Genomic DNA, 144,179 nt, shown 5'->3' on the forward strand with positions numbered 1-144,179 from the left:
CCCTCTCCATTTCTCCCCCCTCTCTCTGTTTGTCCATTTTTTTTTCTTCTCCTACACACTCTCTGCCTCCCACATCTTCTCTTTCCCCTCTGTTCCTGTCGTATAGAGGAATGTGTCTCGTCTGTCGAGAAAGAGGCCGTAGTGTTAAGCGGGAACAAAAAACACTCATGTGCTGCATATCATTTCTGAGCCTGTTCCGAGTCCTTACTTTACCAGCCCACAGATTTCCACCAATCGATTACAGCGTGGCGGGTTAATCACAGCCCGTAATCCCTTCTACTCCCACTCAGATGTTTGATTCAGGAATAGGAACATTTACAAGGAAAAAAAGAGGCCAAGCTGCATTTTATCTTAAGCAACTGTCAGTTAGACGCTGCTGCTATCGAAATGTGAGCGCCCAGTGCCGTCCTCCCTAACCTATCAGTGTGGGAAGTAAAAGCGTGCCACCTATGAAGTCAGCAGTCCCCAACCCCCACCCTGAACACATGTTCAACATCCTCTGGGCACAGCACTGAGACACAGCTGAGAATTAAAGACAGAGAGAGAGAGAGAGAGAGAGAGAGAGAGAGAGAGAGAGCAGTGAAGTGGAAATATGTGTGAGCATCAGAGAGTGACAGAAATAGAGCGATAAAGCAGTGAATTAGGCAGAGGCGAGAGAGGAGGAGGAGAAACAGAGGCTTTCACTGAGGTGCTGATGCTTGGTGCAGACAAGGTTATTTTTCTCGTAGAGGAAAGCTCTCTTGTCGTGTGTGTTGTGTGTGTGTGTGTGTTTGTGTGTGTGTGTGTGTGGATTTGAGAACCTCATGGATTTGCTCCCAACTGAGTCTCAGTGGAATTCATTGCATCTGCATCTGGATCCAAAACGACTGCAGACGGAGGATGCGACCGTGGCTGGATGCTAGGATCCCTGTGGGCCTGTGACGACTGCACTCTCCTCTGTGGCTGTACCTTCTTATCCCCATGAGGATGGCTCCTGCGCCGCCGACCCAGATCGTGGAGTCGTGGCTCTTCACTGCGCACTGCTCCTCCGGTGGTCTGTGAATGTGATGCGCACGAGGAATGCTCCACACCCCGGCAGAGAACGCTCAGCCTGCCGCCTCCGCTGACAAACTGTCTCCGTGGATACACACAGCCGGGTAAGCAGGGTAAGGATGCACTGCTCTGAATTGCCTTGACGCTCAAATGTCAAGGCTGATGGATTTTGTGTGTGCACGTGCCTGTGTGTTGTATGAATACATTACAAACCCCTTCGTCTTCCAGAGGGTTTAAAACCGTTTCATATAGGGCTGAACGATTTTGGAAAATAACCTTAATTGCGATTTCTTTTTCACCGATTGCAATTTAATATGAGATTTTTTTTTTTAAGCTCTTTGTCTTCTGTATTATTCAACAAAGACGAGCAATACATCATTTTATAGTATGAACAACACAAGATTAGATGGAATAAACAAACCGTTCTTTCCTGGAGGCCAGGCCTGAATGTGATGATGAAATTAGGTGATGCATGGATTTATATGAATGACATCTTTTATTGAACTACTTCAGTCCCAGTGGTATATTGAGCACTGACTGATGTAAACATTCATATGAAAGTCAGAAACAAATCACACAAACTAAAGTGCAGATTGCAGAAATATAAAAACAAATATGTGGCTTTACCACACTTAGTAGTATTTACATTATTATTTAATGTGGATTGAACTTTTTAAACACTGTCTTTGAACTTTACTAGACAGTTAAAAAAGTAAAAATACAGTGTATATATATATATATATATATCTATATATATATATATATATATATATATATAAATACACACTGTATTTTTACTTTCATATATACCAGCATATATATATATATATATATATATATATGTAACAAAACTAAATGCAGAAGATAAAAGGAGAGAAATATCTGCCTGTACCTCTTTAAAAATATTTAGGTAGCTCAAAGTTATATATAGAGGTTTACTCCCCCACGCCGGGGGGGCGGGTTTGCCTCCCCCCCCCCCCCCTTTTTTTTTTTTTTTTCTTTTTTTTTTTTTTTTTTTTTTCTCCTTCAGCTGTCCTGTGAAAATAAAGGCCTAAAAATGCCCAAAAATAATAATCTTAAAAATAAATTGTGATTATCTCTAGTCAGTAACAGCAACACTCAACGCAGACTAAAGTGCAGTGAGTATGGCAGTACCAGCCATGGTGATCCTGATCACACATGAAGCAATTTCTCACCATTAGCAACTCCAGCTCCGGTCAGTGTCCTTCATACTCACATCAAATCTATCACCAAATCCGCCTTATTTCATCTTCAGAACATCTTCAGACTCCAGCCATTACTCTCTGACTCTGTGGCAGAAACCCTCATATGGTTTCATTAAAAGGTGCTATATAAAGAAGTTATTATTATTATTATTATTACTGTATTGTTCTCAGTAGCTCACAGGTTTTTTTGCTAGGAAAACCAGCATATCCACTTTTGCTGGTTTAGATGATGAGCGAGTGCAAGTCCCTGTATTCCCTCCAGTGCTAACAGACGCTGTGTGTTGTAGCCGTGTACCCAGGCTTGGTGACCGTACTAAGGGGCATCGTGTCTTTGGCGATAAACTGCGTTACTGCTTGAGTCATTTCCTCGTTCCGTTTTAAAGTACATTCATATGGAGTTAACGTTGCGCTTTCAAACATTTCGGTGAGTGATGCCTGTAGGGTGGTATTTTGCTTACTTGACAAACTGGTGTTCGGCATTTTAGCCATGCAACTTTCGTAGATGGCTTTTGTTTTTGTTTTTTTTAAAGTGCTGATACAGGTTCGTAGTGTTACCCCGGGAGGTAGCAACATTAGCAAGACAGGTTTTGCACAATACCTGAAGCTGCGCATCGTCTTCTTTTTTTAAACCAAAATAGTCCCACACAAGTGACATAGTGTTCCTATTTGGGACTAAAGTTTCTGTCGAGCCTGAGGCCATTGTACAACAGGTCAAGGCACGGCGTAGCGTTAGCGTGCCAAGTTGATGCTTTCTCTGCGGAGTGCAGACTGCTTTGCTCTCACGCGTTGCATGACCAAATCGCAGCCTTTGCGATTAGGAAATCGCATTTTAACATATCGCGATATTATTGCAAATTTTATTAATCGTTCAGCCCTGGTTTCATAGTGTGGCTATGATGATGAACTGAAATGCCATATAGTATGCATGCACTATGCAGAATAGCTCCATTTATAATATATGACCTGGGAGATAACATGGTGAGCAACAAGTAACTGCTCTTCCCCCAAAGTACAGAGGAGTAGGCTAGGATGGCACAGGACCTGAATAAAAAATTCATTAAAGTCCTTTTGGTTTCTGAAAGCATTTGGCTTCATTCTGCTCGGAGGGAAAAATGGACATTAAAAATGTGTCCCTTCACACTGGGAGAGAGAAAGCAATTTCATTCAGCTGGATCCCATCTGAACTAGTCTATATTCCACTACCAGGATTGCTCCGCTGTCCAATCTGAGTTTTCTGCACGACTGAGACAACTTTTGAACGTACATGTTCCACCAAAACCAGTGCCTTCCCGAGGCTATTTTGCAGTGGCACTGCGGCTTTTCCCAATGCCTAGCACCCTCAAGATGATTGTGATTGGTTTAAAGAAATGCCAATAAACCAGAGCACGTTTTCCTCCCATCCCGAAATGCTGTGTGGCGCGCCAGACCCTCCTCCGCAGCGCTGTGGAGAAAGGTCTTGCAAAGCGAGACTAAATTTGAACCAGTCTAATAATGACAAATTCAAATTCCTCCTCAGTCTGGTCAGTGCAGTTCAGTTAATCCATTTTAAATGAATCCAGCATCCTTAAAGAAGTCAATCAGACACAACACAGATGAGCATGTCTACTACCACAAGAAAACAGTAGCTGCTGTCATTTGACCAGAGATCAGACACTTTGACCAAAGATTGGACACGTTGACCAGAGATTATACACGTTGACCAGAGATCAGATACTTTGGCCAAAGATTGGACACGTTGACCAGAGATCAGATACTTTGGCCAAAGATTGGACACGTTGACCAGAGATTATACACGTTGACCAGAGATCAGACACTTTGACCAAAGATTGGACACGTTGACCAGAGATTATACACGTTGACCAGAGATCAGACACTTTGACCAAAGATTGGACACGTTGACCAGAGATTATACACGTTGACCAGAGATCACTTTGACCAAAGATTGGACACGTTGACCAGAGATCATACACGTTGACCAGAGATCAGATACTTTGACCAAAGTTCGGACACTTTGACCAGAGATCAGACAGAGGTCAGTAGGTTAGCAAAGAGCACAACTGTCTCATCTCATTAAGAAATTACACACGTCTTATGATGGTGAATGTAGGATGCTGACTTCAGTCCTTTTACTTGCAATTCCATATTTCACGTTTTCCCTTGGATGTTGATTTAGTAGCTTGAGAATTCCAGTGGAGTTATGTAACTAATAAAGGTTGAATATATCACAGTGGATTGTAAATCTGCTGAAGGTAGGTTGTTTTATGTGTAATGTATTGAGCATAAGTAGCGGGTTCACACTTAGGGCTGTGTTATGCTAGAAAAGAAATCAGAAGTGTTTATAGTCGTTCCAAACTGCGACATTCTAAAGGGTGAAAAGCTGTGTGTCATTGAGAGGGGAGAGACGTTGCACCGTATAAATATAGGGATAACGGCACGCATTTAAAGATAGACATTTATCTTATTTTCATTCATTGTTCATGTGAGATGTGACGGAAGTAGTTGTGTTAAGACTGAAAAAAAGAAAGCTAGAGCAACCCTGTCTCCTAAAGATTTATGTTCCCCTACAACTAAACTGCATTCTTAATTGCATTCAAATTATGTTTTGCAGGAAAGATATTATACATCAATATATTTTTACATATCTTGTACCAGCGACAGGCGCAAGTTGTGAAAGGGTCGCAGTTTTAAACATGGTTGTGAATTGAAACAAAACTACTTAGGTTGATAAGGTTGAAATAGGGACGTTATGTATGTAACGTAAGCTAAAATAAGTTGACTTTTGGTTTCACATGGGACACAAACAGCGGTCACCTGGGTAGTCTGGATCGGCGACGGTTTATTTACCGATAGAGCAATGTTCCACGCTGAAAATGGCAAGTTTTAAAGGGAATTTGGATTGTGCAACAAGGCAGGCCTGCTTGGTTCAATCGGGGAATGATTGGAAAGATTTGCAAAGAATGTCTTTAAGGGCATTTACTCTCTTAACTGTGACTTTTTGGGACTAATTGGGTGGGAATTTGCTATGGACAAAATACATAAGCGATACATAAGAGCAAATGAGGTTTAACCCTGTATCCAGCTAAGTTATATAGCTCATGTTACTGTATTGTGTTAATATTGTATGAGGCGTTTTCTGCAATAGTTCCACCAAAACAAGTTCCTTCCCGAAGCAATTTTGCAGAGCCACCATCACTATGTCCGGAGCTTAGCACTTCCCAGGACAATTGTGATTGGTTTAAAGAAATGCAAACAACCCCTGACCGTTTTTTTCTCCTATCCAGGAGTATATGCTCCTGTTGCCAGACCTTCCTCTGCAGCTCTGTGGTAATGCGAGACTATCTCCTGGGTGAAAGTCTTGTGTTTGTTCGACCCATCCACCCACCCTTACTCCCTAAATATTCCTTCCCCAGTCACGTCATGTCAAACATAGCTCCACTTAGAGAATGCTTACTTACAGCATCTTAAAAAGTGGTCTACAAATAATCTAACGCAGTGTTTTTCAACCTTTTTTGAGCCACGGCACATTTTTTGCATTAAAAAAATCCCGCGGTACACCACCAACCAAAAATGTTACAAAATGGCACGTTGTAGCCCAATAAAATCAGAATCTGCATTTTTCCTTTTTAAAAATGTATCCATCGCTGTTGCAGGCTTACATCGATGATCTCGGCCCTACTGCTTACATCCTGTCACTGCCACCTTTTGCGCGCATGGGGTGCGGGATGCGCGGGATGCGCGCAAAAGGTAATTCTATGGTCTAAAATCAACAAGGTCATTATTGCGCTATAGTGCCACCTACTGACAACGAATAGTATTTAATTTCTCTGCCAGTCATCACATTGCAGGCACAGAAGCGCAACAATTGCAAATTATTTGCAGTAACTCAATAAAAATATTTTGTTGGACCAATTAAGTAAAATCTGATAATTTCCCACGGCACACAGGATGATCTCTCACGGCACACTAGTGTGCCGCGGCACAGTGGTTGAAAATCACTGATCTATCGAATCGTCCTGTAGTCACAAAAAGATCTGTAGTTAACAATTTGTGTAAGTGTAGTTCTAATGAGAGTAGTAGAAACAGCAGTGGTTCCAGTGGTCACCACTGTAACAGACTTGTAATCCCTGGTTCTGTAGCTCAACAGAGAACTCCAGCAGAAAGAGTTAAAAGCAGAAGTGGCTCAACAGAGAGCTGTGAATTACAGTGAAAAACTAGGCCCAGTCCCTCTTGGCAAATAATTACCAAAGAAGAATCTGACCTGTCACATTATTGTAATTGCTCCACTGACAAGACAATCAACTTGAAAAAGAAAGGTTCTCATAATCCTGCCTCTGTTATCACTGCGAAAGCTATATTATCTCCATCCAGCCTCACTTATCTCGTCAACATACGAAGATATTGAGGAGTCAATTGCCTCATTCAAGGGGACATCTGACAAGTATCGTAGCAATGGGGCTGACCTGACCTTGATGTAGAAAAAGGCCTTTAAACAGGAGTTAATGTACAGTAGCTCAGGGCAAGGGGATAACCATTGTCTGTTGCTGCATCTATTCCATGTTTGGTGCATTGAAGCAGATAGTCTAATGCATTCGATTGGGAGGCTGGATGATGGCATTGTGCAACCGTATAGAAAGGGGTCAGTTGTAGCCTTAAGGTTAATAAAAAGGCTTGGACAGGGAGGGATGTTGCTGCAGTCTCAATACTGGGTTAAAGAGTGGGTAATGAGCTCTTTCAGAATCCATTGTAGAGAAGTCCTTAGACCTGTATAAATCAATAATTTTGAAATGAACATAGACTCAAATTACTCTATGTGATATCAAAGGGGGACCTTGTAGTTCTGCTTTAATTGCTTCGGTGTTAAGGTATGCAAATATACAGTATGGTCTGAGCTCTAATCAACCTCTTTTTCATAGCCATTCCAACAAAAAAGCTCAGATAAATCCACTGCCAACACCAAATGGCAGACTACCTTTGCAACTAGCTGGTAAAGGAAGTTGAGCATCTTTAAAGATGAAGACCAAGATATTTTTCCTAAAAGTTATAATCTCTATAAACAGACATCTGTATATGAATGCAGAATCTATAGGCAATGGGACACGTTTTAGTATTGGAATCATTCTGGTTTTCATTTGTAGTCCCAGTAGTATTGACCAATCACATTAGAGTCTTGGCTCGGTTTTTTTACGCTGGCTACACCGGAACCTCAAAAATATTGTCCGTTGCCCCCAGAGGCTGAATCAGCCAGAGGGTTCTGAGATTGGTGGAGACCAAACCAGAGCTAGAAGAATTGCTTTTGTACTTAGATTTGTCAGGTGACCAAAAACATTATTCCACTCTTAATATTTGCTCTATGTCTGCTTGATATGGAAATGGTCAATTGTTTGCTAGCACTTTTAGCAGGTATGTGTTAGCTAGCTTGTGTTTACTTGATGTTTTTCTGCTCCCAAGTGGCCTATACGGCTGATAACTAAAACAGCACATTTGGTATTGTTCAAGCTGCTCACTGTCACAATGTCATGGCTAACTGAGACACATTAATAAAACAGAGCCATCGTTAATGGTATTAGTAACACCTGTGCTTTTCATGCTACAGTATGACAAGTTAAAATGTTTGTTGTAAAAGCTGTTGTTTTTCAGGCCACTTGAGGAAAGAAAGCAAAAACTTGCTACATCCAGCAAACACGAACACACATTTAATTTATTTGGAGTTGGATCTCTGTATGTCCAATTTTCCCTCTCCTTTTAGGTCGGTTTTGAGTTTAGCTCTCCACCTAATTAGAAAATATCTCTTTAGCTGATATGCCACACCATCTTCACCAGCTACTCAGTTGGTGCTGGGCAAGTAGTGGGTGCCATGTCATTTCTCCCACGCTCCATTGTTCTGACCTCTCAATAACCTGAAAAATTCCCCTTGGTCCTACAGCCCACTAGTCCGACATCCACCAGCGATATTAAGAATCCCACTATGGCCACGCCAAGACCCACCCTTCAATAGCATTTATTGGCCAGGCGTCCATGCTTACGCAAGGTTACATAACCCCATTTGTACAGGTCCTACCCCCTGACCAATTGGCTATCCTAACCTCAACCACTCAATGTCAAATGCTTAACCCCAACCAATCGAGCTGCTTCATAGGGCGGGTGTTGGCGTGGCCATAGTGGGATTCGTAATTTCGCCACCAGCGGGACGTCGGACTAGTGAGCTATAGGACCAAAGGGTATTTTTCGGGTTATTGAGAGGTCGGAACAATGGGCAGTCCCCCAAGTAGTGTGCAATGGGTAATACTGAAAGAGCTTTGTTGGCTGTAAATGGCTGCCTGTTTGATACTAACTCAGACTGAACCACTCAGTATATCAGTGGGCTTTAAAACCAAAACAATGTGCTAAACAAGGCTAAAAGGTCAGTAGAGCTGCAAAGTTGGATGATTAATATGTGCGTTTTTTCAATGTGATGGACCACATTCACATAATGGTGTCCTTAGATTAACTGTTAGTTTAAATACATCTGATTAGTGCAACTTTAAATGTTCTTTGCATATTTGATTTATTCAGTTTATAAAAATTCAATATTCAAAATTATTGGTCAGAAAATACTGTTTTAGTAGGCTTCCCAAAACGACGAGAGAACAATTGATGAAATATTAAATGTTGCTATTCTGTGGCATCAAAAAAGACCAGCACAAAACATATTCTACTGATAAAGCTACTATAAAACTATCAATATTAGTACTGACCGCCTCTATCATATGGGTTTAAGTCTAATTCGAGTGGTGGGGCTGAGAAAGAGCTGAATCATTCCCTGAATAAATAAAACAAATCTGTAATAAACAGCTCTTCATCAAAGATTGAACTTGATTGTTCATAAAGATTTGTTGCTGATCCAGATTAGAGACTGTGAACGACAGAATGGTAACAGCATTACAGTGAGTTGGAACCTTTCCGACATCAAGGACGCATAAAAAAATAGCCTTGTGCTAAAAATATCTCATCTCAAGGACTATTTATGGAGTCCTAATGAAAGGAGAGTGCTAATGAAAGGAGAGAGGGATGCATATATTTTACATGTTTACCAGATAAATTAAAACCCTTTCAAATACTGGACTGAATTAGATGGGTATGTTCGTGGCACAATTAGTTTGTTTATTATGTAGTTATTTTGTTTTGGAAATTTTAGTATGTCTCCATCAGCTACAAGCTACAGGGGTGTAGGGTATTTTGTAAGGAACACTGTGACTTGGACCACTGGTTGCTCATGATATTAGTAATTTCTGCTATAGTAAAGTTTTCTTTTTGTTATTTTATCTGTGCATACTCTGGGTTAGCAAATCTGTCTTTTATGAATTCTGAGTATTCTTGGCTTTTAAATAGTGACAGATATGTTATTACAATTATGCGTGTTGTTTTTATGCTGCACATACTCTGGTATTGAACCTGTCCTTTCAGTCATGCTAACGGCGTGGCTCTAGGGATTGCAATGTTCTGTCTGTTAAGTCCACCACTTTGGTCCAGACAAACCTATCTACTATTGGATGGATTGCTAAGAAGGGTTATACAGACATTCATGGTCCCCAGAGGATGACGCCCAATGACTTTTGTGATCTCTTGACCTTTCCTCTTGCCACAATGAGATTGGCATTTGTAAGATAAAAAATAAAATAAAAGTATAGATATTCAAGGTCCCTAGAGGATGACTAATGATTATCTCAACGTTATGGATTGGCATCAAATGTTGGTCTTGGTTCCCTGTTAATGAATCCCTCTGACTTTGGTGATCCCTGACTTTAGTGCTCTGGGACTAGCCGACTCGTTTATGGTTTACCTTATACTAACATTACCATTTTGCCGGTGATTATAATAAGCTGAGCTCCTCAGCCAAAGTGCCAACTTATTAAGCGTTAACTTCAGCCGCTGATGGTTGCATTTTCTTTATGCTAAGATAATATTAGCAGGACTATTACTGTCATAACCACGACGTGTTTAAACAATTTGATTTTGGATTTGTTTTTGGAACGTGAGAAAACGATGTAGACATTTAGCTAAAATGGACCTACGTTACTTATGTGAAGCCTAATTATGTCGCTTGAGAAGGCAACAAATGCCAAGCTCAAGAATTTAAATGACCATGTGATAGATTATAGTGATTGGGAAGATAATTTATAAGTGTCATATCAAAACTATATTCTTTTAATTGACCAAACAGCAGTTGCAATAGCTGTAAAGAGCAAAAACCACCTTTTTAATTGAGATGTTCTGTTCTTTTTTTTTAGTTCCCTGAACTGATGTCCCCCTAGCAGAAATAACATTTGCTCTAGGGGGAGTTTTTCCATATATCCTAATGCTAAAATTGACTGTAAATCCACATTTTGAAGCTAATATTTAGACCATTTTCTTCCCAGGGGCATGCCCCCTGACCATGGGTTTGCATCCCTAATTTATGCTTTTAAATGCCATACACATGTACAGATTTTTGTTTTTAACTAAGTGCTACAATTTACAATTTTCTGTCATTGACAATGACATTTTTATATTTCAAGTAAGAGAATTACAAATTTACAGGCCAATTGTTTTCAAGTTTGCACAGATAAGGAGCTAGATTTCATAAACACTGCACACTTCCAACTACCACTTTAGTACCACTGCATTAGACCAAAAACAGTCCATGACCATAAAAAAGGGGAAATCTAATAATTGCAAAGTAAATCTAAAAAGTAATACATTCAAATTGTAGAAGCCTTCTGTATATGAGAGGTAGCAGTGCGTAGAGCTAAACGGTACAGAAAGACAGATATTCATGAAATAATATAGGTTTCATATCTACACAACATACTGATGGTTCTCTGGCTGCACTAATGGAAACCTATTTAAGTTAAGGATAAAAACTATAACAGAAGTAATGTAATGCACAGATGGATGTTTTAAAAGTGTAAATTTACACACAGTTCCCTGTTAAAGCTACATTTCCTGCACTACTCATTCCCCAGTGTGCGTTGTATTGTACAGTCAGAAGACTGGCTCGCCAGTATATAAGCAGGATGTGATTTGGGGGAGAAGTATGTATTCATTAAATACCCAGGGGGGCAAAAATCTCAGCGAGGCCCTGTCCTAATTCATTCCAACATCAATGCCAGAGGCTGAACTGCTGCCGTGATTACACCAATTTATCCTCTCACCCACCCAAAAGGAAGACGTGTAATTACACTATTTACTCTGGAGTGCTTTCCTCTCTGAAAGGTCCCCAAGTACACACACTCTAGCATTGTTCTGCATTGGAGTCATTGTGATTGAAAAGTGCATTAAATGTCAACCTGTTGTCTCTGTTACACCGACGTAGAGAAACATGAACAGTTCTCATAGTACATTAGGATATGTGAGGGCTCTATGTGGACTGAATAATGTCATGTAAGGGAAGGGCAGTGGTCAGGATTACAGTTCTTTGTAACAATGATTCATATCATATTTGTTTAGGCTGTAGACAACAATGCAAATATAAAGCTGTAAGCTAAAATTGTTTTGCAGGTGACTTGAAGGATCAGTGTGTAGGATTTAAAGGGATCTATTGGAAGAAACGGAATATAATAGTCATATGTTTTCAATAGTGTATGAAACAAAGAGTCGTTGTGTTCCATTATCTAAGAATGAACCCTTAACGTTTGTTCGTTACCTGAAGGCCACCGTGGGTTCCACCTAACGCTAGCGGAGGGGTATTCAGTTGGTTGCAAACCTCCCCAGCTAGATGCTGCTAAATCCGACACAAAGCAGTTTAGAGTATTTGAATTTCTTAAGTGGATAATATTGCTGGACTGGATTGCAAGGTGCCCCTCTCTTTATCACTTATTTAGAATGTCTAAATATAGAAGAAGCTGTCTTCAAAGGTTTTACACGGCGCCTCGGAGAGCTCAATGCACGGCTACTAACAGGAAGAAAACACAAGCCAATTTAGACAAAGTCTGCACCGCTTTGACGACACATACGTCACATTTAACGCTGCATATGAATAAAACGGCAAAAGAGCAACATTTTATAGAGGTCAGCTTATCTGTTCGCTGCTGTCTTTCTATGAATGTGATGAGAAGATGGATATCTAGCTCATGTCTTGTGTTAGCCTAGCTTAGCATAAAGACTGGAGGCAGGGGGAGAGGATATACACCAACACCTCTAAAGCTCAAGTACCGGTGTTTCTGTGCAGTGTCCATGGTTATGGTGCATGTTGCCAGATACAGTTTTTGGTATAGGTCTCTGTACACGTACGATGGTACAACAGCGCCAAACCCATAGGTCTCTGAAGAGCCAAACTGAAGCTCAAAGTGGGCAGCTCCGATAAATCCGCCTTAAAGGCCTTTTTATGGTCCTGCGGAGGCTCCACGCAGAGCTTTCACCGTAGCCTACGTAAGTGGCCTGATGTTTATACTTGTGCGCTGGTGTGTGCGCCAAGCCAGCATGTGTGTGTGTGTGTGTGTGTGTGTGGGGAGTGTGTGATAGAGCGAGGGAGAAGTGAGAGAGTGACGACGATTAGCTTCGGAGCGAGTAGCGACTCTAGAGTCATAGTGAGTCTCCCCTGTGTTTTCTGACCACGGTGGGGAATCTGGAGCAGGAAAAGTTAACCCTCTCCTTGATTTCATGTTGTTTATGGAGAAGGAGAACCAGGAGATGAGTCGGGGGGGAAATGCAACGCTACCAAGCAACGGCCGAGCGTGCACATCAGGCTACGGCATAGGGTCTGGCGTAGACGCAGAGGGGTCTGCGGGGGTACGCCGTCGATTCGACGCACAACCATAAAACGGCCTTAAGTCACGGCTTACTAGGGCTCTTGAATAGAACAGAGCCATTGCTAATGTTATTAGTAACCCCTGTGCTTTTCCTGCTATGAAAAGTCAAAAAGGTCTGCTGCGAAGAAGGTTTAGAAGAGTGTTTAGTTATGATATTTGCTTGTAGTTTCTGTATTTGCAAGATTTTATTCTTCATTTTATTTATCTATTTGCTTGAGCTTTTGTCGGCAGAAAGCAGTTTTGTCATCTAAATCGAGATGTTAAAAGTAGGCTGTACTTAATTTTGAGGTTCTTTCCATTTTAGGCTACTTTGGACTTGTACTCAACTACACATTAAGGGAAATATTGTACTTTTTACTCCACTACATTTATTTGATAGCAACATGAATTGTTACACACAATATATATATATATATATATATATATATATATATATATATATATATATATATATATATATATACTGTATATGCACATTATTTCATACTGTAGTATTTATAACTGTGATTTTCTTATCAAAATATTCCATGGATCACTGCCTAAATCCTTTACTTTTATATCTCTACTGTGAGGGGAAAGTTTTTATTTCCCTCCCCAGTTGAGATGCGTGAATGAATGAAACGGTGTACTGTTTGTGCATAGTGAAAACAAAACTGACCTCTGTTGGTAAAGTATTAATACCAACAGTATAATTATAAATTAGTACATTGGTGAGATCTTGTCCAGAGAACTGCTTGTCACTGTGTCTATTAAAAGAGGATGAAGTCTAAGAATAGAGAGCCTTCAGTGTCATGGGCCCATAATGCCATGCGTTCACAGTAGCCTGTTGTAGCATTGTGTGTGCAGTGTGAATGTGTACTTGACGCTCTCATACATCCCCAGGGACACATAGAAGAGGTTGATCTATAGAAACAACATCACCATGACCCTGAGGAAGGCTGTTTGTGCCGCAACGCGTGGGTTGTTAGCTCTATTTTAACACGTACTAGTAATTTCATCATGAAACAGCCATCTAAATAAAGGCTTTTTGTGCCTTGAAACGCTCTTCATTTTTAACATCATGGGTATATTTCCAAGGTTTTATTTCTTATTTTTCATTTGAAGAATGAGACCGCTATTCTTTCAGGATTCACAGTACAAAATCAGCAATTGATGTTCTAACCTAGAAAAATACATATTTAAAAAAAATTGTTTGTCAGTTAACATACCCATTGCTGTTACATGGATATTTTTCAGCTAAGGTTTGTCTGACAAATTAGAAACACTTTGGATCCCTTTTTGTTTACGTATTTGTCCTTCCAAAATAGATTTGTGTGATTTGTGAAGACAGTGTCACATGATTCATTTATGACTCAGCTGACTAAACCAACATCTCTGACTTGAGGTGTAGTCTGTCTGGCAGGCAGGTGCATTTTCTCCTGTAGGAAAACAGACACATAGGAACATCAGGAGGCAGTGGATACATTCAGATCATGCAAAGCTACTGAAGAAAATGAATGAAGAACTCCATCTACTGGCTAACTATTGAGAAACATGCTCAAAAAGTTGTAATTTTTCTTATATGAAAAAAAAAGAAGAACATTTAAAGAGAGCGTTTAAAAGTGTTATGAGTCCAGACAGAAATACTGTACATGTGGTCACATGGGGCCATCAGATGCAAATCTTGTATCTCTAAAGAATCTCCACATTTAGAAGTGTAACTAACCACACTATATGGGAAACATACTTTAGCATTGTCAAGGTTGGCGCAGGTTTGGACCTGAAAGCAGGCAGCACAGCAAAGGGCAGGACACAGGAACCGAAGAGCAAATGATACACAAAACAGGTGTACAAGGGAAAGCCATGCAGGGCTACAGATGAACATCAAGGGAACACACAGGGCAAGCACAGAAAACTCAAAATAACACAATGAATGAAGTGAGGAATATGAACAGAAAACCCAGAAATATACAGTACAGGCCAAAAGTTTGGGCACATCTTCTCATTCAATGTGTTTCTTTATTTTCATGACTTTTTACATTGTAGATTCTCACTGAAGGCATCAAAACTATGAATGAACACATATGGAATTATGTACTTAACAAAAAAGTGTGAAATAACTGAAAACATGTCTTATATTTTAGATTCTTCAAAGTAGCCACCCTTTGCTTTTTTTGATAACTCTGCAAACCCTTGGTGTTCTCTCAATGAGCTTCATGAGGTAGTCACCTGAAATGGTTTTACCTTCACAGGTGAGCTTTGTCAGGGTTAATTAGGGGAATTTTTTCCCTTATTAATAAAAAAGCAAAGGGTGGCTACTTTGAAGAATCTAAAATATAAGACATGTTTTCAGTTATTTCACACTTTTTTGTTAAGTACATAATTCCATATGTGTTCATTCATAGTTTTGATGCCTTCAGTGAGAATCTACAATGTAAATAGTCATGAAAATAAAAAGGAAACGCATTGAATGAGAAGGTGTGTCCAAACTTTTGGCCTGTACTGTATATGACACTGGAATAAAGGCAACTACAGACATACTGTCACACTGACACAAAAAGGCTGAAGACCAATGGCCATACAGCAGGACCATGACAACAGTAAATTTTGGCCAATTTCTATTTGAGCAGAACGAGCCTACTTTGAGCAGAACGAGATGACTCTTTTTTTTTTTGACAAAATAAGGTAAAAAGTGGCCTTTTTTCACAGCTGACATTTTTTTTAAAATGTCATGGCAGGGATAACACAGGTATAATGCCATCTGTATCATATTTTATACACGACTTTCTGCGACCTCTATGTCATCCACATGATCAATACTTTCCTCAAAAACCTTTTGTATGCGATCGGTTACATGTTGTCTGTCCCCTGGTGGACTTTCCATGCACTGCAGGCAGTAGAGCCTTGAAAAAGTTACGGTAAGAATAACATTTATATTGTCACTAGTACTTCAATATGAATATTTATTGGATTGAAGCAACTTCTAATTATATTTTGTATCTTATTCTATAGTAAATCGTGTTGAAAAGCCTATGTATTAAATGTGATACTGAGCTGCTGGACCGCCAGCGAGCTCGGCCGTTTTTATCCATTTTCATATTTGTTTTTTTAAGCTAGCGCCAAGGTAATGCTATGCCGTAAAACTATGATGTAAAGAATCAAATAACCACGCCATGCCAGTTTGCCGGGAATGGAGCTAAATAATGCTAAATATTGGTGGGGGAAAAACTGGCATGGACATTTTCAAAGGGATCCCACAAGTCTCGCCTTTACTAGTCTATATCCACAACGTTTCATCAAAGATGGGACAACCGACTCTTTTACGTGAGTCGGTTCAACCGACTCCTGAGACAGAAACAGGACATACAGGTCTCAAACAGAGTTAACTTTCTCCTGATGTGTCCGTCTGACAAATTTTAGTGTCAGAATGTTCTGGAGATACATGGCAAGTAAGAAATGGGTCCAATATATACTTTGGTGACTACGGGGGCGAAATAATCGCTCATAATCCGTGTTCACGTTCACTTCTCCTGTTGGAATCAATACACTCAGACCTGTCGCTAGTCTCCTAAAGAGGCGTGGCCGTGGCGGAGCCCACGTGACACTGATACAGGAAACTACTCTGAGGTTAGGGCGTCTTGGTTCTAAACCGTCTCTGGTTTCATTTACGGGGGTTGTTCAGGTGCCGTCGGAGGTTCCCCCGGACGTTCCACATTTCAGCCGGATGTCCGTCCCCTTCCTCTTTCTTTGTGTTGGCGTTCTAACCTCCGGTGGATTTGTGAGGACTATGGTTAACTGCCCCTCAGATCTCTGCAGGGTAAATCCAGACAGCTAGCTAGACTATCTGTCCAATCTGAGTTGTCTGTTGCACGACTAAAACTACTTTTGAATGTACACACGTTCCACCAAAACAAGTTCCTTCCAGAGGCTATTTTGCAGAGGCACTGGGTCTCTGTCCGGCACTTAGCACCGCCCAAGACGATTGTGATTGGTTTAAAGAAATTTCAATAAACCAGAGCTTGTTTTTCTCCTATCCCGTAAACGCTGTGTGGACTAGCCAGACCCTCCTCCACAGCGGCCAGACCTTTCTCCACAGCGCTGTGGAGGAAGGTCTGGCAATGCGAGATTAGCCCTTTACAGACATGCACTTCCTGCTAATCACATGCCGTTTGGGGCAACAACAAAAAACATGCAGGTTTTCTCATGCAGTACAAATGTGTTATTTTCCCCTATTCTAAAAATTGTGTATTTGAATATTTCAGCATACTGGCGTCCCTAAATAGTCTTGGAGTTGCATAAATTGGATATGACGTGAAAGCTGAGACTCTTGTGGATGAAAATGAGTCCAGTTGTATTCATGCATGATGATGTGAATCCATTTTCTGAAACTTGACCTCACTGGATAACATGACCTGTTGTGACCACAGGTTCATGAAACTACAACTACAAACTAGACCCCTTGGGCATTTCCAGGATGTGCTTTGATCTTATTTGTTTTTTGGGGATTTTCAGATAGCAAAAAAGTACATTGTTATATCAGATGCATTAGAATCAGTATGGATGGCAATTCAAGTTCAAGTTTCAAGTTAATGCAATTCGTCATTTATGTATTTGTTTCTTAAGAAAAGGACATGTTTTGTTATCAATTAATTGCCATAAATGTCTGACGTATCAAATATGATACCAAAAAAAATCTAAATATGTTTTTTAATTTTTTCCGAGAAGGTTGAATTTTCTGGCCAGTATTTGATAGCTCAGGCTATACAGAGCTAATGACTCTATTGACTGCATTCCATGAAGTGCCCCAGTAAGCCATGACATTGATCCCAAATGCACAATAACCCTGCAAGTGCAACCATCATTAAGTATTAATTATTATTTTTTTATCTGTGATTTTACTGCTATGCCAAGTCAGAATTGTCTGCTGTGAAAAAGGCCTATTCATGTGCTGGAAAACTGTGGTCCAAATGTAACCAAAATTGATTTCAACCTGCTATCACTCCCAAATTGGTTGACAGGTGTTTTCATACAGGGACCTACCCTAATCATTTGTTCAGCACTGGTTGGTATTTGGTTACTTTGGTCCTGCTCTTTGGAACAAACTGATGTCTGTCCACATTCAGAGGCAAACTGAAATGTTTCTTTTTTAGTGTTATGATTAGTATTAGTAGTATATTAGTAGTATGCGTTTTTTTTTTGTTTTTTTTTTTGCTTTTTTTTTAACCCAAAAAAAACCCACCCCCCCCTTTTTTTTTTTTTTTTTTTTTTTTTTTAAATTAAATTTTGTTTTTTTTTTTTTTTTTTTTTTTTTTTTTTTTTTTTTTTTATTTTTTTGTGCCAGCAACCCCCCCTCTTTTGCAGGAACGCCCTGATCACATTCACACAGTTCCACATTCATACCTGGAAGCTGCCCGGTACAACTACAGTCTGCTGGCCACTGAGCAGCTCCACTGGAGCGGTTGGGGTTAAACTCAAGGGCACCTTAGTGGTGGTAATGAGGGAGGGACAAATGCTGCTCTTTCGCTCCTGGTCACAAGCTCGCTTCTCTAACCTTTAGGCCACCACTGCCCCAAAGAGATGATTGATAACTCTCATTCCTGTACATCAAAAATGAAGCTAGAGCTTGCAGGTATTCAGCTTAGCTTAGCATAAAACAGTGGAAGCAGGTGGAAACAGCTGGCCTGACTCTTCACAAAATCCTCCCAACAGCACCTCTAAATTTCACAAGTCAGCATGTTAAATTGTGTCTTTAATCCTTAATAATTTGAAACAATCCGCATGTGAACCATAGGGTGTGGTTTTTAGTTACCCAACAAGATCAAATCAAACAGTGCAGGAGTGGTTGCACTTCATATAACAAGACCTTTACAACTGTAACTGAAAATAAATGTACTCCTAAATATATTCAGTCATTTTAATCCAAATCGTTGAGTGTCCTCATAATAATTCCCTTGTTGTTGAACTGATCTGACCTCAATTTCAAGCAGTTTCTGCCACCTGCTGGTGTAAACCTACTTCCGCAAAGCCCATCAATCAGTCACTTCATTGGCTACAGGTACAATGTAGAAAAATAACTTTTTTATTAAACTTATAGTATTTAAAGCATTTTTTAAAACATATTTAAATGCAACGGTATGGGTAGAAAGCAAAAAAACAGTAACAATAAAATGTGTAGAAGATGCTTGGGCTTAATGTCTTTGTCATTGTGCATCTATGCCTTTCTCCAGCTGACCACTTTAAAGAGCCAAGAGAGACGTTTGTTCTTCTTCTTCTCCTCCTCCTTAGTTTCCTCAGGCTGTGCTGCTGTAGTCTCAGTCTCTGCATAGAATAGCTTGTCCCTGGCTTGAGCTTGCTCCTCCTGCAGACGCAGCTCCAGCTGGGTCAGCACTCTTTTTGGCTCCATTCCCACTCTTTTGATGGGGATGTTGAAGCTATATTGAGTCCAGTCTGCAACCTTTGGTGTATACTGCAAAGCTCACGGTAGGTTGAGGTGGTTGATGATCTCTGTAGCTACGAGGCTGCAGGCCACCAAGGCCATCCCGACATCGTCCATCAGGCCCTCTCTGCTCAGCCAGGTGTTGGGCAGAGCGTGATCGTGAGTGGCTGGCAGGCACAGTTCCCGGCTCAGTTTCGTTCTGTTCTTTGAGTCCTCGAGGCGTTTGAGGTTCTGGAGAAAGACTCTGCTTTTCCTGTATTTCTTTGCCTCCTTTCGCAGCAACAAGTGGATGTGCTCCACCATCTCGTTCTCAAAGACCTGGGTGTTCGGGCGCTCTGCTCTGTAGAGGTTCCACCAGGACACTTCTGATGTTGGTCACCAACGCTCTGTCTGTGATCAGATCTGCTGTCTCAGCGTGCCAGTCGCCAGTCATAAGCTGGAGAGGACAAAGCTGATGTGGTTTGAGGCTTTGAATTCCAGCTTTACGATGTTTTCCCTCAGTGCTAGAGACAAGCCCCTGGTCTTTACTGCGATCGGTAAATGACCATCCAGCCAGACGGTGTTCCAGCGTCAGAGCTGCCGCTTCTACCTCCTCGTAGAAATCAGCCAGAAAGTACTTTTTGTCCATCTTGGTGTCAGGGTGGGTAGCGGGCTCCCCTGCAGACTCGGCCTCGTGTGTTTGTACGAGGACAGACTTGATGATGTGATGAGGGATGAAGCTCAGCAGCAGCAGTGCAGGGTCTTTTCTCAGCAGCTTCTTCCTCACCTGGATAGATGTGCCCAATGTTTTCATGAGGCTGCTCTGGAGCAGCAGAGCAGCGTTCCACGTGTTGCAGTAAAATGTTACTTAAGTACAAAAGCATTAGCGTCCCAATATACTTAGAGTAACAAAAGTAAAAGTAGGCCTTCTCATTGCGCAGAATTCAAAATAAAGTCTATTATATTATTGGAATTATAATTATTGATGCATTAATGTGCTGATCACTTTAATGTTGCAGCTGGTAAAGGTGGAGCTCATTTTAATTAGGCTTCTAACTAAATGTATAATAATACATCATTTATTAGTTGATTTATATTTTGTATAAATCTAAATCTGCAAAGTAATTCAAGTTATAAAATAAATGTAGGGGAAGTAAAAAGTACGATACTTGCCTCCAAAATGTAGTGTAGAAGTATGGCATAAAATGGAAATACTCAAGTAAAGGTACCTGAAATTGTACCTGAGCACAGTACTGTACTTGAGTAAATGTATTTAGTTACTTGTTTCCACCACTGCCTGTTATGATTGGTATTGCGTTGTAATGCATTGTTATGACGCAAAAGAGAAAAAGAGCCCCTGGTGTCGCCCTGCGGGAGAGGACAGGTTGAACATGTAGAGCTGTGCAGTGACTCTGGCAGTAATCTGCAAGCATCACTAGATGGCAGTGCTGATTCAAAGTTCACATGCTTACCCGGTCCCTCAAATTTCAATTTTGGTACTTTCTATGTTTTTTTTTTTTGTATGATTGAATGTTTTCTTTGAGTTTGCATGTAGAGAATGAAATTACTCTACTTCTTTTTATCAGCTTAAGTGGAGACCTGTTATTATTCACTGTGTTGACATGCTGCTTCTGGGGTTAAAGGACAGGCAAACAAGAGGGAATCAGATTCTCTAAGTAATAATGTATACTTAATTAATCCTGCAAGGGGAAATTCCAATGTTTTCACTCTGTTGTTATTACACACAGGTCTGAATTACACACACATGCTCAGTACCTATAAATGCACTAATAGAGAGATGTCAGAGTGAGGGATGGAAAGGCGCCTCAAGCTATTGGGGAGTTCGGAGCACCTCGGCAGTGCCCAGGAGGTGAACTGGCACCTCTCCAGCTACCAGTCCACCACCATACAAAATACTGATAAATAATTGTTCCTTAAATGGGTCCCTGGCATGAAGGATGATTCAGGATCACTGTTAGTGAATTACTACTACTACTACTACTACTACTACTACTACTACTGTCTTCATTTTGTAATAATAGTTTTGCAACAGCAGTCACTTTGCCATGACTGACATGTTCACCTTGAAACCAGTTCCCAGATCTGGTTCGATTTCTTTAAATGCATCCAATGAATGATGTTAATTGAATGACCTGTTGTCATACCCCTGGAGTCTCGGCTTGCACATACAAAGCAAAGAGAGAAGAGATTGAAGCCAAGTGCGGGTGAAAAATGATCAATACATTTCAGTATACTTCATTATCGCATAATGTTAATTAGGAACACGGGTAGGTGTGACCCTTTGGAGTTCTACTACACATCCGTTTGAACTCAAAAACAGATAGACAAATCTGCATTTTAACTCCGTTTATGGTTAATGAGAGACATTCACTGTTTTGAAAATGCCAACTGATCTCTAAAGGCCAGAGAGTAGATTACATGCTGTACAGTTATGTTGCGAGTCTCTTCTGTACTATGTTTTAGTACTTTTACTTAAAAAGTATGTTCTGTAGTGTTTCATCCCAGTTTTTAGTGTCAACTTTCTATTGAAATGTTTGGTCTCTATTCTTTTTTATCTTGTTTGTATCTATGTAGATGTGTATGCATGTGACTGTGTAGGTACTGCATATATGTGTATATGTTCACACGTGTATAGTACATCATGTTGCTTTACCTTTCATTCAGCATTCTGTTCACAGTAGTAGCAGTAATACTAGTAACGGTGGCAGTCGTAGACCTTTTGCAAAGCAACCATTCTGACAGTGGTGGATTCAGGCGCTCTGAGGGGCAGGGGCGGAAGAAATATAAGGGCACCAGCTGGATGGGTGGGGCACCAGCTGGATGGATGGGGCACCAGCTGGATGGGCGGGGCATCAGCATGCAGAAGGTTTTCTAGCATGTACTGCAGGGCAGCTTATTTGACACTGCATCGTGTTTTTCTAATTTTAAGGGCACCTTCCTAGAGGGCACCACTCCCTCCCATTTGTACAAAAGTGAAGCCAAAATATCCTGGATACGGGCGCTGCAATCTGCCAACATGGAGGGGGCGGAACTCATATATTACAGCCAGCCAGCAGGGGGCGATCCAGATGTTTTGGCTTGACTTCAGTTTATGCATCAGCCTGGTCTAGAAGGAGCACCCTAATTTGCACTTTATTATGTTTCCTCAGCTTAATCATGTTTTATCTGCCATAGGGGCGTCCAGGAGGGCCCTTAAGCTGTGCTTTGAAAGTGAATTGAAATTGACGTCGCTGTAAATATGATTCAAAAACAGCAGGACTAAAACAAACGTGTCAGAATGAATAAAATCTATTCAGGTGCAATACAGCAATTGCAGAATTTGCAATCAGTTACAGACCATCATGTAATTCAACTGCTTTCCTGCGTGTACTGCAGCGCTGCATGGAGGAGTAGAAGTGATTCACTGGCCCAATCCCAAAGTGAGTCCTGAGGACTAAGGACTAAGGACTCACAGACTTAATTGATCTTAGGTACTAAGTGAGTGAGTGTGTGAGGCCACATGGGCTCAGATAGGTAGAAATGGGATTGGGACAGCACTACTGAGTCCCAGACCCATCGCTGGAGGCTAGTGCCACAGCAGGCTATGGAAAAACTCCTGACCGATTATTTCTGAAATAGGCCAGGAACCGTTATCATTTTGATTGGCACTTCCGCTGGCCTCTTCATACCCCCCCACACTCTTGACACTAAATGTAAATTTCCATTGAGTTGATGCAAAGCAAGGCTTTAACGCGCACAGAATAATTCATGGAGACTCACTGAAAACTCTTTACCAAATTAATTCAGGTTTATCAGCGCCGATGAGCGCAGCTGGCAGTTATTGACACAAATGTTTTTTTTGCTCAATTTCGCATTTACTGTCAGCAAAACAATGAGAACAGAACGCTGGAATATGAATTTATTTTGTGTCGCAGCTTTTTTTTCTCCAGTAATATTCAGACAGTAAACACCCAAAGGACAAGCCATAAGGTGATATGGTCATTATAATATTAACAACACCTGAACTTGTGCTGCCTTAAGCAGTATGATGGCATGCTTTACTTTTTTTATATTTTTTTGAAATACAGGTATTTGGTTCCAAAATGACAGTTTACCCTGAGGCCCTGTTAAAATGTCGTGAGTAGGGAGGTTGTCTGACTCTCACCCTGTCAGCCGTGGGGAAACCACACACACGTGGACGCTAATTCCAAACTACAGTGTGTAAGGTGGAGAGAGGAGAGGAGCGGTGAGAAGAGGCTGCACACAGCTCTGTTCCTTTTCTACAGTAGAAGAGGGAAAGGGAAACGAGCAGATGTACTGTTTCTTTGAAATCTTCAGTGGGATTATTAAATGCAAGATTAACAACCAGACTAACTGTGTTTACTCCTCTCCCCCGCAGCTACGCCACCAAGACTGATCCATAACAACAATCCCCAGCTGGAGAACAAACAACATCCGGGCGGGGAGAAAAGGGAGAGCGCCGAGTCTCAGCAGGGCGGGCGGCAGATGGTGACACTGCAGCAGCACTTCTCCAGGTAGCACCTCCACCTCCACCTCCACCACACCAACAACCACCACACACTGAAATGCTGTCCCATACTCTACGAGAGCTTCACAAAGTTTGATACGTTTGGTTGGGGCTGAAGACTACAAAGTTAGAAAGAAATGAGTTTACCAGACCTATGTAGCTACTAACATAACACACCCAATGGTGTAGTCTACGTGATACGCAGGTATACGCTGTATACCCACTAAGAAAGCTCCAGGATTTCCATATACCCACTTAAAAATGCCCAATGACACGTAACAACATACTTTCCATTATATATTTGTCATCTGTGTTCTTTTTCTTTGCATAGGCTAAATAAAGGTATTTCCACTGTAAATTGGTGCATAAAAGTGTATGCAAATGCAGACAATGAAGTTGTTGACGCTCAAAACTTCCCCTACTATGATATGACCCCCCTTCCCCAAAGGCAGATTCTGGCCAATGTATATAAGCATATATATATATATATATATATATCTCCAGATAATCTTTTCTGGCCTAGTTAGTATTGTAGCAGTAATCTAGCAGTTTTTATGCACAACCTTTTTCTCCAGTTGATCTAAATCAGGGCTGTCAAACTCAGCTTCACTAAGGGCCACACTGGAAAATAAGAATCACATCAAGGGCCATACGTAAAGTTTATAGACATGCTTTTATTTAAAAGAAAAGTCAAATATCTTTGACTGTGTTATTGGATGTCTCATGTAGTCTTCTCACTTACAGTTTGGTCGACATAAAGCTCTAAAAGATTTCAGTGAGAAAGTTCCTTAGTCATCACTGAAAAAAAGGTAAAACAAAAGCGCAAAAAAAGAGGCAAAAAAGCCCCAAAATAACAATAAAAGAAGTGGCAAAAAAGTGAAAAAAATGTCAAAGAAAGTGTCAGCAAAAGTGACAAAAACTTCAGAAAAGGCGACAAAAACTAGGTGGTCCATACTGTATTGGCAACCTAAATTGATATGCAGGCCTGATCAAAGGCCGGATTTGGCCCGCGGGCCTTAAGTTTGACACATCTGATCTAAATAATAGTGATGGAGTGTCGGAGCCAATTTCAGTGTTGTAAAATGTCCAAATAAGATGTTTATATAGTGCCATACTTATTGAATGAAATGTGCGAGACAGAGTTGCCCTTAGTGCACGCAAGCCATCCCCTGTGCAACATTACAGTTAGGGTGACGGGAGGCTTTTTCTGTGAGGTACAATGTTTAAAAAGTTCCCCCTGTGTCCTGTATCTTATATTTTAGTAGATTAAAAGCCAGCTGCCACCACTCAATGACGAACCGTCCATCCGAGCAGCAAACAATGCATAGCACACATCCATCAAAGGCCCTACACCAAATGTGATGAACTGCTGGGCTTAGTAGTGACACCAACATTTTCATTAACTTGAGAGCCCAGCTCATGTAGAGATTGTCTTTGAAAGAGAAAGTCTGCTCACTTTCATTGGAGTACTCCTCACTAAAACTCTCACCGTGTCCCCACTTATTGATCTGGCCTCCCAGCATGCCATAAAGGGAAATAATAAGCGAGCATTATGTCCAGCTAACTGTTAGGCTGCTGACGGCCCCTCGTAATCAAAGTTGGATTCCATCTGCATAATTATGCTCAGCGAGGTGTGAGATTAGGCCCCATGATTTGTGACTGTAAGTGAATTCACCCCTGCTATGCGGAAGATATCTGAGCCTCTGCCCGATATTTAGTTTGTTTTTCTCTCCTTGCTTGTTAGAAACACGGTGTAGTGCACAACCTAAAAAACATAACTCTGCTTTCATAGATTTGTCAAATAGTGGTTCAAGTTTCCACTAACTTGTTTTGTTTAAGTCCCTGCATGTCTGATTCTGTATTTCTAGGTCCATTCGATCTCGTCACATGCAGGGTCTCATCCATTTATCGGTGTTTTTTGCCCCCAACGGTGCCTTCCAGGCAGCGCTGCCTGGAAGGCACCGTTGGGAGGCACCGGTTATGGTTAGGGTTAGGTTTGGGTTAAAACGCTAAGGGTTAGAGTTAGGTGCCTTGAAGGCAGCAGTCGCAGCGCTGCCTGGAAGGAGCAGTTGGGGGCAAAAAACACCATTGAGCATCTCATCCAAGGTGTTTGGTGTTTTATGCCCCCAACGGCGTCTTCCAGGCAGCGCTGCATGGAAGGCACTAGGGTTAGGCAAGGGTTATGGTTAGGGTTAGGGTTAAGTTTAGGGTTAGTGCCTTGAAGTCGACGGTGGGGGCTTAAAACACCATCGAGCCGCATCTGATGCAGCCTTTATTGACAAGCCCCGTCTGTCAGTGTTCTGATGAAATTTGTCGTCTTCCAAGTTTTCAGATATTTCCCACATGAAAAGATCTGGCACAATGTGGATCAATCCCTGCTTCCTAAACTCACAACAAACACCGAATCATCTCCGAGTCATTTTGTTGGCGCACTATTTCAGGGGCTACTTATCCCTTTTTGCCTTCATTTCTGTTTCTTTTTTCTTTAATAAGTGCAAAAACACAGTTCTTTTATCTGGCCGACATTGTTTCTCACACAAATATTGCAGAATCACAATCAGAAGAGCTTTATTTTGAACATGTAAGAAATGTAAAAAAAGACACAAGATAGCAAGTCAACATAGATAGCAAACTCTCAATATACAAATTCTCATAAACAACATAAATAACCAACGGGAATACATATTACATGTTTGAAAAGAAGTAGGAATAAGTTTTCACTTACATGGTGCTATTTCAACTCCATAACTCAGGCGATTAAATCATATTTACCATATATACAAAACAAACAACTGCTCCTACAGGAATGTACACACCAAATACAGTATCCACCCAGTGTCAATCAGATATAACCTAAACAATGACCTCAGGTTCATCCTACCAACCCTTCATCATCCCTATTTTATTTATTTTTTAATTTAATTTTTTTAGGATCCCCATTAGTTGTTACCGTAGTAACAACTATTCTTCCTGGGGTCCACACAAAAGTTAGATGCTTTTTGTGCGTTTCTAAGCTAATCGTAATTGAAGTCAGGATTTTCCCTACCATTATAGCAGCGCTCAAGCCGTTTCGGGGATCACCTGACCCGAATTAATGGAAAATCAAAGCATCAAAATGACTTTTCTCAGATCTAATTTTGTTTGTTTGTAGTTGCCCCCCCCCCCCAGTATGTGCTCCAGCTTTTCCAACGTTGTAGACACAGATAGGGTAATAATAATGGTCTAAATGATGTGAAATTGCATATTTCTTATTGAAGAAAAGTCTTTTTCTGTATCTTTTGGTTATGTTTCACAGCATCAGAGCCTCAACGTCACCAAGCGCAACTGTCCCAATGCAACATGGATCATTTCCTCACAACACTAGAGCCGGTTGTCAAAGTTTTCTCCTATCAAAATTCATGTTATTCTCATTATTCATTCATTGCCTCCTTGTCCTCACTCCATCATCATCACTCACCACATGCTGCTTTCCCACTGACTCTCACCGGTGCTGGTCAGTTGAAATGAGGCTAAGCACACTCAGCTTCCTCAGCGAAGAGTTAGTCATTGCTCTGTGCTTGTGACTGGGCACTGAGGGGAAAGTGGGTCTCCTGGTCTCTCTGTGGACCATGTGGTTACATTAATGCTTAAATATTATCAATACAATGAATAAATACGATATAATAAATAATTCCACATTATCAATGAAATTCAGTTCTAGTGATACCTTCACATTTCCTGCCAGAACAAAATAGCAGCAAGGTGCCTCCCCATACAGCGTGTGTTTGGTACTGGTTGAGATTTAATTGAAGTGTGGAAAGGGGTCACGTTTACTGTAGGGGAAGGAGAAACTAGGCCGTTCATTCATACATTGTTGTGCGTGACGAGCTGAGGGTCCTGCTTGGAAAAGTGCAGCCTGTGGCCAAATGTCACAGAGCAGCAGAAACCCCTCTGGGGAGGAGGAAGGGGTCATTTCCATTTCAGACCAATATCTAGGCTACGTCATATACATACTGTAAACACATGCATGGGTGCACAATGCACATGTTGTCTATTACAAAGAGTACCCAGCATGTAAACTGTATGTTGAGTGCAGTATAAGCTTTGTACCAACATACCACTTAATACAAGCATTTATGATTTAAAGAACCAGTGAAAACCGTAACACAACTCACTTAAATGGATCTTTAGGAGTCCAGAGAGGTGTAGGCCACCACCAAAAATATTTTCTATTCTTAGCTGCAGTTGAACAACAAGCTTACAAGCTTTAATTAATGATTTAAGGTAACTTTGTCTTCATATTTGTCAAGAAATCTAGCTTGTCTGGGTAATCAGCACCATATATATATATATATATATATATATATATATATATATATATATATATATACATGTATATATACATGTATATATATATGATATTTTTCTAAAAGTAGCGTGAACTAAAAGGTTAGTTTTCAATGTCCTTCAAGTCAATTCGTAATTTGGCAAACCTGCCTTATGTTATAATTATAATTGTTATGCAATAATCTACAAGATAAACTCTTCTTTCATATCGGGCATCCAAATGCCACATTCAAAAATGCTTGTTAAAGAGCAATGCAATTCTTTGAAAAAAAAAAAAGGAGAATATGAATATATATTTTTTCATACATGTCCTGTGTTACTGTGCTTTGTTTGATTGCTCTATATTGAGGTCTTGTGTATACTGAGTTGCTTGTCTTAAAGAAAAATGCACTTTTTACATATAAAGGTCAGTTTATTAGTGGGAGTCCAACTCAGCCAGTGAAAGAAGTTTTAATCCATCTCTTGTGAGTTTTAACAATGCGGCCAGTACTACAATGCAACATTTTGCCAAATCCTAAGTAAGTAAAAACATCTGCATTCATTCAGCAGCACTTCTGAAACAGGGTTGAACACAGAGGGACAATCGGAGCGCAGACTGCAGTCATGAGACTGGGATGGCGAGGAGAGTATGTGGCCTGGTTAGGTTGGAGCCAGACAGGGTGGGATCTTGTTTTTCCTCTTTGTGAGAGCACTGAGCTGCACATTATTGCCCACATGGTCCACAGAGAGACCAGGAGACCCACTTTCCCCTCAGTGCCCAATCACAAACACAGAGCAATGACTAACTCTTCGCTGAGGAAGCTGAGTGTGCTTAGCCTCATTTCAACTGACCAGCACCGGTGAGAGTCAGTGGGAAAGCAGCATGTGGTGAGTGATGATGATGGAGTGAGGACAAGGTGGAGGCAATGAATGAATAATGAGAATAACATGAATTTTGATAGGAGCCAAAACTTTGACGACCGACTCTAGTGTTGTGAGGAAATGATCCATGTTGCATTGGGACAGTTGCGCTTGGTGACGTCGAGGCTCCGATTCTGTGAAACATAACCAAAAGATGCAGAAAAAGATTTGTTTAATGTCATTGTCACGGCCACTGTATTCTGCTGTCAAACTAAATATTAAAACGTTTCTATTTTTCATGATTTATTCAATCCAATAACATTTTACAAGCTAATTTGCTTGTTCATTCAGTGGATGAAGTGTTAACAGCATTTTTCAACTCCTTACCATCCTTAAATCGCTTTCTGTTATCAATCAACATTAGCTAATTGGGTATGGAAAAATCTAAACCCAGTAGTTCAGGTGATCTCGGGTCCAGCTGATCCCACGGTGATGTCCACTGTTCATTTTGTTATTTGACCATCCAGTGTACGCCTTGTCATAAGCTATTACATAAAGGCAAATTTGGTCAGTGATCCACATGTAAACAAAGGTGTATCCTGATCCAAATATTTATATATTTTAAAATATTTATATATGTCTTCGATCAGGGTTTTCCCTATAGGTTTGTGGAAGACTTAGGTGCACATATTTAGTTAGAAAATGTGATGTTTTTCCATAAAAAATATGCAATTTCACATCATTTAGACCATTATTATTACCATATCTGTGTCTACAACGTTGGAAAAGCTGGAGCACATACTGGGGGGGACGAACTACAAACATTAGATCTGAGAAAAGTCATTTTGATGCTTTGATTTTCCATTAATTCGGCTCAGGTGATCCCAAAAACGGCTTGAGTGCTGCACCTAAGTCTTATAATGGTAGGGAAAATCCTGACTTCAATTACGATTAGCTTAGAAACGCACAAAAAGCATCTAACCTTGTACGTGAATATACAGTACATGGTCACACATTGGTTGGGCTGTTAAATGGTTTTCAAATGTCAACCCTAACATTTGGTTCACAGTTTTATCAATGGAGATTGCGTTCTATGAAGTATGAAGTATTTGATTCTCTAGCACTTCCGTTCCGGCTACTCTGACCACTTTTCCTGTTGTCTTGTTGAACACAGCATGGAGGAGACGGTGCGAACGCTACTAAAGAACCAGGACTCTCTGGAAGGGCCCAAGGTGGACCCACTGGACCTCATGAAAGCATACAAGGTACGATAGGGGCCCCCAGTCACCAGTAGATACAGTATATTTAAACAGGTTGCTCCCATCGCGTCAACAAGCTACGCTTGGTCAGGTGCCTTTGGCATTTGTTATTGACGCAAAAAGTCTCAGATAGATAGATAGATAGATAAATTGATTGATTGATTGATTGATTGACTGATTTTGATTGATCCCAAAATGGGAAATTACGGTGCTACAGCAGCAAAACATTAGACACACAGAACGCAAACAGAAAATACATGAAGTCATAAAAAGGATAGAATACAAGAACAAATGTTCAAAAAATGAAGATAAAAAATACAAAGTGGAGAATGTACAAACGTATACACAACCCCAACCGGCCCGTCAGACACCGCCTACCAAGAGCCTGGGTCTGTCCCAGGTTTCTTCCCAAGAGGGAGTTTTTCCTCGCCACTTTCGCACTGCTTGCTCTTGAGGGAATTACTGTAATTGTTGGAATTGTTGGGGCTTTGTAAATTATAGAGTGTGGTCTAGACCTACTCTATCTGTAAAGTGTCTCGAGATAACTCGTGTTATGATTTGATACTATAAATAAAATTAAATTGAATTGAATTGAAGTTGGGAATAAAAATGTACAACTACTTAAATAGTATTGAAAAGGTGTAAGTAAAACCTATGTTTGTGCAAGTTTCACTTAGAGCAGTATTGCGATTATAGTATTGTCTTCTTTAGATGTGCTTGGTCGGGACTATTACATTAATTTTTTAACAGTCTGGGTCGGGACGTACTTTTAATTGACATGCGGCACAGGAACGGGACGGTTGGGTTTAGGAAAAGACTGTGGGTGGGGTTATAAAATGTAGCTTACATTTCAGTGACACGTGGGACACAAATGGGACACAAACCCCGGCCCCCTGGGTGAAAGTCCTGTGTTGTTTGACCCATCCACCCCCCCGACCTGCCTCTTAATGCGGGTTTTTGGTCTTTCATACTCCTCGCTACCGTTGTCGCTCTTCATACTACGTCATCTTAAGGCGCTGACAGTCTGGCGAGGTCAGTGACTCGAGTCTGTTCGGTGTGTTCCGTGTCGTCGTCCATTGGAGGGGCCGATCTGACATGTTGAATCGGAAGGCCGGCAGTCAGACTCAGTGGCCAATCTGATTGGTGGAGAGCTAACCCGGAAATGACGGGCGGGATGAGCGTAACTAACGCCTCTCAAAATCCGATGAAAATCTTTCAAACTGACCTTTGTCGATCTGAAATGAAGACAGATTCAGCAACTGCACGGTTGCTTGCCTATTTCTTGCTTAAAATGTTTTCAGTAACACGTTTTGGTGAACTATCTTCGTAAAATATGAGATTGTATTCCGAACGAGCCGCCATGATGCTCAGTTGTAAAATCCGGGAGCAGCCAGACCCACGTGATGCGTTGGTCCAATTAGTTGCCGGTTTTAATTTTTTGGGCGACAATCCAGATTAGCGCCGCCTGCTATTATGGAGACGTATTACGACTTGCGCATTATATTACTATTACGTTTTTTTCGTGTACAGGTTGTAATGTGTCTAAGAAATCTAAGAAAATATGAAAGAGGGATTGTCTAGAGATGACTTCAAAAATGGACTTGCATGGTTTCAAAAACTGTTCACCATGTCCCACTGAGCTTTATGCATCTAAACAATAAATGCTGGCAATGTTATGTATCTACTGATACAATACAGAGTTCTGTGTCTAGTTGGTATTTCCCCAAATATTTTTGACAGTGTAATTGAATTTTTTTCAGTACAGTATTTTTTTTTGCCAATTTGATACTGATGTCTGGTACATTGGGATGAAACCTGACTTATTTTAAAACCATGTAAATGTCCTGGAGTTAGCGTTAAGCCAGATTCAAAATTGGAAAATCTAAGTCAATACATATTTAATAAATTACTTTGAGGGACACATGGACTATTTAGAGAAAAGTCAAGGCTTCAACTGAATCACTTTCTTACAAATGCATAATCACAAGGACATGTAAAAATCATTTTTGCCCCAGTGCTGCTGCTCTCTATCCATTAATACATTCCGCTTTAAAAGCCGTTACAAGAACTCATCTCATCAATCCCTTACAGAGGCTCCTTCTGCCCTTGAAGCCGAAATTATCATGCCCCTGCATCTGGGAGTGCGCAAGAGTCCGCTGGGGTCCGCATGACTAAAATGTCGTCATGTCGTGTAGGCTCTCTGCAGTTGGCCGCATACCTTTACTGTGTTGTGACCTCATGGACTGGTCCGAACATGTCCACACAGCCTACCTATGAAGAGACAGCAACCAGCGCAAGCCATGGGTTAGACCGTGCTCGTTACTTTCCTGAGTCGCTCTGCTGCAACTTATCAACTGGGGCACACTAAATACTGGAAGCAAATGTGCAGCAGTAACAGAATAATGCTTGAAATGTAATCACTCTCCAACCAGCAGATGCGTTTAAATTGGCATCGGAACGCCGGTAAATCACTCTGCTTTGATCCACAGTATAAATGAATATGAGTGATTCTTCCAGTACCTGTCGTCCACAGCTGCTTTATACTGTCTGAATAGCTTCTCCTTCAGTTCATTAAATCGATTGCAGCTATCTGAAGGCGGCAGGACACGTATGTTGAGAAATCTGAAGCAGAGAAGTGCCATTACACACGGGCGTCCACTGTGTTTACCTTCATCAAATCATGGGCAGATGACACCCGGCTGCTACAGAATAACCACACACATGAGGTTGGTTATAACTAGTCTGTTGTTATTGCCGGGGCTTGTGTGTCTACCAGACCTTTTATATATGCAGTGGTGGCAGCATGGTGATCCAATGGTTAGCACTGTGGCATCACAGCAAGAAGGTTCTGGGTTCGAGTCCAGGGCGGTCCGGGCCTTTCTGTGTGGAGTTTGTATGTTCTCCCCATGCTTGCGTTGGTTTCCTCTGGGTGCTCTGGTTTCCCCCCACCATCAAAAAACATGTACTAGGTTCTCCAGTCAGTGCCCCTGATCAAGGCTCAGATCTGGACTTGGTCCCCGGGCGCTGTGATTGGCTGCCCAGTGCTCCCTTGAGGGATGGCTTAAATGCAGAGAATGAATTTCGCTACGTGTATGTGTATGTGACAAAAAAGTACCTTTACCTTATTCAGTGTGTTGTTTATCAAGATGTATTGCTATTATACCTGGAGCCCACTTTGATGAAGAATTTTTTTTTTTTCATTTCTCTGTGACTTTAAGGCATGCATCTTTCTCCGCGCTCTCTGCATTTCAGGACAAACTCCTGGAGGAAATGTGGAAGCAGCAGGGCAGTCTGGAGGGTCCCACAGCCCCAGCAGCAGAGCTGCCTGCCTGGCCCGAGGCCGGCGCAGGCTCGGAGGAAAACTCAAAGGACAGCAATCCCCTGCTGGAGCGACTCCGAGCCCTGGAGGTAAAGTGGATTGCGTGATCCAATTCCCCCCCCCACACTCCCCAAACTGTTGCCCATTTCCCCACCACTCTTTTTGTTCCACCGCCCTGAAATGTCAGATCGATGAATATATTGAGAGTACCAAATGTTTTACTTAATTAGATGTATTTCATCAGATATCTTTAGAGACTTGGATTAATTGGGCAGCTCCAGGACAGCACACAAGGCTGTTTTTCCAAACACTGAACATTATTGTACTGGTTACTACAAGATTTCTTTTTTGTTTGCTTTATTTCTATTTCTGAAGGATTACAGGGTGGGGTAAGGCTGTTAAAATAGTGACATGGCGTTAGCCTACCGCTAACACTGTGACGTGGTTGTTGTGCTGATCAATAAACTAATTTGCACTTCTTTTTCACTTTCACTATAGCACAGGTCAGCAAACTGTGGCCTGTGGACCAAATCTGGCCTTCTATCAAAATGATTTGGCATGCTCAGTAAAAAAAAGAAGTTTCTTACAGACATTCATCAAAACCTTTAGGCCAGAGATCTGCAACAGGGGGTTCAGGAGTCCTCAGTTCAGTCCTCAGGGTTGTTGTTGCTGTTTGATAGTTTAAATATATATATATATATGTATGTATATATATATATATATATATATATATATATTATATATATATATATATATATATATATATATATGTGTATGTATGTGTGTGTCTGAAAACTATTTAACATGAAACCAACATATTTGTAAAGATAAATCTTTTTTTAATTTACACAACATTGTTGATAGGCTTACTGGCCTATAGTTAAAGTCCAGTGTGTAACGTGTTTAGTTGCTCATTATCAAAATCTGTGTTGCCCGTTCACAAACTTGTTCTTTTTCATGAATATTTACCTCCACCATCAATTCCAAGTATTCCTTTTGGCTTGAAATTTTACATTTGCGTTCACGTGAACTGGGGGTAGACGCTCCATATTCATGCTCCATCTTGAAATACGTTAGCCGGTAAGGGACATACAGGACATACTGCAGACCTAATCAGACCCCTGATTTAGGCATCCTGTAGAAATCTGCTGCAAAGCCCTGTGCTACAGCTTTGAATTGCTATTTTTGTCGTGGCAGACTGTTTGTGAAGAACTCGCTAGCTGAGGGCTAGGCCACATTTAAATCATTAGTGAAATCGAATATGCATAGAAAATAATTCAACAGCTGCCTAAGGTAAATTCATAATGAACTCAAGAACACTGGGACATGGAACCTGTCAGTTGTGAACTTAAAAGCATTAACTTTGAATGGAATGATCCTTAACCACCGTCAAGGGTGTCATTCATGGAGTGTGCGTAGCTTGATTTGAAAATACCAGTGAGCCACGTAGAGCAGAAACAAGCACAATCATTGTGTCATCATGCCTTTATCCATCTTTGAAAATTAGACCCCATTAAGTTGGAGAGCAGTCCCAAGGGAACGGCAGAAACAGCAGGATACAAAGGAGTTATTCATATCTAGGAGGTGATAATTAAAATGCTGACAGGGTAGTTAACATTAGCTGCCAGTGTTCCAGTGAGTGTACCGTGTGCCTCTCTGTCACACCTTCCCTGCTAAAGGTAATAGGACTCACCACCACCATGTTGAGAGCTCTCCCAGCCATTATTAGTCATACTTTTTTATCTACTGCAAAGCATAAAAGGTAAAATCCAACTAAAACAGAATTCACTTTGCCAATTGTACTTTGCAGAACTTAAAGCTTTGTTTAGGTTGATGTGATTTTGTGGTCATATTTTTTGTTTTTAAAAATGTAATCATGAATGACAATTGTGCTTTACCTTAAGGCCGGGGAACATACATGTTGACCTGTAGAATTTTTACAATAATTAATCTTTTTACCACATACCTAGAGTAGAGCCTTTGCTGTAACCAAAGCGCTCCTTTACAATATATATATATATATATATATATATATATATATATATATATATATATATATATATATAAAGTAATTCATGGCTGATTAGGAGTGAACTTGTTAAACCCAGAAAAAGTTTTGAAGTAAACTATTGTTGGTAGTGGTGTTGCTGTAGGTGGTGTTGGTTGAGCGGGATGGTTTTTGGATGTCATACCTCACTGCTGATCTCTGGATATATTTAACTTAAAGCTGCAATAGCTGAAACATGAGGTGTCTGCATGAATCACTGAGGTAAATACTGAACTCCTGCAAGGACTTTAATGACATTGTTGTGTATTATTCAACTCTGAATGTCCAGGACTAATGTAAGGGATAATGGCCGACGTGTCCATTAGCATGAATTAATGGATGACGGGGAGGCCATTAATACCTGACAATGGACACCTCGAAGGGCATTATCCCCCCTTTATATCATGGTCTGGGTGAATACTCCATTCTGATTGGCTGCAGGGTGTCCATTAAAAAGTGATATAGGACACCTATTAAAGGAGTTCGGTGAAACTGACTGTTTACTGTTCTATATGAATGCGCAAGGAAATGTGGATTTATTATTTCCAAATCGTCCTCTGAACACCACAGGATGGCGCTAAAACACACAGGCTGCAAGAAGTAAGTTATACTGGCCCTCTGGACTGACTCAGTTTCACAGCGAATAACGTTATCTCACATCCCGTTCACTGTTCAGCTCGCTGCTTCAGGCTGCGCCGCTGCAGCCGACAGTAACGTTACACATCGCGGATCAAATTCTTCGTAAAAGTCGTTATATTGTTTTAGGGACAATGACATGGCTGGATAGCTAGCTTGTCTTGTTGTTCAACATACTGTCAAATTATTTTTACTGATTGCCAACTGTACACAATGTTATTGACTTTGGATCTTGCTAGCATAGCGTTAGCTTTCTGGCTCGTAGCTAAACTGAAGGGTTCTATCCAAGGGGGTAAGCTTCGCTTCTGAACGCGAACCTCCGATGGCGCCATTTTGTTGCTACAAAGGTATCACCTCTTGTTAGCATTCCACTGACCGCCATATTTTTTTTTACGTCACTTGACTGCGAATAACTTTACATCTGAAGCGTTTAAAGACTCTATTTGTCCATTGTTTAGTTCTAAAGAAACACGACAATGTATAAAAGGCTCCATTACCTTGTACCTCATGTTATGGCTCCGTAGCAGACGTTTTTGTAAAAATACGCTAACGATTGTGTCATAACTAAGTGACTTACTGTCGCACAGTAGAGGAATTACCGTATAGTACAGGAGAAGCTCGCAGGCAGTTTCGACTTACATTAGCTGTTTAGGTTTAATTACGAATGTTAACTAGCATGTTAGTTAGCAATAATTAGCCTGTGCTTATGTTATCTCCTTACATATACCTACACTCTCCGTCTCTGTAAGATTGGAAATGATTGAGATTTCTCTTGGCACAGCTACCAGAAGACTAATAACTTTCAGACACGTTGCTCACGTCACATTTACGTTGTCTCTGTCAGTTGGAGGCTGCGCAGTAAAGGAAGAGATCACCGGAAAAGTGCTTCTAATAGCCTTCACTGGTCTCCGTCCAGAGCAACGGGGTCTATTGGTCCATTAATATATATGTCAATGGTTCTATCAGCTGAGCGGACTATATAAATATCTCCGGTTGCTAAGGGAGGCAAGTCGTATCTAAGGTTCTTCCTAATTCCTGGTGGAGAGAACAACGTTTGCATTGCATAAGAACCTGATGGATGGGAATGATTGTTCCAGGTATTAGTTTAACCGTCAGGCGTAACCAGGGAAACGGAGTTATGTAAGGGTTAATGCCCTTTGAGGTGTCCATTGTCAGGTATTAATGGACTTCGGCTGCGTGTCGGACGGTTCAGGCCTCACCGTCGTCCATTAATAGCTGACAATGGATACCTCGTCGGGCATTAACCCTTACATACCACGTTCACTTGCATGCGTTTTATCTAAAGTTGTTTTTCAAACAATAACTCTTTTTTTTTTACTAATACCTGGAACGATCATTATCATCCCATAAGGTTCTTATGCAATTGAAACTTTTTTCACTACTTTAGTAAATAGGACAGACCTTAGATACGACCTGGAAACGGGATATATTTCTAGTCCGCTCAGCCCAAAGAACCCTATGGCTCAGTTATGAGCCAGAAAGCTAACGCCATGCTAACAAGATTCAAAGTCAATAACTAATAGTACATATGAAATAGAAATAATGCAAATAAGACATTCCTTATAACTTCAGAACTTGCGTAAGAATCATCATGTTTGGAAGTTGTCTTCAGTATCAAAGTATTCCATTGATAGTTGTCTGTACATCCATGGTTACATTACAAACAGGAACTGCTAATAGCTAGCTAGCTTTAATCGCATTAATGTCATAGTTAACTCGCAATTAATCGCACATTTTTATCTATTCTAAATGTCCCTTGATTTCTTTTTGTCCCATTATTTTTTTCTCATTTTTTTTTATTTCTTTTTTTTATCTCATTTTCATTTTCATGCAGTAGCCACCCATTTAGCTATGGCTGCAGTAAGTTTGTTCTTAGTTGTGGTATCCATGTGCTTCTGTCTGAAGTCATGCATTGTCGCCTGGCTTTGACGAGGGGGCGGAGAATTGGCATCAGCCGTGTGCTCGGCCATCATCAAGTGGTTCAGACTGGACGTGCTGCGATGATAGCTCCGTTCACAACGACAAAACACACACATCACTTTGGTCTTGTCAATAGAACCATTAGGCAACTTTTCAAAAGTAAACTTTCCATTCAGAATCTTATTGGCATCCATTTCGGCGTCTCGCGCTCGCCATCCACTCAAAACGTAACGTTAGCCTACTACTCTTTTGCCGGCTCGCAAGCCCAAACAAGTGTGTGCGGTGTGCCTGTTGTTTTGTTTCCGGTCTAGCTAGATCCGGTGTGGTGTTGTAGTTTTTTTAACGTTACTAGTTGTTGCAACAGCATGTGAAAAAAACTACAAAGTTTGCTAGGCCAAAAAGAACGTTAATCTCCAAATAAAAAAATGTAAGCCGTTAGAATGGGTTTGCATTAACGCCGTTAATAACGCGTTTAACTGACAGCACTAATTCAAATCAAACTGACCAAACAGCAAATACATTGGCAGATTTTCATTATTTTAGAAAATGATTGATTGCAAACTACACTGTATGTGCATCAACTGCAAAGGCTTTAATGTTGCATCCTGCATAACGTCACAATAATTGTGTACAAGTTCAAGTAATTACGAGCATGGATGCTTGCCGAATTTTTAACATCCACCACATCACCATTTAAGAGATATTTAATTTCCTGTCTTAAAACTGTGGTCCAATACTTAAGAAAGCCTGCATAACCACTCTGTCATTAGTAATGATCTTTTAGAATAAAGTGCCGCCTTAAATTACATAAATTTTCTTGTCTACTTGGTTGACCCTAATGGATCATTCGGAGTGTATTTTGTGGTTTTTATGCCGTTGCCTCTTCATGGTGGCTGCCTTTATTTCATCCACATTTGTAATTAAACTTTAACGCTGAACTGGAGAAACGTTACGAGGTTTTACATTTAGTTGGAAACTACTTTCCAGTCATTATGGCACAGTTGGGTACCTTCCATATAATCTACCACGAAAAAGACAAACAACATGCTCCAAGAACCACAATTAAGACTGAAAAGATTAATAATAAAAACAAACTGTCGTTGCTGTGCTTTTTGACTGAGGAGAAGTTGCTGACTCCTCTCAGCTCCTCAACCAAACACGAATATTCAGTGGAATGTGACATTTAAGCCTAAAACACTGATTGATGTAATGCTTGCTGCAGATCAACAATGTTAACAAGGATGAGGGAGCGGTAAGCACACTGCCAAACATTTACATCTTTGCAAGTGATTTATTTTTGACATTCTGGATAATTTTTGCAGAAGTAATACATTATGCAGAGGCTAGTCTCGCATTGCCAGATCTATCTCCACAGCGCTGCGGAGGAGGGTCTGGCTAGTCCACACAGCATTCTGGGATGGGAGAAAAACGAGCTCTGGTTTATTGGCATGTAAAAGACAATACATGCCCAAGACAATAGTCTTGGGCGGCACTCAGTGCCGGATGGAGCAACGGTGCCTCTGCAAATTACCCTCGGGAAGGAACTTGTTTTGGTGGAACATGTGTACGTTCAAAAGTAGTTCTAGTCGTGCAACAGAAAACTCAGATTGGACAGATAGTCTAGCTAGCTGTCTGGATTTACCCTGCAGAGATCTGAGGAGCAGTTAACCATAGTCCTCAGAAATCCACCGGAGTCTAGAATGAGAACACAAAGAAAGAGGAAGGTGACGGACATCCGGCCGAAATGAGGGACATCCGGCGGAACATCCGGCGGAACATCCGGCAGAACATCCGGCAGAACCTCCGGCGACACCGGAACAATCCTGTAAATGAAACGAAATGAAATGACACAAAAACAGTTCTTTTAACAGATTTTAAGCCTAAATACAATGTTTTTTGACAAATGAAAAACAAGATTTAAACTTGCAATCTACTGTATAACATGTTAATCACTCAAATGTGATCTACTGACATATAAATAGCAAGTGTGAGTGAGCTCACACAACACATAGACTACTATATAAGGCTCAAACGCTTAAAGTTCAAACTCATAACTTGGACTTCCAAGTTCCAAGATGACCTTTACACACCGGCTGCAACCCTTCAGCCTGATCAGTGGCCTTTTAAAAACTCTTAAGATTCCATCCAAAGAAAAGACTGCTCAGTCAGAAGAATCCATACGCTATTGTGTGGTTCATTGTGATCAGTCTCAGGACATTAATCATTTCAGCAGCCGGTCATTGAGCCAGCTTAAAACACTGTGTTGATTATCTTTGGCTATCACCTTGGGTTAGTTTGAAGCAGACGCTGAGCTGTGTGAGGTGAATCCTCCTCACTCCTGTCATTATCTGTGAACCATGTTGTTCAGAGGAGTAGCCTTCAGCACTTAAGTGAAAACAAGCCATCTCAGGTAACCGAGACTTTAAGATTTACTGGATTAATCATGTCCATGGAAAGTCACCTCCTGAGTTCCCGGAATGGTTTCTGTTCCCTGTTGTGCAAAACCTCTGTCAGTAATTGAATTATACCTGGGATAGCAGGCACAGTGGAAGGTCTTCAGGATGGAGTTTGAATGCCTGCAATTTAAAGCATCATTCATTTAAAACCATCTTTCTCCAGCGAACCTGCAAATCCTACTGTGCTGCAGGGAGGGAGCCTCTTGATCTATCTATCTATCTATCTGCCTGCTCCTCTGTCTGTCTGAGAGAGAAGAAATATCAAAAGCTCACAGTTATCATATAAAACTTGTTTTGTTTCGCAGGAATGACCATAATGTTTAACAAGTGTATTTGACTTTCAGCTGATATGTGAAACCGTACCTATACAACTTTTTCTGAATTCTATTTGGTTATTGACACCTGGCAAAACCTTCAAAAGTAATTACTGTAAATCATGCAGTTTACCTGTTTGTGTTTTGTCTGTACAGGCGGAGAACTCTGCTCTGTCCATGGAAAACGACAATCAGAGGAAGCAGTATGAACGCTGTCTGGATGAAGTGAGTGTTGCTGTTCTCACAGCACAGACATGTCCTGTGTAAAGTGACTGCTTTTACTTTTACTCTCCACAGTTTCCCACAGTACATTTTTATACAGAATTAAAATGTTTTATCTTGTATTGGAAATGACCCATATCCATACTGGTTGTATCTCAGCACTGATTTGCACTGGCAAACATTGTCACTGTGCAAAATATCACTGCTCTCGTATTTCCACAATGTCAACATACTGCTATCAGCATACGGTACTGTGTAGGCCTACATCAGTTCTAGAAAGCAGCCTTTCATTATATTTGCTGTAATCCAATAAGGGTTGAGAGAAACCACAAAATTATTCAACAGGCGTGAAAATAAGAAAATTGTTAGACATCAGATCAGCTGTAGTCATATTGATATCTGATTCTAAAGAATTAAGAAAATAACGTATTCCCTACCTCTTGTCTGTAGGGTTAATATGAAGCTGGAGCCTGAGAGCGGTGGGGAACAGCTAGCCTGGCTTTGTAGCAACATCCGCCTGCCAGAACCTCTAAAGGTTATTAGTTAAAGGGGTAATAGAATGCAAAACCGATTTTACGGTCATAGTTGAATAACGACAGTTCGGTGGGTAAATAGGACATACATAGAAGCTCAAAATCCCATTGACACCTCTTTACTATGAAAATCTCATATTTTGAAACTGCCGCTGAAAACGGGCGAATCTCAACAAAGCTGGAAGCTTACGTAAGCATCCCAAGACCTGTACCTTTGTGACGTCCATGGGTGTATTAAGAGAACATTTACATAGGCTACACAACTGACGTAAGATCAGGTAGTCTTCTGAATCTAGGTCAGGCAGATCTCTGCTATTCCATTACAAAATTCACTTCTGAAACTTTTTTATGTGAGAAATCAACCAAAATTGAAAATTGATGACTAATTGCAAATTTTGTCCGACTGTGTGTCGGAGTTCAGCGGCCGGTGCTGCCTGGGTTGCTACATCGCTGCCCTGCCTGTCCTCCGTCACAGACCCCGGCCTGCTGTGAGCTCGATTGAGCTCCGTCACGGCCGGCAGCCCGGTGCTCAATACCCTCGCAAACTCACCCTTTTCTGAGTGACTGGACTACCAAACGCTGCTGCCCTGACAGAGCTCCAGGGCCTGCAGCTCGCTGTTCTCCCTCCCCTCTTCCTGCTAAATGGCCGGCCGGTGAGTGATTGAGAGCGCGGTCAGCGACCTTGTTACGCCCGCAATCTCTTACCGCAGGTTCCAGTTAATCTTATAATGGATATGTGTGTTGAGTTATTTAAACAAACAATCGGGGAAATAAACGCCTCTTGTCAGCGAGTCTCATTGATAGAGCCGGAGTGAGCTGGAGTCCATCAATGAGAGCTATCTAGCCTCCTCCTATAACGAGACCTCTGACATTCACAAAAATGCATTCAGTTGAAATCCGAAATCGGACAAGTGTTAGCTATGCTTTATAAGACCTTGGGGAACCTGTAATATACATGCCGTGACGAAATTCAAACTGTAAATATACTATAGTTATGCCGAAAGTGTAGCTAGCTAGCCGCAATCATTTCCCATTGTATTCAATGGGACACTAGCTAGCTTGCGGCTCCTCCTAACAAGACCCCTCAGTTCATAAAAATATCTTAAATTCAAATTGGACCCAACGGTTAGCTTTGTAAGACCTTGGGGTAGATGTTATATAAGTGGCGTGACCAAATTAAAACTGTAAATATACTAGCTATAGTTATGCCGAAAGTGTAGCTAGCTAGCTGCAATCGTTTCCCATTGTATTGAATGGGACATTTAGCTAGCTAGCTGCTCGTCCTAACAAGACGCCTCGCGTTCATAAAAATGCTATAAAATCAAATCGAATACAACGGTTAGCTTTATAAGACATTGGGTTAGATGTTATGTAAGTTCAAACTGTAAATATATTATAGTTATGCCGGTAGCCGGCCGCGGAGCCCCGGTAGTGCAGTATCCACAAAGGGTGACTTTGCCCTGGGTATGGAGCCCAGCAGGCTGCCGCTTTCTCATCAGACTGTCTGGAGCTCCTAAAGTCCGACATGTCTTACCAAATTTGCAATTAGCCATACATTTTCGTAAAACGTCCCATATTTGAGCTTTATATAGTTGATTTCTCGCATAAAAAAGTCTCAGAAGTGAATTTGGTAACGAAACATTGCAGTGTCTGGAATATGAGATTCTGTCGCGTCTCTAATGTGTGTGTATTGGGGATTCACTCAACCAATCAGCGCCCGTCTCTAATGTGTGTGTATGGCGATTCGCTCAACTAATCAGCGCGCTGCTCATCTAAATATTCATGAGCATGCCATATTTGGAAGAAAAGCTCTTTTTACAAATAGGGCCAAAACACAGGGATGCATAAGGGCCAATAAAATATCAACCAGGCCATTTTCAGCCCAACCAATGTTACATACCCCATTAGAAGTCCATAAGGAACAGTGTGAAATACCCTATATAATCATTCTATCACCCCTTTAACAGAGTATTCAACTGCTCTGTCATTGCACTCCTATAACATGGATGGTTTCTAAACTGATGCAGCAGAACCAGAGCTATCGTCTTTTTTTATTTCATGCTATATTCTTCCTTGTCAAAACCTGGCTGCGTTACCCACAATGCCAGCTCTGGGGTTTGTTATGCTAGTAGCGGCTAATGTAGCCTCTAGTTGCTAGCCTCAAGCAGAGATGAGTAACTACAGAGGTCTGGTAAGCTTACTTCTATCTAACTCCACAACCCCTGATAATTTTCACTGTCAAAGTTGTAGTTTTCAGACCCAACCAACGCTGACTCATGCTACGTTGGCACGGTTTATCAGTGTTTTTTGCCCCCAACGGTGCCTTCCAGGCAGTGCTGCCTGGAGGCACTGGTTATGGTTATGGTTAGGGTTAAGGTTAGGGTTAGGTGCCTTGAAGGCAGCGGTCGCAGCGCTGGCTGGAAAGAGCAGTTGGGGGCAAAAAACTCCATCGAGCCTTTTGCACGTGGCCGGCTATTTTCATAAACGGACATTTCAACCTCTCCGTTTAAAAAAATAACATTGTGCACAGCTGTCAGTTTTCAGAAAAGTGTTCGTTTACACGTACCCGTGTATATATGCCGTCAAGAGCATGCCAAACCTGTAGGTCGCAGTGTAACGAGAAGCTCAAGCCCACGTTAGCCAATCAGAATCCCGAAAATAGCAACAACAGCAACCAATCACTTCCTCTCTCTTCTCTTCCTCACTTCCTCGGCTGCCTAAACCTCCGTTTGTCTCAGTTTACATGCAAACGAAGATTTCAAAAATCTCCACTCTGGCCGGAGTTTTTAGAAAGAATCGTTTTCAGAGGCAAATTCTCCATTTGCGTGTAAACGAAGGGCACACACAAAGGGAAATGTCTCAGTTTTTCAAAATAACCATGTACGTGTAAACGGGGTATCAAGTGACATCACTTGAGGTCATTTCTCAGACTTCACACAGCTCCCTCAGGTACCACAATAGGCTTTACACAACTATCACATATGCAGTAACGTTAGTGCTCCCCAAACAGTCTCTGATGTGTAAAATCACTGGAGTTCCCATTAGACATTTAGACATTTGTTTTCTGTACAAAAACCAAAGCGTTCTTTATTTGGATCTCAAACAAGATGAAATGTGTGAATTAATTATCTTTAGACTTCTAAAGGTCATGAACATGTTTTAGCTCGTTTTGTTTTTGGTGGTTTTAGTCAAATTTAGAGTTTTTTGAAAGTGCTGCTTGGTGGATTTTTTCACTTTAGACAGAGCCAGGCTAGCTGTTTTCCCCTTCCTCCAGTTGTATGCTAAGCTATGCTAATCTGACTGCAGCTCCTGACTCGAAGCACACAATAGTGGTATACATTTTCTCCCCTCACTCTTGAAAGGAAAGTGAATAAGCAATTTTCCCAAAATGGTGAACAGTATTTCTTTAACTTTTAACGAGGTTAAAGAGGTGAAAAAAACAAACTTATCTGTTGGTCAGGACTTGGACAATCAGAGATGACTGTCAGCTTCCAGCTAGTAAGAGACACACATCCACACTCCGACTATTATCTGGAGTGTTTAGAGGAAAGCCAAGAGAAAGGAGCATCTCTAATTGAAGTGGACAGACAACAGAAGCCTGGAGAGCTGGAAGAGCGAGCCTCCCCGCTCAGGAGGACCGACTCCCAGCATGCATCTAGGTTCTCTGCCTGCACTCCTTTCTTCTTGTTTTCTCCATGACAACACTTTGATTGTCTCTCCATCTCTTCCCCTCATCTCTCTCCAGCCAGCCACTTTATTTTTTTTTAGCAGGCCTCACTAATGGGCTTGTTACCATGGAGATTGCTGCCCATGAGATTTTACTGTATTCTGGTTGAGGACTGAAATTTCAGAGTTTTTGCTGTGGGATGAATTTTTCTTCTCTTGCTGTTAATCGTTTTTTGGGCAAAGCATTCAGAAGGCTTCCTGTCATGGTCTGAATGAGCTGAGGCAATTCGTTTTGATGGATAGATGAAAGAGGCGGAGGGAAATCATTTTTTAGCACACAAAAGTGAAAAGATAGTTATTATTCCAGTGTCAAGATATAATGTATGCATCTGCGTCAGAAATCAAAATAAGCAAGAAAGAAGAAAACATTTCAGAGTATGCTGTTTTTAACTCGCAATAAAAACTAAACTACAAAATGTCTTCTTTCTATAAAAAAGAATATAAAAGTTTGGTCTAAATCCAGTTACATCAAGTCAAGCAAATTAATTGTGTAGGGGTTGTTCAGCTTTTTATGACTATATTTTGGTTTATTTATGTGCTGAGAATAAAGTTGGACATACTAACTGCAGGCAGCTTCATGAGTGATTTCACTAAATCTGACTTTATGATGCAACACGCTGTCAATTTGTTCTCACAGCATCTTCCATGCCTCTATGGAGTTTGTACTGGGTCATTTTCATTTACAGTCTCTTTGCGTCTCAAAGCTCCACAGAAAGTTTGGATATCCACTCTACAATAATGACCGTTTTTATATTTTCACATAGTTCTTTTTTCACGTCTGTTCTAGGTGGCTAACCAGGTGGTCCAGGCCCTCCTCACACAGAAGGTTGGTCTTTGTCTCAGTAGCAATGTTGCATCGTTAATCCAATCAGCCATTAGAAACCGTCACAGAAATGAGGATCGCTACGGTATGATGAGTAACCGCATGTCACTAACAGGAAGAAAGATTAGCAGCACATGTCTTACCTCACAAGCTTCGACAGTAAAAGAAAATCGAAAATCCTTTGAGGTTCCTTTTGTTTAAATATTTCAAAGTAAGTGTTGCTGCTGTGAAAAGTGCAACTTTAAGTATTTTATCATCCATAAAGCATTACCAAATCAATTCCTTTGTTACAAGGTATGGTCCACCACACATGGACTCAAGTCAGACTTTAGACTTGACCAAATAAAATCTTATCTTAAAAATGATCTTCAATATCACTGATTTGGGATTTGACTTCTAATGTGAGGATTCACCAGTGAGCTGTGTTTATAGTAGATAGTAGACATAGTAGCCCAGGTTTTAGAGCACTGTCATGTACATCTTGCATGAATACAACATTGTGTCCTGTTCCTGTTAAATTAGCATCTGGTACAGGTGTAGTTCTCTGAAATATCCCTCTCAGTCGCAGTGATCTGTCCGTTTTTCTCCTCTTTGCGGGGTTTCTAGGACTTGAAAGAGGAGTGTGTGAAGCTGCGGACCCGTGTCTTTGACCTGGAGCAGCAAAACCGCATTCTGAGTGTACTGTTTCAACAACGTGTCAAAATGTCCACGATTCCTGTCTCCCAGGTAGGAACACGTGGCACAATGGATACAAACGGGCACTGACAGACCTACCCTGCTCAAGGCTGTTTGAATTTTACATGAGAAGTGTTCTACTTCAAAAGGTTACTAACATTAAAAAGGACTGCAAAGAGAGAGAAATCTACCCAGGGTGCAATTCAATTTGAATGGTTGGGCCTTCTATTTTTCTATTCTTAAATAGTATGGTTATTTTCAAAGTGGCATACTTCAGTGCACTGGCGGTCATCAACAAACATAACCGTCCCTACCACTCTTCTTTTATACCAATCATGTCAGAATTTAGCCAAATAATGAGCTTCTCATCCAGCTGTGCTGCTGGCCTGCACATCTCTAATTGGAATGCTGTCAACCAGAGAGTGCCAGGGATAATTGGTTCAAACCTATTGTTAGCCTACATGTTCAGTTGTTGAGCTTCACCACTAACTGTACTGTAGAGTTTTAAAGCTGCACTTAGCAGAAATTTGTTTTCAAAAAATGTATTTAATGACTATGAACTTTGACAGGTGTCGGTAGTGGTGACAAATCCGCAGAAAAATTCTGCATTTCCTCTCAGCACTCCGTAGCATTTTAGCATCTTTTTGCTCATTGTTTTGGTTTCCTGGCTTGCAGACTTAGCTCATATTACGTATCACAAAAAGTATCTATTTACAACAAATTATTCTATAAAAACCCCATGTACGCTACATGCTCATCACCAAAGGGCAGACAAACAAAGTTAGCGACTAGCTGGTGAACATAGCGGAGCATTTAGCAGCTAAAGAGACTAATATTTTGGTCATGCGTTGGTGGAGACCAAAACAGAGCTATAAGGAGAGTGAATATTTGGACTTCCATTCGTCAAGTAGCCAGAAACACAATTTCAAAATGAAAGCTATTGTTGCTCTGCTGGATGTGTAAATATTAGCAGTGAAACGGTTACTAAAAATTCACAGTTACGTTCATACCACGGTTTTTGGTTCAGTTTGGTACGTTTTTGGCAAAATGTTAACTGTTAGCCTTAACACAATTCTGGAACAAGAACATAAAGAATAGAAATGCAGCTTTGTTGAAGCATAAGCTCAACCAGCGCTAGACTTTTTCTTTTAATGTAAAAACATTATAGTTCCTAATGCAATATTAGATGTTCCACTTGAAATTAAAGTGCATGTTTTTTTTGTAAATACAATGAAAGGAATATGGCTCCTTATCAAAAAGGAAGGTGTCAGTGTTTTAGAGGCTAAGGGCATCAACATAAAGTGCAACATAACCCAAATACACTGTTTTCAAAAACAACACTGCTCTGTTCATTCTATTTTCATGTTCCTCTGCAAGAAAAATACAGTTAGGGATTTACTGTGTTGCTGAAATGTCGGCGAGAGCAGATTATAGAGCGGCACAAGTAACGTTACCTGAATCATATGTTGAAACCCTGCATATCTTTCACTATAAACCCACCCAGTGCTTTAGTTCTGGATTGGAACGCCCTGTTTGAATCTGCATGGAGAGGCTGTTTAAATGCTGCGGGGAGAAGGAGTTGCCCTTTCTACCTGACTCTCTCCTCCATGTACTGTCAACAGGCACACTGATGTGATGTCTCTGTAAATGCGCCCTCAGAAACTCTATAGCTAACAAACAGCCTTGTTCTGCACATCCCTACAGCAGAGATGTGTTGCAATGGAGAGAAACGTGTCCTGAACTTACTGCATGAATCTGAAGTCAACTAGCCAGCTCTACCATGAATATTGATGATGGACAATGCTTTTGATGGACAGATGATTCTTCTTGCATTCTGAGCTGAATATTTTGAGAAACCCCTGAAGTGGTTGGTCGAGCCCAGCTGGTTAGCCCTTCAGTTTTAAAGAAGTCTAAGCTGTAATTGACTGACAATGACTGCAATGATGATCTCTCACTGTCATTGTACCAACCAATTACAAACCCAAGACACACTGTGCTGTTGAATAGCTACAGCTCTGCATTACTGGTGCATGCCTTCATTATTTGTGCTCCAGTCTCAAAATCGTTTCTTCTTTTGTTGAGTAGGCCCTCCCTCCTCTTAGCTTTGTTGATTTTATTCTGTATTTAGACAGGACACAAGTAGCAACAGAGACAGATTAGCCCAGGGCGGGATGGCACATCAAAGGTAAATCCACACTAAAATAGTGTTTTGAATCTGTTACATTTGGTTATTTAATTTTCTTATCCATGCACCCAAACCTCAATAATCCAAAAAAAAGGAAGACCCATACAATATATGAAGAAATCAATGTTGGATTCTCACCAATCCAAACATTGTCAGATACTTGGTGTCGGGTGGCATGCCTGTTCGAAGCGAGAACCACTCATCCAATGGTAAATGGTAAATGTACTGCATTTATATAGCGCCTTTCTACCTTTCTGGACAAAAGGCTTCACAATTAGCCATTCACATGCCATGCAAGGTGCTGCCCTGCTCATCAGGAGCAACTTGGGGGTCACTGGCTTGCTCAACCTCTACCGCTCTACCTCCTGAGCCCAGGCTGCCTGACTACTTCACACTCAACACTGCACTTCCGTCGGGCCTCAGCAATACACCTGTCATGTGCTAAGTCGATTGGATGAACGTTTCTTGAATTTTAGACATGTATTTGCTTATATGTATATGTTGTTTGTTAACCAACAAAGCTCAGTCTAAAAAGGTTGTACACAACAGTATAGACAAAAAACTGTTGATTTGAACCTATTCAGGCTAAAATATATTTGCACCGGTAGAACCAGAAGCATCGGCTCTACACAGCCCTGTTATAAAATGAACCATTTTATTGCACAAATAAAACAAATAAACATGAACCCATAAACATGAACCCAAACAGCAGAGAAGGCGTTTACATACTGCGTGACTTAGTACTTAGTAACGCGTTACTCTAATCTGACCACTTTTTTCAGTAACGGGTAATCTAACGCATTACTATTTCCAAACCAGTAATCAGATTAAAGTTACTTATCCAAGTCACTGTGCGTTACTATTTTTGTCATTTTCCTTAGTAAAAATATATATTTTTGCTTTCTTCTTGCATCTCGGGGAGTGAAGTCACGTATGCGACAAGTCACGTTTTCAGCATGAGGACAGGTCACGTGTACCACGCAGCGACACAAACGTAAACAACAATGGAGGGAGGAGAGAGATGGAAATACAGTCACTATTTTGAGTTTGTGTCAGCTAAAGATGGCAATTTAAGGTTCGTTGTACACTCTGTGCTGGTGGCGAATCATGAGCAGCAAATGCACTACCAGCAGTAAAAGAAAATCAAAGAATGAAAACTTCCATTTCGAATTATGACGACAAAGTGCTATCTAGCTACAAAAACACTATGTTAAATGTGAAGAAACATTTGGAGTCGCAGCACTGCAGTCAAACTTATAGAGCAAGTCCCAGCAGGTGGTGCGAAGCAGAGAGCAGGAAGCCCCCCACCACCCAAACAACAAAAGCTGGACTTCGGTGCAAAACCAGTAAGTGGGGGAGAGTTGAAGAAGTTGGTCGGGCAGTAGGCCTATGTTGTAGAGGAAATGCTGCCCTTAAACACGGTTGACTGGCTCTCTTTTATGCCATAATAAACCAGATCCTATTACTGGCAACGCCGAGCTGCCTCACAGTAAACCGGTTGTCATTTTTATGTTGAGGCTGTGGGGGTGTTGTCGGCAGTTGCTGAATGTAACTAATAAAGTAACTTGTAATCTAACTTCGTTACTTTTAAAGTCAAGTAATCTGTAAAGTAACTAAATTACTTTTAAAATCAAGTAATCTGTAAAGTAACTAAGTTACTTTTTCAAAGTAACTGTGGCAACACTGTGCATGACATAGAATAGCCTACATCAGACAGGAATCGCACATGTAACATATCCTTTGTGCTTCAGGACTATGGTCAGATCATGAGCAGCAAATGCGCTACCAGCAGTAAAAGAAAATCAAAGAATGAAAACTTCCATTTTGAATTATGAAAGCTATAATGAAAAGTGGCCAGCAAAGTGCCAAATCTTAGACAGTGTCTCGAGTCCACGGCAGTGACAGGATCAAAGAAAACTAGAAACTACATCACTCACAGATAAGTTATCTTCTTATTTAATGTGGGCAAAACACAAACGCGTTTCAGCTAGAAGCCATCATCAGTGTTCAAGATTTCTTACTAAATAGGAAGGTTACTTAAATAATAACGCAAGAAGCATGAAACCCGTTTTACTTAATGTTACCTCTGTGAGGGCCTCCTCTCTGGCTGATGGGCTGTCAGCTCTGCTGGGGAAATGTCTGCACACGCTGCAGAAAAGCTTGTCCTTATTTAGACTGGATTCCATCCAAGAAAACTGTCCATACCACATTAAAGAGAAGCCATTGTTGTCGCAGTAACTTTTAACAGTATATTGCTTAATACATCCATGGTACATTGTCCAAACAGCCAGCTAGCTAGCTGCTGAAGGCAGCCCAGAGAGTCTGCTGGTTATATATACATAGCAACCAACTATGTTCCTGGAGGCTTCCTGATTGTTTGATCCTTATTCTATGGTTTAAACAGCTTGGTTTTAATCAGAGGAGAAGACACATTAAACACACACAACTAGTTCTGTTACTATTTCTTTTACATTGAATATTTTTCATAAAAAAACGTATTTTGATCTTGGCTGGCTGGACGGGCCAGTGAGTAAAGTGGGTGGGCCAGTGCCGCCATGGCCAATTATTGACTACGCGCCTGATATGGAGCAATTCAGGAACTCTGGCCATATGTTAAATCTATCACATAGCACGAGGCCATATACAAAGTATGAAACACTATATGGATCTGAATACTGTATATTACTAGTACTACTACTACTACAGCAATAACTGCATTTCCATCCATACACCTCAAAATTGTTTTTATTTGCATTTATGTGGCTGTGGCTCAGTGGTAGAGTGGTCGGAAGATTGCCAATCGGAAGATTGGGGGTTCGATTCCTGGTGCGGCAGTCCCATGTTGAAGTGTCCTTGGGCACCCCTGATGCTGTACACTGGAGTGTAAGTGTGTGTGAATGTTTATCTAATGAGCAGTACCTTGTATGGTGTCTTCAGCCACAGTGTATGAATGTTAAAGTGCTTTGAGTAGTTGTTAAGACTTGAAAAGTACTGTATAAATGCAGTACATTCTGAAGTGGGAATTGTTTTTAAATAATTAAAGTATTGAAAACAAAAGGTGGAAAAATTGGTGTATACAATACAAGCAAAATCGGACAAATGTAGTCTACATATGTACTTACACATTCACTGGAGAGACGAAATATGGCAGCAAATGAAAACATGAGATCTGTATACACACACACATAGTCTAGTTCTGTGTTTGTGATGTCCCTCACCTGTCTTGCCTCTGCCATATTTCCATCATGTTTTCCCACATGGTTTTATTGTTTGACTTATGCTGTCTTGATTTCATCATCTTGTTGCGCCCTCTTCTTCTGCGATGGTTTGATGGGACCTGACTGGAGAGTTCGCACCAACTTACCCCTAACATTTGCACAACAGTAGTGGATGGAAGTTGGAACACACATGAATTTGGGTGTTTTATGGAAATTAGATGTTCCATCAAAACAAGTTCCTTCCCGAGGCTATTTTGCAGCGGCTCCGTGCGGAGCTTAGTCCCGCCTGTGACGATTGTGATTGGTTTAAACAAAAGCCAAATAAACCAGAGCACGTTTTTCTCCCATCCCGGATTGCTGTGTGGGGACTAGCCAGACCCTAGCCAGACCCAGATTCTAGCCAGAATTAGCAGACTAATTGATGAAGGCCGAGAGATAAATGTTTTCTCTAATGACCACAGTGCACTGCAACTGCTTTACACCTCATTACCATGTAACTGACATAGCTATATTCCAACCTTGAAATGTAATTATTCTGGTTGTATGACTGGATTCACTTTTCAGTAAGTAGGTAACAGCTGGCAGTTCACAGACCAGCTGTGTGTTTAAAGATTGCTCAGAATCAATTCAGGGTTGCCAATTCTAATGTGTATGGTGTTGGACACCTCCTTTGAGGCATTGTGTCAAACTGCTGAGCAAACAAATGGCATGCCATGATATACACGTGAGCAACAAAGCCATTCTTGGGTGGAAAACACACCTACAGTGTACACATTTATAGAAGGTACGGCTGCACACAGGCCAATTATGAACACCAGGCTTTTCTACACATTTCAGCATCGTTCCATAAACATTACAGAGAAACGCGTTTTTCATTGCTTTAGGTGGCGAAAGAGAATTCACACACTTTCATGTTTATTAGTATTTGGCTGTTTCTCTTAACTCCAACAATGCTCACACTGTTAAACAGTTTGAAATGTCCATCAAAATGCAGGTTTTAATGGGATTGAATTGAATTGAAAGCCTTTATTGTCATTGTACTTTACAATACAGCAGAATTAGGAGCGCTACTCCACTGGGTGCATACAATAAATACAATAAATACTCCTTACAGGACATATAAAACAAAATAAAAACAGTAAAAGAGCAATGATCAGATAAGTGCAAGCGTAGAAGTGCAGGAGGTGACAGTGAGCGACTAGGTCTGTCTAACTACATTTGTTTAGGGAAACTATTGCATTTGGGAAGAAGCTATTTTTAAATCTGGTAGTGCTGGATTGTATAGACATATAACGCCTACCAGAGGGTAACAATAGAAACAGGTGGGGGCCAGGATGAGTATTGTCCTTGATGATGTTCCTGGCTCTTGAGAGAGTGCGGCTGAGTGCAATATCTGACAGGGAGGGGAGGGAGCAACCAATGATTTTTTTTCTGCCATCTTACATGAAGGCAGATTCAGGTTATTTGAGACTTTGGCTGTCTAACGACACTTCTTAATGGTGTACACAATGTCATTTTAACATGACTTGTGGTTGACATTTTGAGTGTCCAAGGGTACATTTTACAGTTCATTGTGGTGTGAAGTTAGATTGAAAGACATAGTCATGGCTTAAATACAAAATGAAGTGTGTCTGGCCAATACAATGTTGGTAGTATTTCAGCCAAAACTACTCAGATTCAATGAAATAATCCTTCCGTCGTTTGTCATAATCATTATGCAGAAGGCAGGCGAGAAATTGCTTCGTTTTTAAGGGTCTTTTAGGTTGTTGGGGTTCTCAGTATGATTCCTCTCCTCTGACAAACTCACGCTATCTGTATTCAGGGGACCAGTTTGATGTCACAGACAGAATGGGTAATTAACTCAAATCTTGGATAAACTGTATCGACACTCCAGAATTGTCTTTCTCCGGCTTCATGGAAGTTGTCATGGAAAGGCCAGGACTTCCCATACCAGGCTGTTAAGTATGCTGTTGTTATACTATTGTTATTAAGTGCTGTACTTCATCTTAAACCTTTTCTGTAAAGGTCAGACTTGAAGACTCTGTTGAAAGAGAAAGAGGGATTCTGTCTTTAGTAGAACCGTATGTATCACTGCAGAGCTGTTTCTGCTGGAAAGCTTCTGTATTGTACATGCTGACATCTTACCTCAGAGCCAGATTAAATAAGGTCTCATCATTAGTTCGCTGTTGAGCAAGTTCTTGAAAAGAAATATTGCTTAATGGAGCAGTAACTCGTTGCTATTCAGTTCCTCAGATAATTCTGTACATAGTATTTATCAAGGGAAAGACCGCTTTGACCTGCAGTCTGATTCTCCACTCCTCTGCCAAACATTTCATCTGGGATTCTTCTGGTTAAACCAGCTCTTTCCTCTCATTAAACACTCCGTACAATAGTCATTAGATCATTCTCAGGCTATAAAATAGACTTTAAGGTCATCCGTTTGTTACTGTGGACAGTGAATTCCAAATCTTTCGCGATCATTTCACCGTTTGACTGGGCAAAATGGATTTCATGTGCCAAATGCTGCCTTTGATTCACTAATGCAGCATTCCCAGCTATCCAAGAGGCTGCAGTAGTAGTGAGATAATTATCTTGCGCCTAAAGCTTGAATATTAACTACTGTTGTTATATTTTTCGTCTCCAGCAAAGTCACAAACAAAAGTTTTGAGAACAAGCCTCGCATTTAAATCATTGATTTCAAAGTTTTGGGGTATTTCATTTGTTGTGTTCTTTAGAAAAGTCCCACATGTGATGTCCTGCTGGGACCACTCGCTGTGCAGCTAAGCCACATTTGGTTTGTGGTTATGACTAAAAGATGGATTCACTATAAGGCTGGAGAAAAAAATGACAGAACTGTTTACCTAAACACAGCTTCCATGTTCTGCATGAACTAACGCTGAGCCAAATTATGAATCTGAAAACAGTATATAATAGGTCACCACACCGCCGCACAGCAACCGCCCTGAAAACCGTCTACCTGTAAGAGCGTTTCCCAAAAAAGCAAACGTATTTTTTAAAGTGGTTCCTGCTGCCCCGTGGTTACCGCCAGAAGTTCAGCATGGTGAAATAAGCTTAGCCAAGGTTCCGTCAAGAAGACTCTCTTTATTTGTTTGTTTGATTCATTCCCAATCTCTCTGTCCCCTCTCTGCCCAGCCATAGACTGTTAATATTAATATACAGTCTATGGCCTCAGCTGACTATGGGCGTTCACTCTTAAGTTCAACCAACCAGATGTTTGCTCCGATCTCCCTAAGCCTATCATATTGCCTCTGTCAACATTTAAATTCTTTTCTCCTCTGCTGCTGTCAGTTGTCATTTCAGTAGAACCGATGTGACCTTCCATTCACCTGGGGGACAGTTCACTTTATTGTGCACCATGTAATGCATGTATTATTCATTCCAATGAAGTCTCTCCTGATTGAACTCTGCGCGGCAGAGCAGAATCTGGCAGGCAACCGCATCCTACCTTTACCGCCCCGATCAGAACCGCTTCTGCTCTTCCGCCTTCGCTTCAATGAAATGACTGGAGGCGGTGAGTTACCGCGCGGCTGTGTGAAAGCCCCTTTAGATGTTGTTTCAGCCCATTTATTCAGTTTCCCTTTGTCAGATCCAAAGGGGATAAGGGAAGGGGTGTACCAGCTGATACATACCGGTAGTCTTTTTGATTCCATCACCAAATGGCACCAGGACATTTTCAATGGGTTCAATGTTTGACTTTTATGGCAAACAGCTTTATTTTTATTTTTTTTAAAGTAGAAATACCATGGTGGCTGATCTACTTTAAACCTATAGTCACAACAGCCATTTTGAGTTGATGCCACGCTCAGGATGGGAAACTATACCTAAAACATATACTGTCTATATAAAACTTATTTCAGTTTGTACTAGCTTTCAAACATGTTTTTGGTGTCTTACCTTAAACACTTTTCTATGTAGAACACATTCAGTGTGCCAGACGCGGTATGACTGGCATTGACCCTTTTCTCTAAAGGCCCGGCTCACCTTTGTTAGTGATGGGCATGGCCTCTGAGATCAGATAAGCACTGCAACAAGAGCACATGGCTTTTTTTACTTCCACAAAGTAAGAGCAAAGTCCATTAGGCTCTACACTGTGTTACAGCTGCAGAGAGAACTCCACAAAAAAAATGAAATAATTTCGTTGTCCCTATCAGTGATCATGGAGGGTGTTGAGATCAGAGACCTCACACAAAACTCTGGTTGTGTATCAATTTGCCAGATAATGTTAATTTGTTTTTCCATGCAAGATATGCTTGTTGGATTCCTTAAACTCTGTCTAACTCTTTATTGGATTTGGGCAAGTTTACACTTCATTTAGCCAAATACATTGGTTAGTCCTCGCCCTGAAAGCTTTTTCTCTTGTAACGTTAAAAGTAAAATGTACTGTTTGCTAATCAGTCAAACAAGGTTATGTTAGAAAGATAAAAAAGTCTCCCCCTACGTTATTCCTTCTCATCCTTTTATACATAATAAAAAAGCTGTGTTCAGACAGAAAGCAAAGGAGATTTTTGCATTATTTGTGCTTATAGTTATTCGCCCCGTACTGATCAAATTTTCTCGTCACAGTAGCCAAAACTTTCCACCGAAAATCAATGTTTGCCAAGACTTGTCTACCTCTGTCTGAAATCAATGATCCATTGTACAGACGAGATCTGACAATGCGTTACTTTGTTTCTGTGATTACACTGCGACTAGATGCTTTTTAAGAAATGGTTGGACTGTATACAACAGCAACATTTGTCTCCCTGTGTCTCTGTTCCAAAGAGTCCTAGCTGTTAAAGCCTGGTGGCTCTGTGACAGGGTCGTCTGTCACAATGTTATTGGAATACAGCGGCAAAGCGACGCTCGAGAGACGTGCGACTGCAAGGTTTTTAAACAGCGACACGTGCCTCTTTCCTCAGATATACTTCCTGGGAGGGCTGCAGCCAAAGATAAAGGCAAATATATAATAAAGTCACATTTATTTGCCCTCTTGGAAGTGCTGTAAACGACATTTGATTTAGTTGCTGTGTGAACTCGTATAACAAAGTCACACTTATTTACTCTTTTCGAAGTGTCTGAAGATGCATTCGCTTTTGCCTGGAAGGAAGATTTACAACAGACATAATGTGCAACACAAGGTTCATGCACACTTTTTCTGCTTGCACTAAGCTCTGATTTATAACAAAAACTTGAACTTGAGATTTGTCCAGGAATTTTGGACATGGACATGATAACCTCTGTGGGATTGCAGGGAGCCAGCTTTCCATTCAGCCCAAGATGATTTGTCCTGGGAGATGGGTCAATCCTAAATGGGATGGATAAGCACATAGGAAGCTGGGTCCAGACTAGTTGTAATGATAGCCAGACTGATTCTTTTAAGAGGATGGAAGAATGAAGGGGTGCCGTCAATCCAGGAGGGGGGTTGTGAGATGGCTAGGGTGGTGGCGTTTGAAGAAATGTCATATTAACGGTTTACCAGGTTGGATGTCTACACTAGAAAATGAGGAACGTACCTGAACTTTCTGGAGGACTCCTAAGAAGCTTTGTGCTGGGAAGTTTATAGTGTGTCCATTTTGTTATTATGCTGTTGTATGGTTTTGAATATTGTAGTTATTGTCATCTTTTCTTGATTTTTGTCTGGGTGGGTGGTGATTGTATTTTTTCCACCACAACCGCAGTCCTTCAGCACACCTCACCATGCAGAGCTACTAGCTAGTGCGGTCTGCCTGTTTTCCACCAGTTCCCTCCCCTACTTCCCTCCTCTCTCTGGATGCTGACACCAAAGTGAACAGCAGTACATCCAGTTAGCGCTGTGCAGGCTTAACACTGAGCAGCAACGACAAGGGAGGGCAGAGGGGGTGAAGGTGACATGAAAAAGACAGACAGCATGGTGTAGATGAGCAAGAAGTATTACTAAGACAAGGAGTTGGATGAGGTGGCAGTCGGTGCATGTGATAGTGACTGAGGTGAGATCAGTGAAGGTGGTAAACGTTTCAGAGACTAGAGTGGAGAAGACCGTGGTCTGAAGAGCGGCTGAGCGAGTGTAACCTTGCTTTGGGCGGCGCAGGGGGACGCATGGACAGATTTGATGAGATTGTGAAATTTTAAGTGAACTCAAAAGTCCATGGAAGCTAAAGTGCATTGTCCTTGTGTCTGAATGGTCTGTTGATCAGCAGCCTGGTTCAGTGGCAGGGAATCAAAAAATGGCTTAATAGCGAATTACCACTTTAATATCGCGGACAAGCCATGATTTTACACTTTTCCACCCCAGGGTTTTAGGTGAATACTGACCAGAAAAAAGAAGAGTCAAAACCAGCCATGCCCACTCCCCTCTCTGTAACCTCTCCAGAGTCGGGAGCATGGATGTATAATAAGAACTGAACATGGTGCCGCCCCTCGGCATTGCAGCCATTTCTTTTCCCAGTGGCCGAAAAATCCCCCTGCGGCCCAACATTTCTTTTTCTCCAATAGGCCACAATTGTAAAAGAGACGTCTGTAACTGTTGACAGGACACCTCCAACTGCAAACAAAGTTGATTATCACTCATTTTATTCAGAATTTGTAATCAATGGACTTAATGTATTTGAAAAACTTTGGGCCGAGAAAAGCGAATTTAAAAACCTGTGATGTCACCACAATGTAAAGTCCGAGTGGGAATTTGTGGGCGCCCAAAGCGAGAGAAACACTACTGCACACGTTCATCCGCATATCACAGATATGATAAACTGACTAGGGGGGCATTTTGCAATCCGGTATAGTTATAATTAGACATCCATGGAAGGGAGACGTTGTTTTATTTAGGAGGCAGATCAGCCAATAGCAAAATTCAACCAATAGAGAGCAGTCTCTATGTATATTCATAACACAATATGTAGAATTCAAATACTTTGCACTAAAATGTCAAGATTTGGACCTGAATCTATCAACAACACTACTAAATAGCCATATACATTGGTTGAAAAAGCTGAAAAAAAAATGGTTTGGGGTTTAGTTACTCTTTAAGTAGTCTCGCATAGCCAGACCTTACTCCACAGCGCTGAGGAGGAGGGTCTGGCTAGTCTACACAGCATTCCAGCATAGGAGAAAAACATGCTCTGGTTTATTGGCATTTCTTTAAACCATCAAGCTAGACGGAGCCTCTGCAAAATAGTCCCGGGAAGGAACTTGTTTTGGTGGAACATGTGTACGTTCAAAGGTTGTTTTAGTCGTGCAACAGAACACTCAGATTGGACAGATAGTCTAGCCAGCTGTCTGGATTTACCCTGCAGAGATCTGAGGAGCAGTTAACCATAGTCCTGAGAAATCCACCGGAGGTTAGAACGCCAACACAAAGAAAGAGGAAGGTAACGGACATCCGGCTGAAAAGGACATGCGTCGGAATTTCCGGCGGCAACAGAGCAATCCTGGGAATGGAAGCCCGTGGATATAGACTACTCTTTAAGGAGATTAAAGTATGCGGTTGAGTAGGCAGCTGGGTAGCTCACCTGGAAGAGCGTGCGCCCATATACAGAGCCTCGGTCCTTGTCATTCCCCCTCTCTCTCCCCTTTCCTGTCTAAGCTGTCCTATCAAATAAAAATGCCAAAATAATTATCTTAAAAACAAGTGTGCACAATTCAGTATGCTGTCCTTACAAATCCAACCTTCTCAGTATGCTATGGTATGCCTTCCTTGCAACATGAGTAACATAAATTCCAAAAGTTAAACTAGAAAAGTGAGGACCCCTCCTGTCAGCACAGTCCACTGCTGGGCACATGCATGTCTGAGTACTCTCAGTACAGCGTACAGTTTAGTTCCTAGAGAAATCTCCAGAACTGCCATGGTTAGCGGAGTTCCATTACGAAATAAAAATAAAAATGTATGAAGTCATGGTGCTGTGGGGTGCCTGGGATAAAAGCATCAGAATAATAGCATATGCTCTGTGGAGAACCCTTCATAAACTGTAGACCCACCAGCTGACATAGTGCTGTATTATTCTGACTGAGAAGGCTGGATGGCATGCATACAGTTGTATGATTGTATCTGTTGTAATTCAAATGTTATTGAAATTATTATGATGAATGTAATTTGCTGAAATGCTGCAATGCATGCTGCGCACTCTGCCCCATTCATGCCACGGTGCGTCGAAGCCCTTGAAATATACACAGTGATATTTAGGGGATACAATCCCTCCCATGAAGCTCTGTTGTTATTCTTTAAGGAGTATTTCCATACTCTACTATAGCACTGTAACGCTGGGAGACCTGCCAGACAGAGGTGTCAACAAGAATGGTCATAACTGATGACCTGTCCCATAATGCAAAAACAACGAAAAATGCAATAAATAATTTATCAGACCCTCCTGGTTTGTTCTTTCAATTTAAATCTTTAATACTAATAATAATTAATGACAATGATAGTAAAAATGATATGAAGAAAAAGAAAAAAAAACATAATTCACATGGCACATCATACAAATGGATGCGGTATAGAGTGCTGTTGTTGTTTTGGATCTCCCACAGCCTAGTCTATATTCAGGACGTTCCACTTCCAGGATTGCTCTGTTGCCACCGTAAATTCCTACGCATGTCCTTTTCAGCCGGATGTCCGTCCCCTTCTGCTTTCTTTGTGTTGGCATTCTAACCTCCGGTGGATTTGTGAGGACTATGGTTAACTGCTCCTCAGATCTCTGCAGGGTAAATCCAGACAGCTAGCTAGACTATCTGTCCAATCTAAGTTTTCTGTTTCACGACTAAAACAACCTTTGAATGTACACATGTTCCACCAAAACAAGTTCCTTCCCGAGGCTATTTTGCAGAGGCTGCGGTCGGAGCTTAGCACCGCCCAAGACGTTGTGAGTGGTTTAAAGAAATGCCAATAAACCAGAGCACGTTTTTTTCCCATCCCGGAGACTACCCACAGCCAGACAGAAAACGTTTACGCAAAACCATGTAATTTTAGCACTTTCATTTGTGTCATAAATGTATTTATTCACTTACTTTTCCCTTTAGTCATGGAATAGGTGGACATTTAAGTAGAAAACTCCTGACACTGAGCTTTCAAATCTTTTGTGAGTAATGGTTTTGTGATCTCTCTATTTACAGAACCTTGTGAGCATCTGAATGACAAATGGTAGCAGCAGAAAGACTGCAAAGACATGTCAGTTATTTTCTTTCAAAATAGATGACTAATACATGTTTGATTTGATGCTAAATACATCCAGGGTGATTCATGACTAACTGTGATTAAAGTAACTTGCGGAATGCAAATGCAGGTTTAGGTATAGGTTATACATCCAGAGAACTGATGATATATATATATATATATATATATATATATATATATATATATATATATATATATATATATATATAGGCCATTAGCAAAGAAATGTATGTGGCCAGTATCTGGAAGTGGCTTTGGTGCTGATGTAATCAAAATGACATAATCTTCTTCCACCCTATAAAATAGTCATGTCTGAATTTTATGAAACAGAAATGAAATATTTTGAAACCTTGGTTCACAAAGTGGAAAAACATTCAAATATATGATATGAAAAAAAAACAGCCTTTGAATTTGCCCTTGACTTTAAGCACCGCGGCACTCTGATTGAGGGTTTTGTTAAACTGGATCACTCAAATCTCAGATACCCCTCGACATGCTGACTGTAATTAGTTCCAAGATTAATCCGCACAAGCATGGTCAAATGTGGCCTCCTCCCACAGTGCTCGTGAAATAAAGGCGAGCACGGATAATCAAATAATAGGTGAATATCAATGAATAGACCAAATCACTTTAGTCCCCGGCTCCCTTAAGCAATTATTTCCTATTCACATTAATTATTGCTAACAGATGACACTAATGACTTTGAGAGGAAGCTGGCCATTGCAGTCTCGCAAAAGATCAATGCTCTTTTAAATGGGATCACTACACTTTGACACCTTCGGGTCCCTCTGATTGGAAATGGCACCTATGCAAACAGCATATGCTGCAGTGCCAGCAGTTCCAACTGGGCTTTCTACATAGGACCCAAATTCTTCTCAGCTACTGTTAGTATATAAAACATGAAGCAAAAGACATTAAACACTGGTCTTTTAAAATTGAGAATTCTACCTTCTGCCCTTTCAGTGCATGTTGATGTCCTGCAACTTATCAAAATCTAAATTGACATAAAAATGATGACCAAATGCACACCAGTTGTCTGATGCAGCCTTTATCCTGTAATCAAAGATGACATTTTTGTAAACAAAAAACAAACAGACAAATGTGTTTTCTTACACACTTCTGTTTGGGCCATATAACTAGTTTCAAAAAGTAAAATGTTAGGCTTATATGATTTATATGTGATCCATATTATATTTTTATAAATTGGTTATCCAACCTACAAATCTGTTTTGTTAGTAAGGACTTGAAAACCATGTTGTTACCAGTTACATTGATATAGTATCATAAAATAAACAGTTCAAATCAATTATCTGGGATGGTGGGGCAAAACAAAAAGAGTTTCTCAAATGCTTCCATCCCAACAACTAACAATCAGGCACCTGAAGGTACCATCAGTTCTTCTGATTACTGAAAATGATAGACTTTCTCCATCTGCCACTCGTATTGCACACTCAGCTCATCAGGATTAATGAAAGCTGAGACTGTAAAACAGTCTATGTTAGCCAGAAAACCAAAACAAAGAGCCAAAAGTGGCTACAAGCTGTAATTCTCAGTTGGTGGATACATGTAAACCACTGGGGGGAAAAACACTTGACTACACCGGAGTATCAATAAATGGACCAATCGGTCAGTAAACCTTAGAGCAGGGTGTCAAACTCAATTTCATTGAGGGCCACACTGAAAATTGAGAATCACATCTCAAGGGTCGGACGTGTAGTTTACTGGCATGCTTTTATTGATCAAAATGAAAATATTTTTGACTGTATTATTGCATGTCTTATATAGCCTTCCTCACATACAAGTCGGTCCACATAAAGCCCTAAAATGTCAGCAAAAAAGTTCCCAAGTCATCATAGAATTTAGCAAATCAAGCAAAACAATGCTTTCTGGTTCCAATTTAAAAGTAGGCTACCACACAGCCGACAACAACCTGTTTCACATCCTGAATATGCAAACGCTCTGGTTGTGTTGGAATTTCGGAGTCTCAAAATCGTTGAATCTGCCAAATTCTGCTTTTGAGTGTTGTGTAATTGCAGTTTGAAAACAGTTTCCTGTCTTTTTGTTTTGGCACACAACTAGGCAACCCAAAATGTAATGTGAGCCTAAATTGATATGCGGGCCGTATCAAAAATTGACGGGCTGGATTTGACCCCCGGCCCTTGAGTTTGACACATATTCCTTAGATAGATGGCAGCTTGATCACTATAGAGAACTGCTGCTTCAGATTTAGAACAAGGAAGTCTACTTCAAAATAAGATGTATGCGATAAAATATGCAGTGAAAGTCTCTTTTTTCAAAGCTACCTCTGTCATCATGTCTCTTTAAAACAAGTATTTTGCATCAGCTGAAGATGTCTTTGTTTTTGTTTTCTGCGATATCTAGTTTCTTAAAGGTTCTATGAGTTAAACATTTGCCTGTTATTACACTAAACTATTCAATCAAGAGGCTTGCAATGCTCTTTTCTTCAGTTTGTCACTTTTGATGAACAGGCAGAGTGTGGGCAAAATAGCTCTGGCATTAGCAGCATGCTTTGGAATATATATCCAAAGACTCCAATCAGTGAAAGATGCTTTTAGGAATCTTCTGAGTCAGAGGAGCACTATGTGAATGTTGATTTTTATTTATTGTGTAGACTCTGACCAACCCAAAAGCATCATCATCTAACAGCCGTCAACTCGTTGTGCAGTTATATTTGAAATATGAATAAACAGCAGACACACCAAGAGGCTCCTTGTTCAGTGAATCATGTCAGAACAAAGGCATCACTTTAAAATGTCTCATTGACCAGCTCCCAAAAAGTTATCATGGTACACCTGCAAGACCAGAGAAACATGAAAACACATTGTATTTTACAGCAGAGGACATCTAACGTGTGGAGTGGAAAATGACATTCCATTCCTCATTAGCCTTTGGTTGGAAAGAGGCAGCTATGTATCCAGCATATTGATTCTTTGAGATCTATGACAGACAAATAGAGAGCCCTGGGGCATTCTCATAGTGTATATCGTTCAGACTGCAAATGAAAATCTATTGAACATAATTTCAGGGATTAGGTGGATGAAAAACGTTGAGTTCACTGGTGCGAATGTGAGCCATAATTACAATATGTGTGACTACTGATAAATTGTAAATCCTATAAGTATGTCGCTTATTGCCAATGCTGTGTCAATGCTATCCTGCAATGATGACTTATACTTTCATAATTATTGTATAACTGCATAAAGGTCTTTGCTTAATTTGTTTAATTTCTGTTGATTCATTACATAATTAATGACTTTCCAGGAGGTCCAAAGGAACGGAAAAGCAGGTATTCCTGCAGGACGGTGGCCCAGCCTGCTGAGTCTAACATGCCCCCGCAGTAGTGGTAGCGGCAGTGGCAGTGAACTGTCACTATCCAGTGCTTGTAGTGAGTACTCCAGTGGCTCCCACACTTGGGCAGAAGGACGTGGATTCTCCAAGCAGGTGGGTTTCATTCATCTTCCATTCATCTTCCTTCGATTTAAAGTATAAGGAAATTGTCAAAGTAAAATACTTGTTATCGTCTTCATGGAATTTGGGGTCAAAACAAGTGATGCATTTGTAAATGCCATTTCAATAATTGTAAATATGTCTTGCAATTCACAGAGTGCCGCAAGCCGGGACAAAAGGATGAGTACAGGTTCAGTATCCAGCAATCACTCTGCACCCATCGAGCACACAGACCTGGGATGGAAGGAAGGCCACATTCTGAAAGGACTTAAGCGTCTCCAAATGTGCAGCTCCAAAGAGGCATCCTCACATGCATCTGTTCCACACTGCAAAGACTGTGAAACCTCCAACGAGGGCATATACTCGTTTGGTGTGAAGTGTGGCCAACAAGGAAGTACAGGCAAGCAAGTAGCCACTACAAGTAAACCTTTCAAGGCCGGAGCAGGGACTGCTGCTCTAGACTCTGATGATGCAGATGATGATTCAACTAAATTACAAAGTAGGGAACCCAGTGACCAACCAACAAAAGAGCTTGTTTGCTTGGATGAACTAGTTGTTACAAGAGATGATGAGAACAATTTTCAAGAAGGCCCTGTTAAACTTGCAGATAATTGTGGTATTTTTCCCTCACCTGTCACAGACAACTTCTTATTTTTGGAGGGCCCCACAGTAAAACCTGGTTTAAGTCCAACAGATAGCCTTACGCATCCGGAGGAAAAAAACAAAGACTTGCTAGAAAAACACAAGCCTTCAGGCATGAAGTTAAGCGACAGAAACAATAACCAGGAAAGGTCTACTGACCGTAAGTCCAGACTGGATCATGTCAAAAGACAACAGGGCAGACTCGCAGTCAAGCAAGTCGAAGCAGGTGACGGGAGCTCTCCTATTCAGCATTCTGCAACAAGAGCTGTGAGCTTTGAGAGTGTAGCCAGACAGCGCAGCTCCTCAATGGAGGTTCCTCACTGCAGAGACCAGGCGACTCAAGCTGGCAGCCAGAACTACACCATCTCAGAATCTCCACAGAGGAAACCAAAACCTCAGCCGTGTGACTCGGCAAGAAAGGCTTTCATTCTGCGGAGCAAGAGTGCGGATGGAGGGAAAGAACAAACGAAGCATACGCATTCTCCTCTCCACCAAAAGCTTATTAAGGGTCACAGGTCCAAAGGACAGTCAAACCCTCCTGGGCACAGTGTTCCTAGCGAAAGGACAACTCTCAGTAAAACACATTGTTCAAGCAAGGGACCATTATCTAAAGTTGAGAAAGATGAGGACATTGCGGTATCAACAAGTTCCAAGTCTCTCAAGAATGTGCGCTCTCCCCTGGCTTCCCCTGTGAAACATTCAAAGACATTTAAGAGCCCAACAAAATCACCTTTGCAAAGCACTAGACTTCAATCAAGCAATGAGTCTGTGGAAGAGAGCATCTATGACAACCTCCCCTGCTCACCGCGAAAACAACGACGCCGAGACAAGCACTGTGATGTTTCCCGTTCAGAACTTAGGTCCCCATCGCCACCACCACCCCCAGGTCGAACTACTTCTCTTGTCCTTAGGCCCAGTTCTGACAGCTTACCCAAAGCATATACATCTACAGGTCAGGCTCAAAGCTTGACTACTGGGAAAACAACATCGAGCACCACCAAGCACCAATCAAATCTTGCTTCTATTTCACAGCTGCAACAATCCAATACGGCAAAGGACAATCAGCACACAGCCCCACAAATGGGTGCTGATGGTAAGCCGCTGAAAGATATCCCTGCTAATCTCTACCATACCAACTCATCCAAGATGCCACCTGTCCCAGTTCAAGAGTCTTTAGAGTCAGTCCAGCTATCTATGGACAGAACTGCCACATGCCATGATGAACATGGTGCTCCCTCTATATTTCCAAGTCAGAGCATCTTACAGAGATCCCAACAGAGCATTAGTGAGCCGAAACTTTCAGAAGTCCTGCCTCAGGCATATTCTAATGTTTACTACCATGGGATTGCCAATAATCCTCAGAGTTCCACCTCAAGAGCTGCAAAAATGGCTCTTCCTGTAAATGCTAAATCTCACGAGGCAATCTCTGGACAGGAAACCAGTACCTTCCTAGTTTTCGGGAGACATAACAAAGATGATACAAACTCTTCTGCAAAAAGTATCCACACCTTTCAGACTTTTACATGTGATCCCCAGATGATACATGAATGTGGAGCTCATGACAAAGTCCGCAGAAAGATTGACACCCGCTGTAACTCACTGGATTCTGAGCCCTCAGTTCAGCCTGTCGCTTCTGACAGCGGTGTGATGTTAGATTGGGGATTTGATGAGGAAGGTTGGCTGTTTAAACGGTCTGTGTCTGTGTCAACCAGACCTCCCCTTAAGCCTGTAATGGGCATGAATGGGGCTAAGGCTCGTAGTCAGAGCTTTGGTGCACGCTACATGGACAGGCCAAGCTTCAACAGATCTGGAAAGGTCCGTACCCAGATCAAAACACACTCAGGGAGCTCCTTGAACTCTCTTAGTGATGTCCTTCCAGGAAGTATGAGTTGCTCTAGTAGCTACCATTGTCCAATGAACCGATCCCTTTTGAACAACTTCTTGATTGAAGAGGGCCTGACAGTTCCTTCACATTTGGGGTCCTCCAGTGAAAGACTTCAGAATCTTAAACTCCAACGAGAGCAGGCTAGGCGCCTTCAGATTGAGCAACAGTTTTCAAGCGCCTTTGGCGAGCCAGTTTCTGAAGAACCAGAGAGACAAAGTACTATAACCACAATCGAAGAGAAAGTGATGCTCGGTATAGAGGAGAACTTGCACAAGTCTCAGGAACAGGAGAGAACCAGCGAAGTGAAGCAAAAATCTGGCTCAACTTTGGCAAATTGGTTTGGTTTTCGTAAGAGTAAGCTTCCTGCTCCAAGCAGCAAAAAGACTGATCCACCGAAAGTAAAAGAGGACAAGAGGGAGCAAAAGATTACATCACTTCTGGGAGGAAAGCAGACAAAGTCTGACAAAAAGAGAGACAGAAGAAAAAGCGATGGAAAAGACTGGTAAGAAATTCATTAAATCAGTAATGAATGCCATCTTTTGACTTTGGTGCATTTGATACAATACCTGTGCTTTTGAGATGTTCACCTTCATTGAAATTTCATCCCAACATTAAACCTTCACAGTTTGTTCTGGCAGATGTCTTGATACAGTAGCTTAATAAATTAATTTATTGCCTCAGATGACTTCAGCCATTTTTCATCAAGTGGTCTTGGTCAGTCTCTTTAGCCCAGAGACCAGTTGATACACATTTAATAAAGAGGTTTCAAGACCTATAGGGTAATTTATCACAAGAATCGCCCTGGGCATGTTGAGTCAATATCAGAGGATCTCAGTATGTAGTGATCTGTTGACAAACTGTTTTCTTACAGCTCTGTTGGGAGAAGAGAGTCTCATGATGCAGTGCGGGCATGCATCTCAATGCCCTGCCCAGGAATGTCCCTGAATGAGATACAAGGACATTCTGACATCATCGGGGACCCAAAGGTAAATTAAATTAAATCCTACAAAAGGGGCAGCTATTTTATTAGTATGAGGACAGTTTTACTTCTAATCACAAAAATGTCTTCTTACATAAATGTGTTCCCCAACCCTGTTTTTATGTTAAGTATGTTTGTTACAATAATATAACATTACTGTGATTGCACCAGAAAGACACATTAAGAACAAAAACAACCAAAGACTAAAGATAAAGAAAAAGTAGAAATAGAACAAGAAATGTACTTTAAATGATTATTTGAAAAAAATAGTGAAAACAGAAAAACACTACATGACCGTCTTAACAAGTGAGATGTGCTTCAGGCTGATTTCCCAAACTGTCCCTCAAACCCTCTTACATACAGTTTCATCATTTCGGCCTTTATTACCAACCCTTATTATAAGACCTTTAAATGTATCACTGTCCATAATTTAACCACGGGATCCCCGTTATTCATCAAAAGAATGTATCAATAATGTAACAATTGAACACATCAAGTTTTCAAGCAGACACACTCTGTTATAGTTTGAATATTTGATAGTTTAAAGTTCAAAACCTGTGAAACTGTGCACATAAACCTCTCCATGGAGGACTGGGTAAACCCAGCCCGATCTGCCGGCGATTTGATTTCTCTCTGCAGCTCAGACTGGAAACCTGTACGTTTATCTGTCCTGCTTCCGTTACAAATCTGCGGGGACCAATCACAAACTGGCTTATCCACCTGGCGCGCTATTGCGCTATTTAAAGGTCCTGGTCTGGGCGGCCAAAGCAGAGAAAGCTCCTTATGACCTCATAAGGAGAAGATTCCAGATCGGCCCATCTGAGCTTTCATTTTCTCAAAGGCAGAGCAGGATACCCAGGGCTCGGTTTACACCTATCGCCATTTCTAGCCACTGGGGGACCATAGGCAGGCTGGGGGAACGCATATTAATGTTAAAAAAAAAAGGTGAGGAAAGGGAATTGAAAACCCTGGGCCCAGTTCCATTATGGGAAAATGTATGGGAAAACCTGAGTAGTGCTTCATAAAATCTTGTGCATCAACTCATACACTTCAAGCTGATACATCGGACATATGCTACCCCTTTGAAACGCTTCAAAATGAATTTAGTCCCCAATCCTATTTGCACTCACTGCCCGGATCAGGCACTTGGCACAACAATGCACATGTTCTGGGAGTGCACCCCAATCAGACGCTTCTGGACGGAAGAATTTTCTATAGTGTCATCACTACTGGATGTTGTCATACAACCTAGTCCCTCCCTCTGCCTTTTTAACGATGATTCACAGCTATCCCTCACTCTCAACCAACGTAGACTACTCCTGGCAGGGCTTACGGCAGCAAAGAAGACCATCTTAAGGCTTTGGTTCCACCCTAATCTACCCTTATCACAATACTGGCTAACTGCCTACCTGTATATTACTTCTCTTGAGTGTACAACTGCACGCGTTAACAAGGCCAAACTAACAACCATCCAGGCATGGTCGCAGATTACACTGTCCATCCAAGACCACCTTGTGAAACAGAAAAATCTGACCTGAATGTAGATTTGTGGGTGTTTATTTTATACATATGTTTTTTTTATTTTTGTTTTTTATTATTTTCTGGGGAATGCTTTATACTTAGTAGCTGATTTTGACATTGCATCTTCTATCTTTCATCTACTTCACCATCTCGCTTTTATCTCTCATGAGCTATATGTATTGAATGTCGTACTGTAGTTTGCGCTATGTGTGTTCAGAGTAAATGTGACTGTATAGTAACATTTCAATCTTTTCTAATAAAAAAATTGTTGATCACAAAAAAAAGTGAAATGTTCATGCCATGGGACCTTTAACATGATGACGATATAGAAGCGACCAAGCAGCTTTTTGTTTACATTCAACTTGGCGGCCACCGAAGCGCAGCAACCCGTTGATGCCACTGTCGCTGCTATGTCACCCGGATCGTTGGTCTGATTGGTTGAAGGAATTGCGTACAGAGTCATGCTCATACTCTTGTGCAGTAGAAAATACAGAGCAGACTCCCCAGACTAATGTTCAATCTTAAAAGATTGAGCTTGGTCTGGTGACAGCCAGATTAGCTCCATGGAGGACTGCTTAAAGAAGATCTGACATCCCTCCTCCTACATCCCAAACTCCCAGGAGCATATAGAGTGCCACGCATCAGTCAATTAGAAGACTGATTGGTAGCATGATGTAAATAGAGAGACCATGAGATGAAAATAAGGTTAGAGGCAAAAACACAAACAGAATATGGAGCAGATTCATTATTTAGTCACATTATGGCACTGTCAAGGTTAGAGGGATTACTACAGTGCGATGTAGCGTTTGATGAGGCACTATAGATAAAAGCAAACAATGTCATTGTAGAAGTATGAAAGAACATGTTGGTAACTTCTTTTTTGTCCTTCTACAAAAAAAATACAAAGATGCAGATGATGAACCTGAGAGCCGATGGTGAAAATGGATCCACAGTGAAGAGCCCCAACCAGGATGCTGTAATAGGTCAGACTTTCTATTCTCTGTTGTGTAGGACTGTCGGAGGAATTCCTTACAGTCACTGCAACTAGTAATGGACCCCACTTAAAACATCTTGGTACCTTAACAAAACTTAGCTAACTGCAATGCAATGTTAGCTGTGTCAATTTTAGCATGCTAGCCTTAAGGTTTTATCTGTGCTTACCATTTTACAGTTTGCAGACAGAAGTGAAGACCAAATATGACAGATGTGTAAGTCATAAACATGATGACTATGCTTTAAGCAGTCAAACAAACTTGCAAAATGCTGAATTTTGTCAGTGTGTGCTTTTTCCCCCCCTCCATATTAATGTTTCATTGTATTTGTTCTACCTCTGCATCTTTGAATCTGGGCAAATAAGAACCATTTCACCACGGTTGTATTTCATGCAGAGTTTGCCCGGGGAGATTGTATACAGCCTTGAGCGCTCATCTTCACACATCCATGCGCTGAAAATTTGCATGCACAGGCTCATCCAGTCAAGATGAACCTATTCATCCCAACCTATCCTCCAAATCACACGACCACATTGGTTGTTTATTCCTGCCCTCTAATATGGCCCATAGGAGCATTTCATAATTAGCTGCCAACGGCAGCAGGTACCCACAGGAGCGCTTTCCGTCCTCATATCTGAACTAGCTGTAACACAGTCGTGTAAACTTAAGTTTAGAAAAAGATTGTTGTTTGGGCTAAAATCATTTAATTTGTTACGCTTCTTCTTCACGGTTACACAGTTCCGTTTGTTCCATAAAGTAAAAAAAAAAACTTGCCGTTTACTTTTATATTTAATTGGGCCACAAACCACGGTCTCCTGGGTAAAAGTCCCGTATTTGTTTGACTAATCCACCACCCCAACCTGGCTCCTTTAGCGTAGATATGTGCCTGATCGTGCGCCTGGTCATTCATACCAGACGCGTACTTCTACGTGCCGGTCACAAAGCGATCCTTCTCCTCTCTCTCTCTTTTTTTTTTTTTTTTTTTTTTTTTTTTTTTTTTTCTCTCTCTCTCTCTCTCTCTCTGTTCCTGATCGTGTGTCTCGCTGTGAGAAGACAGCCAAAATCACCATGATCCTAGGTGTTTTATTTAGAATTTGTTAAAAGTGTCCGTCTGCACTGTGGTCTTCCTGTATGCGATTACCTGCCTGGCTCGACTCATCCGCTCGCGTCTAGCATAAGAAATACAGGAGAAACAGAAACCATCGCTGCAGGCTGCAGCCTGCGGGCCGGCGGGGACGCTACGTGCCCGGTATGAACAGACAGATTGGATAACATGGGCTCCGAAATAATAATAGCAGCGCTACGCTGCTATACGCGACAGTGTGTTTTGGCTGTTAAGGCCTCTTTACAGTCGACGTTCCCGACCTGTCGCGCGCCAATGTGACGTCAAAATGACGTAGATCTCGCTGGCGCGCCAGGATTTAAAGTGAGCGACCAGACCGTCTTAAGAGCCAGGAGAGGGGTGGTAATATGCGAGAACATTTTCAGAAATTCTCTGAGATTAAAGTGGTACATTTTGCAAGAAAAAAACTTGGATATTGTCTGAGAACATAAAGTCACAAATTCACGATAAAAATAAAAATAGTGGTTTTTTTTGTCAAGGAAACACATTGGTTTACTACGGGTATTTCGTGGCCAGGCTTCCATGGCGGACCTGTGGCAAACTGGGGCACAGGTTGGGATCAGAAAGAAGGCATTATTGTAGGAGGGTGTATTAGAGGCTGTGGCAGTCATGGCTTATCACATTCACTACTTTCATCCCCTTTAATCACAGAGGATCACAGTTCGGGAATCCTGTAGAGAGTTTGTCTCAGAGAAAAGTTTTTGTCTGTGACTCGGGATGGACATTTTTTTCAACTTTAGTTTTGAACCTGGACAATCTCTATCAAAATGCTCATCACAGCCACACATAGGCTACCTGTAGGCTATTATAATTAAAAATGTGGAGCTCCAGGCCAGCCTTAAAAAAAGATGAGGCATTCAGCTGTTACCTCAGTTACCCAGTGTTTAGGATGGGGACAGTCCTGAGGGAGCTATGGCTATTCTACAACTGTCTGTTGCTGGTTGTTTTAGAGTCCTATTAGAGGGTAGGAACAAATGGCCTGTGTGTTTGGATGGTGTGGAGGACCTTTTGGTAGGGTCCCATTGTATTGGATTGTGTTGATACGTAATTGAAATTACCAATTAATCTAATGACCCAACAGATAATGATGCGGCATAACCATCACATGACAAAAATAGTTCTTTTGAGACAGACAGTGAGTGTGAACTCTGAAGGTCAGGTGAAAATGACTGCTGATGTGTTGCTGCTGCATGTATTGGTGTGTTCCCCCAGTTTGGGTCTGCTCGGTTTGACCGCATTTTGGATCTAATTATCAGGTCTATTTAGATCGGGATGGACTGGTCTCTCGGGTCCCTTTCGGATCAGTTCTAATTAACCTTAGGTGTATTTAAAATGTTTCTCTTTATTCTAAAATTGATATATGCCGACAAGGTCTGTTTTGGATTGGTTCCAAAACTTTGGACCAGAAAGTATCCCGAATATGTCAAAACACTTTTTCTACTTACTACCTAGTTAAAACTAGAGCTGACAGCCTAGTCAAACAAGAGAGAAACTAGACAGGAAGTAAACTTTATGTGGTCCTTGTTTCATTGCGGTCACTTTCTTAATTAAAAATCGCCCCAGATAAAACTCCACGTCGCTCGGATAGAGGGCTGGTGACGGACCCTGCTGAAATTCCATTGGCCAGAGTGACACCATCGGCAAGACGCTGCAAATATCAAGCATGTGTGATACGGGCGGACGCCTGCCCTCAGGGGTTAATCACCTCATTACAATTTCAGCAGTGCACCAGCTAGGCACGCTCATCCAAGCCACTGCTGACTGAATTAACTTTGCCTTCAGCAGTGAGCTGAATTATACCATCCAGACTTAGCATGAACTTGTTGGGCCTCATGTGGAGTTGACAGAGTTGTTTTCAACTTGATGCTTCAAACTGAGATGAGAAAAAACCAAAAATCAACATTAAAATAATAGTTTTACACTATACTGAGGAACTCCATTTGATCGCGTTTGGCTGTTAGTTATTTCTCATCAAATTAGACTTCTTCTTTATCTCTCTTAAACCCTTATTTTAAAGGTCAACTGAAATTAAATGGCACACAGTGCACATATCTCCTGTGTAAATGATATGTCTTGTGCACTCCTTTGAGAAAATAAACATCTGTTCCCAAAAGGGAGAAATTTTATTTTATATGTTCTAGTTGCATGATAGCACCCATCATAATGTCATTCTTTGCTTACCTAGACAGATACTCTTTTTTCATATACCTAATCAAAAGAGTCATTTAAAATAGATGTCCATGAAGCTGTACTGTCATTCTAAAGACCTTTATCACGGCAGACATGTTGACATGTCATTGTAGGAAAAGCACAGGTGTATTCAAACCGATGGCTGCATTCCACTTAGGAGAGGCCCTGGTATTGTGCATGCTGACTCACTGAAATAGCTTACTGGGACACTTGATGGAATTGAGCCATCGTTAAGGTTATCAATTTCAGCTGTGTTTTTCCTACTATGACAAGTCAAAATGTCTGCTGTGAGAAAGGTCCATTATAGGCTGATAGAGACGCTGACTAACGTCCAGACAGTTACTGCAGTGACACAACACACAGATACCAAATCTTAGCCCCCATTAGCTTTCTAGCTAATGTCTTCGTCTCATCTACAGGCATGAACGCATTATTATGAATTCCACTGGGTTTCTTGGCAAACCCGCCCTGCGTAGCAGCCCGATTGGTTGAGGTTAGGCATTGACTTTGAGTGGTTAATGTCAGGATGGCTCATTGATCAGGGAGATAGGACCTGAACAAATCGGGTTCCGGTACCTCGAGTCGCATGAGCATGAAGGCCTGGCCAATCCTTGTGCTTGAATTCTACATAGGGCTAAGACAAGTATGAATTATAATATGGACACACGTCTTGTGTTGGACCATGACTGAGTGAATAAGCCAGCAAAACAAAGTGCTCATGTCAGTTTGCAGACAGCTGATTAGCTCGGCAGCAGTTTAAAAATGTCCCTGCAAATAAGGGCTGCACAATTGCAATTTTATTGAAATGGCAATATGGACTAGTACAATATCCAAATCACAGAGGGGGCGCAATTTTTGGCAAAATATATGTCAAATCATTATGAAATTAGTATTATGGTGCTGCAGAGACATCCCGGCCTACAAATCCTATCCTACAGACATCTAAAACATCTTTGATTGGTACAGATCGCAAAAATCACACTATAATCATTAAAAAAAAATTTTTTTTTATATTTTTCAATGAAAATGAGAATAATGATACCAAAATGATCATTCCCTCCTATATCGTGAATCATATCGCAATCGCAATATCAGTCAAAATAATCGCAATTCGATATTTTCCTCATATCGTGCAGCCCTACTGCAAATGTTTAGATGCTACATTTTGTATCTTTATTCACAGCAGAGCTAGCAAACGCTGCCGGTCTGTGTCTTATAAGATACTACCAGCTGTCAATCAACACAACCCACTCAGAGGTTTAGATGCTGAAGGAGCATTTCTGATCTATCTCTTGTACAATGGTCATTCTAACTTTTTTTTTTTTATTACAAATAAGGGTGACATTTATGATTTCAGATGGACTTTGAGGAGGGATGTGTTTCCTCACCACAGAACACTGATGAAAGCTTTACCTGGAACAAATCCTCTCCCCTTTCTCCTGCTTGTTTGGCTTTTTTTTTGTTCATGCTTTTGTACTTGAATTGAATCTATAATATATATTGTAGGTTTCTGTACAGTTTAGTCTGTAGATGTACAAGTCTTTGACTTGGCCCCTTTTTTACGCTTTTTTACGCTTTGAGGACAACCTCATTTCAGTTAGAAATAATATTATTTTACAATCTAGTCATTAAACAACATAGTCCTACAACAAGTACAACATGTTATTATGATTACGTTATGCACACAAAGTATCCTATATTTTAAAATGAAACAGAAGACCATTACTGCAGGGTAGTCCTGTGACATGGAGCAGTTATTGATTGAGCATGGATGGTAGAGGGGATGTGAGGAAGACAACAACCTCACGGTCCATGTTCAAAGAAGGTTGAAACCAATCAAATCTCAGCCTCCGTGAGACGGTGTAACAGCAGTTCTAGTTAACTTGCAACTAAAGACAAAACTAATCAATAGTGTCTCTGTTCTGTGTCTTTTCAATTCAATTATTTGTTCTTGTTTACAACAGGGTAAAAACTAACCATTTTCATCTCAAGGGCTGCTTCCTAACATACATAGACACTTAAAGCTCACTTTGAATACATGGAAGCTGCAATAGTCGTATAACTGCGATGGACGTGTCCGTGAATCGGCCCCTAAATAAAGCTATTCCGAGCTAGTGAGATGTTTTCAGTGCTGCATACACTGGCATTTGCAACTTATTTGTAATATGTGATAGTATCTTGTTTATTTCAAGTACTATACATAAAACTGGTCCTTTAATACTGCATGTTTCTGTGTTTTCGTAGCCTAACACTGAATTTCCGTGACAACAAATACAGTAGCTTCAACTTTATTTGTACATTTGTACCCTTAGCCTATCCACATTTTCTTGTAATGTGACAAATAAAAAAAATAAAAACTCTATTCATTTGAGAAAAAAGGGAGGAAAATCAGACTTGTGGAAACCCAGATGAGGGGTGTGAAGTCTCATGTGTGCACACCTTAAATAATAAAGGGGGGAGCAGCTGTTGCCTTTGCTCCAGCGTGAGATTGCCTGCAGGCTCCTGCCACAGGGCAGATACTAAAAGACAAGCCTGCATGACAACAGCTAAAGGATATCTTCTCTTATTTAGACTCTGTGTGTCCTGGACGGAGGCCTGCTGTGAAACATTTTGTTGTTCTTTAGATTTCTCCTGGAGGATTTGTTTGGAAAGATAGATGGTTCTTTGATCGAAAATGTAGCCAAACAGCAATGTAAGTGACGCAAACTCCAAGGTTTATTAGTGTCACAACTGTGTTATAGTGTGTAATTCTGGAGGCACAATGTCAGACATTTGACTAAACAATGCAAACTCTGCATCTCTAACCTCACAGCTGAGAAACATCACATACATCATAAGCGTGCGTGTTTGACAGTTATGTCTGATATGTTGCAAATACAATACACACATTTGGAGTGTATTTAAATTTCATTTCATATGCCATTCCGTGCATTTCATATTCACAGCGTGACCGATGCATGCTAGCAGTCACACACACACACCCATTAAACAACATCTGTAATACAAAGCAGTGGTTCAAGTGGGCTTGATTTGCATTGGCCGAGTCCTCCCCTGTGGCAGGGCTACATGTATGGTTTAATTAGCAAAATCATTACCCCGCCTGACACCTATGTGTAGTTAGATTGTACTGAAGCAAAATTTTTCAATTTGGCTTTTAACAGGAAACCGTGCGGGGTGAAAAACAAACAAAAACGTACAGACTAACCATCTGTTGCACGTATGCTTTGAAATGACCAAAACACAACACTAGAATCAGCTGCTCAGAGCTCAAACAGTCAGGATAATGTGGCAGGAATAACACGGAGGCACGAGGGAAACAATCGCATGATCCCGCAGAGAAGATCCATTATTATTGATTGGTAAAGCTGTTTCCCTGATTCAAATCTCCACTTATCATTTCTAGCACTTTATCCACCACAATAGAGAAACAGTTTATTCTCCACGTGGAACAGCTGTACACAGACGCTGATGCAGAGTTACAGCGCAGGACATACAAGTTTAAAATGTATTTAAGTTTATTTCATTCATATAGCACTTTAAAAGCAAACAAGTTTGCACCAAAGTGCTTTACAAAGACAATAAACATATACATGCATAGATATAGTGGAAATACAACACTATTCAAGTAAAACAAGTTAAGAAACCAATTGAAACTCGTGAAATCGCATAAAAAGATAATATATATACATATATACATATACATACATACATGCGTGCGTGCATTCATACACATATATATGCATACATAAACATACACACCCACATACATAAAATAGAAGGAAAGAACATTGATTAATTACAATTAAAATTAAAAGCCAGAGAATAAAAGTGTCTTAAGCTGCGTCTTAAAAATATCAACAGACTCAGCCTGTCTAACCTATCCATGAAAAGACTAGACAGTCTATTATTATATTAGTGTACGTATATTTTACAGCTTCCTTTAGCGCCACTTCAACCATGGTTACCCTGTTGTTCCATTCCTGTTATCCTCCCTCTCTTTCCCTCGAGCCTGAGCCACTTCAACTGTTCTCCTTGTGCCGCAGGCTCCGGCTGCAAGATGCGAACGTTGGACAGTGGAATTGGAACCATCCCCCTTCCTGAATCCTGTTCCTTCTTCTCCTCCATCCTGCACCTCCTCCCCAAATCCTCATCCACCCCCGAGCAGTCCCTCAGTCCTCCCAGTGTCCCCGGTTCGTCCAGCGAGGACGTGTCTCCTTCCCCGTTACCCCGGTGGAGGATACCCTCCGGCTTTAAGGACTGCAGCCATGCACGGGTGCCAAACTCCCTCTCCGACTCCTCCATGACCCATATCCAGTCAGTGCCTTTTCCCACTGTGGCCTTCCTCCAGCCCATCCAACCCCAGTGTGAACCCATTGTAACCTCCGCCAGTGTGTGTGATACCAAGAGCAGGCTGCCCAGACCTCCGCCAGGTACAGTAAAGCCACAGAGGTTCCAGCAACAAGCATCACATCTGGACTGCAGTAAAGTAAAGATGATGCTCCAAGGGTTTTCTCCTTTTTAGTGCCGTGGACTCATCTGTAGGGCTGCAGGATACGAGGAAAATATGCCATATGTGATGACGTTGTTGAGCATCACGATAACGGTATTACTTGCGATATGTAAACCCATATTAAAATGTACTTTTAGTTTTCTTCCAAAGTACAACAAATTGTTTGAATTTAAAACAGATGAAAGGAAATCATTTCCAACATTCTTTTACTGAACAAACTGAACACTGAGTTGAACATAAAAAGGGACTACTCAAAAAACATTTTAAAGTGCAGTTTTCTACTGATATTTTCTACAAGTTGATATCGCGATGACTATAAAAACTCTTAAAGTGTTCATATTATGCTCCTTTTCAGGTTCATCATTTTATTTAGAGGTTATATCAGAATAGGTTTCCATGGTTTAATTTTCAAAAAAACACCATATATTTGTTATCGCTTCACCCTGTGTGTTGAGCTCTCTGTTTTAGCTACAGAGTGAGGCATCTAACTTCTGTTCCATCTTTGTTGGAAGTCACACATGCTCAGTAGCTAGGTAAGGACTACTAGCCAGTCAGAAGCAGAGTATGAGGGCGTGCCCTGACAGTACCTAGGTAAGGACTACTAGCCAGTCAGAAGCAGAGTATGAGGGCGTGCCACGCTAGCAGCTAGTCGAGCATTATAACGTGTGTTACAAAGTGATGCACGTTTGTCTCTGAAGTAAAGGCTGGACTACAATAGAGCTGTTTGGAGCAGTTGGTGAACAGTGACTACGTTTACATGCAGCCAATAACCCGTTCAAAACCGGAATATTAGCAATAACCCGGTCGCGCACGGCCATGTAAACACCGGTAAAAACCCGAATATGCTCATAGTCCGGTTTTTAAAAACCCGAATATGCTACCTGGGTTACCCCTTTTCTAACTCGAAAGTTTGGACATGTAAACGCGTATTGGCATATCCCCATCAAAAGGAACATTGATTTGTGTTCTGCGCATGTTCTATTCGCAATGAATCTTGGTCTTTTGAGTAGAGGAACTTCTTGTATGCGCCAGAAAACATAGTTATAATAATAATTATATACTATAATAATATAGTTATATATATGTCAATGCAGAAAACCTGCGCGCAGTATACCGGAAGTAAACAAGAAGTAGAGGTAAACATGGCAACACGCAGCACAGCACCACACTTTTGGAGCGAGGAGGAAACCAATTTCTTCATTAGTGTGGTGAAAACCATGAATATAATGTCTTTTGTTGATGGCAGAAAGTACCGAGATAGTGAGATTTATAAGAAGGGGACCGAAAAGTTATTGCGTCTTAATGTTGTCCGTAGGCTACATCCAGACGCTAACCGTGCGTCGCCGTTTACGTCGGGATATTGCCAGTTGATTACAAATTCCATGTATACAGGAGTAACTCTCTCTGCTCACGCATGTAAACGGGTTATTCCAGAATTATGGGTTATGTTTCAGAAACCCGAATAGTGACCTTAACCCGACCATAACCCGAAAATTGACAGCTTGTAAACGTAGTCAGTGTTTTCTGTTGGAGATGGTAAGTCCCTTTGGGGGGGACTTTGGGCTTTTTCACTTTATAAACCTATAACGTGTACAAAAAAGATATATTACACAAAAAAAAAGGAAAAAAAGCCAAAAAGCATAATATGAGCACTTTAATCTCTCTTACGTCTTTCTGTGAGGTTTGCTTGTAGTATTCCATGTCAAATTCAGCAAATTCTTGAATGAACTGCACATATTTGTCGTGACCAGGTCGTTTTAACTCGATGAATGTCGCCTCTTCATGAGAAGGCGTAATCAACGTCATCAAAATAGCCTTGAGACACTGATAAATGTTACTTTAGGGTTTGTCAAAAATGGTAGTTTTGTAGTCTGATGCAGATACATAGAATACACAAGATACATTTTGTCGACGAATTAGGTTGTTTTTCAAGTTTCTTATCTACAAGGTTTCTACAATATTGTCAGTGTTTGTGTTTTGCAGGGCTGTACTGAATGGCAAAGCTTTAAATGTCTGTCGTCATATTCTATCACTGTCCTCATCGCCCTATAAAAAAAGTGATTCATTGGATTAAATGAGTTAGTCTTCTTTTATTAAATCAGCTTTCTTTCAAGAATATCACAGTTTCATCAACATACAGTAAATACATGTAGGCAGCAGGCTAATCCAATAAGGGCATAAAATAATGATGAAATAATAATCGCTCCCCGAACTTAAAGCAACACTATGCTACGACAAAAACATCACTGGAGTTATTGGAAATGTTTGGATCACACGAGTCAGAAACAATCCTACGCAGCCACCAGTGGAATCTAATTCTACAAATAGTATAATACTAATAATATTAGTATAGCATAATCTTTATCTGCAGCTGTGCCAAAATCCCGGGTTTAAACAACTTAATAGACATGCAGAACAAAGAAAAAAGCTGCGCAGCATTTAAATGTTAAATTCACATTATGAAGCCTAGCCTGAGGAACCTAAGGAATCACACTGAATGTGGACACTAGTTACTGGACAATAATTGATATTTGATTATGAGCTGAAAAATGGAGTTTACTAACACTATCTATAGAAAGCGCTTCCACTAAACTCCTGCAATCAATATAGGATTTTTTTTGATTTAACAAATTTTGCTGTATAAGCTTTAAAACAGGCAGAAAATATATCTGCCATCTGTCACTCTCCTTTAAAAAGGACATGTCCAATGAAAGTTCTGCTTGGGGTCATTTATTATTCATTTATCCATTCTAAAGAGCAAGCCAAGGAGATGTTGAAGCTACGTTGAGGAAATGCATTTCATGAAAGACCCACTCCTGTCAAGTTCTGGGCTTTATTTACACAAGTGTGCCAGTGAAAAAGAAGGAGAGCGTGTATATATAACAACACAATAGACTAGCAAAAGCAGCAGTGATCTCGGTGTGCGTGACAACAACCAGAGCCTTCATCGCTACACTGATAGCTTTCATGCAGGAGGACACCGTGTAGACGTGGCCTGCTCGGTATGCTAATCACACAGCATGAGCCGGAGAAAAACTCATTTTCACTGCCATTTTGTGTGTTGGTGGCTCTTAACGAGTCATGTTTTCAGAGTGAAGCCCCAAGGGTACTCCACCACACACATAATATATATTTCCATCTGAACAGTTTCAGAATGGGGAGATGACTACAGTGATGTACACTAAATAAGCTGGTGCTCTCTTGATTGACTTTATTATTTGAGAGTGATTGTCAATCTGAACCCCCCCCCCAAAAAAAATCTTACTTCAAAGTGCATATGTGCAAAAGTGCATATCCACAGCGTACTTCATCACATGAGTCATGTAGAGCTGCAGTAGAAAAACAACAGATTTAGAAAAAACTTACAAAAAAAGTTACAGCCTGGAAAGCTGGAGAACTGAAAATGCTGCCTCCCTGCTCTACCCCCCGTAGGTATTGTAGCTATATGCCTGTCAAGCTTTTTGTTTTTCATTCTCGTGCGGCACATACGCAATTTACAGTCTTTTTTATTTTAATTTTTTACAGACAATGGGTCCTTGATTTCAGACAGAGGTAGACAAAAGCAGGGCTCTCATTTCTAACCGGCAACTATCGATTTTGCAGGATAAAATTACAACTGTCCCTGGCAGGCTTTATTAGCTCTAGCCAGCTAGCTAATAAGCGTTAGCCAAACCCCGTCTCCAGATGACTTTTTAATGTTTCCAGCTGACTCATTTTGAAATAAACTTTAACCAAATATAGTAGCGAGCCAGGCAGAGGCGGTAATGCTAGCCTAAACTCTTGATATTGAAGCACCTAGGAGCAGATGCCATGCAATGGGGAAATACCACACAGTGGATGTGCTGTAACGGAGGACTTTTTTTTAACCCCCTAAAATGTACCTAGTTAGCTGATGAAATGCTCATTGGCCTTGTAAGCTAGTTAGCCAGGCATGCTTATATTAGAGCAGATAAAAACACAGTTAAATAAATTCCTTATACGTTTTCTCTCGTGTTTTTGATTAAGGAAAGACTAAAATAAACAGACACGACCCTCCAAACTCTTAGATCTATCACTGTCACAGCCACATGCACGTGCAAGTGCAATGCTTTGGTATAGAGAAACCCAAGCCGTACAGGCCTGACATGCTTAGTCACGGTTGCTAAGCTATGATTGCACAATCGCTATTTTAGCAAACTGTCAATTTTACATTCTACTTAATTGTCAGGTTAGTTTGGAAACCTCTGAGTATCTGACACTGAAGCCCTTCTGGACCCAGAGACAGTGCAGCTTGCTAACCTTGCATCAGACTGAATGCTGTTTGGGTGAAATGCATATTTAAATGGACATTTCTTCTGACACATATTGAATACTTTTGGCTGTTTGATTTAAGCAACCTTAAATGGTAACTACCGTTTTCCCCCATGTTTTTGTGTCTAAGTGACTGATGGGAACAACAATTTTTGACATTGGTCCAGTATTAAGCGAGATCGCTGCACTCGGCAGCGGCGTAACAAGCTACAATGTAAGGTAATAGGGTAATTGTCCAGCTTGTATTTACCTTCACAAAGGTGCTCGTTTTGCCGCTGACAGACTCATATTATAATTCTAAGTGTCTGACAACATTATGGAAAGGATCCTTTCAGAGATAGACCTTTAAAACCTTTTTGAGACCTTTCCATTCAACCAGAAACAGCAATGAAGTCGCTAGCGCTAAACCCACCAGACTCCATTTAAAAAAGCTGTGTTTATTGCATCCAGAACTAGAGTTGTGATGGTTGGAAAAGTGGAAAGACAACCCAAAATGGCTTTTCATAGTTTTATTTTGTTTCTGTCGACTTTGAATGAAGTATATTTTACGATGCTAAAATTACTGTTTATTTACATGGAGTCTAGTGGGTTTAGCGAATGCAATTTCGTGGATGTTTTTATGTTTACAAAAAAAGAATCTTACTCTTTAACATAAAGGGCGACCTCCTTAGAAATCCTTTCCATAATGTTGTCAGACACTTTGAATATTAACCTGAGCCTGTGGCAAAACGAGCACTTTAGTGAAGGTAAATACAAGCTGGACAATTACCCCATTAATTGACAGCTTGTTTCGCCGCTGCCGACTGCAGCGATCTCACTTAATACTGGACCAATGTCAAAGATTGTTGTTCCCATCAGTCACTTAGACACAAAATCATAGGAAAATAGGGTGTAGGTTAAAAAAAAAAGAAGGTTGTTACCCTTTAACTGTCACTCCATATCTGGCGAACTAAACTCGATCTTCATTTATTCTGTCTGGTGAGATGGTTGTCACTTTAAGCTCAGAATTACAGATTTGCCACCTTTTCCAGCCGCTGCCCGTTTAGTGTCACTCAGATCTCCTGCCTCTTTGAATTTGGAATGATAATCTTGCTCTCTTTGAAGAATTCAGCCTGCCAGTGTCCCTCTGTTCTCCTAACTCCACGTTTGACTCCTCTTCTCGACACGAGAGAGAATAAAGTCTGACTACTGAGAAGACCTCTGAAATGAGTTTCATTCTATGCTTTTTCCAGGTGGGATGGAACCAAAGAAGTTGACCTATATCAAATCGAAAACGCGATCCACTCCGAGCCAACAGAAAGAACAGACGAGACTTCAGCTTGCCAACTGTAAGACAATATGGAGCATTTTTATTTAAGACGCATTTGGGTAAAACATCAGGCAAAGAAAAACAAGTTATAATCTGTGCACACTTATGTTTTTTTCATTTTTATTGTCTAACTTTATTATCCAGTGTTACACAGTTCTTGATAGGATTATAAAAATAGACTACAGCAATTATTTTCCGGTTATCACCTCTGAAAGTCAAAGTGACCTGTTCCATTAAAACAGGCAATCTTCTGTATAATTAACAGGGACCTCCAGCCTTGTAAAATACAAAGGAACACTATATTGAAAATTCACATGCCAACTTATAAACTTTCCAAAAGACTTTTGGGAACTAAAAGCAGGGTCACAATTGTGGTGGTTGTGCCCATTGGTTCGACGGCCCGTTATCCTGAAACTATCCAAACTATCCAAAAACTACGGTATTGTTTAAAAGCTAAAAATTACGGTACCAATACCAGTGCTCTTAAAGTGACACCGATACCAATAGAGCACTTCATTTGAAACAATCCTTTCGCATTTAATGCATGGAACATTTTGTTGGCATCTCTGCACGCTAAACTTAGCCTGGTCCTACCAGACTCTGGCACATTTCATTTGTACAGAGAGTCTGGCCACCTTCCATTGACCAGTGTTAACTTCCTTGAAGGCGGGTACTCTGTTGAAGTTTAAAACTATTGGATCTGCCCAGAGCCACTCTGGATCTGCCAGAACCAATTGCTAACATTTGGTCGTGACATACTGTATGTCATGCGCATGTGCAACAAGAGGGGAGACAGACAACAACTATCGGCTTGTATTTAGCATTAGCATCGCTAGCGTTAGCCTTAGCTAACTACTTCACCACTAACGGAGCGAGCTGGAAAATCTAACTTTTCCCAAACCCTGTGGAGAGGAGGGCCACAACATCATGGCCACCAACACAACTCAGCAAAGACTGTTCTTCCTCGGGCTTTAACTTCTGGATATTCGGCAGCGTTGCCACAACGGACCGAATGGCTTCGCTCGCATCTTTCTAGCGCACAGCCTCAACGTCATCGTTCTCAGCCACTCCCTCAGTTCGCTGATTGGACCGCCAAAGATTTGGCCGGAGAAAACCCAAGAATATTTTGGGTATCTATACTTTACTGGAGTAATTATTTTACAGCAGACTTTTTACTTCTCCTCCTTACATTTTCACGCAATTATCTGTACCTTCTACTCCTTACATTTTAAAAATAGCCTTGTTACTCCTATTTCAGTTCGGCTTGTTTTCATTCCGGCTTGTCATCGTTAAAAAAAACACCAAAAACCTATCCAGATAAATTGCGCCATCCGGATAGAGTGAATTAGATTGTGGTTTGATGAGAAGTATAAACAAACCCTATTGGTTTGTACGCGATCCATCGCACCTGCACATGACACAAATCATGTCACACTCCAGCAAGGAAATAACAGACGTATGTAGCCTAGTACGAAGATGTCCGTGGCAGAGACTCAAGAGAACTCGAGCGAAATGTCCCGACCAAGCCCCAGCGAGGAGGTTGGTAGCCAGGAAGACCAGCCAACCCTTCTACATCCCTGGCCGTACCTGGAAGAATTTTTCAAAATGGTCGGATGCAGAAACAACTCCTTTCGAATGCGCTGCAAGCTCTGCGCACCCGAGTACCACAAGCTAATTGTTTCCAAAACTCGCCGTCTAATTTGAAAAAGCATATTGATATTAAAATGTTTTTCCCCCTTACATTACTTTTACTTTTATACTTTAAGTAGTTTTGAAACCAGTACTTTTACACTTTTAATTGAGTAAAAAGCTTGAGTTGATACTTTTTAAACCCTAGTATCTATACTTCTACCTGAGTAATGAATGTGAATACTTTTGACATCTCTGGGTAAGGGTCTGGTTAGATTCAGGCACAGGCTTTTGTTTTCGCGATAAAGGGCTGGCAGACTAATGGGCTTTCAGGTCAATTGGACATTTTTCAGAAATATAATTGCCCACAGCCCATAATGGAATAATGGGCTGTAGATTTGTAAAGCAATTTTTTTTATTATTATTATTATTATTTATTGCACCATGAAGGGTTGAAAAAGTTGAAAAGTTGTTGAGCAGTTCCACCTTTTTGTTTTATTTTATTTATTTTGAAAATGTTTAAAGACATTTAGAATCTTCTCCCAGTTGCTTTGTCAGACATATTCAAACTTTCAAAACTGTCACTGTAGCTGGAAGCCATAAAGATGAAGAAACGTGCGACAATTTCACTTCACTTTGTACAGTACATTGCTACACTTTCCTGTTAAACTCATTTCCATCCCCACTGAGCAGAAAGTAAGCTTAATGGTGGCACCTAAACACTTGACTAACACAAGTTTCCCAAACATAATTTGCATCTTACTACAGTACATTAACGATGGCATTTACAACGCGTGTGTGTGTGTGTGTGTGTGTGTGTGTGTGTGTGTGTGTGTGTGTGTGTGTGTGTGTGTGTGTGTGTGTGTGTGTGTGTGTGTGTGTGTGTGTGTGTGTGTGTGTGTGTGTGGGGTGTATCGTAAAATATGCCTGTGGGTTAAACACCAGCCACAGGTTTGAGGCGGCACATGAGGCACCGTCACACACACAACATGCACATTAAGATTCTGTGTTGCCTTTGAGTCTAATGATTTTATTAAGACTATTTCTTTCTCAGAAAAACACTCATACAAGTGTTTAATACTCTGTACGACGTTCTAGCACATTCAATTTCAATTCAATTTATTTATAGTATCAAATCATAACATAAGTTATCTCGAGACACACCACAGTTACAATATATATATATCTATGTATCAGACCGGGTGTTAGTTTAACTTAAGCAGCTGACTAAGGTGGGAAAGTGATGCAACCTCACATCAACATGCAGTGCAGCAGGTTTCTTCAAATATCATCTCTGCCCACTGCAATCAGGTCACAAGTTGTCTCTTTCTATTTCCATTTTCCAGCTCTTTGGATGCTTTTATAAAGACCTTAGTGGTCCCCTTATACTGTATCTGAAGTCTCTTTTATAAAGACCTTAGTGGTCCCCTAATACTGTATATGAAGTCTCTTTTATATAGACCTTAGTGATCCCCTAATACTGTATCTGAAGTATCTTTTATAAAGACCTTAGTGGTCCCCTTATACTGTATCTGAAGTCTCTTTTATAAAGGCCTTAGTGGTCCCCTAATACTGTATATGAAGTCTCTTTTATATAGACCTTAGTGATCCCCTAATACTGTATCCGAAGTCTCTTTTATATAGACCTTAGTGGACCCCTAATACTGTATCTGAAGTCTCTTTTATATAGACCTTAGTGGTCCCCTAATACTGTATCTGAAGTCTCTTTTATATAGACCTTAGTGGTCCCCTAATACTGTATCTGAAGTCTCTTTTATATAGGCCTTAGTGGTCCCCTAATACTGAATATGAAGTCTCTTTTATATAGGCCTTAGTGGTCCCCTAATACTGTATCTGAAGTCTCTTTTATATAGGCCTTAGTGGTCCCCTAATACTGTATCTGAAGTCTCTTTCCCGAAATTCAGCCTTGGTGCAGAATTACAGCCACTAGAGCCAGTCCAACAATGAGCTTTCCTTAGGATGGGGGGGGGGGCAAGGTGGAGGGCGGGGGTGTGGACTTGACCAACTGCCACTTTGCTCGTTTGAAAGCCATGATGTCTCTCTCTCATGGGTGGGCCAAATTCTCTGGGCGGGCAAAGCAGAGAAAGGGGAGGTAACCTTGCTCCTTATGACCTCATAAGGAGAAGATTCCAGATCGGCCCATCTGAGCTTTCATTTTCTCAAAGGCAGAGCAGGATACCCAGGGCTCGGTTTACACCTATCACCATTTCTAGCCACTGGGGGACCATAGGCAGGCTGGGGGAACTAATTAATGTTAAAAAAAACTCAAAGTGAAATTTTCATGCCATGGGACCTTTAAACCGCAGTTGCTCGTGCAGTATGACTGAAACTGATACATGTTTTATTGACTTCCCTCAACACTTTAATAATATTGAAATCACTATAAACTGTGGGTGCTCTGAAGTCAGTGGCAATAGTTTCTGACTTTTCTTTGATTAATACTGGGTTGTGTATGTGCAGGTTCTAGGCACAGATATTGACGAATTGTATTGCAATATGTTATTCATCCCGAAAACAAATAGATATTGCATTTTATCAAAACCAATTTATAACAGTATTTGTTACTTTTCTTATATGGAGGATGTTTTACTTTGGATGTTTGAATGGCACCCTGCTGCAGGACCTCACTCTGCTCTATATCTTCCATTTCAGAGTTTATGAAGCTGACTGAGTCAACCTCAAGCAAGGAATCAAGCAATCGGTTGGATTTGTCGCACATGGAGGATCCCTAAATCCCACAGTTTGGACACTGTGTCTCTGTATGAGGATGAAACACTCAGAGCTGTAGCCTAAGCTTGGCATTGTGGGTTTCTACCTGTGCTCAGTGTAGTGTTGAGATACTGAGTATCCTTTGAGGTGTAGTAATGAAACTACATTCTGGCAGCCATTTTGGAGGTCTGCAGCATATTGGCATCAGCTGTGAGCAGCTGATTGAGTTTCTAAATGTACAACTCTGCGGTCTCACAGGAGTAAAACAGATTTTGTTTTTCCTCGGAGAAGTAACAATTTTACAAAAACATGAACGTGACAGATTTTTTTATTTGGTAATATATGGTTAGCTACTGTAGCACTTCCATGGCTACCTGTAATCATCACTATGTCAGCTCATGCATTAAAGTTTTAAGCTAATGTTGGTGGCCAACAGCTGCATTTTGCTACGACATAACCATGCTTATAAGCTCATTTGTATAAACGATATGCTTGGTGTTCACGTGGTTAAGTCGTGAGAGCACCGCTGCAAGGCAATGATAACATGGATGCCAAAAGGGTCTAACTAAGGCTAACAATTTAGCAAGCTAGCGAGCTGGTAACTGGCCAATGGGAATATCAACTTTTTCCTGAGACCTTTTATAAAATTACGAAAAAATATACGATTAAAATGAAATATATTAACTTCATCTTTAAAATACATTAGCCAAAGAGGGACATACCTCCGCCTTTCGCGCTTTTACACTCAGTGGCACCGTGACAAATGCCAGGGAGGGAGGGGGAGAAGATTACTCATGACTGCCGGCCGATTTGAAAGCCTGTTGAAGATGGAGGATCACGCCTATTATATATAGTATACCTATACTATACCTACTTATATATAAGTTTTAAAGTTGCTTGGCTAACTATAGCATGGTTGTGCATAATGCTAGAACGACGTCTAAGGATACTTTTTCTCGGATCAATGATGAAAAAGGATTGTCTACCTTGTAACACAAATGTAATCATATGTGTCGTGATTTCCCTGGCCGACAACTCATGTCATGTGCAGTTCTAACACAGACTAGCTACAGCTAGAACAGCTGCGTGTAAATGATGGAGATACTTAAGCTTAGCTAATAGCTAAGCTTAGCTAAAATAGCTAATTTCGGTTTCGTTGACATGATTGTTCATACTGCTCAGAGAAATATATTAAAAACACAAACCTCCATTGCTTCTCTCCTACGCTGTAAACATTGCCTTACACTATTAATCTCATACAATATACAGAATAATGATAGCACTGATACTTTACTAACATTAGCTTGCATATGTTTGGTAACCTGATAGCTGATGTTAGCAATGAAATGGTACCAGTTAGTTACCAGTTACCAGTTACCAGTTAGCAGTTAGCGTACGCCATTACAACCAAAACAATGAGCCAGAAGAATTATATTCAAGAATATTTTCAAGAATATTAATCAATGCAGGTTTGAACATTTAACTAACTTGTTACAAGCACAACTAATTGACCACCAGACCTCCATTATGGCACCAGCTGTGGTCACTTTTGGAGATTAATGTTGCAAATTAAAGTTTCCACTTAAATCCTGCTGAACAAAGATTATTTAGCCACATTCATTTGCATTCTCCGGCCATGTTAATAAATGTTTATGTGAAGATCTAATTCTACTTAAGATGAAATACATATCTGAGCAAAACATATGTCAGTAATTTATTTTCAGATGGAACCTTATAAACTCAAGATCACAAACTATGACCTCCATCCTGAAGGCATTTTCTGTACAGCACTAACTACTGATTGCCATTCATGGGCTCTATACCTGACTGAGTAATGTGATTCTTTAAAGTGTGCACTATCTTGTTGGAAAGTTTTTTTTTATTGTCACAAATGTTAATATCATCTTGCATGCAACCACCCTCTGGCTTATTCTAACCGCAGACATATTAATCTGATATTCAACATATCAGTTTCATCACAAGAGGTGAAAAATACTGATGTGTGAAACTTGATGTGCACTGCTCAGTATTTATGATGTACTGTATGTCAGAAAATCTGTCATTGCTTCAGCAAAGGTCTTTTAAAATATCATCCACAGTGAGTGTGAAATGATTTTAGAAAAGTGTCACATTTTGAAAAAACATAATGAAACTCTTCACATGTGAACTACATTCTGTATTTTTTACATGTTTCCACAGCTATGACATCAAGACAAAGCAGTGAGTTTTGCATGTAACCTTAGATATAAAGCACCTAGTAGGCACATTGTGGACATAGTTGTGCTAGCTCAGGGAAAATACCATTTATTGTCTCTGATAGATGCTGTGGATTTAATAACTAAACCTCAACGTCCCAACCATTTCATTGCAGCCGGTGAACACCAGATTTCACTGTAATGGTTTAAGGATATTACCTGAACTCAGTGTTTTCCTCTTGTCAGTTTTTGTCTGTACATTTAACTGTATAATATCTCACCAGTTTCTCTCTCTATTTATGTATGCCATGTCCTTTATAGTAATGTTTTGGTGTTTTGAATGCATCCCGACATATTTGACAGTTTTTGCTGCTTTGCGCAGCCCCCCCTCCCCCCACACACCTTTGTCAGCTTCCTGCCTTCGTGTGTAGATATTTGCCAAAATGCGTGTTGCCAGAACCAGGGTCCGAAATTAACACTAGTCACGTGCCAAATGCGGGAAAAAAATTAGTTTGCCGAGTAAATCTCAGAGGGCTATCCGCCACATGGTGGGTAAATGTTTGTACTTTCTTCTGTTCCTCTGCTGTCTGTCCGTTGGAGCTTAGAGCGGGGGGCGGGCCGACACACGCACACACCAGAACGCCAGCCACCACGTCACTACTTGTAGCTAGCATTTACCTCAGACTGGTGCGTTCTGTTTGAACTGGGAAGTCTTAATTCCCAGTCGAAAATTTCAACTGGAACACCCCCTGAAGTCGGATTTCCGACTCGGAAAGTCGGAGAACCTTAAACTACCCCGATCAAAGCTGGCCTCAAAATCCAAGATGGCTTCTCCGTGCATCAACACTAGTGAAGCTGTAGTAATATACAATTTATTAGCACTCCTGTCTTATTGTTGTCAAATTAAACCGGTGGTACACACGGTACTGTCCACCATCTTTTATCCGTGGACATGTTGTTAGGAAGTTTGTATGCACAAAATACTGCATAATACGTTGTAATCAACTGGTATTGCTAACAATGGCTAACCTGGCTAGAGCAAACCCCACTGTGAAATAACTGTTATTCTGACGTGTTGTACTATAGCTCCAGGTTCCGACTTCCAAAGTAAATGGAACGCACTATTAATTAGCCAGGATGTGGCTATTTTTGGCAGGAGTCAGCCAGCCTTCCAAAAGAAAGCACAATGAAAACGGAGGGTTACAAAAAAATGGTAAAAGGAGTGAAGAAGAAGCTTGGGCGACAGAGTTTTTTAAATCTAACGTTACCCGCCAACTTGGCCGGTGGGTCAGAAGGTTAATTTCGGACACTACAAACACTGCTCTGAGCTAATCACATATACAGGAAATGAATGCAACTAAATCTACATATCATACTTGTCATGGTGACTATAGCCATATTCTTTTGAAACACTAGAGACAGTTTACACTTTCACGTGATGTAGAACTCTGGAGCACTGTAACATTGCACAATATCATAAGTCATCTTACTGTATTTACCTCCTCTTTACTTATTACATCTTTACTCACTTGCTACATGTATCTGTTGAAGGTAATATTTGTAAACTTAAAGTGGTGTTCATGCCAATAGCAACACACAGGTTTAATAAATGAAATATGTAGCATGCACAGGTGAGGCGAGGTGTTAATGGATCAGGGAACAGATTGGCTATACTGATACGGGTAGATGGAGCATGGCGTCTGTGTTTTTAAAATGGCTCACATAATGAAGAGCCTCACGCTCACAAGAGTATTGTATTTTTCTAACATTTACTCTAATGCCCTGTATTTGTACTCCGCACTAATGAGTGTAATTTACCATTTATTGCACATATTGTTACTCACTATTACAGTATTTCTCCCTCTAAATGTTTGTTTTTTTCAGAACCCAATAATAACAGTGATGTTATCGTGTGACAGTCACCTTAGCAGTACAAATTGTATATTCTTTGTTTTATGTAAAAAAACAAAGTAAAAATAAACTATTTCAATACTTATACAACATTAAGGATGCCGCCTTGTGGTTTGTTCTATTTGACTGACTTCTAGGGCTGTCAATTTAACGTGATTAACGCCTGCACGTTCTGAGATTTGGACCTCGGGCCACTCCTTAGTTTGGGAAGTCAAGAAGCGATGCAGCAGTAACGCTGTGGATGGCTTAAGGGGGTAAGCGAGCATCCGGAAAGCGTACTACCAATGGGGAGATTTCGAGGCTAACAAGCCATCACCTCCCGTTAGCATTCCATTGAATCCCATTCATTTTGCCGTCACTTTGACAGCGAATAACTTTACATCTGAAGCGTTTAAAGACTCTATTTGTCAATTGTTTATTTCTAAAGAAACACGACAATGTATAAAAGGCTCCATTACCTTGTATCTTACGTTATATGGCTCCGTAGCAGACGTAACGATTGTGTCATAAAAGTGCGACTTTCTGTTGCACAGTAGAGAAATTACCATATAGTCAGGAGAAGCTTGCAGGCAATTGCGGGGGGGAGGGACGTGGAGGCATACAGTCAAGGGAGAAGCCCATAGAGAGTCCATGAAAGCATCGGAACTAAATATTTAAGCAACGTTTTGATGGATTGGAAATACTTTGGTATGTGGCTAGATTGGGAATGATTGAGATTTCTCTTGGTACAGCTACCAGAAAACTTACAACTTTCAGACAGGTTGCTCACGTCACATCTACGTCTTCAAGCTCTAGTTTGAGGCTGCGCAGCAGCTGCGCAGTAACGCTCAGCCATCACCGGAAAAGTGCTTCTAATAGACTTCACTGGTCTCCGTCGAAGTCTATGGCGTCAGTGTGTCAATTTATTTCACTGTCTATGGAATGGCTAGCATAAACAAAGCTCTTTGAGCAGAAATGGATAAAGAAAATGCTCTTTTAAATGGAAAGTTGAGTTGAGTCAAAGCCCTTCCAGATGGTTCTCTCTTACGTGTGCTGTGAATTGAGTTACCACCGGAGTACGTCCAGTCTCAAATACTAGGCAAATACTTGGCTAACCCTAACCCTTTTTTCACTTCCATGAGGATAAGAGAATTAAAAACTTGAAAAATATCTCTGGTAAAGTCCATTTAGAAAAGATAAAATGTGCAATTAATTAGCGAATAGTTGTGAGTTAACTTTGACCATCATGCGATGACATATTTTAATCAATGACAGCCCTACTGAATTCATGTGGCTATAAAAAGCTCCAGATGTGATTTTATGCTAACAGGGGAGACCTTGGCTTCAGTTTCCTCCCAGCCCGAGAGTCCACTTTAGACTCCAGCCCATTCTCTGTGCTTGCCAGTATGAAAGATGAAGGCGCCAGAGCAGTGGGTCCAACTTACTTTTCCAACTTTATGACAAGTGTTGTTTGTTTTAAATTAAATTCACAGTTAACAATTTGCAGAATACCAACCAACATGGGCACTGGACCAGGGTTTCTAAAACTGGAAGGAAACTCCTGCTGAGCTGCCAACCAGTGTTGTCAGATGAAAACTAAAGTGAAAAAAAACAAATGCAGATGAAAACAATGGCTGGTTCGCTAGATAGCACCAAGGTTCCAATAATCCTGAAGAAAAAAAAACGATGGAAGAACCAGAACTAATTTGGTGGGAAAGCAGGGAAAGAGGACTTTGTTTGACTGCTTTAACTTTGATTGGTGTTAATTCTAGCATTTAAAAAGAATATTAACTATCTATAAAATAAAGATTAGTGTCTGCAGGTCTTCGTTTCAGTCGCCAACACCCTCCATCAATCAGCCAGGGCAAAAAAGTTTGGAAATAATTTCTTATCAACATTTTTCAACATCTTCTCCCATCAACATCTTCTCCCATTTGCACCATGGTAGCTGAACAGTCAGAGAACAATGTTCAGAGATGTTATTATGTAACAAAAATCAACCTGAACAATGAAAAGAGGATTTTGAAAATGTCCCCCCACCCCCCATCCCCAGTGGAAATCAGGCCATTGACCTTGATGACAACAGAGACACTTTTAACCCTTGTGTTGTCCTCGGGTCAAATTTTACCCGTTTTCAACGTTTTTTTATATCAGAAATATGGGGTTCATTTCAACCAAATTGCCTTGAAATAACGTGGATGCATGCATGTAAGTTGTATGGAACCCATACAACATTCTTTGCAGGTAATATTAATGATTACTTCCATTGAATTTTGGGTATTTTATTACATTTTATAGCATTTGGAGAAAAAAAATTAAATGGTTTTAAAACAGTATCCAGTCTGTGACTCGCTCAACATCCTCTGATCTTAACTATTAATCAAAATAGGTTTAGATTTAAATTAGGTTTATTGAACATGGATTTAAAAAAAAAAGTGTCAGAAAAGCGAATAAAACGTCGGAAAATGCGGCCCACTAAAGTTTGTTTTCAATATTGACCCAGAAGGACGACAGGTTCATGGTGGACGGGGAGACAACAACAAGGGTTAAATATTGGCCTAACTGCAAGTGAGGTGAGGCAAGCAAACAGCCTCTGTCCAAGTATCAAGGTTCCTGTACCCTTGTGCAGTTTGAGCTGTCAGAGTATATGCTTTCAGACCTGGAGTCGTACTGTCTTTTACCATAATGAATTCCTTTGGATTTATAGACACTAATTCAATATCAAGGCATGCATTGTGATCCTTTTCCAAAGACAAAAAAGTCTCATATTTTGCTTATAAATTGAGTTCACTTTGGACATTTTGTTCAAAGAGCTTTACTTCCACTTTTAGGATGCTGGACACATTGTGTATGCGGTAGGCTTTTCTTCTAATCTGATGGTCAGTCATGCTTGATTAGTGTTGCTCATGTTATGACACTCTTACTCAGAAGCTGACATAGAGAGAAAATATAGCTGGTGCACATTTAGCTAAATTCTCCTAAATGCAGTGCTGCTCTCACTGCTGATGCCTGACTAAGAGTGTGTGTCATTCTAATGCATGAAACAAAAAAAACACTCATATTATAAATTTGAAGCAGTCAGTTGGAACATTTCTCTCCGTAATCTGACAGCTACGATAGCTGCCCATTATGTCTTTTACTTTCATACCAGCAAGGGTTCACTATAATTGTCTTCCTGGGCATCTCATTTCAGAGTCAAAAGTGCCCTGTTGGATGTTGTAAATCTTCTAATTGCCTCAAATTGAACGTGAATTACCGTTAGCTAATTTAAAGGATGATCAAAGTAGGGATTCATAACATTAGGTGTGTCTTAATGTGTAATTATCCAAGTTCCAATTAAGCTGATTAGAACCGTAAATCACAACCAACTTCTCCACAGCCCCTGATGCAGCACTGCAGGCTGTTCTCACCATTCGCACATGCAGCAACGAAAATTCATGCACTGTAATTCATATGTATTCCATGTATTTATTACTATCAGCGCCATATTGACTCCTGCTTTATAAGACTGCTCAGGTCGGCGTAGGGATGAGGTTGGGGTTGATGTTTGGGTCCTAAAACACGGGGCTTTCAAGCCGCGAAGCAGAGTTCACGTCCCATTCAGGAAACCCCAAACGCCTAACCTTAGCGAATTAATGAATGGTATTTTATTTACGTGTCATGCCACTAAGTGGCCCATCCCGCACAGAATTACACCTTTTGTCGGCTAAACCAAAGAATTTCTAATAAGGGAAGAAGTTCCACTCTTTTGATACTTTCGGCTTCTGAACTGGTTGCAGTTCCACTCTGGTTCCATATAGGGGGCGCTCACAGGTAAGTGCAGAATGAATGGAGGTCTACGGAGCTATACCCCTCAAAATCCCCTTTACTCAGGATATAGGCAAATTTTTTTGTCTAGTAATTTGAATGTTGCATTCGAAAGAGGAGGCAAAGAAAATACACACTGCTGGGTGTTTTTTTAAAGTGGCTTTTCTGTTTTAAAAAAAGCCAAGATTATTTTTGGGGGACATTTTTCTGTTTTATTTCAGAGTGAGAGACAGTGGATAGACAGGAACGGTGGGAGAGAGCTGGGGGATGACGAAGGGCTGCAGGTTGGATTCGACCCCGGGCCGCTGCAAAGGCCTCAGCCTACATGGGGCGCACGCTCTTACTGGGTGAGCTAGAGGGCGCCCCTTAAAATTGTGTTGTCAATACAACACAGCTGACAGGTTAGGCTCTCCCTGTCAATACAACACAGCTGATAGGTTAGCTTCTCCCTGTCAATACAACACAGCTGATAGGTTAGCTTCTCCCTGTCAATACAACACAGCTGACAGGTTAGGCTCTCTCTGTCAATACAACACAGCTGATAGGATTAATTGTTAGATTAATAATACATAACAAAGCAGAGGGAGGCAGGCCAGCCAAGCCAGATCCGGCAGGGGGAGAGTTCTAAGCCCGAAAGAGGTACCTCTCCTTATGACCTGTCTCTCTTAGTTACCTGTTATAGTTACGCTGTTATAGTCCTAGACTGCCGGGGGACTTCCTTCCTTTGACACACTGAGCTGCTCTCTCCTCTCCCTTTCTATTACTGTTTCTATTACTGTTACTATTACTATTACTATTTGTGTGCAGCCCGTCCCAGAAATGCTTGTTACTAATCCTAGCTTCTGGGGAGTTTACTCCCCGGAGTCCTTATGCTTTTTTTTCCCCCAGCGTATTTCCTTGGAGAACGTTGGCACCAAGACCCTGGTTGCAGCTGTCGCCGTGGTCCTGCTGCACTCCCTGCTGAGCTCAGCGATGCCCTGCAATGTCATGCTGCGTCCTGCTGAACCCTGCAGCTTCCCGCTACATCCAGTCACTGTTCCATTATTAATGTGACTACTATCGCCACTGTTCATCACACCCCCAACCGGCTCGTCAGACACCGCCTACCAAGAGCCTGGGTCTGTCCGAGGTTTCTTCCCAAGAGGGAGTTTTTCCTCGCCACTGTCGCACTGCTTGCTCTTGAGGGAATTACTGGAATTGTTGGAATTGTTGGGGCTTTGTAAATTATAGAGTGTGGTCTAGACCTACTCTATCTGTAAAGTGTCTCGAGATAACTTATGTTATGATTTGATACTATAAATAAAATTGAATTGAATTGAATAGGTTAGCTTCTCCCTGTCAATACAACACAGCTGACAGGTTAGGCTCTCTCTGTCAATACAACACAGCTGACAGGTTAGACTCTCCCTGTTAATACAACACAGCTGACAGGTTAGATTCTCCCTGTCAATACAACACAGCTGACAGGTTAGACTCTCCCTGTCAATACAACACAGCTGACAGGTTAGGCTCTCTCTGTCAATACAACACAGCTGATAGGTTAGATTCTCCCTGTCAATACAACACAGCTGACAGGTTAGACTCTCTCTGTTAATACAACACAGCTGACAGGTTAGACTCTCCCTGTCAATACAACACAGCTGACAGGTTAGACTCTCCCTGTCAATACAACACAGCTGACAGGTTAGACTCTCTCTGTCAATACAACACAGCTGACAGGTTAGATTCTCCCTGTCAATACAACACAGCTGACAGGTTAGACTCTCCCTGTCAATACAACACAGCTGACAGGTTAGACTCTCCCTGTCAATATAACACAGCTGATAGGTTAGATTCTCCCTGTCAATATAACACAGCTGACAGGTTAGATTCTCCCTGTTAACACAACAAGGTGTTAGTTTGAGATCTCGGTTACGTACACTATTTAATACAACACAGCTGATAGGTTAGCTTCTCCCTGTCAATACAACACAGCTGACAGGTTAGGCTCTCCCTGTCAATACAACACAGCTGACAGGTTAGGCTCTCCCTGTCAATACAACACAGCTGACAGGTTAGGCTCTCTCTGTCAATACAACACAGCTGATAGGTTAGCTTCTCCCTGTCAATACAACACAGCTGACAGGTTAGACTCTCCCTGTCAATATAACACAGCTGACAGGTTAGCTTCTCCCTGTCAATACAACACAGCTGACAGGTTAGGCTCTCTCTGTCAATACAACACAGCTGACAGGTTAGCTTCTCCCTGTCAATACAACACAGCTGACAGGTTAGACTCTCTCTGTCAATACAACACAGCTGATAGGTTAGCTTCTCCCTGTCAATACAACACAGCTGACAGGTTAGACTCTCCCTGTTAATACAACACAGCTGACAGGTTAGACTCTCCCTGTCAATACAACACAGCTGACAGGTTAGACTCTCCCTGTTAATACAACACAGCTGACAGGTTAGGCTCTCTCTGTTAATACAACACAGCTGACAGGTTAGACTCTCCCTGTCAATACAACACAGCTGATAGGTTAGACTCTCCCTGTTAATACAACACAGCTGACAGGTTAGACTCTCCCTGTCAATACAACACAGCTGATAGGTTAGACTCTGCCTGTCAATACAACACAGCTGATAGGTTAGACTCTCCCTGTCAATACAACACAGCTGACAGGTTAGACTCTGCCTGTTAATACAACACAGCTGACAGGTTAGCTTCTCCCTGTCAATACACGTGCTAGAAAGAGGTTGGCTAATGTTTTAAAGACCACGCCGCAATATTTACTCTGACACTCAGGTTCCGCTTCGGATGCCGTCAAGCAGGATCTCTGGTCGTAATCAGTCCTTCACTGACCAATCAGCATTCATTAGCAGAATGCTAGCATGTTATGGGCAACAACGACTCAACCTGTAAGAAATCCAAAGAACAAAAGTACTCGTTCATTCAACTTTCGACCTATAATCCATGTTGAACTTGCAAAAACTATAACCAAATCTAAGATTTCTCAACAACAATCAGGCAGATTTAGCCGTCTAGCTCCCTTAGACTCCCATTCATTTTGCACTCGCCTGCAATCACCTCCAGTGCAACCAAATTCGGTACAATGGGGCTGAATAGGGAGTGAAATGGCTCTCCGTAGACCGGCTCTGGCTAAACTCAACTGCAACAGCCTCTGAACCTCACGGTGCTCTGTATCTGGTTCACAGTCACCTTTCCTAGCCACATTTAACTGTAAAGACTGCTAAACCTAACCGTCGTGTGGCCGCTCACCGTCATTTCATGGGATATGATACAAACCCGTTCATGAGAATGCGTTGTGCGCTAACATAATGTTAAATCCACTAATTTAAACAGGCTGATCAGGACGACTGGCAGTGAAACTGTTGGGGTTTCTATAGAGGATTGAAACAGATTCAAATCTGCCCCTCTTGGGACTGCTTAACAATGACAAAGCATAACGTGCCCCCTCCTTTGCTGCAGTTCATACGTTTGCCCTCATCTGGGTTTGTTTTGACATCCTCTGACTCTTTATGCAGCAGTGTGCCGGAAGGTGTGATAAAGGCATACGCAGTATAAATGAGTTTGTGGTCTGGAAAGAACAGGTTGATACTGCATGGTGTCGGGCCCGGCGCTGAGGATGACAGTTGTGAAGGTTTCAGCCCTGTATGAAATATTAGTCCACTCTGTACAGCACTGAAGAGACTAATTCATCTTTTGAATTTGTGAAAGAGTATCCGACCGTTTTTTTTTTACCCCCCAGGGTTGAAGACAGTGTTATTAGTTTTTGAAAAGTGCCTCACTTCACATAGCCTTATCGACAAGCCTTTTGTGCTGCGCTGAACCCGAGAGCTCTCTGTTTACCTCTGACTTATGAGGCATTTCACTGCCTGCAATATTTTCCTTAGGCGCATGTTATTTTAAATCTTGGTTTATGATGTTTTCATGAAAAGTAGCCGTTAAGAGGTCCCGCGATGGAACTGTTTATTGCCATTAAGAAATCATAACTATCAAACCTATGACATGTTAACGGAAAACTTTTGTCCAATCAGGAAATCAGGAAATCGGATGAATTGTCTGAAAGGTCCTTGCACACACGTCATGCAGTTAAGATGTATTGCCTTTCATGGACAAACTTGTCTCATACTTTGTCTCTCTGTCACAGTCAAGGCCCTCCTCATTTCTTTTTTTTTTTTGTCTCCTCATCTCCTCTCTCCTACCTGAGACCCAGAAATCCATCTCAGCGTGTCATTTAGAAGGATGGCACAATTCCTAAAATGCTCTTCGAGGAGAGAGGCTTGCGGGAGGAGCTGCGACCGAGGATGCAAAGGTGTATCTCTATCTAAGTCTTTTTGGAGCCTGTGACGTATAAAAGAGGCGACACAAAAGACACAAAGCTGGAATATACATGGCGCGTTCATGCCACCTGGGAATATCAGGGACCGCCCCCGCGATTACGTTGTTTTTATCCGACTGCCAGCGTTCACATGGTCGGGATGCGTGTTCTTCTTCTTCTGTTATATTGGCGTTTGGCATAACAACTTTTTGCATGACTGCCACCAACGGTTGGCCGTAGCCTAGAGCATCAGGTGTGTGAAAACATGGAGGCCACAAAAACAAAAGATTTGCTGCTGTTTTCTTATGTGAGCATCCAAACAGCACATCGCCAGGTGTTTGTTTGTGTTATCTGCAGGACAACCAACGGGATAAGGTGTTGTTTTTTTTATACATGGGCCTATTTATGAATAATTTGAAACATATTATGTCTGTGTATGTTTCTTGGCAGAGACATTTGTCCACAATAAACAGTTTATTGTCATTAAAATATGTTCAGTGAACCAAAGTCGCCTCCATCAAACGTCAGTTGTCAACAACGCGTCACCAACTGGGAAACTCGGTTAGCAAAATCTAGCCCGAGTTTCCCACCTCTGATTCCCACAGGAAGTGACGTGAATGGTGACGTTTTCACTCGGAAAAACGTTTTTCCGATGTCCATGAACGCACGGCCAGACCATGGCAGCTGTGCAACAAGCCCGCCTAACCATAAGACGATATAACTCGTTTGTTCCTACCCTCTAATACATGGGTCTTCAACGTTTTTTAAGCCAAGGACCCCTTAATTGAAAGAGAGACGGATCAGGGACCCCCTACTACATATATTGTATATAATGAAGTTGCATATTAATCTGGTCCTACAATAACTTTTAGGGCAGCCTAAAGCATTTATAGATACCTTTTTTGCATAGAATACTAAGCTATTCAAATAGCCTAATAATTGTTGGCATGATTTTATAAATCACATTTTAATGTTAACCCTTAAATGTGAAACAAATGTGAAACAGTCAATCCTTTGGGATGAACTGTATCTGTGGATGGCTACCTTAGTGACTACATTATTGGCAAGTGAGCCTATCATCAGTGGGGATTTATATTTGCTAATTATATGTTGGAATCATGTTAGACTTTTTCATTTTTGAAAAAACTTTCAAAAATTAACAATAATTTGGAGGCCCCCCTGGAGTGATTCTGAGGACCCCCTGGGGATTCCGGACCCCCTGTTGAAGATCCCTGCTCTAATACGACCCACAGGAGCGTTTCATAAATCAGCGCCCATAGCGGTGTCAGGAAACCTGACCTCATAAACACCGAATTTAGCGGTCGTGGTTTTAAACACCTCGTTAACGTTGTTAAAAGGTTGCAGTTTGGTTAGGTTTAGGCACAAAAACTACTTAGTAAGTTTTGGAAAAGATGGTGGTTTGGGACCTTACTTAACTTCTGGTCCCACACGTGACACAGAACTGTATGTTTAAAACTAGCATGACTGCTGTTAGCAACGCGGCGACAACGCGCATTGAGCTCAGGCTCCTTCACGGGAGGGGTAGAGTAGGCACAGCGGGGCAAGGAGGCATCTCATTGGTTCTTTCCAAGCGGACACGCGGCAGTGATTGGTGGGCTTTTTTTTTTTTTTTACAGGATTCCAACAGCAACTCTCACTGCCACCTAAAACAGGTTTCAGAAACATATTCATAGTAGAGTTCACAGAATGAATGGTGATATTTCCCCAGTAACAGAACTTTTGCTCCATTGATTTGCCGGTCCAGTCAGAGAGACTGAGGGGAAATGACACAAAGTTGAAGTTATTTTTAAAACCCGCCAACATTCAGGGCTGGAGCCCCAGAAACCACCCCTTGCTCCACCCCTTAGAGATTCTTTGTTTGCTCATTGTCTTCTGATTCTCACGATAAATGTAAAATAATACTTTCATAACGAAGGTAAAGTGGGTAGATGCTATTATCTTGAATATATCTGATACATTGGGTCTGGGGGGGTGGAGATAAAGCTGAAGCATGGTAATGAAGTGATTCCATTACTACAACTCTGATTGGGGACTTTGGAGGTGAAAGCACTGAATCTGTCCTGTCAGTTTATGGTCTCATTTCTGTAAAATGATGAGCTATAAATAAAGCAAATGAAAATGCCGCAGTTATTTGGCTGTATGAGACAGATTTAGGTCGGTCAGAGGAGCACAACCGAATGCCAGTTAGCCTCTTTATGACTCTTTGTGAGACTTTATTGATCCCGAAATCAGTAGTTGCAGCAGCAGCAAATCTAATGGGATGCAACATGACATAATATAAAGTATAAGTGCCCATAGTAATAATAACATCATACTATATAGTGCTGCCCATAGTAATACTGTGTATAATAATAATATATAATGGCCCCGCTCTCTGGAACAAGCTGCCTGATGACCTGAGGTCCATCACAACTGTGTCCACATTCAAAAGCAAACTCAAAACCTGTGTGTGTGTGTGTGTGTGTGTGTGTGTGTGTGTGTGTGTGTGTGTGTGTGTGTGTGTGTGTGTGTGTGTGTGTGTGCGTGTGTGCGTGTGTGCGTGTGTGTGTGTGGGTTTACTTGTAATGAAAGGTGCTGTATAAATAAAATTGCCATCGACACTGACAACAATAACGCACATCGGAGTTTCCTCAGCATCGCTGTCAAAACAGTGACTGTTTTTAGATGACGCGGTACACATACAGTCGTGCACGTGCGCGTGTGCGCGCGGCGGATAAGAGAGGTGAAGCGTCGCAGGAGGTGTGAGGCTCACCATGCCAGGCTGCCCGCCGCTGTGCGTCTGCGCCTCAGACCCGGCGAACCTCCGCCTCTCGTGGTCCTGCTGCTCCCAGGCTGCCAGCCGCCGCTGTGTGCCTGCGCCTCGGCCTCAGACCCGGCTAACCCCCGCCTCTCATGGTTCTTCTCCCGGTCTCAGTCAGCGGACCATGCGGCTCTTCACCGTCTCTACTCTGCTCCTGTTTTTCTCCAGCTCAGGTATGGACACACCGCGTCTCTGTCTCAACACTTGCACGGGATTAAACGCGACTTTTCAGGCACACTTTTTGACACAAAAACTCCCAAACCCGTCTATTATTATTATTATTATTATTATTATTATTATTATTATTATTATTATTATTATTATTATTATTGGAGAAGGAGCGCGCGCAGCTTGGAGAGGTCCGCGCTGATCCGACGTTGTCTTCTCTTTAAAGTTGAGCATTTTTCAGATTTTTATCATTTTATGGGCTATTCTACGTCTTTATGATGAGGGAAAACCTTGAATAGATATAAAAGTATCGGTTGCCACACATTCACCATTGACACCAATGAGAGATTGTAGTCTCAAGCTCGCTGTGGCATCTGGGACGATCCAGGTGAAGTTTAATGTAACTGCAGACCAACGATGTAGAAAGCAGTCTGACTGCACTTTAAACAGTGAAATGTCTCCCTGAATGTCACCTCTTCTTCTCCTGTAAATGTTCCGCAGTAATCAGAGAAACGATGGATTTAGAAATTGATGGATTTAGTCTCGGCCAGTGCTGCTGATGTTAAAATAACTCCATTTACAACTAAAAGCGGTGGAGTAAAAATTCGAATATTTCATTCTGGAATGTGTTGGAGTGGACGTATAAAGTAAGATGGTAAATATTTTTAGTGGAATGCAACTAAGTACATTTAGGCCCACATGAGTACAGTTCCGAGGTGCTTATTCTTTAACTTCCACTTCTAAGTCGATGCTGGGTCCTAAGTTCAGCATGTGCTCCGTACCTGTGAAGATCTCACTCTTTAGAGCGTATTGTACACCTTTGTATACTGCCTACCTGTGGTGTCATTACAAGCAAGGCAGCATTAGAGAGCTCCTAGTGGCTTCTAATGACAGCATGGGGCTGCTGCTCAGAGCTCCATGAAGCTCCAGTGCGAGCCATATGTTTGCCAGTGTCGGGCTACCTACCTGCTCTGCTGTTTTACCTAACCTGATGTATAGATTTATGTGTAGGGGGTCTGAGTCAGAAAATGACTTCATCGCTGTTTTGGCTAACAGATGTCCCAGTTTCTGCCTGTTTATACAAAACCAATTGTTTCTGATGAACTTCTTATGCCATTTTACCTTTTTTTTGCCACCTTCCTCTCTGCCCAACACTTTATTTTTTTACGCAGTACTGTCAGATTTTCTTCCAGACTGTGGAACCATTGGTCAACATGTCTGTATGTTAGACAGTGAACATTGTGGAAGGCCTTGTATCTTTGTAGTCTTATGTTTTACCCTGTGTGTTTTTTTTGTTGTTGTTGTTTTTTAATTGTGATATGGATCCCCCTGGGTCTGAAATAAAGTTTATATATCTATAAAGCAGATCTATACATTGGGTGTATATCCTTGCCGGTTAAATGGGTTAGTGTGCATTGGAAGGCATAGTTTTACTGACGATGACCAAAGGTAAAATATGAAGTTTGATCATTTTGTGCATAAATTCACATCCTATTGTCCTTCTCAATGCCAGCAGCATGTTTAAATCTGCAACTACATTATACAGCAATCGTTGTCACTTCTGATGTATGAGCCTTGATATGGGCGTCGAAGTCCCTCTTATTAAAGCTGGACTATTATCAGATATGAAATATGTGAAAGCTGCTTGGACCTGGTCCTTAATAGGAACACAAATGATGACTGCTGTATACAGTATACTGTGCATGCTGTAATTTAGCAATAACAATGGGTTTAACTGGGCGGTCAGTGTATTGGGTCTTAAGGGAATTCCTATTGGTACATGGAAAACTGTTTACTATTCAGAATAAATGAGTGTTTTGAAGGACACTGAATGAAGTGAGTTCACTCTAAATAAAATCAAATATCAACCATCAGAGCGAGACGTGCTGAAATGTTGCAACAATATGCTGCTAAAATAAATGTAGCGCCAGCAACTCAAATGCAGCTAAATAATTGAGCATGTCTGTCACATCAATTTGAGATGGTCGGAGTGCAAGAAACCCAAAGTCAGAATATTCCCCAAACTGGAAGTGAACTTCACTTAGAGATGAAACTCAATGATTCTTTATTCATGATACAAGAGGAAATAAATGGAGTGTGTAAAGGAAAAAAACAAGCAATGTGATGGTGGAGGCCATATAACCTGCCCAAAGAGATATCATTAAAAGAGTAATATTTAATTGATAAGTTACATCAGGGCCCCCTAAACCAGTAGCTCTGAAACCTTTAGATTAGATCTTCTTTTTCAGTTTCTTTCCCTTCTGTGCTTTTAAGATAATTTTTGGGCTTTTTCTGCCTTTATTTTGACAGGACAGCTAGGTGAGAAAGGGGAGGGAGAGAGAAGACATGCAGGAAATTGTCACAGGTTGGATTTGAACCCTGGACCTCTGTATCAAGGAATAAACCTCTAAGTATATGTGCGCCTGCTCTACACACTGAGCCAACCTGGCCACAGTTGTATTAGACTTTTTACAAATTTTGAATCAAAAGGTTGGATTATATGTTGATCACTGACTTCAATTTCCTGTTGCTAATACAGTAAAGCTTTTACTTCGGAAAGTCTGTCACTTTACTACTGTACATTCTATAAAGTATAGATGACTCATTCACTTTTTACATAGTTTGTTGCCGAAAATGCAAACATTTGACCCTCAAGCCAAGAATATAGGGTGGTTTACAGTAAAGTAAAAGGAAACTGAATTACAAAAAGCAATGGATTTCACATTGTCTAATGTATGCAGGTAGAACTGAACCATGAAAAGCAATGCCGTTTTTGTAATGTCATCAACGGTTAGTATTTAGAAAGTTGTGCTATGATTGACTATCTGTTCCTCTTGGGGGGGGAGACGTGCTAGTGTTTCGACCAGATGATTTGATTTTGAGTCAGGTTTGTCGTGTTTTGATAGAGTTAGTCTATGAAGAGAACAGGGTTTTTTTTGCATTTTGAAATGTAGAGTTGGTATTTCATGAACAAAATGTGGTTTTGAGCAGAAAATGCACAATTAGGCTAGTTGTGTGAGGTAGGTGGGTTGCTGTGTTAAGAGTTTTAAAAAAGTATCCTAAGTATAGGTAAACGCTCGTTAGCAATTGAAAAAAAACCTGTAAGAAACGCTGCCCTAAACTGACACAAATTAGACCACGGGCCCCCACCATTTCATAAGATTTCATCCCAGGGTCCCCCATCTGAAAGGATGTTTGCTTTTAGATGTTTAATTCCAGAAGGGGGATGAAACCCATGACCAAAATAGACATACATTCTGTCATTTTGTTACTTATGGATGAAATTTTAGTGACTAAATAATTCCCCTTTTTGCTGTGGACCCTCTGGAACTCCCTCAAGAACCCCTAGGGCCACTTTGGGAACTACTGGATAAGTTGACTGTGTGTGTGTGTGCGTGTGTGTGTGTGTGTGTGTGTGTGTGTGTGTGTGTGTGTGTGTGTGTGTGTGTGTGTGGGTGTGTGTGTGTGTGTGTGTGTGTGTGTGTGTGTGTGTGTGTGTGTGTGTGTGTGTGTGTGTGTGTGTGTGTGTGTGTGTGTGGCGCGTGTGTGTGTGTGTGTGTGTGTTGCAGGGCTGGCTCTGCAGATCCAGTGCTACCAGTGTGAGGAGATGACACACGACTGCTCCACGCCAGAGTTCATCGTTAACTGCACGGTGAACGTGCAGGACATGTGCCAGAAGGAGGTTCTGGTCAAGGATGATGGTAAGCCACGTCTCTTGTTCCAAGCTTGTTTCCTCCTCTCTGCTGTCATAAATGTGTTTCCATCTCTGCTGATTTTTTTCCCGTCCGTATATCTCAGAGCAGAACAGACTCCAGTAGAATCCGGATGGATTGGCCTCAATCCAAGAAAAGCAGATTCGATTTGGGTGGTGATATGGATCTGGGATTTCAACCTTGAATCAAGGAACTCGATTCATAATGTGAAGAGTAGTGTTGGTTTATTTTTTGGCATTAATTAACATACCTTAAAAGTGAAGCGATAGGACTGATGTGTGTGTGTGTGTGTGTGTGTGTGTGTGTGTGTGTATGTAGCTATTGAGTGTTGCTCTCTCTGGTTGTTCCTGAGCAGGATTAGTTTGTCTGTTGTGCAGCCACAGCCTCTGGGGTGCACTGCGCTTTTTTTAACATTTTATTTAAGATTCTTTTTTTGGGCCTTTCATTTTTGACAGGACAGCTAGGTGAGAAAGGGGAGAGAGAGGGGGGGGGAAGACATGCAGGAAATCGTCACAGGTCGGACTGGAACCCTAGACCTCTGCGTCGAGGAATAAACCCTCTCAGTACATGTGCGCCTGCTCTACCACTGATCCAACCCGGCCACGGATGCACTGTGCTTTGTAGAGCTCAGAAAAAGTATATTTATTCTGAATCGATGGAAATTAGGGCTGCAACTAGCAATTATTTTCATATTCAATGAAACTGTCGGTCATTTTCTTGATGATTGGATTAGTTGTTTGGTCTATAAAATGTCAGAAAATGGTGAAAAATGTGGATCAGTGTTTCCCAAAGCCGTCGTTTTCTGAAATGTCCTCTTTTAAGTCCGCACTCCATGTCTCCAGCCTAACTATCAATGTTTCTTTAGAGCCACGTGCAAGCCAGTTATGCAGTATATTGATGAAATCAATCCCCTCTCATTGCAATTGTTTGTCATAATTTCTTTTTAGGACGAGAGTGAAGGAATCCCGACTGATTGCTTTTGCATAGAAGAAATTAAGTTCCTCACTTGGAGATATTTAAAAATGTCAGACTTTAGAGAGATTAAAATATTCACATTTAAGAAGCTGGAATTGTTTAAATTCTTTTCATGACAACTTATCGATTAATCGATTGTTCTTTGCAGCTCTTATGGAAATATTGTCATGTTTCTCAAAAAAAGGATGTTTTGGAAGGAAACTCTTTGTATTCCCGGCGTGTTTGAAGTATCCCTTCAACACAAAGCCAGCACAAGGAAGGAAAGCTTTAGGAAGCCAGGCTCTCTGCTGAGAGCAGAAATCAAACTGATCTCAGGTCAGCGGGAACAGGCCCTTCAGCGCTCTATAAGTATCATTATAGGATGAAAGGGTTAGCTGCAGGTCAGTATTTGAAATACAAGTCATGGATGCAAACTATTCCATTTCCATCTGAGGAGAAAATCTATCAGCTCATGCTGTGCATGCGGTGGCAGCTGCTGTATGTCCTTGTCCCTGTGTGTGTTCAGGCCTTTCCAGAAACCTCAAATCCTGCTAATCTTATAGTAGAGTCCAGCTTTAAAAGCATTATGCAGATATATGGGCATCAGTGTATATGTCGGCCAATAAGCAACTAAAGAAATTGCAATACAGTAATGTCCAAAATGGGTTTGATGTAATTTAGAAACAGTGTCACCTCTATATATGGGCACCCATATATAGTGAATTCTGTGATTTAAGTAACTGTACACTTATGTTGTGTTCACACAGACCACGTAATTCGTTTTGCGTCGTGTTACTCGCGCAAGTTTGATCGCTCGAGTTAAAATATTTAAACTCACGCGGATTCGAGAACGGCGCGAATTGTGCGCCTTCGCATCTTGCCATTCGCATTGTTTATTTCGTCCAACGCAAATTCACGTCTATTCCCGTCTTTGCATTGACTTTGCATGTCATCAGCAGCAGCAGATAGCTGTTTTCAGAAGAAAAAAACACTTTCTCATGCTGTCTGTCTGAATATATTTAAACAGACGATATGAGAAAGTGTTTTTTGAACATCAAAGCATGTCAACATGTTCTAGTAGAAACACAAAATGCAAGTATGAACCTGAAAATTAGCGTAATATGGGACCTTTAAAAGTCATAAATATGGATATCGGTATTGGCCTAAAAAATCAGCTCGATGGTGTTTTAAGCCTTCCAGGCAGCTAACCCTTACCTTAACCCTAAACATAATCATTGCCATGCTGCCTGGTTGGGGGCTTAAAACACCAAACACTCAAAAGTCCAGTATCAGTCAATACAGTCTAAACAATACGGAAAGACAAGCGCAACCCACTGATCAGATAGTAGAATACTTCCATCTATTAGCTTTGGCTTGTTCGTCAGTGTCTTCTACCTTTATTAGCAAAGGACAATGTTAAACATGTGAAGCTATGAACATCTATCCAGTCTAGCTGTGGGAAGTTAATTATATCCCCTCAGTTCTGCAGCAGTCTTTTACATTCATTCACTCACAGTGAAAAATAGTTTGTTTTGTGCACATTAGTTAACTTACTCAGTAAAGACAAATAACCTCTGTGCAAGCAGGTTGGAATATATTTCCAAAACCAGGTCCTAGATCTACATCATTTTCACACCCAGCGAAAACTGGGGGTCATTTTCCCTTCTCTGTCCACAGGTGCTGATGAGCAAAAGCAATAAGCTCCTGTCTTTGGATAATGTGGTTCCCAATCCAAAGGGCAGGCACACTGCATTATAGAGTCGACAGTTCTTTAAAAGGAAAATTTCTGCATGAATGCTCTTGTTCGTCCCTGCCTTTATCTCCCAGTGTTATCATTATTGCAACTCTGTATGAAGAGGAGGGCTTAGAAATACAACTGAACACACCTTAACGCTATTTGAAATGCAATAGATACATTCACAATTGCACTGCCACCTCTGTGCAATGTGCTTAAGTATAAGAATATAAATCAGTGAGGCTGTTTGAGTCTTCCTAAGGGTACTTGCCCTGTGATTGGGCTATTTTCTGTCAAAGATTAGACTGCCTGTATCTGGAAGGCATTATACAAACCAACTGCCCTTACAACCGAGCTCTCCAGCTGAGAAAGAGGCCGGCTGGCAGAACTTCAAGGTGAAAATCCTCTGTCAATCCACCATGAAGAGAGAGACGCACAAACAACCTGCAATCAGATGATGGCTATTTTTCAGCTGGACAGCATGAGACAAGCATGGCTTCCTATCCCATCTTCTGATACTATCATCACCATTCCCCACTGATTACTATCTTGAGAAATGATAAAAAAGGGTGCTTTTACCTTGCTTAGGACTATTCCTCTCACTGTCTTTAAAGGACAGATGATTGCCACGCGCCAGCAGGCCACCTTTCATTTAAATGCCCTTTTTTAAAGGGGGAGTAAGATGTACTGTGATGAGGGATATAAAATTGGCCACCCTTTTTTTTCTCAGAGGCACTTTGGTGACTAAATTTATGTCATAACACACACAAACACAAAAAATCATGGGATTAGAGTTAGAATTGATCAATTATTTGTGCCACAAAGTTACTATATTTTAAAGTTGCACTAATCAATATTTCAATGTCAACAATAGATCAAATGACAGTGTGTAATGTAAAAAGGGTCACTTGTTTTGACGAGCCCACAGATAATTATTACCCCCATAACAGTGTGGTTCCAGCACCACAGAGAGTTTGAACATATTTCACTCCAAAATTCACTTTTTCAGCTTTAAGCTCTCCTCAACCTCATTTCCAGCCTCAGCAGGCAGCTGTTTTTAGGGGAAAAAGCTATAATAAACCCACTATACACTACCTGCTCAGCACCAAACAGCAGACAGACAAAGTTACCGACTAGCTGGGAACCAGATGAATCAGCGAGCTTATGTTTTATTTGTTCTGGTACAGTACACCTGGTCCCTCCCCTTTTCAGACAAGTTTCCAGGCAACCAGGCCCTGGCCAGGCCAATCACAACAGTTTATTTAATATGGGGCGGGTTTCAAACAATGATAATTTGCAATGCCTTTGTGCTTTATGCAAAATACTTGATGATGTCATTTTTGGCGAGCATAAACCTAGCTTGGTAAAGAGAAGCGCAGATGAGGCATTTTCGAAAACAACCAAGATGGCTGCAGCTGATGTGGAACTTTCTGTTGAAGTACTATTTTCAAATTTGAATGGCGAAAACGGCAACGGATGCAGGCACACTGCATTATAGAGTCGACAGTTCTTTAAAAGGAACCCCCCCATGGTTTGTCTTCTCAGTGAAAATGTACACAGGGCAGGGCAAATAAGCGTAATGATTCCCAGCGGATTGCTCTGAAAGTCAAACAATAGTGGTTGATGTGTCAGAGCAGCATGGTGATGAAAGATGATCAATGGCATCTAATTATATAGGGTTTTGTTATGAAGTCTTCTCTTAAGGTAGTTAACTACAGAAAGTGAAGTGATTTCACCACCTGGAACTTCTGCATCTCATCTCTAAATAGGTTGTTGGGGCATCTGGGCTGTTTGAGGGCACTGGTTCAATGTCTGAAATCAAGAAGGAAAACCAAATCGTTCGATGGCTTTCATGAGAATATCAAGTATTTAGATGATCAGGACGTCTAAGATGAAGTCAGGAGGGGCGTTCCAGCCTTCCTACAGTGAGAGGTGATGAGGTTTCGTAATGAAAATCATGTGATTCTGGAAATCCAGCTGGGTTGGCGTCGTCAAGTGTGCTCATAGCCTCAGGCGGCATGAGACAGTATCACTCCTCAGATGCACAGTGACAAGACCGGTTTCCGATGATCAAATAGCAACCGGCGACTTTGTCCCAGCTAGTGTCACACTGCTCTTCATGTTAAACAGCCGAAGAAACAACTGAGTAGCAAGCAGGATGGAGACGAGCGGCGACTGCACTTGTCTCCTCCTGATTTCATGCCTTATCTAAATTAGCTTTTGCAATTTGCAAAACTTAATTTATTTTATCGGGAAAAAAGGAAATGAAAATGTAGTTAGTCACAGTAGTTTACATTCATTTGGTTAAATAGAGGGACTGGGCATGGCTGCGGACGTTTGTCTGATTGTGTGATTTGGAGGGCTGTAAAAATGTAAACGAGTGTTTCTGGAGTGTTTGCTATGTATGCTCACGGTTTTTTCAAACATCATAGGTTTCTTTACTAAAGTGTGCGATTACTTCAGAGCTGAAACGCTTTCCTTCATGAACGTCTTGTGAAAGTTTTTTTAGTCTGTTGCACCCGAAACCACACTCAGCAGTGACGTCACAGTATCCTCACCATCACATCATAGCAGTGACGTCAGGACTTCGACCACTTGTGGTCAGACAAAGTTTAATGACAGCCTTTCTAGCCATGCTAGCGGCATTGTTCTAGAGATGGCAATGTCTGCAGGTCTGTTGGTCTGTCGGTCCACCACTTTGGTCCAGACCAACTATTTCGTGAGCTTAGAATTATAAGGTTCTATCTCCACTTTTGGTTGAAATTGATTTTTTGACATAATCTGATCCATTAGGTGTTTATTAATGCCTGTGTGGTGTTATTTTTGTAAAACAAATATTTTGTTAGTTAGTTATTAATAGTAGATTATACTACATAACAGTTTTGCCAGCTGGGATGTAAAAACTTTGATGCTCAATATCTCAGAACTACCCTAAACGGAGATAGAACCTTATAATTCTAAGCTCACGATTTTAAGGCATTGGCATGAAATGTATGATTGTTGTTGGATGTTGTTGTTTCGTAGAAATGTGGTACACACATTCATGTTCCCCTCAGGATGAATTTTAATGACTTTTGTGATCCCTTAAATTTTCCTCTAGGGTCATCATCAGGCCAATATTTTATATGTTCAGTACTTTGGTTCATGACCAACTACCAATAAAACTAATGACACTCCCATCAGCCTCAGCTGTGGCCTACTTTTAGTGCTAATTATTTTATGTTAGCATGCTAACACGCTACACTAAAATGGTGAAAATGGTAAACATTATACCTGCTAAACATCAGCATGTTAGCACTGTCATTGTGATCATGTAAGTACGCTGATGTTAGCATCTAGCTCAAAGCACAGTGTAGTATAAGCACCCAGTGGAGTTAGTCAGACACGTCTTGAATAAAGGTTACCTTGCACGGCAGCTGGATTCTCGCAACATCATGAGATCTCGCTAAAATCGCGGGATCACAAGATCACACAAACATCCATCTGGTCAGACTTCAAGTAGTCTGGCTCACGAATGTATATTGCTGTGATAGAGTCTCTCAAGCGCCGGATGTCCCTCCACTCTCGCTATCTCGGCTATCGGGGCTTAGAGCCACCCAGGACGGTTGTGATTGGTTTAAAGCTTTAGTGCGTAACTTTTTGACATTAATGAATGTCCGTTACATTCAAGCCATTGCCAAATGAGTTGATACAAAGCTAATTAAGACTTTCAGCTCCACAAAACTCTCTCTGGATTTCTCAGTATGACTATGTTCACTCTTCTGAAGAGTCCATCATGTTTTTTTGATCCTCCGTGTCCTCCTTGGCTACTAGCAACTGCGTGTGGATGCGCCGACAGTTTTGTTGTCATTACTTAGAACAGACAGAAATTACATACAATAGCTTTAAAGAAAGAAAAGAGTGTTTAATCACCTATGCGAGGCGGAACCACCCTGGTCTATACCAATCAGTGTCCCGTGAGGAGCTACTGGCAGCTACGGCGGGGTTTAGGTATGTGTGACGACACGGAGAGGTGACTGTGAAACTGGGGTTAACTTTACAAAGAGTTTTGTCACCATTGCCCAATATCAAACTGTCTTGACAGCGCTGACCTTTGAGAGAACAAAGAGCCAGATGTATTTTAATCACGTACATGATTCAATGCCTTTTAGGTTTTCCTCTGTTTCCCCTGATTGGGTTGGTGTAACATAATTGTGCTGCAGTTTTGGCTAGAACTGCCTTGAAAAAGAGCTTTAGAGAGAGAGAGAACATCCTGGTTACATAAAGGTAATACAAGAAATTACAAGTAAAGGCATTCCCAAGTGCCTAGGACTTTTAATTCTTGATGTAAATCAGGCTTTTATCACCAAAAATACCTGATATCAATTTTATTATCCCAACTGACCATTTATCTGAATGACATCTTTATGTTGGCTCATATAACAACTGCCATCTGATTTCAAGTTTCAAGATAGTCAAGTTTGATTTAGAAGGATAATAAAGTCCACAGAGCAGACTGATAGACAGTCTAACATACTTTAGGTGATGCACCACTCCATCCAAGAAAGAGATTTTGTCTTTGAGTCAAGGGCAGCCCAGTCACTGTTTTATTTAATAGCAACATCCAAAAAAAACCTGTGTTGAAAATTGAAGTTTTCTACTGCCATTTATGGCATTAACTTATATAACTATTAGGAACCAAAAGCCTGTCTTGACACTATTCTGTGCCTTCTCTCAAAACCACAGACGTCCAACCAGTGTCAGAGATTGTTATTGTTATTTGGTTAAAATCTCATTTAGAAGAGCAATCAAAGGTTCTCCAGACTATGGGACATATTTGACTGCACCCTCTTCCCTGTGCAGCCGACCATGCTGATTCTCATTAGACTAAAGTTCTCTCAGCGCTCCAAAGTTGATAAGAGATCTCACCCTTCTCCCCATAAATTAACAGCATAACTTAGAATGAAGTGCTGAATCTTCAAAGTCCCATGCACACATTAAATGAAATCCCCCCTAAGCGCTTCAGATGTTATAAAGTGAGTGTTTTCCTGTTGTGCTGACTGAGATTCATTTTGGTGATATTATCTCAACAAATGCGGCAAGTCACAGCATTTATTGTCCATGCTCATAATTAATACATATGTAATATAATCACCATATACCAGAGGGATGTTTTTGTGTATTTGTCCTGAATTTCAGTTAGAACACTTCTCCTGGCAATGCATAATGTCAGCGTCATCAAAATCAAATATTAGACCATTAACAACATTATGAATAATTTGGATGTTTTACAGTTGGGACTAATAGATAACAGATAGTAATATACTTTGTCTCTTCAACTTTTCCATTAATAAGGATGTCAGAAAAACCAACAACCGAAATAAATATGTTGTGCTGCTGTATTGGAAGGAGCTCCGCTGGAGTTTTGCCGTAGAGTGGTTCAATAACAGGCGCTCCTTCTCACAGCTTTAGCATTGTGTTCAAAGTGCTGCACTATCTTGACACATTTATCTGCCTGGGCAGCTGCACTCCATTTGTGGATGTGCTGCAAAAAGTAATATTTCACTCTGGCGGTACATTGTTATCTGTAGTGGACACCGTTTGGAGGAGTTCTTGAGTAGAAAGTAGTCACTGAAAATTATATTGTTACATACACCTAGGGAAGCAGCCAATGATAATCAGTGTTTCCTTTAGACCGGTTACACACTGGCTGCGTGGCGTGAGCGTGGCGTTTCTGTTGCGTGTCAGCTGCATGGATTTTTCTATGTCTTTCCACACCAGAAACGTGTCTGACGCGGCGCTGCTGCTGCTAGCCTTGTCTGGACACATGGATGTTTCCCATTGATAAAATTAAATCCCATGTTAAACATAAATATATTCTGATTTGATTACAGCAAAGATAACGTCGGCAGTATTGACGGCAAAATAGACTACAGAATATTTCGTTCTGTATTGACAGGTGCAATATTAGAATTTTTTTTTTATTACATTTATATCTGCATTTATATCAAAACCTAGAGACTTTCAAACATCAACATGTCATTTATTAATATGTATTTGTGTCTAAATGACATATAAACATCTTTTCCTATCATATTTTGCCTGGAAACGCTTCCAACCTCGCTTTTGTGTAGCGTGACAAATAGGCGTCGGTTCTATTTCTAGCAGGCACGCGATTTCGGCGCGGCTCGAGCCACGCAGGCAGCGCGCAACCGGCCTGAGCATTTTTTTTAGCAGTGGGGGCAGGTCCAAACACCCCCCACCATGAAACGGAACTGACACTTCACCGCAACACAAACAAATATATTTATTCACTCTATTCACACACATAATGAGGGGAATTTTCTGTTGTGATTGAACAGTATTTTTTGAGTTACTATATAGGCCAACTTTGATCTTGACATAGAGGCTAAGCATTCTGTAGCAAATAACAATAAACCAACTGTTACTATTACATTATCTTAATGCAGTGTAACTACTTCAGCATATAAATAATGCACCCCAAATACAAACGTGAGCGAGGGCGTTTATTTGTGTTTTTTGCCCCCACGGTCAAATCAACATAGAGGAAACACTGATAATATTCAACGTTTTCCTCATGTAACGGTTTGTATGATATCTTACGAGAAGTTATGCACAATTTTTCGTGCTTTATCCTAGGAATCTCCAGCAACACGAGCGATCAGTGCCCCTGCATCAGCCCCTGGAGCACAGAACCTGTTTAGGCAACCAAACTACTAGATTTAGGAAAAGATTATGGTTTGGGTTAAAGTAGTTAAGTATTAATAGTTTTTGTTTTCGAGCTTACGTATGTGGTATTAGTTAAGTACGTTAACAAACACAGGGAAAAACATTACCAAGTTTTCTTTTACGTTTGAATTACATTTTCAATAAAAAAAAAAGAGATTTTCCTTATTCAGAGCAAAAATTATAATTTTTATTATGTATTTACAACACTATCAGTATAGGAAAGCTGTTAAAAGCACCTGCACAGCCATGGAACTCAAACACAGGCGATTCAATTGTTTCTGTGGAACTCAGGACACAGAACGGGACTGCCAACGTATTTAATCTTGGCAGAAATGGCGAAAAAACCTAACTATGGAAATGTAATTTATACATGTACACACCTTACATTTTGAAAGAAAATAAACTGTGCTCACTAATGCTGAAAATTGCAGATGCAAACACTGTAAACAGGTTAGAATGTCTTAAAATAATAATACAAATATTGTTGGTGTGTAGGGTTGGGTATCGTTTGAATTTTTACGATTTCGATGCCGAACCGGTACTTTTAAAACGATTCTGATTCCTAAAGCGATTCTTGAAAAACTGAAAAAGTGTAATCTGTTTACTAGCGATCACGTGCAGTGAACGGTTAATATGCTTTTACGTCCATTTTGGTGAGCCCAGAGGGAAAATATGGCATTTTAAAAGTAGACCACATTTACGGTAGTTAGCCAACGGTAGACTACAGAGAAAGTTCCATAGTGGAACCGGATTTTGGTACCCAACCCTATGTACCAATACTCTTCCTATTGTCTATTGTCCTCTGGTTTAGATTGGAGCACTTCAAGCAGCTCAAGTGTCAGAAACTGAAGCACTAAAAAGGGTTCAGTTAAAATCACTTCAAGTGTAATCGCTGAAGGCATTATATTTTCATGCTCCGTCTGCAGTTGAGGTGTGACTTTGTATATAAGCACCGAAAGCAGTTGAACTGTCGTTGAAAGAGATAAAAGCTGTGACAACTGTCAAAATGTCTAAGTGCCTGAGCTGTCAGTTGAAAAGCAAAAATTGTGTCAGTGGACTTGTCGAGGCTGAAAGCCGTTGAAATGTCATTCGAAGTGTAAGAACTGAAAGCAGATGAAGTGTCTTTAAGTTAAAGAGCTGAAGAGAGAGTTGGTGATGTGGTTGTGATTTAACATTCTTCACAATACACAGCAATGTAAAAGTCTGAAAAAAGATGAAACTTGAAATACAATTACAAAAAAACTATGAAAAGTATAAAAAGATGACTTAATATGATCATATGGTAAGTGATTGTTTGAGGTGAGAAAAGCCATCAAATCTGTATTCTCTTTCAGTGACTTATACTACTTATACGGCACCTCATTTTCCACTGACTGCCCGTGTTACCGGCTCTCGCAGTTTTCCAATTACTGCTTGAGATAAAAACCAACAGATTATACAGACATTTGTCATGCCCACAGGGTTGTCTTACTTTGTACCACAGGTTTCTTTTTGAGTCGTCTTCATAATATCAACGGACATTTGAAGGTTTGAGCCGGAAACGACAGAGATTCTCGGACGTGTGATCCTTTAAGAGCTAGCGCCACCGCTAAAATTAGAGATATAAAGTTAGTAAGTAGGTTTATTTATATAGCACCTATCACCGACAGTCACAAAGTGCTTCCTAGGCAAAATAAATACAAATCAATAATCATTAAAAGCACAATAAATCTTAGTAAAACACAAAAGCATAAATACAAAGTAATACAGTCAATGTGGCTAAATGAACGCCCGACTGAAAAGATGCATCTTTAGCTGCTTTTTAAAGATGTCAACAGATGCAGCCACTCTTAAAACATGTGGTAAAGCGTTTCACAGTCTAGGAGCGATGGTTTTAAAAGCTCTGTCACTTTTGGTTTTCAGCTTAGAATGAGGAACAGCCAGTAAGCCCTGATCTGAGGACCTCAAAGATCTGCTGACAACATAAGGGTGCAGCCATTGACTGTTAATATGAATGGACAGAGCATGTGTGACGTCACCCGTTGGTTTGTGGAGATCTGTTATGAGTCGTCGAGTTTGCCGTTAGGGGTGCAGCCATCCTGGTTGCGGATGTGACGATTTTAGACGAGAGGGAGGAGAGAGGGAGGAGAGAGGGAGGAGAGAGGGAGGAGCCACAGACTGTTGGGTGCTATCTGACTGTGACGTTAGCTGAGAGTTGGCAACGCTGCTTACACTCTACGTTACGTTACGCTACACCCTTTCACCGGCAATCTGGATGCAACTGCTGCTGAAAGCTAGCTTACATAATTTGAGGTAAGATTTAGCTTCGCTAGGTTTTAAATATATCTTTGTCCCATAGTTATATTACATATAAGACAGGACTGTCAATCACATCATAGCCATGCCCCAAAATACTCCCTGCTTTATTGTCGATTTTAAAATCAACGAGACCATAAATCAAAAAAATTAACATCATTCTGTGTTGCAGAAGACTTCAAACTAGCGATTGAGACCATAAACTCATTATGAAAATGTTTACTGAGGTAATAAATCAAGTGAGAAGTGGGTCACTTTCTCATAGACTTCTACAGAAACAGACCTCTTTTTGCAACCGCACGAGTCTCCCCCTGCTGGAATTCAGATAGAATGCAGCTTTAAGGAGTCTCCCCCTACTACAACTCGCGCGACTTGTAGTTCCAATGAGACAACCTGTAGGGCTAAAAGTTACATAGTGTTGCTTTAATATTAACAGTCTATGGGTGCAGCACATCACTAATGATAAAGCCGGTGCCTGACCATTTATGGCTCTGTATGGGATCACAAGAATCTTGAACTGGATCCTGAATTTAACCAGTAGGCGGTGAAAAAAGAGGCCAGGATAGGAGAAATATGAACATGACCTCCCATTCTGGAGCAATTGTAAACGATCTACAGATGATTTACTGAGGCAAGTAAAAAGTGAAATTACAGTAAGAAACAAAGGCATGTATAATTATTTCTAACTCACACACTGGATACAACACGCCTGAGTTTAGTTATGTTTCAATGTTAAACACAGTGTGAGTCAGGTGTTATTCTCCAGGCTTTGTGAGAAGAAGGGCCATTTCCTTCCAGAGCTCTGCAACATTTTACACCGTTTCCATTGGATTACTCAACACCTTCTGGGACCTCCACTGATATTTGCAGTATGTAAGACATGGGAAGATGCACAATTTAAATGAGCATGCAGTACTTCTGGTGTTACCATGCCTGTTATTTGTTGCACTCGGGTGGAGAAAGGAGGGATGCATTACAAGCGTTATTGGAAGTTCATGTGAATTTCTTTGAAATAAAATGTCAGCCAAATGTTACCGTCTCCCTCCACTAATCAACATCTTGTTCCAACAAGCTTTTCAAGTAAATCAATGCTTTATAGTGCAGAATAAATTATATATATATTATATTCTGCCAACTGGAATGGTCACAGCTGAGGGTCTCTTTAATTCCCTAACTAAAGCTCATTGTGATGGGGATTATTGCTGGTGGAGATAAGTCAACTTTTCTGAGAGGGATGCTTTTCAAAGGAGCTTTAAAAATTGAATCCGGTCACTGGAAATGACTCGAAATAGACTTATTTTTTTGCACAGATTTCCTGTAAATAGGATAGAGATAGAGAGATATCAAAATAACTCAGAAAAGGTTTTGGATGTCTTTGTGGGCACGGATGGGTGCACAATAGATGATTATACTTAAGGTCCACAATTGAACGTGTAGGTATCAAATTAGAAACTAACCGATCATTAATGAATAGGGAGTTGCTGAATAACTCTAAATGAAGAATAATATATAAAATAAGTTACTTGAAAACAAACTGCGAATGCAAATGACTCTAGCCAGCAGTAACTACGGGGAGCCATTCTCAGTCCAGATAATGAACACCTGAGGCCACACTTTTCTATTTTCAGACATAAAAGCTAATTACTAAAAACTGCACAACGTTAGGAATGAGCATTGCTGTGGGATAAACCGGATGTTGTGGTGTAGCTCCCACTGTTCAGGCCAAGAAGTCTGCTTCTGTGTGCAACAAACTTTTAGATTAGTATCAAAGTTTAGGATATCTCATGTTGCATGTTGTCATCTGGTATTAAAATGGCCTGCCCTCTGTGGCTGTGTTTAGGCAAATATATATATATATATATATATATATATATATATATATATATATATATATATATCTGTCATGTGCTTACACAGTATGTGCATTGTAGTTCAGTTGCATGCAGATGATAAATTATTCCAGCCTGACCACTTCTGTACCTGCTTTTGAAGGTCTGAAGTCATTGTGGAAAAAACTTGACATTCTATAATTCAAAGCCTTAATTCCAACTTTACACATTTGGTTCTGGCTGATTAGATCTCTGCTGTGAGGTGGAGCACTGCTGGGAATTACATGTGACATGTGTTTTCGACATAATATAATTTGACTTTTTTCGACACACTATTCTATGACTTTGTAATGGTTTTTTATAGACATTTAATGCTATTACAGTTTTCGACTTGAAATCTTCTGTCGCACACTGGCTCAGTGGTTCACACTGCTGCAAATAGGCAACCAGCTAGTAGTCACTGCAGACTTGGACACAGGTCCAATACCCACTCCAAGCTGGCCCTTTTCATGACGTTTTTTTACGACATACTATACTATGAATTTTGAATCACTTTTTTCGACAAACAATACTATGACTTTGATCGACATACTATACTATGACTTTTTAATGTCTTATTTTGACATTCTACACTATGACTTTATCACTTTTTTCCACATACTATACTTTGACTTTTTACGACATACCATATTATGACTTTTAAAAAAGGCTTTTTTCAACATACTATGCTATTACCGTTTTCAATGGGAATTCTTTTGTGTCACACTGGCTCAGTGGTTCACTCTGCTGCAAAGAGGCAACCAGCTAGTGGTCACTGCAGACTTGGACACAGGTTTGATGCCCACTCCTAGCTGGTCTCTTCATGATGTTTTTTCGACATACTACACTTTGACTTTTTATCTCTTTTTTCGACATGTTATACTATGACCTTTTTAATCACTTTTTTTAACATACTATACTATGACTTTGTTCGACATACTACACTTTGACTTTTTAATGGCTTTCTTCGACATACTATAGTATGACTTTGTTATCTCTTTTTCTGACATGCTATACTATAGCTTTTTTTTGACATACTATAGCATGACTTTATCACTTTTGTTGACATACCATACTATGACTTTTTAATGGCTTTTTTTCGACATACTATGCTATGTCTTTTATCATTTCTTCGACATACTACAACATTTAAATGACTTTTTTTGACATGTTTTAATATGGCTTTTATCACTTTTCTGACATACTATACTATGACTTTTTGGCATGCTATACTATGATTTTTCTTCTCTTTCTTTTTAAAACTAAAATATTCCACTTCTGTTTAATACATTATTGGTATTATTCAACATTTCAATGAAATTCATACTAATTAAAACCATTCCCACTTTTCCAACTATTCTCAATACTTCACCTTCTTCTTACACAATTATGCCAGCAATCCAGTTTAGCTTTAGCAATTTAGCTTTTCAACATTCACAAGCATTTTCTGCAGGAAAAGCCATTTTTATTTATTTTTTTATTTGTATTTTATTAGTGTTCAGAATCTCACGTACACATATTCCAATTTTTCAGATTCTGTGACAAACCATATACTTATTCTTTTGCTTACTCAAGTATAGAGGTTAATAGATGAGATAAACAAACAGATTACCAACAAATGAATCAGCAAAAATAACACCATAATAACAAAAATATAAATAAAACAGGGAGACATCACTTTCAATATAATGAAGAAATACATTCAGGCCATTCATCTGAGACATAGTCGTACCACTTCTGCCAGTGTTCAAGAAATGTTTCTATTTTTTGGTTAACATGAGCTGTAATCCACTCCATTCTGTAGATTTCTGTTACAATATCTCTCCATGAAGTGATTGTTGGACACTCTGGTAGTAGCCATTTTCTGGTAATAGCCTTTTTACTGGCCACCAGCATTGCATTTATCAAGTGTTTGTTCCCTTTCAGCCAACTTTGAGGTATATTTCCAAGATATAGAGTCTTAAAGTCCAAAGAAATGTCCTCACGGAATATGACCTGTAAAGCATTGTGTCATACCTGTCAAGTATCCCGTTTTGGCCGGGAAAGTCCCGTATTTTACCCTTCTTTCCCGCCGTCCTCCCGTATTAGTATTTTCCCGTAAATCTCCCGTATTTTAACCTGCGTTATTAAAAAATAATACCCCGGGTCCGAGCGGAGTAAAATAAAAAAAAACATTCCCAATCTGAGCTCTGTCACTAGCCTCGCGATAACTGCCACCTGCAGTAGCCTACTACAGGTACTGTAGATGGCAGTTGTTGCGAGGTTAGTGTGTGAGGTCAGATGATGAGTGACAACGCAGGAAAAAAAAAAAAAAAACAGAGACGGATGATGGACGCTTCGACAGAGACGGTGCGCTGCCAAAACTTATGAAGGCTTTACTCTGCATTCCCCATAGCAATGCAAGTTGAGAAAGGGTGTTTAGCATGGTAAGAAAGATTGTTCCAGAGAATAGGAGGACGTTAGACAACAGAACTGTTTGCGCTCTACTCTTGTGTAAACCACTCTGTAAACCACTCTGGCCCAGCCCACAAATACACTCCTTCCAAAACAATCTTAAAGAATGCAAAGTCTGCAACAAATTTATACAATAACTCACTAAAAGAGTAAAGAAAGGTTATGTGAAATGAAAAGAAAAACTGTAAAAGAAAAGCAATATGAAATGAAAAGAATGTGTGGAATGAAAATAAAATGTAAAGACAAGCAATGTTATAAATTGTAAATGTTTTCAGCATTCTGCATCAAGTGGTGATTTTAGCTTTCTTGTACACCTGTCTTAAAATGTAAGGGATACTGGAGCTTGGTTGGGGTGGTGGGACTGCTTGCGGTGGGCGCCGGAAAATTTCCCTTATTTTCAAATCCAAAACTTGACAGGTATGCATTGTGTATCACCTTCCAAAAGTTGTTAATGTCGGGACAGTCCCAGAAGATATGGTAGTGATTTGCGCTTTGATATCCACACTTTCTCCAGCAAACAGGAAGTTATTGCTATGATGAGATGATTGAGATGGTGTAATAAAAGATCTTATACTATTTTTCCAGTTAAACTCTTGCCAGCTCATTGAGCTGGTACATTTCCATTGGTTCTTCCATATTAACGTCCATTCTTCCTCAGAAATATCTATCCCGGATTCCTTTTCCTCTGTTACATTTTTAACCTTTTTTTCAACATAATGCCATAACTGTAAATATCTAAAGAAATCCTCTTTCTCCAATAGATATTTTTCTTGAATCCTTTCAAAACTAAACAATATGTTTCCATTCATAATATTGCATAGAGCGGTTACCCCATTAGCTCTCCACTTTTTGAATCTGGTGTCCATTTTATTCGGTGTGAAGTCTGATTCATATCCACGCCATTTAAGAGACAGTAGATCTCCTTCTAATTTATATTCTGTAATGATATTTTTCCACACCTTAAGAGTCAATTTGACCCATGGGTTATCAGAACTGTCTATGTTTAGACCAAAGTTAGAGGAATTTATAAATTTCAATAGGGACAGTGTCTCAGATGTGACTGTGATTTGGGCATCTATCAAGGGTTTCATACGGAATAATGCTATATGGTTTGGATCTCACCTGCATAAAAGTAGATTGCAAAATATTTCCAAGTTAGAAGAGGGCATTAAGATTTTGGAAGGTGATCTGAAAAGAAAATACACCTCAACAAAAGACAACCAGCTTAAAACAAGACAGGCAGAATTGAATGACTTATTGAGACGTAGGGCGGAATATATGATCCATATAACCAAACACAAATATTATGCAGACGGCAGCAGGCCAAGTCATTTGTTGGCGCTAACCCTAAAGCAGCAGGAGGCAAGAAGAGCTATACCAGCGATTAGATGTTCTAGATGGGGTGTTGTGTCCTCAACGGAAGAAATCAATGAGACTTTTAAAGATTTCTTTAAACACCTGTATACAGGTGGCCCAACCCCTTCCGAAACAGAGTTCTCTAACTTTTTTAATGGATTGGACCTCCCTACATTGTCAGCAGAAGACACAGATGCTTTAGACTCCGCAATTACATTGGAGGAGTTACTTAAAGCAGTTAAAGCCACAAATAAAGGCAAAACGCCAGGTGTTGACGGCATACCAGTTGAGATTTACTTTGCATTCTAAGATATTCTTGGACCAATATGGCTGGATACGCTGAATTACGCAGTTGAACAGGGGGGTTTTCATAGGGATTTGAATACGGCCTTGATTACAGTTATTCCTAAACCTGGTAAGGACCCTTTAGAATGTGCCAGTCACCGCCCAATATCTTTGATAAATGCTGATCTCAAGATATTCTCCAAAGTTCTGACCAGTAGACTTGAAAAAGTTATAGGGAAAATAATTAGCCCAGACCAGACAGGTTTTATGAAGGGACGTTTGGCCTCCGATAATCTTCGCCGGCTATTACACGTATTGAGTGCATCACATAAAATCCCACCGGACTGCGGCCTATTATTCTTAGATGCCGAAAAGGCGTTTGACCGGTTAGAATGGCCATATCTTTGGAGGGTCATGAAAGAATTTAAGTTTGGAAGTAAATTTATTAACATGATTCAAACGCTGTATGCTAACCCTTCAGCCCGCATTTGTATGGGGGGTGGCATGTCAGAGCTGTTTGGAATTGGGCGGGGCACACGACAGGGGGATCCTCTGTCTCCTTTACTTTTCACGCTATCAATAGAACCGATGGTACATCTGATTAGAAATTCTCCTACAATCTCTCCAATCACAGTAGGCACAACGTCCCATTCAATATCGCTCTATGCGGATGATACATTAATTTATATGGCAAATGTCGAGCACACTCTCCCATGTGTCCTAAATGCACTAGAGTCTTTCAGATATCTCTCAGGATACAAAGTTAATCTGTCAAAATCGGCGCTTATGCTTATCAATACGGATCAAAGTAGACTAACTCTCCCGGCTCAGATTAATGTTGCAAGTGAGGTTTTATACCTGGGTATTAGGGTTAATACCTCCCCATTGTCTGTGGCTAAAATAAATTACTCCTCAATTCTTAAAAGAACTGAGGACGACATTAATAGATGGACATTTTTACAGAGTTCAGTGCCAGCCCGTATAGCAGTCCTCAAAATGAATATTCTACCTCGCATCAATTTTATAAGCTCAATGATCCCATTGGCACCTCCTGCAGGATATTGGCAAAAATTGGACACCTTATTTCGAAATTATGTATGGAATGGTAAACGTCCGCAATTAAGGTGGTCAGCCTTCCAGGTCAGTGGGAGGAACGGGGGACTGGCGTGTCCTAACTTTAAGCTTTACCACTGGGCGCTTATTTTAAAGGGTCTAAGAAACTGGACGGAAGAGGATAACATTTCTTCTTGGAAAAGTATAGAACAAGACTTAATAGCACCAATACGGCTAAAAGATTTTGCTCTGGTAGGTATATCTACCAAGAAATGTGCTTTACGTTATGGTCCGATCATGGCGTATATGATACAAATATTTAGAGCAGCAGAAACATTCATAAAATTTAAAAAGACATGGTGCAAGGCTTCCCCGTTATGGCATAATAGTCACCTTCTGTCTGGGGGAAACCGTTTGCTAACAAGCATTGGAAAGAGAAAGGAATTAATACCCTTCAGGATATTAGTGGGGAAAGCGCTATTCTTGACTTCCAGGAGCTGGTGTCTCAATATGATGTTGATAAGCACTCCCTTTTCTTTTATTTCAGAATGAGATCAGCCTGTAAAGCCTATGGGGTTCCTTGGGGGTCTAAGTTAAAGGACCATCCCATTTTGAGCTGGATACACAACTCTCCCAAGCAGATGGTGTCATACCTATATAACAAATTAAATTCCCAGAAATATATGCCCACACCAGGAATGAAAGCCTGGGATAGAGATATATCAGTAGTGGGACAGGACTTAGACTGGGAGGTTATTTGGGGTAATGTAGCTGGTGCCTCAAAAAACCCAAACCATAGATATATACATTTGAAATTCTGCCATAGGGCCTATTTAACACCGAGAATAAGACACCAAATGGGTCTGGTCTCTGATCCATATTGTTCATTCTGACCCCACGGAACCACTGGCTCCTTTATGCATGTTATGTGGGAATGCCCAGGGGTATCTGGTCTGTGGAGGGAGGTGATTGGTGTTATTGCCGATTTAACAGGTGTCCAGTTCCCAATGGATCCTGCGGTGCATCTCTTAAATGATGATTCCCGTCTTGGTCTTCCAGAGAAAACTCGTAAAGTTTGGCTAGCAGGTTTAACTGCAGCCAAGAAGATAGTAGTTCAGCGTTGGAAATCTCATGATATCTCTAGGGTTCACTGGCTCCGGTCGTTTTGGGATATTTCTTACCTAGAATTGTCGTCAGCAAGAATAAATGATGCTCAGCCGCATACAATTTTGATATGGGAGAAGTTGATATCTGATTTGAAAGATCTTTTGTTGAGATAAGAATGCTCTGTCTGTGTTTGTATTAACAACCTGCTGGAGGGTGGAGGGGAGGGGGTTTGACTTTAAAATGTGTTAGAAACTTGAGGTGTGTGTATGTACCTTCTTATAGGTTTATAAAAAATTAATAACAAAAAGAACTGTCTATGTAGTGTTGCAGTTTGGAGTGCTTGTATTGGAATGGGAAACAGGTTTTCTTCAATGTTTTTCCACTGTGCAGAATATGAAGGATTGCAGGAAAAGCCATTTTCTAGTCATATCTGTGCTGTCTGTGTGTCAGCTGTGAAAAATGCTTGTTTTCTTAAATTTCAGCAATCATTTTTAGGTGCCTTGTGGGAGCTGTAGTCCAGATCAAAAGACTGCTGAATTTCCCCCACCTTTTCCAGCTAGTGGCACACTACTCATTTAAAACAATTGTCCTTGTTAAATTGCAAACAACCTGGATATGATGCATAATGCATTTTCATTTACACCTTTGAATACATATTGTGTGCAAGACATAACATAGCAGATGGAAACACTTACATATCCAATGTTTTGATGGCTCAATGGTAAAGAAACCCTCAACCCTGCTACGTGTGCAGCTGATGCCTGGGTATTTAAGGTTAGCAGTTCTGCTGCTGGTTGATTGACTCCTGCTTCTTTCACACAGCTACCTCATGATTTCCTGCAATTCCTTAGTTTCTCTGGCTTGTATGTGTAACCATCCAATGCCAATTTCGGCTAGACTATTTAGTTCTGCTTCGGTCTGTCTTTGAAGGCAAATTCAAGTGACCTTCTCTTCACCATCCAGAAGTCTGAGGTTCACAGTCCATGCTAAAACTAATTACTGAAAATCACTGGGCTGCTAGTTAGCATTGCTGGCTCCACTGGGCTAAGAGTTATCTATAAAGTTCCTCTGGATACATATAAACACAGTGAGAAGAGAAGTCACACCCACTGAGAGGACCAGTTAAAAAGCAAGAAGGGCTGTCTTTTTCCTTATTCATGGCCTAATTATACACAACACAATTGTATAATTGTCACAGCAAATCTTGTAGAGGCACAGAGGAAAGCTAAGTGTTACCATCGCAAAAGGAGCATTAGCCCAATTATACAGAGATGTTTCCCTTTTAAGTTGGGTTCCCCTTGATGACAGAATACATTTTATTTAACCTTAATTACATGCCTCCATCTCACTGTTTCTGCCTTTGTTTCCTATCTCTCACACACACACACACACACACACACACACACACACACACACACACACACACACACACACACACACACACACACACTAATTAATCCTCTCATTACAAGCCTAATGCATCTAGTATTTCTGTCTTTATTTCAGGGATACACTACCGCAAGTCCTGCGCCTCGTCAGGAGCCTGTCTTATCGCTTCTTCTGGTTACCAGCAGTTCTGCACCGGCAAGCTCAACTCTGTTTGCATCACGTGCTGTAACACACCGCTGTGTAACGGACCGCGGCAGAAGAAACGTCCCCAACCGTCAGCCGCCATTGCCCTGACCACGTCCCAGCTCCTTGTGTTTTCGCTCTACGTCCTCGGCCTACTGTCCTTTATCCTGTGCTGACACGCTGAGTAAAGATGTGTATTGAGAGTGGAGACAACACAAACTGGAACTGTATTACCTGAGACGGAGAAGAAAACATACTGTGAAATGTATGCTCTTTGAGGCCTGTGGTACAGTATTTGTTCTCTTTTTGTTGCAGCTTGCCTCCAAAGGTCAAACTGGGACATTTTATCATCACGTGCCACAAATATGATCATGGTGCAGCTGCAAGGGCAGCTGGGTAATGTGAGGTGGAGGACAGTGCCGTGGATGGAACAGCTTCTGGCTGTTTTGTTGGGCAGCAGGTGGCTCATTCGCATCTGTCTTTGTTTACTTACACTGCAAGGTTAAAAATGACATATGGCAAGAAAGATAGTAAGTTCAGATTCATCATTCATTTTCTGAGCCTTAGGAAAAGCTCTCACGGATATATATCTGATTTATGATGATGATGTATTCTAAATCAATACGTTCCCTGGAACAATCGCCAATTTCGCTGTATTGACGAACTGGAAAAAGACAATGCATGATATGTATGACAACGATACTGTTGTTTGATTCTGGAAAGAAAAATGCAGTTAGGGAAAAAAAGGTATTGGATGAAGAAAAACATATGCTAGTGATTATTTTAAAGCCCCATACAGCCCTTAAGCCCCACACAGATACATCTTATCAGTGGAGGCCATAAAAAGTTCTGTTTTTATCCTGAAACTTTCCTCCACTGTAACAACCATTGCAGTCTGCACACACATAATGTACATAAAGCTAGCATGTTGAAATACACAAACCTTTTTTTCAAACTACTTACCACGTACGCACTGCATCTCTAACGGTTGAAATTAGAGCAGTTTGCATTGTTGTGGAGCAGCACTAGTGCAGTGGTACGATGATAGGCATCTAGACATCTACCCTAACTCCTTATGGACTCAGCCAACTTTTTAGAAAGAGCTCTGAAGTAATCCTTGATAGATATGCTAGTTCCTTTCGATTGGGGAATATGTCGTGTGGTAAGGCATCCGTTTGCATACCTTAAAGCTACATTGGGTAAGAATTTTTCCCATCTAGCGGTGAAATTGTATATGACAACCAACTGAATATTACTTTCTAGCCCTTCCCATTCCGAGCGCATTTCAACTCCTAAGGTGGCCGAACCCCAAATTAGCTCTTAGTATCTCCATTGTTTACACGCAGCTGTTCTAGCCACTCCAATATTAACTTTGGTCTTGATCCTTTGCCTGTCGCGTTGTCGTTTTAATTCTCTTTTTCGCTTGCTTGGGGAGTAATCTCCCCCTGGCATTCGTCACGGTGCCACTGAGTTTAAAAGGGCGAAAAAGTCCCTCTATGTCCCTCTTTGGCTAATGTATTTTAAAGATGGAGGCGCTACATGGCGGCCGTCATTCAAGCGAGTCGCTCGTATGTATTCTGAATGATTCTGAATGGCAGATTCTACGCTTATGAGAATACTTTGATTAGTTGGTGGAAGTAATTACACATGAATGAGCACATATTTGTGAAAGAACAAAGGGGTTTTTGCTAAGAATCAACTCAAGAAATTACACAATGTAGGTTTAACAGAGAGTATTTTAAAGCCAAATATATTATAACAAGACGTCATGTGATGTGCTATTTAAGAAGTTGGTAATGCCAATCAAAATGTAATATTCAGTTGCTTTGCAGTGGTTGGTTTGGAGGTGCCCTGAACATTTAAGGTGCCCTGTGGAGTTTTGTGTGTGTATCCTCGAGGTCTAACAAACATTTGGAGATTTTTGAGACCTACATTGCTAACATCTATATCTATACCAGCTAACTGTCCTCTTCTGCCCCATCTTTGCTAATGCAATGCTAAGTTTCTGGCTTTAGTGCCACCAGCTGGCAGTGGGTGGAACAGCATGAAGCCGCAGGACATCACATACAGTAGCTTGCATGTCATGGATGTACGGTATTAAGAGAACTGAAAACCAAATTATTCTAAGATGGCCCCCAGGTTCATATTACAGTATGTTTATCTTATTACACGCCTTGTTGAATACCTAATTCGGATTTGTCAATGCCGGCATTTTACGGTGTGCTATTTCTGTATAACAGACCGTTGCTAAGTATATCAGACCGATGCCACGGACGGAGTTCTGTTCATAGACTCTAGCGGACCATTTTTAAATGAATAAAATCGTTTTTAAATCAATATTTGTGCTCATGCCGCTGAACAGCGGATCACAAAGGGAGAGAGAGGGTGGAGGAAATGGGGATCGCTAACAGCGCTAATGGCAACAGTGCAAACCGAGCCTTAGTTAGCTCCATGGTTAGCTCACTCACCAGGGAGACCTGGCTTCTGCCGGAGAGTCGTGCTCATCAGTGGTAATGTTTGTCCCGAGCGGGAAGCAGGCGTTATCAGCAGGTAACCTCTGTATGGGTAGCCGTGCGTAATAAACTGTGTAATAAGCGTGATAATGTAGAGTGAGCCGGTCATTGTTGCTAATTGAACCCCTTCAGGCTGATTCAAGACCTCTCCACTTTGTGTTGGGGTCCTGCATCACCCCGTTGGGGTTCTAATTTACAATAATGACATGATGATGATGAATGACAATTTAATCCAAACCACAATGTTTACCTAAACTTAACTAAGTACCTTTTTGAACTTAACACTGATTATTACCAAATGTAATCGGTTTGTGTCTAAACCTAACCAAACCTTAGCCTTGTCACACCATAAAACAGATTCATTTCATAACAATGATAGGGGGGGGTCAGATCAGAAAATGCTTCCATGGGCATGGATGAACAACGTATTTTGTCATCTAATTTGGAAAAGTTGTTGTCACATTGTCACTCTTAGAGTGTTTAATGAATGAACTCTCCAACAACATCATGCAGGATACAATTACTTCTTTATTTTTTATGTCAGTTAACATATTAACCTCATGCACATGGAGACATTTACACCATTGGGACATGTGATTGGTTATTTAAGGCGTAGAAAACCACAGTTCATTCCAGTGAAAGTTGCTCACTGGGTGCATACACTGGAAAAGTGTTATTAACTTACTCAAGCTTCTGCACTTTTTGGCCCAATGAGCATAATGACTTCCTGCTGGTTTCCTGAAATTATGTACTTATTTTACTGCTCTTCCTGACTTTTGAAATTTGATGAACCTAAAGGCTCAAATTCTGATGATATAAAGAGTGATTCTGGAGTATTGTAATTATCATTTTACAGTCTTTGCTTTTGTAATGAATGTGTACAGGCAAAAGTATTATTGGGCCAGTGCACGTCATGTGGCCTGCTATTCCAACTGTGGCCACTAAGCCAAAATCGCCTTACAGCTCGGTGCTGTTCCTGGGAGCTTATTGGATGCACATTTGCAAGTTCACCCTCTGCAGTCAACAAGATATAAATGTGGTGTATTTATGAGTGTATACATGTCATGTGATGTTTGCCCACGAGATGCAAACATTGTAAGACCCGCACACAAACACTGTGCATTGCCCGATATCAGACAGAATTATCAACTCGTTACGCTTCAGTCTGACATTGCCTCCACTCTAAATGATTTTTTTTTTTAATCGCGGACCAGGATTACATTTTTTCCTAACCAATCAGTATTCCACACTGATGGTAAACCAATCCAACATACTGGTTTTGCCGTTGTTTTTAAGTGAAAATCTACCAATTTTCAACCAGCTTTGTGTCATTGCAGTGTGGGCAGTGTGTGCAGATAAACGGTGTGTCCCTCCGTGTTGCCTGCGCGCCCACAGCTCCCCACTTAAGCGTCTTCTATACTAGACACAGCCCAGCTGGCGCGTACAAATGTGACGTCATGGGATCGCCGTGAGTATTTATACCCGCGCTGGTGCTCGCGACGCTAGTTGCAGTCTTCTCCTGAACAGCGGTGGCGCTAATGAGCAAAGGCTACCGACGTTGCTCTTTCTACGGACTAGAAGAAGAAAAAGGTAAACAATGGCAGAACTGGCAGAATTGCCGTCAATGCTTCGATTTGATTCGATGAGCTACTTTGTCGGATCAAGCCTTTCATTCGCCATAAAATAACTCATCTTAACGCAGTAAGTTTACATGAGAGACTTGCAGTCACTGGGAGAGTCCTAGCATCTGGTTGTCGGCGAACTCGTTTCGGCTCTGTCGCGCACCACTGAAAAAAAAAATAAATAAAGAGCTGTGCGCGACCTCGGCTCGCGCGCCATAAATCGGGCGCGCCGGCAGGATATTACGTCATTTTGACGTCACGATGGCGCGCACCACCTTGGATGCGTCTAGTGTAAAAAAAACTTTACTCACTGGCAGGGGTCTGCAGGTTAACACATCGCAAACTTTTCCACATGCATGTACTAATACAGTATAAGAGCTGGTTGAGGATCGGCAAAGTTTTCCTTTAGTGGAGCGAAGCGAAGCAACAACAAAATACGATGTTGGGAGATATTGAAAGACATGCTGTCTATGTAAACACAGCTTGACAACGCTTTATACAGCGTTAGTCCCACCCCTGGTGCTGATTGGGTCGTCAGTACCCCAGCGGCGCTCATCGGGTCGATCGTTAGTACCCCAGCGGCGCTCATTGGGTCGAACGTTTGTCAATCGACAAACCGCCACTTCACATCACAATGCCAGACAAATCAAGTCAACTGGGGGATGTAGGCGGATTCAAAGGTCTGGACCCAGGCAAGGGTCTTCATGCTAACTGAATATTTGAGCTTTTTGTGTGTATCACTTTGTGACTTGATAACTATTTCATACTTGAGGAGTCCCATGAAGCTTGCTATTGTGCCAAATTGTCAGCTGATCGTGATCCGTTAGTGAAATTCCAGAATTAACACTTTGTACTGTGTTTACTGTGTATAAGGAGTATCTCTTTATTTGTTTCTGATAGCACAGCACAAGCATCCCTCACTTGTTTTTACTGTTCACTTTTGTTGCATTAAATTGTACAGCACATTATACTTCACTCTCCGATGGTACATCTGTCTTTGTTTGGAGAATTGAGTCAGACTCTTCGGTCAGGCTAAGAGTATTTGAAGCCACTCCTGAGTCACTTTGACTCTGAATGGTTGTAAGGGTGGGATGAGTTTTCCCTTCTGCGAGGGTTGGGTGGCTGGCCCTGTTGCGACGAAACGACTTCAGCAGGGGATGGAGGGAGCGCGCGGAGGCGGGGTGGGAGCTGCGCACGGTGCGCTTGTTGACGTGTTCGATGGTGAGGCGACACCGCAGCACCTGGACAAAAACCTCCCTGAACTGTCTGGAGGAGAGGTTGTAGAGGAACGGGTTGAGCACGGAGCTGAGGTAGAAGAAGCAGTCGCCCACAGGGTGGAGAGTGACGTAGCTCCGGAAGAAGGTAATAGTCCAGTCGGACTTGGGCACGGCAGCCACCATAAGACGACGAATCTGGTTGGGAAGCCAACACACCATCAAGGACCCCACGATGAGACCTGAGAAAAGTCAGAAAGAACGTCAGAAACACAAACGATAAGGAGAGAAAAGGGAACTCTTGCAGAAAAAGACAGCCAATAAAAAATAAATAAAAAAAATGAAATTAAAGGTTGCTTTCTTTCTGAGAAGATTTATACCACGCTCACGTCTGTACACTAAATATGAGGAGATGCTTAGCTTAGCTTAGCATAAAGACTGGAAACAGGGGGAACAGCTAGCCTGACTTCGTCCAACGAGAACAAAATCCTACTGCAGCACCTCTAGAGCTCACTAGCTATGTTTCAATCCACACGTTTTTCTCCGAATTAAGTAATATCGAATGAAAAATGCCTTATGGAAACAGTAAAATTCAACTGAATTTCATGAATATCGACTCAAAAAGGAAATACGTTCGGTCTCATCGGATTTTCTGTTGATCGATATTCGGCTTATGCGATAAACGCTGATGGAAACGTTATTTGCCGAATAAATTAATGAATTGCGATTAAGTTTTAGGTCATTTTATGGTTGCAACCCGCCACAAGACGAAGAAGAATAAGTTCTAGTTAATTTCCGCCCAGTATTTCCGCTCTGTTTGCACACATGACGGGTGTCAACAAAGACAGATGGAAGTGGACGAATGAGGAGACGAGAGACTTTTTGAATTTAATTTGAGCAAAATATAACGGCTATTTTAGATAGCAAAAATCTAAGAAATGGCATAATTTATCAGGAACTCGCAAAGGAAATGACCAACAAAGGTTACGACAAGCCGTGGGACGTCCTGCGGAGTAAATGGAAGGCGCTCAAACAGCGATACATCAAAAAAACAGAGTTTGTCTCGCAGCGGTGCCGGAGGGAAAATAAAAGGCAAGTTCCACCTTTTTGATGAGCTGGATCAGATCCTCGGCCAAAGGCCCATCGGAGCTTCCTTGGCTTCCAATATTAACAACTTTTGTCTAGCAAAACTTTGTTCACAAATTTTTGCTTGAATGTTGTGCGATTCAGTGCGAAAATGAATGGAAACACCTTAAAATGTCTCAAATCAATTCGATATACCAATTTAAATCGCAAAACAGCATGTGACATCATTACGCACAGGTTTTTATTCGCTTTAAAGCTGTTTGATGGAAACACACTTTCACCAGCTTTATTTGCATGAGTTTTTTTACCGAACTTCAGATAATTCGATTGACAAGTGGATGGAAACACAGCTACTGATTAACAGGTTAGAACTCATTTATTCACCTTAAACAAAAACAGCTCGACATGTTATTTTAGGGTGGGCCAGACTTTTTCCTAGTTGGGTGTAGTGATTTCCTGGAGTCTTGTTATCATCGATAGGTTACCAGGCAACCATCAGAGACTTTACTCTTGGACCGAGCCAGACCTGCTGTAAAAACAACTTGTTTTTGTACAGAGTGGTGTATCAATCTTCGAGATCTGTCCTTCCCATGAGAAACGCAAACATAAGTTTAATTGTTCAAGCAGCAATTATGACATCTATTTACGTTTATAATGGCGGAACCCCCTAGTGGCTGTAGTAGTTATGGCAGGAGCAAAGCAGAAAGTAAGGTGACAAAGTAGAACAGTGCCATACAAAACACAGGATCATCACCCAGGACACCAAGTTTGATTCCTGTTTGAAAACAAATGTAAACAGCAATTTATTTATTTTTTAAATGTAACTATAATGGAGCTACGTCTCATTCTGTGTCACATGTGTTACCGGAATTGAAGTAGCGTCCGATTTTAACCCAAACCAAGATTCTTTTCTAAACTTAACTAGTGTTGGTGCCTAAACATAACCAAGTCGTTTTTGTGCCTAAAGCTTACCAAACTGCGACCGTTGCGTGGTTTCACATATAAAGTGGTACATCCTGCTACTGCTAGGGGCGCTAATTTATAAAATGCTCCCGTGAGTCGTCTTCGAGGCTAGGAATAAATGCCCTATATTGTCGTTTGGTTTGCAGGACTGGTTGCAATCTTCTCATCTAAGTCTCGGCCAGTAACCTAAAAGAAATATTTCCCAAACTGTCAAACTATTCCTGTAAGAAATGAATACAAGGGAGGATTACAGTTATGCAGTAGTTGTCTCTCAAAATATATACTCAGCAAGCAAGTACAAGTTCATAACCCGTTCTCCTGGTAAGTGTTGTGAGTCAATATGAACAAAACCTGAGAGTAGTAGCTACTGATACAATGAACAGTCAACACAAATGACACCGTACTGCTCCTGTCACATCGTCTGGTATCAGAAACTGGTGGTCGGGGGCTTCAACTCCCCAAGGTGTTTTCTCCATTTTATCTTTAATAGGGTGCTGTATGAAACTTCTGCACAATGACGCCTGTTTGTTCTCAAAGTCTTGACATCAGACTGTTCTCTTCTGTCACCAGAAGCTGTGCCTGTGACACAGACAGCATCACCCTTTCCCCTTTAGGAGGGAAGAAGACACGATTGAGATCAGGCTCATCATATTTGCCCATATTTTATTCCTCCCACTCCTTTCCCATTCATAGGAATTGCTGTATTGCAGTGGCTTCAAATAAATGACCAAAAGGTTAACAACGTCGCCTGCATCAGCAACTTTAAGTAGGCTATGCATTGTTTGCCACTGATTCGAAAAAGTGAGACCCAGTGTGTTGACTTCCAGGACACAGGATGGCGTCTCAGACTGCTAAAACCAGCCTGCTGACTTTTCTCATCAGTCTGAGTCATGTGCTTACTCTTTGGAAGGACTAACACATCTTCATTCTCTAATCTGCCGGTTATCCTTTTCCCCCTGCAGTGTTTTTAATGGGGAGTAGACTGTGACCAAACAGCCTTGAAACATTAACAAAATGATCTGGCGTGAGACATCTCTTCCTGCTGCGGTACACAGATATCAACACAATTATTTATTAAAACGTCGTCCAAGACTGCTATGGGAATTATTTATCCCCGACCGTGCGATTTGAGTAAAGAGTAAAACAAATTTGAAGAGATCTCTTCATAAAGAGGGAAGCGTAGGTTATGAAGATCCCTCTTCACATTGGTTTACATGTAGACAATATTCGCCTGCAGTGAGAGGCACCTACACAAAGATTTTGGTGCAGGTGCTTGTATTCAGCTGGATCAACGATTCTCACTTTATGCTAATCACAAGTGTCAGCGAGCTTTGATCACTGCAGCCCATGTCTGAGTTTGTCTTATTAAAAGATGCAAGAGACATGGAGGGCCGTAGTTATTACTGAGGACAGGAGGACCAAGGACATGGCCTCAGTCATTTTGGGGAAATTAGGTGGATTTTAGTAACCTCAAGTGAAGGGATTTCTTTATACTTTTTAGACCGCTTTTGATCTCAAAAGTGCAATCAATACTTGGGAGGAATGAACACTGGCTACAGGTCAGTAGTCATAAGGGATGCACCGAATCCAGATTTTTGGGGTTCGGCCGAATACCGAATCCACTGGTCAAGATTATGCCGAATCCGAAACCAAATACCGAATCCTACCCCCATCCTCAGTCCATTAACACAGTAAACCCATAAATGAAGTAAACAACATCCACATCAGTGTATTTTTCATTTTATTATATTTTAACTAAAAAAAAAAAAAAAAAAAAGACTAGGCAACATTATGCCAGGAAGACAAGTGGGACTGGTTAACACCAGTTTTTAGCTGTGACTGTCCTTCCTTTGCCGTACCTGAAGTTGATGCATTTTGGCTGCTGTCTGGAGATTCCTTCATGCACAACTCGTATTCTTTCAGATGTTTCATACTCAAATGTTTTAACAGCGGCCATGTTGTGTATTGTTTAGGGTCCTTGCCACTACCAGACAAATCGGCATTGCAAATTGAACATGTAGCTGGACTTGAATGGCCTTCTTTTGACTGAAAGTACTGCCAAACTGCCTTTTTCTGCTCACGAGTTCCATTTTCACTTCCTCACAGCCTACTGCATTAAACGCTCCACGTACGTAAACACCTTCCCGTAATCAACGGCGGCGTCGTTACGTCGACCAGCGTAGCGCGCGTAGTGCAAGCGTAGGGTTCGGCAGGAATCGAACCCCCGTCAAAAAGCCCAATATTCGGCTGAATCCTGGATTCCGTGCATCCCTAGTAGTCATGGCAGATTTGTTTTAATCCACCGGTTTTGAATGTTATCACTCCATTGAATCAGCGTTATCAGCCTCATAGATCTGGGTCAGAATGAGCCTGCTACACATACTAGTAGGTTCACAAGGCCGTTATTATCCATTCACATAGTAACGGTCACATAGTAACTAGCATGGTCTAGACCACTTTCAACACTGTGGGAGTCCCGTTGTGAATTCAAACAAAACTAACAGTACTTGGTTAGGTTTAGGCAACAAAACTACTCAATTAGGTTAAAGGGGTGATAGAATGATTATATAGGGTATTTCACACTGTTCCTTATGGTCTCCTAATGGGGTATGTAACATTGGTTGGGCTGAAAATGGCCTGGTTGATATTTTATTGGCCCTTATGCATCCCTGTGTTTTAGCCCTATTCGTAACAAGAGCTTTTCTTCCAAATATGGTATGGTCATGAATATTTAGATGAGCTGCGCGCTGATTGGTTGAGCGGCTTGCCATACGCACATATTAGAGACGCGCGCTGATTGGTTGAGCGAATCCCCAATACACATACATTAGAGAAGCGACAGAATCTCATATTCCAGACACTGCAATGTTTCATTACCAAATTCACTTCTGAGACTTTTTTAAGCGAGAAATCAACTATATAAAGCTCAAATATGGGCCGATTTACAAAATTTGATGGCTAATTGCAAATTTGGTAAGACGTGTCGGACTTTAGGAGCTCCACACAGTCTGACGAGAAAGCGGCAGCCTGCTGGGCTCCATACCCAGGGCAAAGTCACCCTTTGTGGATACTGCACTACGGGGCTCCGCGGCCAGCTGCCGGCATAACTATAATATATTTACGGTTTGAATTTCGTCACGGCACTTTGATTTTAAGGCATTTTTATGAACGCGAGGAGTCTTTGTAGGACCAGCAGCTGCTTGCTATATGTCCCATTCATTACAATGGGGAAATACCGCAGCTAGCTAGCTACACTGTCGCCATAACTAAATTATATTTACAGTTTGAATTTCGTCACGCCACTTATATAACATCATTCCCCAATGTCTTATAAAGCTAACCGTTGTGTCCGATTTGATTTTAAGGCATTTTTATGAACGCAAGGCGTCTTTGTAGGACCAGCAGCTGCTTGCTATATGTCCCATTCATTACAATGGGGAAATAACGCAGCTACACTGTCGCCATAACTAAATTATATTTACAGTTTGAATTTCGTCACGGCATGAATATTACAGGTTCCTCAAGGTCTTACAAAGCTTAGCTAACACTTGTCCGATTTCGGATATCAATTGAATGTATTTTTGTGAAAGTCAGAGTTAGGAGGAGGCTAGCTAGCTCTCATTGATGGACTCCATCTCACCGCGGCTCTATCAATGAGACTCGCGGACAAGGCTTTATTTCCCCGATTGTTTGTTTAAATAACTCAACACACATACCCATTATAAGATTAACTGGAACCTGCGGGCTGCGGTAAAAGATTGCGGGCGTAACAAGCTCGCTGACACTGCGGTCAGGGCGGCGATGTAGCAACCCAGGCAGCACCAACACCGGCACTAAACTCCGACACACAGTCGGAGAAAATTAGCAATTAGCCATCCATTTTCGTAAAGCGGCCCATATTTGAGCTTTATATGGTTGATTTCTCGCATAAAAAAGTTTCAGAAGTGAATTTTGTAATGGAATAGCAGAGATCTGCGTGACCTAGCTAGATTCAGAAGACTACCTGATCTCAGGTCAGTTGTGTAGCCTATGTAAATATTGGGGCGTGACTGTTTCTCTTAAGGTTCCGGATTTTGAGACGCTTGCGTAAGCAACTCAGCTTTGTTGGGATTCGCCCGTTTTCAGCGGCAGTTTCAAAATATGAGATTTTCATAGTAAAGGGGTGTCAGTGGGACTTTGAGCTTCTATGTATGTCCTATTTACCCACCGAACTGTCGTTATTCAACTATGACAGGGTAAAATCGGTTTTGCATTCTATCACCCCTTTAAGTTAAAGATCATGTTTTTTGTTAAAAAACTAATTTGTGGCATTAGTTAAGAATGTTACATAAGGAATGTTACATAAGAAAGAAAAACCTAACAAAAAAATATTGCGGGAGGTGAAAGAGACACGTGTATGCTGATGTTCTAAAAACAACTGGGCTTTAGTTATTTCTAGTCTGGACCGTTCATTAGGCCGCTTATCAACACAGTCAGCAGTTGGAGCAGCAGTGGCTGTGACACAAAGCTCATGGAGGGTACTAAGTCCTAGCTCTTGGAGTCTGATTTACCCAATTTATGTCAAAATTCGTCAGTCATCTGAACACAGACATGGTAGATTACATACATTTTTAGATTTGTTGTGACTGGATATCATTATCTTCTATGTCCTTCAATAACACAGCGTCAGACTTTGAAAACCCCTGCTCTAGTGCCACCATGATGGTTTCAAGTCAAATGTCTCGGCAACTATTGGAAGGATGGCCACGAGAGTTGGTACACATATTCATGTTCCCCTCAGGATGAATTGTAATACCTTTGGTGATCCTCATCCTCAACTTTTCATCTAGCACCATCAACATGTAAACATGGCCATTGTGAGCTTGTTAGTGTGCTGGCGTTAGCATATAGCTTAAAGCATAGTTCTGTCCGTACGGTCTCCCAGAGCTGCCCATCATGGCTGTAGACTCTGGTTTTCTCTGCACAGGTTCCACTTTCTACCACTCGCTGCAACACTCATTTTTCACAGAGCAATGTAGCCACATGACAGCTCTCAACATGTGCAAACACAGCTGCGGTGTTGAGCCAGAGGCCAGCCCATCGAGCTGTCAGGAAGAATCTGCTGTTACCAGAGCGATGCATGCTGTTGCTTAGCAGGGCCACTCGCCGCATCGTCACAGTGGCTTTTTAACAATGAAAACAAGAGGGAAAGAAAAAAGTGATGGAAAGACAGCACTCTCTAAATAATGTTCATGTTAAGCAAAAGTCATCTGCTCTGCTCCATCATGCACAATGTATCTGTTCTGACAAAATAGACATAGACCTTTCTGTGACATTAAAACAGTCAATGAATTACCAATTATCATTAATTATATTATTTTTTGCAAGATTGCCTCTATTTCCACTTTCTAATGATTTTATTTCTTTTATGTATGTCTTTTATGTATTCTTCTGTACAACACTTGGCTGTTTTAAAGTGATTAAAGTGTTTTAAAGATTGATTGATTGATTGATTGATTGATTGATTCCAACACATTATTGGTACATCTGGCATTGGCATTCAGTAATTCAAAATGTCACCTACTGAAAGTTTTATTGGTTGTTTTGAGGCTTAGTGTGAAATCGACCAAATATGGGGCAATGTATATTGTATGTAAACTTCTGAGCTACTATAGTTATAAGTTACCTATTCAATATAGCTTTTAGGGACGACAGTACCGAGACCAGTAAAATTACATGATTTGCAATACCCAATTCGATACCACACTAAAAATACTAAAACAAACGTGTATTTCAGGATAAGGAATTTAGGGGAGTTTCTACATCTATTCATGGCGAACTGCGGGAGTGGAAATGAGGCTTGTGTATGTGTGTGATTTATAAAACAGAACCAGGTGTACGTGTGGCTTTATATATCTGACGAAAAGAATATGCATATTTCTGTCTTTGTCCCAACAAAAGACACTTGACACAAAGGACAGAGGAGAAAAAGGTGAAATCAGCTGGAGCAGTGCGGTGGGGCATCAAGCCCACTGTGGCTGGAGAGCACATAATTTTTTGAGGGGCATAAGGCCAAACTGAGGAGGAGGCCACCATAAAATCCAAGAAAAAACACTCCTGTAGGTCATATTAGAGGGTAGGAACAAACGACCTACATGGTCATATGGGTTGGCATGGTTACAATTAAATTAAATAGGCATACATTTACCAAAACATACCATAAGACCTATATTTCTGTGTATTTCTCCCCAAATAAGTTCCCTATTAAAAAATCCCAATCTTAAAAGGTCCAGTATGTAATATATTTACTGTAATAAATCCAAAAATGACCCCAATTCAACAAGGAAACAAGTAAGTTAAAATACCATGTCTTTTCTGACAACAATGCTAATATCAATATTTTCTCCTTTTGAAATTTCCGTTCCGTGACGTAATGTGTTTGTGTTTTGGCTTGTGTATTGGTATCAACTGCCCAGTTTGACAGCCAGGCCGGGTTGCCAGATATATACCTGTAAACACGTAAACCCAGCGCGCTACAGCTGTAATGTTAGTACAGCCATGGAAGCAGCAAACAAACAAACGGGATCAAGGGAGATACCCCCTGGTAAATACTGGAGTTGTATTTGAAAGATGGAGACAGCTTAGAGCCCAAAAGGACACAGAGTTGGCTTATTTCCTCCTGAACAGGTAGCTAAGCATTAGCTTCAGGCTAATTTATCACGGCTACTAGGGATGGGCATTTTATGTCATTTCAACATTTGTGTACTCACATTGAATTATATAGAGTACCCGAGTTGGTTACATTTAAAAACAATTGAGACAGCCAGTAAAGTGATCCCGACTGGTCCTGGCTAACGGCACCTAACTGCTAACGTTACCGGAGGACCAGGCAAGTGGGCCACGGCTGTTTACAACGTGTAGCCTGTTCAGCAGCTGTAGCCAACAACGGTGAGTTATTTTAAGCCAAGAAAGGGGGGCTATCAATTGGGAAGAGAGAACCGTGAGTTTGCAGGGTGTTTAGCGATTGTTGCCGAAATTCTAAGGCAATGAAGTGTGTTCAGTCAGGTGGCGAGGACGGCAAGGTAACTAACGTTAGTGTTATTTTTAGCGGTTCCTGCCACAATACTAAGCCGGGGAAGTGTGTCTGTCAGTTGGGTGGAGAGGATAGCGAGGTTGTGGTGTTTTTGCCAGTTCCTGCTGTAATTCTAAGCCGAAAAAGTGTGTCTGTCAGTTGGGTACAAAGCTCCGTGTGAGCATGGGCTTTTATGACTGTCAATATAGCCAGCATCTAACGTTAGCTACTCCGCTGTGCTGTGAAGTAAGGTCTGGCTATAGAGACAGGCGTCCAGCATCATTGTTGTGGATGCTGCGGTCTCAGCCTGGCAACCAACGTGAACTTCGAGTCTGGGGAGTAGGGGCCGGGGGAGACAATCTCTCCAGTATTTAGAATTTGTACTGGAGTAAGTATTTTAAACACTAGCTGTCAGTATTACATATTGCACCTTTAACTTCCCTTGGACATTTTCTGACCCGTTCCGACCCTATGCCTGACTACTTGCTAGATCAACTAACTGTTCCACTTTAATTTTTTAAATTGTG

General features: G+C 41.0%; 3 protein-coding genes across 12 annotated transcripts in view; 2 read left to right on the forward strand and 1 right to left on the reverse strand.

The window, feature by feature from the left end:
• The first annotated feature begins 353 nt into the window (after window positions 1-353).
• LOC120569891 (nck-associated protein 5-like) lies at window positions 354-89,632 on the forward strand. Of its 8 annotated transcripts, XM_039818056.1 has the most exons (14): window positions 355-1,145; window positions 23,818-23,953; window positions 30,287-30,377; window positions 33,624-33,779; window positions 41,241-41,309; window positions 46,353-46,391; window positions 46,995-47,114; window positions 64,891-65,070; window positions 65,233-68,105; window positions 68,475-68,589; window positions 71,011-71,086; window positions 78,452-78,838; window positions 84,441-84,536; window positions 88,820-89,632. In XM_039818056.1, coding segments are annotated over exons 2-14 (4,233 nt in total). In that variant the 5' UTR covers window positions 355-1,145; window positions 23,818-23,924; the 3' UTR covers window positions 88,822-89,632. The 8 variants fall into 8 exon arrangements, with proteins under 8 accessions (XP_039673987.1, XP_039673988.1, XP_039673990.1 ...); XM_039818053.1 differs by lacking the exon at window positions 88,820-89,632 and having other exon boundaries at window positions 354-1,145; window positions 84,441-85,057; XM_039818054.1 differs by lacking the exon at window positions 88,820-89,632 and having other exon boundaries at window positions 354-1,136; window positions 84,441-85,057.
• Window positions 89,633-103,764: 14,132 nt separating this feature from the next.
• LOC120569284 (ly6/PLAUR domain-containing protein 1-like) lies at window positions 103,765-130,564 on the forward strand. Its single transcript, XM_039817104.1, has 3 exons — window positions 103,765-104,087; window positions 107,652-107,783; window positions 129,138-130,564. The coding sequence occupies exons 1-3, from the start codon at window positions 103,868-103,870 to the stop codon at window positions 129,377-129,379; spliced, it is 594 nt and encodes a 197-aa protein (XP_039673038.1). The 5' UTR covers window positions 103,765-103,867; the 3' UTR covers window positions 129,380-130,564.
• A 2,342-nt stretch (window positions 130,565-132,906) lies between these two features.
• Window positions 132,907-144,179, reverse strand: part of gpr39 (G protein-coupled receptor 39) — a 44,207-nt gene continuing 32,934 nt past the window's right edge. For 2 of the 3 annotated variants that reach the window (XM_039818455.1, XM_039818453.1), the window contains one exon: window positions 132,907-134,794. In XM_039818455.1, the coding sequence (XP_039674389.1) occupies window positions 134,398-134,794 (397 nt within the window). In that variant the 3' untranslated portion in view covers window positions 132,907-134,397. Of the gene's footprint in view, window positions 134,795-136,127; window positions 136,168-144,179 lie in introns of those variants that run through there. The other variant, XM_039818456.1, reaches the window with a different exon arrangement.

This window comes from Perca fluviatilis, chromosome 12 (genome assembly GCF_010015445.1).
Source record: "Perca fluviatilis chromosome 12, GENO_Pfluv_1.0, whole genome shotgun sequence".
Taxonomy (NCBI): domain Eukaryota; kingdom Metazoa; phylum Chordata; class Actinopteri; order Perciformes; family Percidae; genus Perca; species Perca fluviatilis.

What these genes read in the sequence shown, in the direction of transcription:
- LOC120569891 (XM_039818053.1), top strand. Translation starts at nt 23,925, where the DNA reads ATGGTGACACTGCAGCAGCACTTCTCCAG. An exon ending in ACCTCATGAAAGCATACAAG is followed by an intron (nt 30,378 to 33,623) that starts GTACGATAGGGG and finishes TCTGCATTTCAG; the next exon opens with GACAAACTCCTGGAGGAAAT. An exon ending in ATGAACGCTGTCTGGATGAA is followed by an intron (nt 41,310 to 46,352) that starts GTGAGTGTTGCT and finishes CGTCTGTTCTAG; the next exon opens with GTGGCTAACCAGGTGGTCCA.
- LOC120569284 (XM_039817104.1), top strand. Translation starts at nt 103,868, where the DNA reads ATGCCAGGCTGCCCGCCGCTGTGCGTCTGCGCCTCAGACCCGGCGAAC. An exon ending in CCTGTTTTTCTCCAGCTCAG is followed by an intron (nt 104,088 to 107,651) that starts GTATGGACACAC and finishes TGTGTGTTGCAG; the next exon opens with GGCTGGCTCTGCAGATCCAG. An exon ending in GGTTCTGGTCAAGGATGATG is followed by an intron (nt 107,784 to 129,137) that starts GTAAGCCACGTC and finishes TCTTTATTTCAG; the next exon opens with GGATACACTACCGCAAGTCC.